General features: G+C 47.6%; 4 protein-coding genes and 2 long non-coding RNA genes across 14 annotated transcripts; 1 reads left to right on the top strand and 5 right to left on the bottom strand.

The window, feature by feature from the left end:
* Nucleotides 1–2973: 2973 nt before the first annotated feature.
* On the bottom strand, nucleotides 2974–13384 carry CE2H19orf18 (chromosome E2 C19orf18 homolog). 7 transcript variants are annotated; one of them, XM_042918081.1, is made up of 7 exons: nucleotides 12979–13384; nucleotides 12790–12855; nucleotides 11841–11882; nucleotides 9054–9146; nucleotides 8333–8435; nucleotides 4645–4811; nucleotides 2974–3260 (listed from the first exon to the last, which is right to left on the bottom strand). In XM_042918081.1, the coding sequence occupies exons 1-7, from the start codon at nucleotides 13055–13057 to the stop codon at nucleotides 3145–3147; spliced, it is 666 nt and encodes a 221-aa protein (XP_042774015.1). In that variant the 5' UTR covers nucleotides 13058–13384; the 3' UTR covers nucleotides 2974–3144. The 7 variants fall into 7 exon arrangements, with proteins under 7 accessions (XP_042774015.1, XP_042774016.1, XP_042774018.1 ...); XM_042918082.1 differs by having other exon boundaries at nucleotides 11841–11849; nucleotides 12979–13383; XM_042918084.1 differs by having other exon boundaries at nucleotides 12790–12868; nucleotides 12979–13382.
* A 10844-nt stretch (nucleotides 13385–24228) lies between these two features.
* On the bottom strand, nucleotides 24229–46451 carry ZNF606 (zinc finger protein 606). The gene is given in 8 exon segments (XM_042918040.1): nucleotides 24229–27484; nucleotides 27487–28227; nucleotides 33563–33658; nucleotides 34129–34255; nucleotides 43297–43385; nucleotides 43921–43977; nucleotides 45264–45370; nucleotides 45947–46451. Coding segments are annotated over 7 exon segments (2373 nt in total). The 5' UTR covers nucleotides 45295–45370; nucleotides 45947–46451; the 3' UTR covers nucleotides 24229–26252.
* Nucleotides 46452–60019: 13568 nt separating this feature from the next.
* LOC122207846 lies at nucleotides 60020–71728 on the bottom strand. Its single transcript, XR_006197041.1, has 3 exons — nucleotides 70691–71728; nucleotides 69253–69348; nucleotides 60020–60552 (listed from the first exon to the last, which is right to left on the bottom strand). It is a non-coding gene; the product is annotated as an uncharacterized LOC122207846 (long non-coding RNA).
* A 2095-nt stretch (nucleotides 71729–73823) lies between these two features.
* LOC122207848 lies at nucleotides 73824–75471 on the bottom strand. The gene is made up of 3 exons (XR_006197043.1): nucleotides 75335–75471; nucleotides 75081–75220; nucleotides 73824–74651 (listed from the first exon to the last, which is right to left on the bottom strand). It is a non-coding gene; the product is annotated as an uncharacterized LOC122207848 (long non-coding RNA).
* Nucleotides 75472–82331: 6860 nt separating this feature from the next.
* On the top strand, nucleotides 82332–117596 carry LOC122208785. The gene is given in 15 exon segments (XM_042920223.1): nucleotides 82332–82830; nucleotides 83197–83290; nucleotides 84024–85513; nucleotides 92470–92549; nucleotides 99088–99199; nucleotides 99399–99473; nucleotides 99693–100668; nucleotides 101165–101383; nucleotides 101926–102062; nucleotides 102242–102405; nucleotides 107621–107778; nucleotides 108971–109055; nucleotides 111692–111818; nucleotides 115164–116857; nucleotides 116860–117596. Coding segments are annotated over 13 exon segments (4368 nt in total). The 5' UTR covers nucleotides 82332–82830; nucleotides 83197–83290; nucleotides 84024–85143; the 3' UTR covers nucleotides 117031–117596.
* Nucleotides 117597–123207: 5611 nt separating this feature from the next.
* On the bottom strand, nucleotides 123208–136945 carry ZSCAN18 (zinc finger and SCAN domain containing 18). 3 transcript variants are annotated; one of them, XM_042918053.1, is made up of 9 exons: nucleotides 136867–136922; nucleotides 133422–133522; nucleotides 132636–132975; nucleotides 130805–131286; nucleotides 130165–130227; nucleotides 129021–129112; nucleotides 127883–127982; nucleotides 126435–126527; nucleotides 123208–125193 (listed from the first exon to the last, which is right to left on the bottom strand). In XM_042918053.1, exons 3-9 carry the CDS (start codon nucleotides 132851–132853, stop codon nucleotides 124451–124453), a joined length of 1791 nt encoding a protein of 596 aa, XP_042773987.1. In that variant the 5' UTR covers nucleotides 132854–132975; nucleotides 133422–133522; nucleotides 136867–136922; the 3' UTR covers nucleotides 123208–124450. The 3 variants fall into 3 exon arrangements, with proteins under 3 accessions (XP_042773987.1, XP_042773988.1, XP_042773989.1); XM_042918054.1 differs by lacking the exons at nucleotides 132636–132975; nucleotides 133422–133522 and having other exon boundaries at nucleotides 136867–136945; XM_042918055.1 differs by lacking the exons at nucleotides 132636–132975; nucleotides 133422–133522; nucleotides 136867–136922 and adding an exon at nucleotides 136776–136827.
* Between the last annotated feature and the right edge of the window lie 885 nt (nucleotides 136946–137830).

Below are 137830 nucleotides of genomic sequence, written 5' to 3'. Positions count from 1 at the left end.
ATAAACCCAAAATGGATAAAAACCTAAATGTAAGACAGGAAGCCATCAAAATCCTTCAGGAGAAATCAGGAAAACACCTCTTTGACATTGGCCGCAGCAACTTTTTACTCAACACATCTCCAGAGGCAAGGGAAACAAAAGCAAAACTTAACTATTGGGACCTCATCAAAATAAAAAGCTCCTGCACACCGAAGGAAACAATCAACAAAACTAAAAGGCAACCGACAGAATGGAAGAAGATATTTGCAAATGACATATCAGATAAAGGATTAGTATTCAAAACCTATAAAGAACCTGTCAAACTCAACACCCTAAAAACAAATAATCCAGTGAAGAAATGGGCAAAACATATGAATAGACACTTTTCCAAAGAAGACATCCAGACAGCAAACTGACATATGAAAAATGTTCAACATCACTCATCATCAGGGAAATACAAATCAAAACCACAATGAGATACCACCTCACAACTGTCAGAATGACTAACATTAACAACTCAGGCACAACAGATGTTGGTGAGGATGCAGAGAGAGAGGATCTCTTTTGTACTGCTGGTGGGAATGCAAACGGGTGCAGCCATTCTGGAAAACAGTGTGGGGTTCCTCAAAAAATTAAAAATAGAACTACCCTAGGACCCAGCAGTTGCACTACTAGATATTTATCCAAGGGATATAGGTGTGCTGTTTCGAAGGGGCATATGCACCCCAATGTTTATAGCAGCACTATAAACAATAGCCAAAGTATGGAAAGAGCCCAAATGTCCACTGATGGATGAATGGATAAAGAAGATGTGGTGTCTCTCTCTCTCTCTCTCTCTCTCTCAAGTATTACTCGGCAATCAAAAAGAATGAAATCTTGCCATTTGCAACTACATGGATGGAAGTGGAGGGTATTATGCTAAGCAAAACTAGTCAGAGAAAGACAAATATCATATGACTTCACTCATATGATGACTTTAAGATACAAAACAGATGAACATAAGGGAAGGGAAGCAAAAATAATATAAAAACAGGGAGGGGGACAAAACATAAGAGACTCTTAAATATGGAGAACAAACAGAGGGTTACTGGAGAGGTTGTGGGACGGAGGATGGGCTAAGGGGCATTAAGGAATCTACTCCTGAAATCACTGTTGCACTATATGCTAACTTGGATATAAATTTAAAAATAAATAATAAAGAAAATTTAAAAATTATAGGGCATAACCAGATGGCACTGGCAGAGAGTTTCTTAGAGTTGGTACCTACTCCTTCAGATACATTGTACACTACAGGTAATCCAGAAGTCATAATATTTATTGAGAAATATTTAAACTTGCTTGGCCACATTGTCTATCATATGAATAAGCTGCCAGCACATGGTGGCCACTCAACAAATATTTTCCAAAGAGCAAAATGTATTTTTAATGTTTGTTTATTTTTGAAAAAGACAGAGAGCGAGACAGAGCTCGACCAGGGGTGGGGGAGGGAGAGAAGGAGACACAGATGTTTACGTTGGATGCTTAACCAACTGAGCCACCCAGGTGCCCCACAACTAGCTAATTTTTAAACATTTTCACATTTTCACTGCCCCAAATGGAAACCCCACAGCCATCAGCAGTCATTTCCTTTTCTCCCCTCAGCCATTTCCTGTACACTTATCCACTTTCTGCCTCTGTAGATCTGCCTCTGTGATTATTCTGGGCATTTTGTATAAACAAAATCATACAATGTGTGACCTTTGTGTCTAATTTATTTCATTTAGCATGTTTTCAAGCTTTTTCTATGTTGCAGATATATCAATATTTCTTTTTCTTATTTAAAAAATTTTTAACATTTGTTTGTTTTTGAGAGACAGGAGAGAGACAGAGCATGAGCGGGGGAGGAGCAGAGAGAGAGGGAGAGACAGCATCCGAAGCAGGCTTCAGGCTCTGAGCTGTCAGCACAGAGCCCAACACAGATCTCAAACTCCTGAACTGTGAGATCATGACCTGAGCCAAAGTCAGATGCTCAACTCACTTAGCCACCCAGGTGCCCCTCTTTTTTATTTATTTAAGAGAGAGAGAGAGAGGGCACACCAGTGGGGTAAGGGAAGAGAGAGAGGGGGAGGAAATCCCAAGGAGGCTCCATACTGTCAGCGCAGAACTCCACGCAGGGCTCGAATCCACAAACCATGAGATTATGACCTGAGCTGAGATCAAGAGTCATATACTTAATCAAGTGAGCCACCCAGACACCCCTGATGTATCAATATCTCTATCTTTCTTCTGGCTGAGGAATATTCCATTGTATGGATAGATTCCCATTTTATTTATCTTTTTATCAGTTGATGAGACATTTGGGTTGTTTCCTCCTTCTTGCTCTTATGCATAACATTGCTGTGAACATTTGTGTTTAGGTTTTTCTGTGTGTGTTTTCAATTCTCTTGGATATGACGCTAGGAGTGGAACTGTCGGATCATATAGTGACTCTGTGTATAACTTTTTGAGGAACCATCAGACCATTTTCCAAAGCACTGAGCCATGTGAATTGAGCCCTGACTCTTGTATTTCCGTCCCTCTCCACAGCTCCCAGCTTTTGCAGCAGCTAACACATCTGGCCGTGCTTTACAGCAACTTGCCTGCAAGCCCTTCTTCCTCGCCAGGGCCCAGCTCCTTAAAAACAGGGATGATTGCACTTTAATCCAGTGTGGTGTCTATTTTGATATTTTCAGTCTCCTTTTGAGTAAACGGAGACAAGGTGCTGGAACTGATAGATAATATCCCTGGAAAACTTTTGTATCATGAGAGAGATCCCTTAGCATGGCCTGGGAATGTGCCCAAAGAAATGATTTGTGCTTCTGTTCAGGAGCAAGAAAAGAAAATCCTGAAAAACATTAAAAAAATTTTTTTAAGAAAAAAGATAAAGAAAATTCTGAGAATCTCTCTTTTGTACATATGAAATTGGATTTTTCTCTTTTCCAATTAAGTTATAATTATTAATGAACTATGCAAGAATTGTTGAGCGTATGGATTTATTTTCTCTTAAATACTTCCAGTTGGCTTCTCTAGAGTGCTCCGAACAGAACTCTCCTGGAGTAAGTCATACTCAGGTCCCCCATCGTGGGTTGTCCCTGCAGCCGTGGGCTCCACGCTGGCTAGCGCATACTGCGTCTTTTTCCTTTGCTCTCACAGATTCTCCAGGCTCACACTGTGCATAGAATTATCTAGACTTGTTTCCCTTGATAACGACTGTTCTTTATTCAGTCTGTTTTCCATATGTTTTCTTCTTTTGGATCTAATAACTAAAACGTAGACATGATGTTATTGAGATGCTATTAAATGAGGAATAGAGACAAAAGAGGTAAGGGACAACATGGAAAAATTAAGGTACAAACAATAGAATTTTCAAGATATAATGAAAGCTATCTGTCTGAAAAGGATGGTGAAATTTGAATTTTAAAATTATTCCCCCCCCCCAAAAAAAATAAAATTATTTTTCCACTTCCTATATACAGGCTTTATAAATGCCCAGTTTAAAAAAAAAAAAAAAAGAATGTTGGCTGATGAATGAATATGTGGTATATAGATACAAAGAAATATTACTCAGCCATAAAAATTAATGAAATCTTTCCATTTGCAGTGACATGGATGGAACTAGACTGTATCCTGCTAAGTGAAATAAGTCAGTCAGACAAAGACAACTACCATATGATTTCACTCATATGTGTAATTTAAGAAAAACAAATGAGCAAAGGTGGGGGGAAGGAGGGGGAGGCAATCCAAGAAACAGACTCCTACCTATAGAGAACAAACTGCTGGCGACCAGAGGGGAGGCAGGTGGGGGATGGGTTATGTAGGTGATGGGGATTAAGGAGGGCACTGCTGGTGAGCACTGGGTGATATATAGAAGCGCTGGTGTATATTGTGTACCTGAAATTACGATTACACTGTATGTTAACCAACTGGAATTTAAATAAAAACTTTAAAAAAATGTATACTTCAATGTAAGGAAAAGACATTGAAAAACCATTTCCTAAGCGTAAGCATTGGCATCAGTGAGCATCACTGACCACCATACTCCTGGCCTTGCAGCCTGTCTCTGACTGTCGCATCTGGAACCGTTACAGAGGAGATGCATACAAGGGATGACAGACGTGGTTGAATCAGACACTGCACTCTACATATTTTTGCTCTAGAATTTTTTAAAGCAAGTATCCAAGAATCTCTGAACTCCTACAAAAGCAGGTTCATATGAACACATGTGCTGCCCTCTCCTCACAAAGATTTGCAGGCATGGTGAGCATCTCGCACACAAGGGTCTGCTCTGTGCACCTGGATCCTATTCCCACATCAGGTGGAGGCAGACGGTGCAAGAAGGACATCTGTCTAGCTGTGTTCTACGCTCAGCAATAACACCGCACTGATAAGTGTTTGGTCTGGGGCAAGTTTTGTCTCCTGAACTCTGTGTTTGGTCCTGGGAATTGCAGTCCGTGGCTATTTGCCCCTCTGTATAATTTGACGAGAACAGTTCATTTATGTAGGTGTGGCTATGAATATTCACCTTTATTACCTCAAACTCCATTAAATCCCACCCAACTTTGCCTTTGAAAACCAAACCATCACTGCCCGCTCAGCTTTCATGTGACTTTGCATCTGACAAGATAAACTGGTGGGTCGGGTGTTCACCTGAGTGAATGAACTTTTCCAGCTCCTTCTCGTTCTCTGGAAGTAGGTAGGTGGACTCATCCTGGCTCTCATCCTCAGAGCCCTCGTCCTTGTCTCCCAGCAATGGTATCCTGACGTTGTTATAAAGCCAGGCAAGTTGCTGTCTTTCCTCAGCCTGGACCAGCCGACTGGAGAATAATGTAGAGGAATTTTTTTTTAATGTTTATTTCTTTTTGAGAGAGAGACAGAGTGCAAGCAGGGGAGGGGCAGTGAGAGAGGGAGACACAGAATCCTAAGCAGGCTCCAGGTTCTGAGCTGTCAACACAGAGCCCGATGCGGGGCTCAAACTCACAAGCTACCGTGAGATCAAGACCCCAACCGAAGTCAAATGCTTAACTGACTGATCCACCCAAGTGCCCAGTAAATTATCACATCTAATCCTGTGACTTTTGACTGAATAGGAGTCACTGGTACATGATAGTAAGCGGGGGAGGGAGGCAGAAACAGATTGCTCTCTAATGGGCGCTGATAGGCAGAAAAGGAGTAACTGACAATGCCAAATGTGGTTCCCAGCCAGGACTGGGTGAGGTGAGGAAGGAACTCATGTGGGGTACAAAACCCCATAATCAAGATAAATAGTATATTCAAGATAAATAATATCATAATGCAATATTTTACTAAAGAAAAATGAATGGCAAGAAATCCACAATGAACAAAATATCAACATTCTTAAATAAAGTCCATACAGGTATTAGGGATTTTTCCTTTTGTTCACTCTCTAACATGGCTTGGCCTAGCACTGCTACTGAGGCTATATTTAAAATGTTGGTAATTTGGGGGCACCGGGGTGGCTCAGTAGGTTAAGCGTCCAACTCTTGATTTCAGTCCAGGTCATGATCTCACAGTTCATGCGTTTGAACCCCGTGTCAGGCTCTGCACTAACAGCTAGGATCCTGCTTGGGATTCTCTCTCTCTCCTTCTGTCTCTGCCCCTACCCAGCCTTCTCTCTCTCTCTCTCAAAATAAATAAAAATAAACTTCAAAAAATAAAAACAAAATAAAATGTTGGCATTTTGTTCATCATGGATATTTTTTGAAATAAATTTAGGTTTTATAAAATATTGAATCAAAATATTATTCATCTTGATGGCTCAATTTCTTGGCAACCCCTTAAATTTTGCACCCGAGGTGAGTGCCTTGCTCACTGCGTTCTAGATCCAGCCCTGGAATTGGATTTTCAAGCAGCTACTTCTGTTTGATATGAAAAGGAGTAATAGAGGGATTTCCTTTTTGCTAATATACATATCTTCCTAACTCTGTTTGACATACATAATCAGGAAGAACTGGTCTGATCCTAAACATGATTAACAGTAATCATCCAAATCCTGGTCTCATCCCAATGTCTTGATTCCAGTTATAAAATTTAAGGGGGTGCCAAAAAACTCAGTAGTGATGATAAATATTTGAGCTCAATCTTTTAACAAGTTGAAATGAATGGGGAAAAAATCCATGATAAACCAAATATCAAAATTTTAAATAAACATAAGATCCAACAGTGCTGTGATGAACCATATGGGAACCAGAGTCAAAAGAAAGATGTGAGTCCCTATATACATGTTTTTTGTGTTTTTAAGTGGATATTCTTTTCCAAAACACTAAAGTTGATAATGTATTACCAATTTGAAAAGTAGTGTATCAAAATGCACCTTATGTTAAGTTTAAATATTTTATCTATGCAAGAAACAGAGTTTATTATAATTTTACCTTCCTAATTTAAATGAATGAAACTTACCAACAGTATTTTCAAAACCTCTTCTGGAAAAAATTCACCACTAAAAATTACATGAAAACATGTGCTTTGCTGGGGCAACTGGGTGGCTCAGTCAGTTAAGCATCTGACTTAGGCTCAGGTCATGATCTCACAGTTTGTGAGTTCGAGCCCTGCATTGGGGCTGGCAGTGTAGAGCCTGCTTGGGATTCTTGCTCTCTTCTTTCTCCTCTCCGCACCTCCCCTGCTCACACTTTCTCTCTCTCTCTCAAAATAAATTTTAAAAAATTAAAAATGGGGCACCTGGGTGGCTCAGTCGGTTGAGCGGCCGACTTCAGCTCAGGTCATGATCTCGCACTCTGTGAGTTCGAGCCCCGCGTCAGGCTCTGTGCTGACAGCTCAGAGCCTGGAGCCTGTTTCAGATTCTGTGTCTCCCTCTCTCTGACCCTCCCCCGTTCATGCTCTGTCTCTCTCTGTCTCAAAAATAAACGTTAAAAAAAAAAAAGAAAATATTTTTTTAAAAAATTAAAAAAAAAAAAAACACGTAACTTTGGAACATGTATTTTTCCTTTTGCCTCATGCTCTAAAATAACTTGTTGTGGCCTATGAGTAGCATGAATGTAAAAGCTGTAAGAGTTGACATTAGCTCAGCAACTTAATTGGATACTGCAAGTCCTGGAGGATACATTTGAGGGAATTCTCATAGAAAACTCTATGTATGCTAACATCTTTGTGTACACTACTGAAAAGAAGCTGAAATTGCAATGACATAAATTGAGTGAAAGATCACCGCACTAGATGTCCCAGAACTAAACATGCTGCTTACACTCTCTCATTAGTAAATGTCTTCAACTTTACCTTTAGTCTTATTTGCCTTCACTGGACATACTGTGAAGTGGTCCTAAAGTGGCCACCTTAAAATACCCAACACATGGCAACAGGCTCTTTGTGTTCATACTCAATTCCAATAGAGCAAGTAATTTACTACTTCCTCAAGCTGGTTTTTTTTTTTTTTTTTTAAGAATCATTATCTTTGCAATCTTTTTTTAGTGTTTATTCATTTTTGAAAGAGAAAGCATGAGTCAGGGAGGAGCAGGAGTGTGGGGGGACAGAGGATCCAAAGTGGGCTCTGTGCTGACAGCAGAGAGCCGGATGCAGGGCTTGAACTCGTGAGAACTGTGAGATCAAGACCTGAGCTGAATTCGGAGGTTCAACCAACCCAACCATCCAGGCGCCTACACTGTTTCTGATGGGATAGAATGGAATCCCAGCACTGAATCCTGGAGAAGGAATCAGTATATATAGTTCTGGTCAGAGTAGCATCATGTCACAGTGCAGATCATTTTTGTCTAATACTAATTTCAAAATGATCACATCACTTAAAAGAGTTTGACCACAAACTTTATTTGTGCAAACAAGATGAAGTATCTTCCCCAAATGCTACTGTTTTCCTAGATAATAAATATCTAACGAAAAAGAGAGTGATCACTCTTTTCTGCTTTGCACTAAGGTTCCTTCCAAAGTATCAAGTTCTCTTTAGAACACCATGTTTTGGAAGGATGCCATCATCTCAGACAGTGGTTTTCAAACATTTTGACCATGATCCACAGTAAGAAATATGTTTTACCTCATAACTGTGTATCTGTTTGTCTGAAAAGTTAAAAAATGAGCATTTATGTTAAGACTTGTAATGCTTTCTAATATTTTCTATCCTACTAAATTGTATTGTCCTATTTCACTTTTTTCCATTTGTATTATGATCCAACATGAGTACAGTCCATATTCTGAAAAACCCTGATGTGGAAATTCAGGATGACCATAATACTTTAATGATTATAAGAATTATCATCATCATTATTATCATTATCATTACTGAATAATAACCTAGTTAATCTATTATGTCTTACTTAAGAATGGTAAGTGTTACTTAGTATATACCTACTATATCACATAGGAAATACTGATTCCACATATCAGAGCAATGCTGAAGGCTATACACGCAATCACAATTACTTGAACAAGAGCAGGTCTACGTGGAATCAGTGCTAAAAATGGAAAGAAAAGATTTCATTTTACTTGTGTCTATTGGTTAATATATTTGTTAAGCATATTGTTATTCCAAAGGGGAATGGGAGACAAAATCAGAAGTACCATAATAAACAGCATCCTTAATTTTTAAAAATATGGAGGCTACATTGCACAGGGAACATATATAATTTGAACTGCCACATAAAGTAATCCCTAACTCCTTTTTCTTTCTCTGGCTCTTGTCCTTTGTCAAAACCCTCTTTTACTCTGTAGAGATACAGGACCCCTGACTCAGTACAGCAGCACCTGCTGTCCCTGTAGCTGAAAGGAGAGTGGCTTTAGTTTCACGACTTGGGCGCTGCACTCATGGTACAGGGTGTGCAGCACTGTGCTGAGATGATACCTTAGGGAGATTCCGAATGCAATTCCAGGGGCACCTGGGTGGCTCAGGCGGTTAAGCAACCAACTTCGGCTCAGGTCATGGTCTCACTGTTCATGAGTTGGAGCTCTGCATCAGGCTCCATGTCGTGGAGTCTGCTTCTGGATTCTCTGTCTCCCTCTCTTTCTGTCTCCCCCCGACACATACACACACAATAAATAAATAAACGTAAAAAAGTGAATGCAATTCCACAAACCTGCATTCCAGGTATCAGCGTTCAGGGGTGCTGCATAGGTTGTTAGACTCCCATTAGTCTTTATAGGGTTATGTGTATCACCCTTCCCATTACCTGGGATTAAAAAAAATAATAACCAGAGAGTTATTGTTTGTACAAACTGGACAAAAGAGCAATTGGCAAAGTAAGTACATTATTCAGCCACTTGTAAAACCTTGATAAATTGAGGTGATTACTCTTCGTCCTGTACTTGGCCTTCCTTCACTGTCTGTCCCTTCCCTAGCACAGAAAGAGTTCAGCAACTGAACTGAAAAACGCCCTGAGTTTCACCCATCAATGAAAGGTCACCTGAGCCTGACAAAAAGAACCTGGACTGTGAAAAGTCTAGCGGTGTAAAATGCTTGATTGCAGACCTCAAACGTGGGAAATATGGGTGTTCATTCTATGGTTTTCTCTACCCTTCTATATGCTTTCAGGCTTTCAAAATGAAATTCTGGGGCAGGGAGGAAAAAAATGGGCTACAGATGGTTTCAGTATAATGAGTACTAAAAACTGGCCGCTGGGTTTGGCCACAGGAAGGTCACTGGAGACCTAGACCACAGCGGTGCTAGCCACGTGGGGAGGGGGGAATCCCAGAGTGACCGAAACAGTTCAAGAGAGAACAGGAGGAAAGGAATTGGAGACTGTGAGTTTTAGGAACTCTTTTGAGGAACTCTGGTGTTGTAGGGGGAGAAATGAGGGCAGCTCCCAGAAGGGCTGAGGGATCCACAGATGGGTTTTGCTTTCTCAGATGGGAGAACCGGCAGCACGTTCACAGGAGAAGGGAAGTGATATGTTAAATTGCAATACCACAGGAAACGGGGAGAGAACTTCCGGTAGTGCGGAGGGTTGGCGGAGCTGGAAGTTGGCACACCCGCAGGGCTAGTCCTTGGGCTGGACCGGAAGGAAGGCAGAGAAAGAGGGTGCAATTGCAGGTAGATGGAGCAGGGATGGGGATGGGGTGGCGATACTCTGTTTTGACCGCTTGTATTTTGCCAGTGATGGAGGTAACAAGGTCATCCCCTGAGGGTGAGGCAGAGGTAAACATGCTGGGGGTTTTGCAGAGCAGAAAAAAATAGATGAGAAAGTCACCAAGCAGAAGGAGAGTAAGTGTGGTAGGTAAATGAGAAACACATTTATAAATAAAATGTCCAAGAAATGAAACTTCTAGGTATAATGGCTATATATTTTTTTTATTTTTTTTGTCCTTCCAAATTATTTTATTTCTTTTTTTTTAAATACATCCAAGTTAGTTAGCATATACTGCAACAATGATTTCAGGAGTAGATTCCTTAATGCCCCTTACCCATTTAGCCCATCCCCCTCCCACAACCCCTCCAGTAACCCTCTGTGTGTTCTCCATATTTTTTAATTTTCTTTAAAGATATTTTACTTTTAAGTAATTTCTACACCCAGCATGGGGCTTGAACTCACAAGCTCGAGACTAAGAGTCACACACTCCACCAAATGAACCAGACAGATGCCCATATTTTCTGTATATTGATGCTCTGGCATTTACTGGCTTGATCCTGGACAGACCAACCCTCCCAGGGCTATTTGCTACAGATTGCAAACAACTCCCCTTCAAGTGTGCCTTTGATATAAACCAACCAATCCAGAGCCCACACCCTCAGCCACCTTCTTTATCAAACTCTCACACACCAAGCCAATGTTTCCCCTGACCTAAATTATCCCAGGGCCAGGTACTGGACAACTAGGAACCACTCCTATAGCCTAGAGTCCACCAAAATCATCCAACTATCCACTACTCTGTGTACCTACCTCACTCACTCCTTCCCATGAAAACACCAATAAAGACTCTGGGCCAAGCTCTCCCCTCTTGTCTCCCCCACCTCTTGCTTCTAGGAGTGTGTGAGTATAATGTTCTTCCTTCATGACAATCATTTCCATGTCTGTATGTCTTATCATACCTGATTAAAATAAATCCCAGGTATATTTCATCACTCTAGGGCAAAAAGTGAATACATTCTTTTTATATTTATAAGAATCACCAATTGCCCTCTATAGACGTTGCACTCATTCCTAGCCTACATATGAGATTATATTCACTTGAAACTAGTAGGATATTATATGTTAATTATACTTCAATTAGAAAAAAATACGAGATATTTCCCAAATCCTTTGCCATTTTTTTTTAATGAAACATTTTGCTCACTTTCAACATGATAGCTGAAAACTGGAATGAGTATTTCCTTATTATGAGTTAGGCTTCTTTCCATATAACCAAGAGCTCAGGGTTACAGAGAAAATTGGAGTCTTCCAGTGATCTGAAACAATTCTGTCCTCTATCTCCATATCGGAACCTGCACCTGGGACCCGAAGCTCAGGCACAGCAGAGGTCTTAGCTGTGCAAACCTCTAGTGCAAGCTCCCAACACAAGTTAGTTTCAAAGTAAAGATTAGGATGCAGGCCTCCTGATCTCTGGGTAGTGGGGTGAACAGGCAAGTGAGATATTCATAGCTGAATTTTAGAAAAATTAACGATGTGTTTGGGATGGCTGGACGTATTAATCACATTTTTAAGATCAACTGTATTTCCTGATGCTTCAACATCTGTGCTATTTTAGAATCTGCTCCTAGTGGCACCATGACTAACCCAACCATCCAGAGGGCGCTCCTTTTTCTAATTTGCACAAAGAGCTGTACAGATTAGTGCTGACCACCGTGGGGCGCCCTCTGGAGCCATAGACCACAACAGCCTTGGGAATGTCCCTGTATCCCAGCCACCCTCCAAGACCCCTTGACTTACCATTGTTGCCTGGTAATTGCGTGGGCATAGGAGGTTTCAGAGCTCAAAGTCGTTCAAAGGATCAGAGAGAAGAGACAAGTTCAAGATGGATTTAGGAAAATAAAGAAATAACTTGTATTAGACAAGGGGACCTGAAAGCTAAGATGGTAAATGTCGTTAATACATTTATTACAATGCCTTATAGAAATATGTGGCTTAATTTGGAAAAGCATGGTGTTCTGTTTGCATCCACGAATATGGGGTGTTAAGAACATAATGCATTTGGCTTCTGGTCTGTTTTTGCAGTCACGTGAGCTGGTTGAGGACCTGATAGATTTAGCCCAGAGTTGAAGGGGTCTGGGCGGTCATCAGAAAGTCAGAGTGCCAGTGCCAGAAAGCCACGGCAATACCCTTTCCTCCTACAGGAATTAGATGCTTTTATACTGTGCAGATGGCATTTCCCTTGTACAGAATAGAGATTGTTTATAAGTACCACATATCTTCATAAAGAGCTGCTGCCTGATTTCACAGATTGGCAGGGTCAGTTTCTCTGTTTTGAGATAAACAAAGTTCCCTTGAGGACTCAAAATGCAAAGCATAGAAGACAGATGATTATAAAGAATATTTTACACTCATAAAACATCTGTATCTGGACTTGTATGGTCTACTGCCAAACGTATACCCAATTACAATTAAAGTCATACAGACACATTCAAACCACTCTGATTTGGTCAAGGTTTCTGTGTGTGCCAAGTGAAATAAAAGAGAAGCAAAGCAGTCCCTAAAGAGAAAGCACAGCTTCCAGAGACAGAATAATATCGGATTAATTTCCAAGCAATGCTTATCTAATTATATTATTGTATGGACCATGCTCCTAACAAATACACAAGAAAAGACACATTCACACAGCAGATGAGAGGACCCCAGTCTACGGTTCTCATTTCACCAAATGAGTAATGCAATTACTTACCTCTGAGTCTTGAGGAAACACTTTCCTGCTTAGTGATATTTGTGGATGTTTGTGACTGATTGTAGCCTTGAAAAGAAAACTCGTAGCAGTGAAATATGATTAACCCTTTTTACTTCCCCTGAAACAAGTAAAAACAATGGTTGAAGCTACCCATTAAGCCTGTTGCTAGTTCAACTGGTTTGAACTCACCTTCATAAGGCAAGCATAAAGGTGGCCATTCCATTAAAAACAAAACTAGAAAGGTGAAAGAACTCTGAACCTTGTCCATCACTCCAAAACTGTTAGTCTTTTATCACATGGAGAAAAGGAAATATTTAGCTATAGTGCAGTTTCTGCCCTATATTTCTCTGAGAAACTAAGAAACTCTGCTCTCTACAGAATGTTTGCGTTCTGACTTGGAGCCACCAGTGTGAGGTCAGCGGACGTTGCCAACACGGCCTTCCTTCACGGAACCAAGGCAGCCAATGGGGAGACTAACAGGATGGGGTGTGGGAGAAGGAGGCACATCTGTGGGTATAGATACGGATAATACCAGGGCCCTCCCCTCAGGGAGTATACAGACCAGTGAGGAGGCAGAAAAGATCAGTGACAATTCAATGGGACATACCATAAGAAGCAAACAGAATGCAGTAGGGCTCTGTAGTCAGATGCCTGACTTCTAATCCTAATCTCTGCCTTCCTACGCATTTTTGCTTGATCAGGTTACTCAACCCCTTTGGACTTCAGCTTCCTCATCTGTAAAACAGAAGGAAGAAATAGCACGTACCTCACAGCGTTATAGCAATATTCAAATAACGAAATCCATGCAAAGCTCAAAAATAGCGTTAGTACTGAGCGTTAGTTCTGGAGAGCATTTGCAAAAAAGCAATTCAGTACACATCCACCTGATGGGTACCGTTCAGAAAACTAGACTCCAGGGGCTGCCTCCAAAAGTTTTTTTAGAGGAAATTAATTGAGGGGCGCCTGGGTGGCTCAGTTAAGCATCCGACTTCAGCTCAGGTCATGATCTCAGAGTTCATGGGATGGAGCCCCACATCAAGCTCTGTGCTGACTGTGTGGAGCCTGCTTGGGATTCTCTCTCTCTCTCTCTCTCTCTCTCTCTCTGCTCCTACCCCACTTGTGTTCTTTCTCTCAAAATAAATAAACTTTAAAAAAATAAAATGGGGTGCCTGGGTGGCTCAGTCGGTTAAGCGGCCGACTTCGGCTCAGGTCATGATCTCACACTCCGTGAGTTTGAGCCCCGCGTCGGGCTCTGTGCTAACAGCTCAGAGCCTGGAGCCTGTTTCAGATTCTGTGTCTCCCTCTCTCTGACCCTCCCCCGTTCATGCTCTGTCTCTCTCTGTCTCAAAAATAAATAAAACGTTAAAAAAATAAAATAAAATAAAATAAAATAAAATAAAATAAAGGAGATTAACTGAATCATCTCAAAATATGGAAATGGGATTAAAAAGTAGATAGCATAGAAGAAGGTTGTCCCGTATACTTGTCCTTTGTCCATCCAGTAGTTCTCAAAATATAGACAGCACGTTTCGATTCACCTCTACCAGTTACAATAAGAGACCAGATCTTTTGATGCTTGTAAAGCTTCCCAGGTTTAGAAATTGGTTCCACTTGCACTGTACCCCAAAGGCAAACTATCCTTTCTGAATGTTTGTGAGATGACAATGTTAAGACCCTCTAGACATACCCATGAAGCAGACCACTGCCACCTTCTTGCTTAATTCTTACAACACCTGAATTCCCACTCCTGTCTTCCTTTCATCCAGCCATGCCTACAGGATGATCCATATAAGAACTTGGTTTCCACTCTCTAGAAGTCCTGCAATCTCAGAACTGCCTCTGGTCAAACCCATCTGAATAAGTTCATCTGCTGTATCTCCTTGAACTTGTTTTTGGACTTCCAATCTCCCTATGGGCACTGCTGCTGTTAGACTTGATTTTGAACTGTCAGGCTCCCCACGGACACTGTTTTCTTTGGAGTTGGTTTTAGGATACCAACTTCCCAATGGTTACTGCTGCTTTGCCCAGTCTTTTCCCTTAGGAAAAGGGAACACCTGGGAACACCTTAGGGAACACCTAAGGAACACCACAGGGCTGTGAACACCTGGCTTTTCCCAGACTTGGTTCTTGAATTGACTCATATATCCCATGCACCCAGCCCAGCTGGATGAATTGTACCATCAGAATACCACTATGGGTTAATGATACTGACAGATGTGTAGATCAGGTCAAGCTATGAAAATTAGGCTAAGAGATAAAGGTCTTTCATAACATAACCAAAACTTTCCAACAGATTCCCTTAAATCCAGAGTGCCCAACCTGTTCTCTTGGCTTTCTCCCACCAAGTGGGATCCCTGGTTGAGAACTGGGTCCCACACCCCCCTCACATGCCTAATATAACTCTTCCTAGTTGTCACCTTTATCAAAGTTTGCCTTTGGTGGCTAGTCAAGCAATACCAGTCATCTTTCACATCGTCACAACCTGGGTGGCAAGCGTTATCCATCCCAATTAGTATTGTTAATGATGTTGAGACACCACAAAGTAGATTGTATCATAGTTTTTTGAGTTCTAATTGACAAAACATCATATTAGTTTCTGGTGTACAACCATGACTTGATATTTGTACACACTGCAAAATGATCACAATAAGTCTAGCTAACCTCTATCACCACACAGTTACAAAACTTTTTTGAGATTGGAACTTTTTTTTTTAACTTTTTTTAACGTTTATTTATTTTTGAGACAGAGAGAGACAGAGCATGAACGGGGGAGGGTCAGAGAGAGGGAGACACAGAATCTGAAACAGGCTCCAGGCTCTGAGCTGTCAGCACAGAGCCGGACGCAGGGCTTGAACTCACGAGCCTTCGAGCTGTGAGATCATGACCTGAGCCGAAGTCGGCCGCTTAACCAATTGAGCCACCCAGGCGCCCTGAGATTGGAACTTTTAAGGTCTACTTTCATAGCAACTATAGCATTAAATATGCAATATAATATTATTAACTTTAGTCACTATGCTGTACATTACATCCCCATGACTTATTTATTTTATAACTGGAGGTTTGTACCTTTTTACCTCCTTTACTCATTTTGCTATATTGTAAATTTTAAAACTATATTTTCCTGCTGCCTCCATATCCATGCAAACAGGCTGTGAGCACCCCACCCAGGTGACCAGGTTACCTAGGTGATAAGGCTAGTTCTGGCCACAAGCTCCCTTCTGCCCTTCCCTTCAACATTCAAATGTAGCAACGATATCCTCTCCCGCCTATTCCTGTGTACTCCATCCTGACCCCCGATAAAAGGACTTGCCCATGGATACTCACCTTCTGCTCCCCACCTGCTTGGTTGAGCCTGCTCTGTAGGTGTCCCCATTTTGCCACCCCTCATGGCGGTGCACTTGACTTCTGGTATTATAATTCAATGGGTTTTGACAAATGTATCGTGACATGTATCCAACTTTTTATTATTATACAACATAACTGCTCTACTCTAAAAATCCTTTATACTCCACCTATTCATCTCTCCCTCTACCCTGGCAATCACCAATCTTTTTACTGTTTCCATAATTTTGCCTTTTCCAGAATGTCATATAGCTAGAATCACATATGAAGCCTTTTCAGAATGGCTTCTTTCACTTAGTAATATGTATTTGAGGTTCTTCCACGTTTTTTTCATGGCTTGATAGCTTATTTATTTTTAAAAGCTATAATTTTGGATAATCAGTTTGGATGTTCTTAAGTTTGTTGATTAATTTAGGAAACACATTTCTACATTACCGAGTCTACTCAAGCAGGAACCACTTAGATTGTATCTTTTAATTACTCACATCTGCATTTATGTCTCTTGAAAATGTGTGTAAATGTATTGCCATAGGATTCGGTTCTTTTCATTTTCCCCTCAACATTAAAATTTTTGTATATTTGCAAAATGGGATTCCTCTTCATACATCCCATCTGCGGTGGGCGTATTAGCAGAACGATTGTTCCAATATTTGCAAGCTGCCCACAGGCTAGCCCGGGTGCAGCGACCCACGTCGTGTCCTCCCAGGGACGTGGAGGACCTGCTTTGGGAGCTTTGAGCCGGGCCGTGAGCCAGAAGACGTTCACGCAGCTCCAGGACCACTGCCGCCGCTCAGGGGGCCAACAGCAGAAAGAGGCTGGCTGGGCGAGGAGGTGGGCCCCGAAAGGGGAGAAGGCGGTTCACCGAGCGTTTCCATTGGGCGGAGCGCGGCGCGATGCCTTCCGGGCGTTGTAGTCTGAGCCTCCAGGGCAGGTGGACTACAAGTCCCAGAAGGCCGCGCAACCCGGCCGAGTGTGCTAGGTAACCTTCGCCTGTGCTGCGCTCCGTGCCTCCGGGCTGACAGTGGTCGGGCGCCCGAATCCCTCTCGAGGCCGAGCGGGGCGGCGGGACCACCGAGGGCAACGTCTGGAGGCGGCAAAGGCCGGAGTGGTTCCGGGAGCGGCCAGGAGGCTGGGGCAGGGTCCGCCGGAGACCGGGGCGGGACGGGGTGCTGCAGGTCTGGCCAGGAGGTTCCGCTCCCGACGCCCAGCTGCCGGCGCCTGGTGTGAGGGCAACGTGCGTGCAGTTGGGGTTGTCTCCCCTGGGTCTCCCTCGGTTTCCAGCTATGGCGACCCCTGGCTCCGTCTTCGGCCTACTCGGCAGGGAAGACTGCTGCTCCTCGGTGCCTGTGCCCAGATGCGGAGTTCGTCTGGGCGGGTTCTCTTCTTGCGGGGACAGGGCCCCTAGGGCTTCTCCCTGCTCCCATCGTCCCCCGGTTGCCTTGGCGTTTTCCTTAAGGTTGAGAGTTCCAGTTATTGCTGCCAGTAATGTAAGTCGGATCCAAGCTTCTCTGCCATGGCCGTGACCTTTTGCTGCTTTTAAGCTTCTCTTGGCCTTCAGTACTTTCACTAGGATGTGGTTGGTGTGTGTTTATCTTGCTTTGCGGTCCTTGTCTGAAACTACAGGTTGAAGTGTTTCATCACTTCTCTCCACATCCTCCGCACCACGTTGGTCCAAGCCTCCAGTAGCCCCCAGGCTCTTCTTCCTATCGTACCATTATCTCCATTAGTCCATTACCCACACAGCAGCCAGAAGAGGCTTTGTCAATACGAGAGCATTCTTTCCTTCCAGGTTAAAGCTGCTTGGTGGTTCCCGAAACCCCAATATCATTCCAATACAGAAACAGGGCTTTCATGAATGTTTTCAGGCATCAGCATATCGGAAATGAAGATGTGAGGGTTGGGATGTTTGTGAGTAACTGGGCTATTTATATCATGACCTTAAGAGACTTGTTTACATGCATTTACCTATAATATTAATTGTGGAAGTTCTCCTTGCCCTCTCTTTGGGGTCTTTGCACCCCCTGACAGTGTGAAGGCACTGGAAGATCCATTGAGCCATATGACAGTCCCAACCCAGTTTACACCAAGTTCCAAAGGAACAAACTCACAGCCTCCCAATCCAGGTGGTTTTTTCTCTGGACAATTAGAACATCCAGTAAGTAAACCAGGGCAAGTAGAGCACCCAAGAAGTCCTTAAGCATAGAGGTTTATTTTTCCAAATATTCAAAATCCAGATCAGCCTCACCTGTTATTCCCTCAGTCTGCTCTAACAAATCCATACCCCCAACTTCTTCCCTTTGGCCTGGGCTGCCTTCCCTGGACTCTGATGGGGCCCTTCCATTGTCATAACATGGGAGGGTGTTTAGAGTCTGAGCTGGGAATAACCCTAATGTCAGTTTAGCCTTTTGTTCAGTAGACATTTGTTGAGAACTTGCTATGTGACAGACACTTCCCAGGTCCTGGAGATACAACACTGAACAAGTGAAAAACCATGCCCTATTGGAGCTTGTATCTAGTTAGAGTGATACAGGCAATGAAAAGAAATATAACTTGGTTACATAGTATGCTTGAAGTTGATAGGTGTTAATGAATATTTAGAATAAAAGAATAGAGTAGGGTAAGGGAATCAAGAATGAGGGATCTGCTGCCTTATTTTTTTTTAATTTCTTTTTTTTGCATTTATTTATTTTTGAGAGACAGAGAGTAAGTGGGGGAGGAGCAGAGAGAGAATGAGACAGAATCCGAAGCAGGCTCCAGGCTCTGAGCTGTCAACACAGAGCCCGACATGGGGCTCGAACCCACAAACTGTGAGCTCATGACCTGAGCCAAAGTCACACGCTTAACCAACTGAGCCACCCAGGTGCCCCTGCTGCTTTATTTTTTATTTATTTTTTTAAGCGCTTCTTTTTGAGAGAGGGGAGGGGATGGGCAGAAAGAAGGAGACAGAACCCGAAGCAGCAGGCCCTGTGCTGTTAGCACAAAGCCCAACACAGGCTGGAACCTACAAACCTTGAGATCATGACCTGAGCCAAAGTTGGACACTCAACCAACCGAGCCACCCAGGCACCCCAAGGGATCTGCCATTTTAAATAGAACCTCTTGGCCTTGGACTTGCCTGTGCTGTGTGCTGCTCCTACGGAGAAGTTGAGAGAATAAGGGGAGCTGTAATGGGACGTGGTCTCGACCTCATGTTGAGACAATGTACTCAAAGAAGATTCACAACGGAGATTCCAGTTTTGGTTCATACAAGCCAATTCAACCACAGACACCTACCTGAAATAAAGCCAGGTATAACCTAAGAGGCAAAAGATCTGGGAATATCAGAAACTGCTAGAAAGACTTGGGTTTGATTTGAACTAGTATGCTGGGCTGGCTGGCTGGAGCAGGAGACGGTATAGCTCAGCTGTAATAAAAAAACAAAAGGAACTCCTGGAGTTTGCGCTTGTTTCTTCTCTTCCTTTGCCTTAGAACAGTGTGCCCACAGCTGCTGTAACCCAACTTCTGGTCCAGACTTCCTGAGGAGTGGAATCAAGGCAAGGCAGTAGCCTGTGAGCAGCAGAGAAACAGGCACAGAACACATCACCTCAGGCAAGTGTTTCTCCATCCTGCCTCCTCAAAGCTCTGGGATGGTGAATCACATTCCAAGGAGTTATCTCATGGGACGAGGAATCATTGACTAGCTTTCTGAGGCCTCAACCTCCCCTCCCAGGATCCATTGTCTCTACCCCTGAACTCAGTGGGGTTTATAGGTACCAGGATCTGATCCCATCACATGTATGCGTAACAACTGATGAAATAGCCAGTGGTCCCAAAAGATATATACTCACTGGCCCAAGTAATAAGCAATTTTCAGAGCATAACAATTTCAAGAGAAAACAAACATTGGATTACAGAATCCATCAGAAACATATACTAGAACAGATGGAACAAAATTTTAAATTAGTCTATTAAATGCATTTAAGGAGTAAGGCATGGTATTAACAATAAGAAATGAGAATAATGACACATAAAAAAGAACCAAGTATAAATGTTAGGTATGTAAAACAATAGTTGAAATGAAGACACAGTAGAGGCAATAAATAGCAAAATGGACAGCTGAAAAATAAACTTAGCAAACTGGAAGAGCAAATTGAGAAAATGTCCAGACAAAAGAAAAAAAGAAAGGAAAAGGAATTAGAGAACATAAAAGAAAGGCTAAGAAATATGGACAACAGACACAGGTGTGCTAACATTTGAATAATCAGAGTCATAAAAGAGAAACTTTTTAAATGGAAAGGATGAAATATTAGAAATAAGGTAAATTTCCATAAAGTATTTAGCACTGGTCCTAGAACATCTCATTCAAAATTCCTTTACTATATTATGACATATAAAATCCTAAATTTGTATATTTTTGTTTGTGCTAATAACAATAACAGTACAGTTACTGTCATAATTTACCTTGTTTTTACTACAGACATAACACCGCTTATATGCAAAGCTACTCAAGATAAAATCAGAAACACAGGAATTTGATCTTAGAAGGAACTGTAACATTTGTCAAATCTGACTACCCCTGGGATGATTTATTGCCTCTTAGTTCTTTTTTCTTCTTCTTTTAGTCATCAATGCAAAGAAGGGAGGCAGTTACTCCCTGGTAAACAAGGAAAATACATGAGAGGGAAATAAATGTTAAAAAGCTCAGAAAGGAAATTTAGAGGCATAGAATGAGAAGAGGAATTTGGGAATACCTGATTGCTTTCCAAAGAAGTAGGCTAGAGCTGGTGAGGAGAGCACCCTGGTAGATTAGCAAGGTGAATGCATATAACCAACTGTGCCTGTACATAACTGTCAAGAATGTATAAAACTAACAGTGGGAGTTCAGAAAAACAAAGCCCACTATATGCTATGTGGCTAAAAGAGTCGTAATCAAGGAGGTTTAACAGAAATCCAGGCAGAAAGAGCCTTAACCCTATAGACTGGCCTGACTTGTTCCTTGTTTTCTATATTTACCAATCCTTGTACAAGCCTCACTACCATCATTCTGTTACCATTTGTCACTGGAACAATAGTAAGCCTTTATTCGTTGGTCTCAGATTTAAGCATATCACAGACTTCTAAAAACTGACCTTTTTATCTCTTGTAATGCTCCCTATGCTCGTATCCTCCTTGTGCAATGTTTTATGGTTCTTATTTTTTTTAATGTTTTTATTTATTTTTGAGACAGAGAGAGACAGAGCATGAGCAGGGGAGGGGTAGAGAGAGAGGGAGACACAGAATCTGAAGCAGGCTCCAGGCTCTGAGCCATCAGCACAGAGCCCGATACAGGGTTCAAACCCACGAACTATGAGATCATGACCTGAGCTGAAGTTGGATGCTCAACCAACTGAGCCACCCAAGCACCCCTTGTGGTTCTTATTCTTTTAAAAAAATGTTTTTTAACATTTATTCATTTTTGAAAGGCAGAGGGAGACAGAGCATGAATGGGGGAGGGGCATAGAGGGAGGGAGACACAGAAACAGAAGCAGGCTCCAGGCTCTGAGCTGTCAGCACAGAGCCCAACGCAGGGCTTGAACTCACAGACCACGAGATCGTGACCTGAGCTGAAGTTGGATGCTTAACCAACTGAGCCACCCAGGTGCACCCCCCCTTTTTTTTTAACATTTATTCATTTTTGAAAAGCAGAGAGAGAGCACAAAGTGCTTCTTATTCTTTAAAAAAAAAAGGATAATATCACAAAAAAAGACATTTCCCAGAATGTAAAACAGATTAAAGACATCAGACTAAAAGCCCACAGAGAGTGTCTTAGAAAGTTATGCATATACTTCAAACCCAGCCACTCCACTCCTAGGTTTTTACCCAAGATAAATGCAAACTTACACACACAAAAGCCCTGTGGTAGAATGTCTGTATCAGCTATATTTACAATAGCCAACAAATGGAAACAACTTTATGCTCATCAGCAGGTGAAGAGGATAAGTAATGGTAGCACATTCACAGAATGGAATGCTACTCAGCAAAAAAAAAAAAAAAAAAGGAGTAAACTACTGATACGAGCTACAACATGGATGAACCTCAAAAACAGACAAAAAAAACATTATGTGGAGAAAAGACCTGATCCCAAAAGTGTCCACATAGTAAAAGTAGTATATGAATAAAATACCGTGTGATTCTATTTATATGAAACTCTAAAAGACAATCTTAGTATGTAGTGGCAGAGCAGATAGGTGTTGCCCAGAGGTTGGGGCAGTGGGGTGTGATGGGGATTAACTAAAGAGACATAAAGGAACTTTTTGGGAAAGCGAAAATATAGTTTTGATTGTAGTGATAGTAACAAGGGTGTAGACATTTTTCAACACTCCTCAAACTGTAGCCCTAAAAGGAAAGTCCTCAGCATAACAGTGGTGTTTGAAGCCTCAAGACTGGATGAGAACTTCAGGGATGTAAACAGGAAATGGGGCACCCTGACAGTAAGAGGTAAGGGAAGTGGGGGAGGAAACAGCTAAGGGAGCCTGAAATGAAGGCCAGAATCAGGTGTAAAGTCCTGAAAGCCATGTGAAAAACATGCTTCAAGGAGGTAATGATCCATGATCTATAATGCTGCTGATATTTCAAGGAAGTAAAAAACGGAATTTACTACTAGGTTTAGCAATGTGGAGGACATCTGGCAGTGAGGTAGGTTTGGAGAGGTTTCAAGAATGGAAAAGAAGTGGAGACCGCAAAACAGACAACTCTTGAAAAATTTTGCTTTCTATAATGAAGCAGAGAAATTATGCAGGAGCTAGAAGGGAATGTGTTATCGAGAGTTTTTTTTTTTTTAAGTATGTTTACATATTGGTGGGAATAATCTAGTACATCGGCAAAACATGATGATACAGGAGATAAGGCAAACTTGCTAGAGCAATGCCCTCGAGATAGGCTCTGGAGTCAACCCAGCCAGTTTGTATGTAGGTCCCTGTGGGACAGGGCAGACACTGTGGACAATGGGTACGTTATGGAAGGCTTCTACTGATTCCTTCTGTTCTCAGGTAAGCGGGAAGCAAAGTCATCTGCTGGCAGTGAGCCTGAAGGAAGGTTAAGTCAAGGAATTGTTGGAATTTTGATACTAAATAGCCAAGCCAAGCAGCTTAGGAAACAGATGGTGGAGGGGTTCCAGTCACTAGTAATGGAATGGTCCTAGGGATGACCATGGGAGTGACTGACTGTGGCAAGTGGTTGACAAAACCATAAGCAGAGGGGTCCTGTGAGGTCAGGACATGGAAAGATCATCCAGATGGATGATGGAATGGTTCTAGATGCAGTAAGGCAGGTGCCGAATTCTTTGATATGTGGATGAGTGACTCATAATAGATGACTGGAATGAAGGGAAGCAAGTGTGATGGTCTCATGTCCCAAGAGTCAGAGGTGAGTTTTAGAGAGAAGGGAGGAACAATCTAGAGGCTGCAAATGAGAAAAGTGGGGGGTGGAGGGGAGAAGAAAGGAGCCACCCCTTGAAGCCATCATAAGAGACACTGTGCATAGGGGAGACTCAAGCTTCAGTCACAGCAGGAAGGTTTCAAGGAAGAGCTCATGATGAAATGAGTTCCAGTTGGGCCCAGCAGAAGGTTCCAGAGTTGGGGAGTTGAACATGGGGTTAAAAAAAAAAAAGGGCAATGAACTAAGCCATACATAGGTTAGAGGGTTGGAGTAAGGGAGGTGAAGGGGTGTGGGAGTCCTGAACATCCAAGGCACACTGTGCACATAACGCTGTGTGATAGATGATAGAGATGTAGGGATCCTTCCAGGAGGAAGCAGAAGTCTGGGACTTTCTCTTGACTTGTGATATGGGCTGGGCCACAAAAGGCACTTTTAGAAAAACTTTTTTAAAAGATATTAAGCTGTGTAATATAGAGTGACTTGTCAGGATGCTTGTGTAATATTGTATATGAATTATGAGATTCTTTGGAGTCACTAAATCAAAGAATCTCGGTTTGCTCAAAGTGTATTACACTGGGTATTAGAATACTCTACCCATATATTCACAGTATTACTTGACACATATTACTTTCTCTTACAGAGATAATATTGCTAATTCTATTCTAAAGATATTTGCAGAAATCACATGAGAAATGCATTCAGTTAATTTACTCCTGCAACATTTATTGGGTGACCACTATGCACTAAGCCCTGAAAGGTAAGGAATCAGATGTTACATACCTATGTGAGTTCCAGCTACAGAACACACACCCTCCCACACCAGTAGGTCACTGTTTCTCAACCAATGGGGACCCTGTAAGAACTAGATAAACCTTTTGTATCCTGGATTTCTAACCAATGTCCTTGAAGCCTATCCAAGGATTCCTGGCCCGTAATTATAGTCCTACTTTAGGGAAATAGAGGAAATATCTGTGAACAGGAGAGAAGCCACCTAAATCTGCTTATCCATCCTGCCTCCTTTCCCCTAGGAGCACTCAGAGAGACTTCCTCACTCTGATGAATTGGTGAGCTTCCTTCCCTTCTGAAGCGCCCCTACTATCAAGCAATCTTCTCATCAAGAGAAGATAAAGAAAGCATAAACACTGAATTTGAGAGAGACCTTGAGAAACAATGCTCCCATGTGCTGTAGTGTCTCTTGCTCTCTGCCCCACAAGGGCCATTCTAACCCCATCAAGAGGCATTCCTCAGCATTGCCCAAACCTCCGATTTGTCTTCCAGTCACTGTTGTGCTGTAATGCTCAGGATTGTGGGTGGTGAAATCTTAGGGAACCCAAGTACTAGAAAATGGCAGTGATTCTGACTGTCCAATCCAGACTTCATATTCCAAAGGCCGCTTAGCTCTCATGTTACCAGAAATCATTCAGGTCAGAGAGCCAGGTAACTTTATTTCTCACTGTTTAGGAATTTCTCGGTTTTTATTATCAAGTTATCTACTATAGAAAACTGAACAAAAGAAAAATTTAGGGGAAAAAAAAAATCACTGGAGAGGCAGCATAACATGGTAGTTAAAAACATGACTCTAGAGCCAAACAATCTTGGTTCCATTCCTTAATAGCTGTGTGTCCTTAGGTAGGTTTCTCAACACTCTGCACGAGTTTCTCCATTTGTAAAACTGGGATAATAATAGTACCTATCTCATAGAGTTAAGGAGATTGAACAAGTTAATATTTGAAAGCATTTAAAACAAAGCCTAGCACATACGTGCTGTGTTTATAAAACTTTTTTAAAAATCTTAAATTAACAAGGTTAATTTCTCCATGGATCCTTCCAGTCCTTATCCATATACATTTTTTAGATGTTATAATAGATACGTATATACAATTTTGTGTCCTTTTCATTCCTTAACATTATGTATATCGATGCAGTGTCCACAATTGTAACTTACAGTGATTGCCTAAAACAGATTACAAGTGAATTGTCCAACAATGCAATCATGAGTAAACCATGGACACTGACACAATGGGTCATAAACTGTCAACTTTTGTTCTAACAACATCAGTCTCATACTTCTAGGTAATAATCTTTCCACCATTAGTAAAATCATTTACTAATCTTTTCTAAGGTTAATCTTGATCGACAGTAAATATCCCATTCAATACTAATTTTTTTTCTTAAATTCAGATTTAGTATTTCATATTGTGTTCCTTAAACGGCACCCACATTCTCCCTTTGTAACAGCAAAATCTGTATTTCCATAATTATGCACAAGATGTTATTATAAAGCTTCCTATCCATTATTCCAGCTTGATGCAAAAAAAATGTACTTTCAGTTAAAAAACTTTTCCTAGAATAAGGTTTCCCTTAACAATGCACTGCAATCCACAAATTCAGACCTCAGTTGAGATCTCTTACTGAAAGAAGTCTTATTCCCTATATTCATGTTCCTCAAGTAGGATTCCTGGTAGGAATCAAGTAGGACCATGAGGGGATTTGAGTTTTCTTCACTGTAATTCTCTGATATTAAATAAAGGCTACATAACTGCTGAAAGCTTTGTTCTATTCTTTTCATTCATAGGTTTCTTCTAAGGAGATACTTTCTACCAAATAATAAAAAGAAGTCTTTCTGAATTCTTACTAAACAATTTGCCCTCTTGATTATATTTATAGGGTTTTTTTCAGTGTGTTACCAAATGTACAATAAAAGAAAAATCTCTTATCAATTCAATTCACAGTTTCTCTTCACTATGATTTCTCTGATGCTGAAGTAGGGCTGAGTGACCACTAAAGGCTTTTCCACAGTCATTGCATATAAAGCGTTTCTCTCCACTATGCATTCTCTGATGAATAATGAGAGAAGAATTCTTACAGAAAGCTTTCTCACAATGATTACATTTGTAGGGTTTTTCTCCAGTATGGTTTCTTAGATGTACAATAAGGGAAGAACTCTCATTAAATGCTTTCCCACATTCATTACATCTATATGGTTTCTCTCCAGTATGAGTTCTCCGATGTGCAATAAGGTGAGAGCTACAGTTAAAAGATCTTTCACATTGATTACATTTATAGGGTTTCTCACCAGTGTGAATTCTCCGATGAGCAACAAGGTGACAGCTCTGACTGAAGGATTTTCCACATTTATTACACTCATAGGGCTTTTCTCCAGTATGAGTCCTTTGATGTCTAACAAGGTGAGCCATCTGGCTGCAGGACTTCCCACATTTATTACATTCATAAGGCTTGATTCCAGAATGAATTATTTCGTGTTTAGTGAGGGCTGAGCGTTCTCTGAATGCTTTGCCACATTCCTGACAGTTATAGGGTTTCTCTCCTGTGTGAGTTCTCTGATGGGCAATAAGATGTGAGCTCCAGCTGAAGGATTTTCCACATTCAGTACATTTATATGGTTTTGCTCCAGAGTGAGTTCTTTCGTGTTTACTAAGGGCTGAGTAATCCCTGAAAGCTTTTTCACATTCATCACATTTAAAGGGCTTCTCTCCAGTATGCATTCTCATGTGGGCAATAAGATGGGAGCTCCAGCTGAAAGATTTCCCACATTCAGTACATTCAAAGGGTTTCTCTCCGGTATGAGTTCTCTGATGTCCAATAAGATGGGAGTTCCAGTTGAAAGATTTCCCACATTCATTACATACATAAGGTTTCTCTCCTGTATGAATTCTCTTATGTACAATAAGATGAGAATTCCAGCTGAAGGCTTTTCCACATTTATTACATTCATAGGGCTTTATTCCAGTGTGAGTCCGTTCATGTTTAGTAAGGGCCGAACGATTCCTAAATACTTTTCCACATTTATCACATTCATAGGGTTTCTCTCCAGTATGAGTTTTCTTATGCTGGATAAGGTAAGAGCTCCAGATGAAAGATGTTCCACATTCATTATATTCATAGGGTTTCTCTGAGGTGTATGTACTTGTATGTTGAGTAAGGAATGAGTCATACCAAAGACTTTCTCCCATTCGTTGTATTTATATGCTTTCTCTACAGTACCAATTTTTTGACGCTCCATAAATGATGAAAAATAAAAGATATTCTCATATTCTTTGTAATCATACTGGTTTTCTCCAATATGAAGTCGTGGGTGTTCATTAAATGATGGGCTCTGGTTAAAGATTTGATGGCATTCCTTATATTCGTAGAGTTTTTCTCCTGTATGCATTCCCTTATGATCACCAAAATGTAGTATATGATTGAAAGATTTCACAGCATCAGTACATTTAAGAAGATTACCTCCAGTCTGCATCCTTTCAGGCTGATTAGGTTGTATGGACTGGTAGAAAGTTTTGTCATAATCATGATTTCCACAGGTAATCTTATCTGCATACATTATGGCTGAGTTACACCGCCAGCTTTCAGCATTTGTATCAGGCTTATAGAAATGTTCTATTTGAGAAACTCTCTGAGATGGAACAAAGTTTAAGCTCTGGCTACACTCTGCTCCAAGTTCACAGAATTCTGAACCTCTTTGAGATAGTACTTGCTTTTGCATGAAGACCATTTGCCTCATAGCTGTACTCTGGTTCATGTGATACATTTCCAACTGGTCTTTACATCCCAAGACTTCCAACCTGGAGAACCAAGGATCATCCCATATGTATCTTTCCAGCTTCATGCTATGGGATTGTTCTTCCTCAAAAATGCTTTGTGTTGGGATCAATGCTTTGCTTTCAAGATTTCTCATCCATTCTGAAATAATCAGAAAAAAAAGCCATGAGAGCACAGAGAAAAAATTTCCGAGAACAGAGTGGGAAAAGTGAGATTTATTGTCCGTATTATTGAAAAGGCAGGTGTGACCTTGTTTTCAAATAGATTTGTAACACAAAGATCATAACAGGGAAGAGGAGAATAGTGAAAAAAAAAAAGGTATGTGAACCAGCATAAGTGTATACTGGATACCAATAACAACCATTTAAGTGCATTTTCCCATAGAAAAAAAGACCAGGATAAAGGTGTATGGTAAAGGAATCGAGGTCCTGGAATGGTCTAAGAGTGTTTTGCATGCTTGAGGCCTTGAAGCACACTGTGTAGCATCTCTCTAGATAGTGTGTACAAATGACATTTATGGTCATTTATGGTGAACATCTGCTTTCCTTCTGGGGGTCTGGAGCTTCAGTGGTTGCAGTCAGTTACACAGGCACTGTGTATTCAAATCTCCAATAAACACCCTGGACTCCTAGGCTCTGGCCAGCTTTCCTAGTAGATGACATGTCATATGTGTTGTCACAACTCACTGCTGAAGGAATTAAACGTGTGTGTCCTCTGCAACTCCACTGGAAAAGGACTACTGAAAGCTTGCACTTGGTTTCCTCCAGACTTATATTCATGTGCCTTCTCCCTCTGCTGCCATTGCTTTGTACAGCATTACAAAAGTACAATGACTTTTGAGTCCTGTGCATCCTAGTGAAATCACTGAACCCAAGGGTGGCCTGGGGGATCCCTGACAAAGGGACCCAGTGAATATTATTAAGGTGAAAAAATAAGAAATAACTTGCTTACAAGATAAACAAGCAACCAGGCCTTTAACTTATGTTTAAATGATGAAAGTGTCCTAATTCACTTCTGTGTTTTAATATCCTGACTCCTTCCCTATTTTGACACCTGCCCCCCAAAAAGGAGGGACTGGCGTTAAGAGAAAGTATCACCAACAGAAGCTTCAAGCAAGGATCTTATCTATGTTAATATGCTGTCGCATTGTTTCATATTCCATTCAGTCAATGACACAAAATTTGTCAGCCCACAAATCACCATAGTTTAAGAACACTCCTACAGTTACAACCCTTCTAACTACAGAATGATTTGCAAAGCAATGGCACACAAGACAGACTCGAAAGGCAACACATTATGATGAAGACACAGGAGTTATAGCCTGATATAATCTGTATTTAAATTGTGGCTCCGGGCACCTGGCTGGCTCAGTCAGTAGAGCGTGCAACTCTTGATCCTGGGGTTGTGAATTCAAGCCCCACGTTGGGTGTAGAGATTACTTACAAATATAATTTTTAAAAATCTATGTATATATAAACACACACACACACACACACACACACACACGCACATACATTCATACATACTGGCTCTATATTATCCACAGAGGATGTTTCCAATATCTTCGCGAGATTGTGAATCCAGTGAAATGTCTGGCAAGTTCAACATATGAAAGCTATCCACCATCACTGCTGAGGTAACAGTCCTCCAACAACTGAAGGGGTCTGTCTGAGTCTCCTACTGCTGCTATAACAAATTACCACACATGCAGCAGCTTAAAATCACACAATCTTATTACTTTACAGCTTTGGAAGTCAGAAGTCCAAAATGGCTTTTACTGGGCTACAATCAGGGGAGCCTCCCTCTAGGGCAGAATCTACAGCGTGGCCTTCTCCTGCTTTTAGAAGCTGCCTGCATCCTTTGGCTTATAGCTCCTTCCTCCATCTGCAGAGCATATCACTTCATCCTCTGTTTCTGTCACCACATCTCCTCTCTGTGTCTCAGACACTCCTGCCTCACTCTTACAAGGACCTTGCAATTACCATGGTCATTCAGATAATACAAGATAATCCCTCCATCTCAAAATTTATTCACATCTGAGAAGCCCCTTTGCCATACAAAGTACCATATTCACAAGTTTAAGATGTGGACATCCTTTGGGAGGAAGGGGGTGTCATTATTTACCCTACCGCAGGGTCTAAGCCACAGATACCTTATTCGACACAGACTCTTGTCCACTTTCTCTAGGTTTTTCTTCTGTCTTCACCATACACCATTTCCTTCCTTTTACGATCCAACTCCATTACAACAGGGGCCCTACTTTGCTCAAGATGTGGCATTTATTACTAATTTCAAGCTTAGCTCCTAGAAGTTAGGGAATGATCAATCTTCATATAGATTTTGAATCCTTCCAGTAGAAACTTTAAGAAATGGTAGCTAAGCAAATGAACAATTCTTGTCCTACTTTATAGTTGGTACTTGTAGTCTGAGTATCCAGAACCAGAGACAGGACAACAAAGTATCATCTAACCTGGGAGTTAGAACCTATGTGATGAGAGGACATAGTAAACAGTTGTCAACAATACACACAGTGTATCACTGAGCCTGAGGGGATGCAGTTGCTGGGCGGGTGGGAGGCTAGGAAAGGAGATCAGAGATTAGTACTCAACAGAAACAATCTAGGAAGGTTTCGCACAAGAGAAATGACATGAGCTCAGCCTTCAGGCTTTACTTGAATACAGACATACTGCTCCTGTACAGCACGAGCTAGTGACAAAATGAGAAAAATAACAGAAAAAAATGGATGGTCTTGAAACCTATCTAGTCAGAGTTATTTAAAAGGCTACTCGAATCACTGCAGATTTACTGACAGAGAGCTCATAATAGAAGATTTCAGGGAGGTAGATCAAGAAAAAACACCTGAGGTAGCTAATAATAAGTAAAAATTTATTCATTAACTTGAGCTGGAATTTGGTAAGGGACCTGAGGGTGATGTTGGTAGAAGCTGAGTGACACACAACTAACATTTCAGAGGCAGAAAATCTCAGGAGCTAGAAGAACCATTACATCTTGGAGAAGAAAAGGAAGGTAAGACTTCTCAATTTCCAGCTTGGAGGACTCACAGGAGGCTGGTACCAGCGATACGCATCAAAAAGAGGACGAAACGTAATTTAGAAGGAAGAGATGAGCTTCCCGGTTCTAGCAGGATCACAGAGTTGGTTGAGGTGATTTGCAAGACAGAAGTTTAAGGATGGAGATGGTGGAACCAAACCTCAGGACGGTGGTTCAGGATAGTAACTCAGAATGGTCAGCGCCAAGAGTAGGAGAGTTAAAGCTCCTGGAATTCAGAGCCCTTGATGGAAGGTTTCAGATATGAATGGGGGCAACTGATGAGACTCCAAAAAGCCTACTTCATTAGAATGGATGGGAAGATAGCCACCTTCACAACTCAAGAACAGGCTGTTGTACGTTATTAAATTAAAAACAGCAAGATACACAACAGAATAGATTATAATCTACTTTTAGAAAGGTGAAAATAACCGTATCTCTATATGCTTTTAGCTGTGAAAGGAAACTCTGGAAACATATAATAGAAATTATTAAAACTGATTATCTGGGGCAAGATGTCAGTAAAAATGGCAAAATAGGGCCTCTGAAATTTCACCATTCCATAAAAGCAACCAAAAACTGTCAGAATCAATTTCCTCAGAATTCTATACATTAACCAAAGTCCTCTGGCAGCCCAGAGAAGAGTTTATTCAAGAAAGACAGCTGAATTTTTGGAACAGTGGGCTTTGGGGCACTGTAACTTACCCTAGTCCCATCTCTGGCTCCCCGGCTCAGCAGCAGCCTTGTAAAATAACAGCCAATATTTCTGGTACTAGAGGGAACAGAACCAAGCTGGGGGTTCCCCAAAGCCTCATTCCCAAAGAATAGTCATTATTTGACCCATTTGGTGGTTGTCAGGCCCTTGAAAGGTTGTCAGGGGCTGGAAGCCTCTAGGAAGCAGGTATTTGTCAAACATTTACAGGCAGTATATTAAAAAGTCATTACCGCCTGAGACGATGGCAAATAGCTAAAGCAAACAATACGCAAAACCAAAATGATTTTTAAAAAGCCAAGGGAGAAGACGTTCTTAGGGGCTTTGAAAAGTTCTAAAACATTTCTGGGAACATAGAATACATATGATAATTAAACTGTCAAAAGCCAAAGCCTGATAGAGGATGCTGAAAGCAGCAAGAGAAAAGGTATTCATCACATCCAAGGGATCTTCATATGACCAACAGGGCATACCTGTCTGGAAACCATGGAGGTAAGAAAGAAAAATACTGCCAACCAAGAATCCTGTATCTGGCAAAACTCTCCTTCCAAAATGAGGGGGAAAGGAAAGCACTCCAAGATAAACCATCTGAGAGAGTCTGCTGCCAGCAAACCTGCCCTAAAACAAATGGAGTCCTTTGGGTGAAATGACAGGACACAGGCAGTAACTCAAAATACAGGACACCAATAAATGTAACTACATAGGTAAATATGACAAGGCCGTCTAAACACATTTTTTGCTTGTAATTTTTTTTTCCTATCTGATTTAAAAGCCAAAAACAGGCACCTATGTGGTTCAGTTGGTTAAACGTCTGACTTCAGCTCAGATCATGATCTCACAGCTCTTGAGTTCAGGCCCCACACCAGAGGTCTAGAGCCTGCTTTGGATTCTGTGTCTCCCTCTCTCTCTACCCCTCCCCCAGTCACACTCCGTCTCTCTCTCAAAAATAAAAAAGAAATTAAAAAAAAAAAACAAAAACAAAGCAATAATTGTAAGTCTGTGTTGATGGACATACTATGTATAGATGTAATTTCTGACAATAACAGCATAAATGGGTGAGGACAGAAATACACAGAAGGAAAGTTTTTGTATGCTACCAAAATTAATGGTATTAACCAAAGTACATTACTATAAATTAAAATATTAATTATAATCCTCAGGGAAACCACTAAGAAAATAGCTGAAACGTTTATAATAAAAGAAAAGTGGTTACCTGTGTGTACGTGCCCTGTGGGGAGGTGGGGTAAAATAATGTGGATAACAGCAGCAAAAATAAGTGAGGTTTTTCAGCTCACACATTCTATGTAGCTCTGAATTTTCTGAACCATGTGAATACATTACCTATATAAAACCCTTAAAAAAAGAAAAGAGTCTGTGGCTCCTGGCTATGAGTCTGTCACAAAAGGAAATGAACACACTAAAAAGCAGGTAAGTGAGTGAGAAATTATCTCAGAGAAAGGGACAGCAGAGAATATGAGAGGCATCAGGAGAATGGATGGAGAGGAAGAGAAACTGCAGCTCATACAATCTGCTACCTTGTTAATAGGGTGGCCACCTTTGCTCTGAATCAACAGCTACAAAAAAGTCAATACATGGGATACAGCTCCTTGGAGGAAATTGTGAATGTCTCTGAGGAAGGTAACTCCTCATGGCCTCAGCCCCTTTCTCAAACAAGGAGGGCTTGGAGGAAAGTTCCTTGCTCCCACCTGCCCTCACCTGGACAAGTGCTTTGAGGATATGCTTGTTCCACTGACCATGGTTCTTCTCCTTGCTCCAACAGAGAGATGACCTCCGGCTTGGCAATCTGATTCCCTACACATGGAGGAAAAAACACAGACTTGTGTAGCCTTGAAAATGTCCTTGCCTGTTCTTCCCTGACTTATCATTTGGGCAGAATAAGCATACTTTATGCTTTATAAGCATTAGGAATTTTGTTCTTGAACCTCAGGAGGGCTCAAGATCATCTCAGCCCTTTTGAGACCCTCATGAGCTCTTTTTTATTTATTTTTTATTTTATTTATTGAGTGTTATTGGTCAGTGGTGGTGTTATGCGTTGCTAATTTTTAAAACTGAGATGCAATTGACACAGAACATTATATCAGTTTCAGGTGTACATGTTTCAATATTTGTATACATTGTGAAATTATCATTTAGTGTTATTATCGTAACACTAAATCTAGTTAACATATATTACCAATAGTTACAGCCTGTGAGCTCTTAAACACAGAACCAGAAGGTATTGCATGGAAACACCTTCATTTACTCAGGCAGCACCACCTTACCCACAGAGAGCAGATGCCCATAGGTCTCCAGCATCACGTCACGGTACAGGGTCCTCTGAATAGAGTCCAACTGCCCCCACTCCTCTTGGGTGAAGTCCACAGCCACGTCCTTGAAGGTCACTGGTTCCTAAAAGAGCACAGATGTTCCTCCTCAGCCTGCAGCCACATCCTCTAATGTTTTCTGGGGATGGAGTGAGGCTGACCGCACTGGGGAGGAGACAGGATATAGAATTATCCTGGATATGTTCACTACTATAACTGATTTGTCAGGTCCCACTGGGAGCCACCTAAGGGCCCCCTATTTGGGATACTCTTAGGAAATTAGGTATCTAGGCCCATGATAACCACAACAAAAATGAATAGGTCTCTCTTAAGGCTCTTACCCAGTTCTAGTAATACTGGCTAGTATGGATAGGACTCCCACCAGGCCAGTGGCCCCCTTCTCTGGAGATAAAGATACTCAAGTCCAGGATCAGGGAGGAAACAGACTACAAGCACTGCCTGCAGGCTAAACAGGTTGGAGTCTTTGCTCAACATGTGGATCTAGTACCTGGAAGGGTGATATTAAATATTCACAGACTGTCTTCCTAGGGACTATACGGAGGTTTCCATTCCCAGATCATCTCTGTCCCAAGGACTGGAGCTAAGAGTATGATAGCTTTGAGCAGAGCAGCCCAAGCCAGAGAATCAGGTACAGTTGCTGTCAAAAAACCCTTGAGTTTTGGGACACCTGGGTGGCTCAGTCGGTTAAATCCGACTTCGGCTCAGGTCATGATCTCACGGTCCGTGAGTTCCAGCACCGCATCCATCTCTGTGCTGACAGCTCAGAGCCTGGAGCCTTCTTCAGATTCTTTATCTCCTTCTCTCTCTGCCCCTTCCCTGCTCACACTGTCTCTCTCAAAAATAAATAAACATTAAAAATTTAAAGAAAAAAAAACAACCTTGAGCTTTAAAATGTTCCAACTGATGTTTTTAGGAAAAATAGAACCAGGAATGCTCAACTAGAAACATAGAGGGGAAGATGATTATAACCTTTTGCAATGAACGCATCACTTGGCTCACAGTGCTCTTAAGCACTCAGTGTCAGCTTCAGTTATCTGGGCACTTCCAGGGTGGAGTGGGAGCGTGCTTTCCCTTGTGGTGGTAGTGGAGTGAGCTGTCCATCAGGGGTGGTATACTACAATTCCCACAGGCCCTGATAGCTTCTAGGTCCTCCCCTCCATCTTGAAGCCAGCTTTCTGGTCCACCTCCGTGTCAGCGAATTTCCACACTGAGCCTCCTGTGAACTTCTCCCCACGCCTTCATGGCCCGCTATGTTACTGCTTCCCCCATACAGCCCTTCTCACGCCCTTCTTTTCTGTCCCTGCCGGTCAAGGCTCACAAATTGAGCTCGGTATCTCTGATCAGGTTCACCCTCATGGCTGGTCTTCAATGTAACAACTTTTACTCTGTCGATCCCAACTGCTCCCCCTCCACCAAACAATGCTTAGCTTAAAACACAGAACTGATTCTGCTGCAGTAATTCCCTTACTCTGAAAAGCACTTAAAACTGCAGAGCAAAACTTCCTAGTGCAACTATCCCTAACCTTGGACTCATCAAGCCAATACCTTGGCTTTCTTCTACAGATCTGCCTAGGGCCTCAGTTTCCTTGCTGGGTGATGCTTCTATGTTTTTAAGTAATATAAACTTTTTAATATAAGTGTAACATTCGGACAGTGAAGTGCACAAAGCCCAAGTGAGCTGAAATAATAAGCTCAGTGTACTTTCACAGAGCAATCACACCCAATCACACGCAGCTGGGAGGCCATGCTTTCTCACCAGGGTGCTCTTGGTGTGCTCCCTCATGCCACCTGACTCCCACAGAGGGTGGCATCTACTTGATGGCTTCAGTTCAGCTACACTTAACAAGCTTCAAACCCACACCCTAGCAGCTGTTAAGCTGGTGAACCGAGTCACAAGTTAACCTCCCACCCCTCCCAAGACCCCAATGGAATCCCTATACGCACCTAAGGAATAAAAGAACTACATCTAACAGACACTGCAGGGAGCGATTCTGCAACCTTTAATCAAGTAGTCGACATTGGCAACGATCATCAGGAACTGCTACATCACACATGGAAGGCAGACACGGAACGTGTCTGAATAACATGAAGAATAATGGAGGGGCGGCTATAGTTAGCCTAATCCATCGCATCTTCCGAAAATGGGACAATCAGACGTCCTGTACCCACTAATGCAACAGAGTAGGAAGGACCCAGCACCTCCTATGGTGTACTCTCACCAAAAATATGGGACCTGAATCTACTCATCCCTCTAGTCCAATTATCAGCTTATGGAAGGCAAAGGGATGGAGGAACTCACCCAATGTCATCAAGAGGGCAAAATCAGGCAACCAACAAGAAAGTGACCTGGTTTCTTCAGCATATTAAGCACACAGTGTGTGGTCCTCGTTTGGATCCTGATTTGAACCAAATGTAAAACATATTTTGGGGACAATTGGAAAAAAACTGAACATTGCCGGGTATTAACTAATAACAGGGACTTACTGTCGTTAATTTTGTTGGGTGTGAAAAGATAAAGTTATTATTTTCTAAAAAGGATGTTATCTCTTAGAAATTACACAGAAGTGTTGATAAGCAAAATGATAGATTATCTGAAATTTGCTTTAAAATATTCCAGTTTTTGTGTCAGGATAGAGAAAAAGGCACAAAGCTAAAAGCTGACAGTTGAAGTTATTGAACATGGGTGTTTGTAATAACACCCCTCACCAAGACATGGCAACATCCTAAATCCCAGAACCTATAACCATTATGTTAAAGGGGCTCTGCAGAAATGTGATTACATTAAGGATACTGATTTGGGGAGATTATCTTGGATCATCTAGGTGGGCTCAATGTAATCACAAGGAGGAAGGAGGAGGGTCTGAGTAAAAGGAGACATGATGTTGGACCAAGGCATCCTGAAGATGGAGGGTGGGGACCACAGGCCAAGAAATTAGGGTAACCTCCAGAAGCTGGGAAAAGCAAGGAAGCAGATTCTCCCCTGTAGCCTCCAGAAGGAACACGGCCTTACAGACCCATTTTTTTTTTCTTGTCTTTGAAAAATGTTGCTATTTATTGACATCTGAAGGGGAGAGAGAAGACATAACAATATGTCAAAGAAGTGGTATCAATGAGAACACAGAACTGGCTGACTGCCAAGAGCCTACAAACCCATTTTAAACTTCTGAGCTCTAGAACAAGACAGTAAATTCATATTATTCTAAGACATTAAGTTTGTAGTAATTTGTTACAATGCTAACAGGAACTAACACAAGGTCCAGATTCCACTTTAGGGTTTAAATATCTCCTAAATAAAGTTTGAGAAAGAGAAACATCCCAGCCAGTGAAAAGAAGAGGCCATTGGCACGTGTTGTTCCACACGTTCTTGCAAGATGGGGAACAGATGAAAGAGTAGCAGACCAAGGAAACAAAGCAGAGGGAATCCCAGCCCCCACACATTAGAAGGGCTACGGTGGAAGAAGTTCCCAGGAGAGGCTTGGGGCTCTGAGCTTAAACGATTAAGTCAGGAGTGAGAGGCAGGCTGAAAACAGGTGACAAGGCAAGTCCGTACTCAGGACAGCTTTGCTAGCTATCCCAGCTCCCAACCAGCCACCTGTGGGCAGCACCACCACCAAATGCCCTGCACTTACACTCGGGTAACACTGCCTTGACCCTGCTCAGACACAGGAGTGCATGAGGTTCTCCAGCTGCTCGGGTGACCAACAACCCCAGAGTTGAAACCTCAACAATGTGGGGTAGGAGGTCTGTGGCCTGACAGCCAGCTGCATGCCCGGAAACACAACCAACCCGAGGATCCTGGCCCAAGCAGGTCCATGGAGCTTAGAGTGAGATTCGTTGGGAGGGAGACAGACAGACGGACACACACACAGGAAGGCCAATCAGGAACCAAACCTACTCAGCCACAGGAAAGCAGAACACTCAAACACAGCTTCACAGCTCTTCCCTGGTAAGCACAGGAGACCACAAGAGCCCTGGATACGCTAGGAACATGTGCAGCACAGGCGGGGAGACCAAACGCAGAAGCCAAAAGTACACAGAATACTGGCAATATCTACAATCCTACTTTCAATGAACTGCAATCCCAATTCTCTGATTGGAGGGATTTCAGTATAAAACAGGATGACACAAGAGGGGCTCTGAAAGAACAAGAATTTATTAAATGTGAACACACAGCGGGGCGCCTGGGTGGCTCAGTCGGTTGAGCGTCCGACTTCGGCTCAGGTCATGATCTCACGGTCCGTGAGTTCAAGCCCCGAGTCGGGCTCTGTGCTGACCGCTCAGAGCCTGGAGCCTGTTTCAGATTCTGTGTCTCCCTCTCTCTCTGACCCTCCCCCGTTCATGCTCTGTCTCTGTCTCAAAAATGAATAAAATGTTAAAAAAAAAAAACTGTGAACACACAGCAATTGCTTCAGGAGGCCCACCATGTAAGAGAAGACCTCAGAAACAACCTAAAGGAACAGAATTTTTTTTTTTTTTAATATGTGAATTCTTTAAACAAGAAACAAAAACACTAGCTATAAACAAATACAGATACGGGAAACATGGGACTGACAAAGAACACCACAAAGTTAAGACAAGCTACAGACTGGGAGAAGACAATTCACACATGGCAAAGAACCAGGATCCAGAATGCATATAAAATGCCTACGTATCAACAGGTCAGAGTCTACACAGAGGTAGGAGTGGGAGAGAGACAGAGAAGAAATCCAGATGACCAGTAACAATATGTAAAGATACACAACCTTGCTAGCAATCAAGGAATCTACCATTGAATCTACCACACAATCTACCATTTTGGTCTTGAGCTATGCAAAAATTAAAAGACCCGACACTGCCACTCAGCAGCAGAGATGCAGGGAGACAGGCTCTCTTCCATGGCAGTGAGAACGAGAGGAGGCCCTTTCCAAGAGCCACGGGGCAGCGCTGGTCATACTGCAAACGTGCACCCTAAAACTCAGCATACTTCTGCTTTGAGGGGTACGTCTAGATAAACATTTAGATGTATGCACAAAATGATATTACAAGAAGGTCCACACAGCTTTTCCTGGAATAGTAAAAATGGGGGGGGGGGGGGGGAGGGGCTTCTACGCCCATCTGTAAAAGGGATGAACAGAGGGCAAAAGGAAGGAACTTATCACATGGATGGATCTCAAAGTTGACCTTGAATAAGCAAAGAAAGGTATAGAAAAGCTATGGGTAGGAAAAGCATGCAACTCTTGATCTCGGGGTTGGGAGTTTGAGCCCCACACTGGGGTATAGAGATGACTTAGGGAAAAAAAAAACTTAAAAAGAATTAGACTACTATCTATGTGATGTCTATATAAATAGCTTATTATCTACATATGAGTAAGACAATTGATTAGCTGTGTACACACCGTAAGCAGCTATTCTGGGTAAACATGGGAAGAGAATGTGACTGGGGAAAACTAAGCAAATATTACAAAACATTAACAACTTCATTCTGAGTAATGGAGACCATATTTGATTGCTTTCCATACTTTTCTGTGCTTATGGGATTTGTCAAAATAAAACTTTGAATAAGTAAAAAGAAATATTTCCAGATTTGTAGAGGTTATCAAAGGGGAAGGAACTCACGTGCTGCCAAAGGGGAAGAAAAAAAGATGCCCAGCTGAGTATGTCCCCATGTTGGGGTCCACACTTCATGGAGGCCTTAAAGAGGCAGAAAAGGCAAAACCAGGGGCACCTGAATGGCTCAGTCGGTTAAGCGTCCGACTTCGGCTCAGGTCATTCATGATCTCATGGTTCGTGAGCTTGAGCCCCACGTCGGGCTCTGGGCTGACAGCTCAGAGCCTGGAGCCCGCTTCAGATTCTGTGTCTCCCTGTCTGCCCCTCCACTGCTTGCACTCTGTCTCTCCCATTGTCTCAAAAATAAATAAACATTAAAAACAAATTAAAAAAAAAAAAATCCAAAACCAAGACTAGAAGTGAAACAGAAAGAGCAGATGGAGGTCTCGCACCCAGTCTCACCACTGTGGATTAGAGGGACCCTAGAAGCTAGCACAGGAAGGAGCGAGCCGTTCCATTCCCAGGTTACCCTTACGTGAGGTTGCACTTTACAAACATCTGCTAGGGTAACTCGCAAATGTCCCACCTAAATTTCCTGTAGTCATTCTTGCAATTTCACTTTGTTCATACGCATGAGCGCTTACCAGGGCTCCCGACGGCACTTTACGGAACCCGACCGTACATCTACATCATGGGAAGGTTTGAGAGAAGATGTAAGGGTGCCGAGGGAAGATGTAAAATCAGCTCCTGCATTATATCATGGACAGCTGGCCCATTCACGAAATCTGGGGAAATTCAGATGGGTTCTTTGGCAACTTCAGAATTTCATTAGTATTTTCAGTAAGTTTTTTGCAGAGAAGGAAAACAACTACGTGCACATCCTCAGACCAGCCAGGGATGGGTACAGAGTATTACTGTTATTTACGTGCACACTTATCATGCACAAATCATCGGCGGATTGTTACAGACAGGTTGGAGAGTTTCCATATCTGAGGAGGCTGGCTGGAGTTTTTTAAATGGGGTATCATCATTTTCCCTATTCTTCAAAATAATGGGATCTGGGCTCCCACTAGTTGAAACTTTGCTATGCAACATGTTCTCCAAAATGGACTATTCAGATAACAAGGGATGACAGCATTTGATGTTTTCACCAGATGAATGCTTTATTTCAGTATTTAACTTGGAGGGAACAGTGGAGGGAAATGGGACTCTCATTAGTGTTCCTGAAGACCTCGCTTAGTACAAAACTCACAGGATTCAAGTCTTGAATCTCCCACAGGGAAAAATTTGAAGTGAGTGTGGGGAGGGGCCAGGAGCATGTTCTCAGAAATCACAACTCTTCAGACACTGGAGGGTGTTGTTATTTTAATTCTCCATTTTATTTTCTCAGCATTAACCCTAATAATTCTCAGGAACCCTCACATAGATTAACAGCAGGGTGCAGCCCAGTGGTTATTAAGACTTCTTCACAGCATTTTATTACAACTAACTTTTGTTCCCAAGCGACTGATTCAGGGCCCATCTTTCAGCCTTGCCTCATTGCCGATTCTTTTACAGAATCTGAAAATGACTATATAACATATCAGCCATGAACATCAAAGCTGCCCGAGTTCTGATGCCAGACAACCACCACTCTGCACCACGTGGTTCAGGCCCTCTGCTCCCCGGGACAGCCGTGCTGCCACGTGAGGACAGCACACTTGCGATGCACTTCACCAGTCAGCTTTGAAACCATGGGAAATTTCATCACATATTTTTAATTTGGGGGGGAGGCATTAAGTTACGTAGAGACGTTATTAATAATTTTATACCTCAGTACATTTGTTTGATCCATTATTTAAACTTAGCAAATAAAACCTAAATATGGTAACAAAACTATTTTTCTTCATTTTTCATAGTAGGGAGCCAATAGTAAATGTAAATTTCATGAATCAGGATGAAAATCTCATTTAGAAATATGGAGACAACCCTAAGGAACCAAAAACAGTAAGTTAAAAATGGCTGCCTCTGAATCATATAAATAAATAAAATACTGATATGTACTGCAACATAAATGATCCTTAAAAATATGCTAAGTGATAGAAACCAAACGCAAAAGGTCATATATCATATGATCCCCTTTATGTGAAATGTCCAGGAGAGACAAACACATAAAGAAAGTACATGAGTCGTTGCCAGGGGTCGAAGGTGGTAGGAACAGGGAGTGACTGCTAATGGGTATAGAATTTCTTTTGGGGATGAAAAATGTTCTAGAAGCAGAACCAGAAATAGATACTGGTTGGTAATAGTTGCATAATTCTGTGAATATACAAAAACCCACAGAACTATACGCTTTTATGGTATTTGAATATTTTAATAAAGTCATTAAAACAATTGGTTTTTCTTAAGTGGGTGTCTCTAATGAAGAGGCTGGGCAGGAGAAAAAGGAGTGGACATCTTTCCAGTATCATCAACTCTGCTATCCTATTTCCTGCCACCTCTTCCATATCATGTCTCCTGTCATATTCCTCTCAGGACCCATCCTCACATGCTAATAGTCTCAAAGTTACCCTGCATCAACTCCCTTACACCTCTTAAGGTCTTGCTCCCAGGCCCTGGTCACACTGACACCTGAAATGCCAACCTGCTTCCCACGACCCCGTTCCCCCCCACACTCCTGCCAGGGACACCCTTCCAGCCACATTTTAGACAATGGCACCTCCTGCTCACTGCACTTAGGAAGCTCTTTATTACCACCAGAATGGAGCCCTGGCTCCACAGTAGGCATTCAGGGCCTGGTTAGGTTCATCCTGGCCTCTGCATCCTCAATTCTAACTAGGGTCATCCTTCACCCAGACGCCGGTCATGCGGTGCCCCCACCCTCACCCAACACACACAGGCAGGGTCACAAAAGGCCAGGCCCCTGCAGCCCCCTTAACCTCTTGGTGCAAGTGCATCATGTCTCCCGGGCAGCGTCCCTCCCCACAGCGGAAGGACTCCAGCTGCTCTGTGCCCCAGTGACTTTATGCAGACTGTCTCCCACTTCTCGAGGCCTTAGTTGGGCTCAGCCTCTCCAAGGCTTGGGGCCTCCCTAAGCATCTCAGGCCCATGTCCTGAACCACAGGTGTGGCACCAGCAGGCCATGAGGCCTCAGTAGCTGACTGAACCACCTTGGGAAAGGGGACTGAGAATTCCTCGGGACCAGGGCTTGGACTTATCCATGTTCTCTGCCCAGCAAGCACAGAGCTCACAGGACAGCATCAACCCAATATGGCACTGAATACATGAGGTAAGGTGGGAGGAGAAAAGGGGGCTGCTGCCGGCCAAAGGGGCTGCCCCTCGTCCACCAAAACAACACACGGCATTGCCAGGGCTCAGTTCTGTGAACAGGTTGGTCGATAATGTGGTTCCGTGTCACAGAAAACCGTTTGAATTCTCCCTGTCTGTGCTTTGAAAGCAATTAACTTCTGGCCGACTCTTTCTTTAGGCGAAGTCTAGCTGCTATAAACTTATGAACACAAAGACTAGGATGCTGGGGGACAACCTGGACACCCCAGGGTACAGGACAGCCCTTCAGGAAAAAGCAGATGCCTGACTCACCTGGACCTGGGCTGTCGGGAGCCCAGTGACCCTCCTCTCCTCCTTGGGGCTCTCTTCCACAGGCCAGGCAGAGTCCTGAGGACACAGAGCTGGGGAGGAAAACAAAGTCACGGAGGCAGCTCTCCCCACCGGAAGTATGCCGACGAGTCCTTCCTGGTCAGGGTGACGGCGGGGGCAGGGAGTGTGCTGAGGGAGAGCTAGTTCCTAGCCGTGTCCATTGGGCAAAGAAAGAGACTCCTCATTTTATAGATGAAGGAAATGGGGCTCCGAGAAGAGAAGTAATGTTCCTAAACATGAGTCCTGCACTGGCCCCCTTTGCTCAGAAGCACCATCTCTGAGAAGTAGTACCAGTTCACATCCTTTCTGGGCCCGAGCTGTAAATGGTCACACACTGATTCTCATGCACCCTTCTCCTGGAGGTGTCACCATCACTCTATCACCCAATGGAATGTTCTGATCCGTCCCTGTTCCAGCTCTGCACAGAGAGACCTGGACCAGAACCCCCCCTGCCCTAAATCCCCACCTGGCTCCCCAGCTCCAATCCCTGGCCACGGCAGGTCACTGCTGGAAGAAGCATGACACAGCAGCAAACATGGCCAATGGGGACACAGGCTTTTGACTCACCCCAGGAGGTCCACGGGTCAACAGCCGCCATTCCCCAGGACTGGTCCGTAAGGACACCTGCACCAGATCAGGTTGGGACAAGTAAAGAAAAGCCACCGTGACAACAATCCCAGTGACTAAAGGCAACAAAATAGAAAAGCAGATCTGTCTCACTAATGGGTGTAACGAAGTTCCATAAACAGAGCCCAAGGCATGTAACAAAATCCAACATAACAAGCTAGATTTATACTAGAAATACACAGGTAAGTCACTACCCAAAAATCTGACATGATATAGCCAAGAAGAATCAAGAATAGAATCACTTGGGTGATCTGGGCATCTGGGTGGCTCAGTCGGTTGAGTGTCCAACTTTGGCTCAGGGCATGATCTCACTGCTCTTGAGTTCAAGCCCTGCATTTAGCTCTGTAGTGACGGCTCAGAGCCTGGGCCTGCTTAGGATTCTGTGTCTCCCTCTCTCTCTGCCCCTCCCCTGCTCATGCTCTCTCTCAAAAATAAACATTAAAAAAAATTTTTTTAATAATAAAAATGATAATAATAGAAGAATAGAATCACTTGAATGGCTGAAGAGGTATCTGATAAAATGTTTAAGGTTACCCAATTTTAAAAATAATCTAAGTAGAGAGGCGCCTGGGTGGCTCAGTCAGTTAAGCATCTGACCACTCAGGTCATGATCTCACCATTAGTGGGTTGGAGCCCTGCATCCGGCTCTGAGCTGACAGCTCAGAGCCTGGAGCCTGCTTTGGATTCTGTGTCTCCCTCTCTCTCTGCCCCTTCCCCACTGGCACTGTGTGTGTCTCTCTCTCTCAAAAATGAATAAACATGAAAAAATAATTAATTAAAAAATATATAAAATAAAAATAATAATCTAAGTAGTAAGATACTCCCTTGATGTCTTTAGTGATAAATACATGAAACCTCACTTAAAGATAACACATCACTGACATCACGCTATTTAACATTGTTCTTAAATTACATGCCACTGCTACATAAATGAGAAACAACACTAAAGGTAAAAAATACGGCAATGATAGAGAAATTCTGATTGTATGTATGTCTGTCTTCTAAGCAATCCCACAAATCAGTAGAAAATGTCTTAGAACCACTAACACATCTTAAGACTATAGATATACAAAATAACACTGTCTTTTACACTAACCACTTTCCTTTTTCACCAACAACCAAGTTGTCTTTTTTTTTTTTAATCTCACTCAGTTCTAATTCTATACCAAGACAGAGAGACTCCCTCCAATCCCCCAAAACTCTCAGTCCCTCCCTAGCTCTGACCCCTGGCTGCAGCAGGTTCACCACTGAGGAGGCCCGGAAGACACAGAATTGGGACTTACCCCAGGAGGCCCATGGATTGACAGCTGCCATCCCACAGGATCAATCCACCAGGTGCCTGGCCAAAAGCACTGGATTAAGGTGATTCACAGACAAATGCAATACCAACCTAATGACAAAAATGGAAAAGACAAAACTGGTCCTTTGTCACAGAAGAGCCAGTGGGAACAAAGAACACAGCCCATCCAAGGAAGCAACAAAAGACTTGTAGGGAGCATTGTAAGAAAACAGAATTTACGTGTCAAAAACAACAGAATTCCAGGACATAAATGAAGAGTGACTTGAATAAGCTGAAAAAAAGACCACACTCCAGAATGAGAGGGTATAAATTTGTCAGTGGTTGTTAAGAGACAGTCAGTGACAACCTCGAGGTTATTTTTTGGTTGATTTGACAAAAACTACTGTAAAATCCACCTGCACATCCCCCCCCCCCCCCCCAAGAAATCAATGGTTGCTTAGAGCTGGGCGGGGAGGGAGAGATGCGGAGTGACCACTTAATGGTGCGGGTGGTTTCTTATAGGAGGTGATGAAAATGTTCTGTTAGATAGTAGTTATTATTGCACAACTTTCTGAATATACAACAAAAACCAGTGAACTGTACTCTAAAATGATTTTCTGCTATGCAACCTTTATCTAAAAGGGAGGAAGGGAGGAGGGAAACAAGAACTCAACCGGCAAGACCTACCGGGCCCAAGTCTGTCCGTTTCCTGATGTGGAGCCCAGACCACAAAGTCCGTCGGTTCCAAGTCTTTGTGCAAGTCCCGAGACCTCTCGAGGGTACGAGGGCCAACTGTCAGAGCTCTGCGGATTCCTGGGAGTGAGTATAAAGCACCAGGACGCCTGCTGGCCCCAGGAACACCGGGATCTGCGCCAAAACTCAAAGTAGGCAAACGATTCCGCACCGCTGTTTGCAACCTAACCAAGTCCGCCGTCACTGCACGGTGAAGAGAAACGGGGATTGTCCCCCTCCCACGGTCGCCGTCGTCCCTCGGCGCCTTAGCTGAACCCGCGCGGACGAGAAACACCCGCTGGGGAAAGAAAGGTGTTTATTATTCCCTTTAACGGCCTCAGAGGCGCCGCATCACCTGCTGCCTGGCCTCCCGCCCGATCTCTTATGCACCACCGGAGGCGGAGGCGATGCTCGGGAGCCCGCACCCGCGAGCGGCCGGCCTTACCTGGTTCGCGGCCGGCCTTACCTGGTTCCCACCCCTGCGGGCCGGTCCCCGCGGCTCGAGGCAAGCGACTTAGCAAGCTTGGGATCGCTTCGCCGCTTCGCTTCGGGCTTTTGTTCCGCTCCAAGGTTCGGCCTGGCGGTACGCTTGGGATCTTCACGCGCGGCGGGGCAGACAAAGGCGCGCTGAGCCGGCGGCTGCTACCCAGCGCCAGGCCCGACGTGCAGGGCTCACCGGGGCCCGCCCAGCCGGCCCAGCGCGGCCGCGAGCCCAGAGGCGGGAGGCGGGAGGGTCGCAGAACCAAAGGAAACAGGGGCGCGAAGCCGACGCGGAAGGGGCAGGCGCGGGATCCGCGCCGGCCCCGACTGCAGGCGCCGCGTCTTCGCGCTTGTTCTCCCAACCTCCTGGCTCCCACGGCGGCAACGGCGGCGACCCCACCGCCTGGGCGACCGCCTCACCTCGGCGGCGGACAATGGCGGCCGCTCCCCCGGCGTCGACCAGGACGCGTCGCGCGGACTGCCGGGAGTTGTAGTTCTGGGCAGTGGGCTTCCGGTTGGTCCGGAAGCGTCGCCATGGCACGTACTCCGAGCAACTCTGCCGCGAGTCCGGCCACCGCGGCGCCTGGGGCTTACGTCGGCGGCTGGTATCACAGCCGCCGGCGAGCCGACGGTACTGTCCGGGGCCTAGACGGCCCTCCCCGCCGCCGCTGCCCATCTTGGAAAGGCTTGGGTAGATCGCGGCCCCGCGAGCCTCAGTTTGCCCGTCTGTGAAATGGCGGCTCACCAATGCAAACTTGACAAAGTCTGATCGTTTAACGCGTCCCAGACGCAGGCCTGAACGCGTTCAAGGGATCCTTTCATTCAACATAGCTGTTCTGATACTCCTTTTCAAATGAGGAACCTGGTTTTGAGCTTCTCGCATAAAGCCCTTTAAAACATAAGGAATTGTTCCCACATCTCTTCCTGGACGGCGAAGCTTTATGGCAGCCTGCCTTACCATCGACCTATGTTGGGATGTTTCCTGGAGTCAGCGTTTACTGAGCCGCGCTGAAGAACAGCAGGGAACATGGCTAACGAAATCTCTGCCTCAGCGACTGTCACTCAAACCACTACTCAAGAGCATGGACGGGGACGACCAAAAGGCTCCTCATCCAGCATGGGGAGGATCCCTGGGCCACCACCCCCTCCAGCCCTAGCTGAGCCTGGAACCGCCCCCCCCCCCCCCCCCCGCCACACACACACACACATTGACAGCCCTTGGGGACCCTGTTGGAACCTCTTTCCCACCCGTGTTTGAGGTGACCCTCACCCCCAAGCTTCCCTGGCTCCCCCACCTTTTCCTCCTTGTTCCTGATTCATCTTGGCCTGTGCATTCGTCCACCCTAGTTTTGACTGCTCAGTTGGGGGAACAGCACAGTGGTCAGAGAGACCGTGAGGGGTCAGACCCTTGAAACTAATGCGGTAATCAAAATGAAAAAAAGGACAGCTTGGATCAAAGTGGTGCTGATCCGCATCCAGTTGTGGACGTTAGTATTTTTTTTTTTTTTTTAATGTTTATTTATTTTTGAGAGACAGAAAGAGAGCACAAGCAGGGGAGGGGCCGGCGGAGAGACTCAGAATCCGAAGCAGGCTCCAGGCTCTGAGCTGTCAGCACAGAGTCCCATGCGGGGCTCAAACTCATGAACCACGAGATCATGACCTAAGCCAAAGTTAGATGCTCAACCAACTAAGCAACCCAGGCGCCCCCCTTAGTATTTTTAAATTAAGTTTATTTATTTATTTTGAGAAAGAATGCGCGAGTTAGGAGAGGCAGAGGGAGAAAGAATCCCAAGCAGGCACCATACTGCCAACACAGAGCCCAGTGCGGGGCTGGAACTCACGAACCTCAAAATCTTGACCTGAGCCCAAATGAACAAAAGTTGGACACTTAACTGACTGAGCCACCCAGGCGCCCCCGTGATAGATAGTATTTTAAAGGTAGAGGTGGGCGCCTGGGTGGCTCAGTTAACGAGCCTCTGACTTCAGCTCAGGTCGTGATCTCAGTTTGTGGGTTCGAGTCCCACGTCAGGCTGTGTGCTGACAGCACGGAGCCTGGAGCCTACTTCGAATTGTGTTTCCCTCTCTCTCCACTCTTCCTCGACTCTCTCTCTCTCTCTCTCTCTCTCTCTCTCACTCTCAAAAATAAATAAACATTAGGGGGCGCCTGGGTGGCTCAGCCGGTTAGGCGTCAGGCTTCAGCTGAGGTCACGATCTCAAGTGTTTATGAGTTCGAGCCCCCAGGTTAGGCTCTGTGCTGACAGCTTGGAGCCTGGAGCCTGCTTCTGATTCTGTGTCTCCCTTTCTGTCTGCTCCTCCCGTGTTCATGCTCTCTCTCAAAAATAAATAAACATTAAAATAAATAAATAAACATTAAAATAATAAAAAGAAAAACATGTAAAACATAATAAAATTGTATGGATTTCAGTGAAAGCACTCCTAACCTGGAAAAAAAAAAATACGACATTATCCATGCAACTGAAACCTCTGTGTTCCCCTCTTTGACAGAAACCACCTTCTAGAAACAGCCATTATCCTGAATGAGATGTGGATTATTGTTTCTGAAACTTTACAACATATGTGTATCCCAGAGCAATACAAAACATTTACTGTGCATTTTTTGCATTCATAAAAATATATCAATACAAGATTTTATCTGCAACTTAAATTTTTTGCTCTGTGTGTTTACCATTGCAAGATTTTTCCTTTTTGATATGTGAGGCTCTATTTCATTTATTTTCACTGCTATCTAGTTTCCTTTTGAATGAGTGTACCACAACTTGTTTATCCCATCTTTTTTTTTTTAATATTTATTTTTGAGAAGGAGAGACCAAGTGTGAGTGGGGGAGGGGCAGAGAGAGAGGGAGACACAGAATCCCAAGCAGGCTCCATCCAGACTCTGAGTTGTCAGCACAGAGCCTGATGTGGGGCTCGAACTCGTGAACCATGATATCATGACCTGAGCTGAAGTTGGACACTTAACCAACTGAGCCACCCACGTACCCCTATCCCATCTATTTTTGATGGACACTTAGGTTCATTCATTAAATATTCATTAAAGAACCTACTATGCAAGGAACTGGAAATAAAGCCGTGGATAAAAATCACAAAACCTCTGCCTTCATGGAGCTCACATTCTACAGGAGAATGTGCAACAGAAAAATAAGTAAAATATTATAACACATCAGATGGGGATAACTGTTAAGGGCCAAGTAGGGAAGGGGGGCAAGGAATGCTGGAGAGAATGGTTGGGATTTTAAGTTGAAGGCTTAGGGAAGGCCCCACTGAGAAGGTAATCTGCAAGTAAAGCCCTAAAGTCAGGGGGAAAACCAGCCATATAGATATGGGGGGTGGGGTGGGGGCAAGAGCACTGCAAGCAAAAGGCTTCCAGCTACTATAAATGATGTTGCTATGAACATTCATATACAGGTCTCCTTATGGACACATGCAGGGTTTCTCTGGGGTACCCCTCAGAGCGGTACTGAGGGCATGAATATTTATGTCCAACATTGATAGATAGGTCACCTTGTTTCCAAAATGATTTCACCTTGTCTTTTAAAAAAAATGTTTTAATGTTTATTTTTGAGAGAAAGAGAGGGTGCAAGCGGGATGGGCAGAGAGACACAGAATCCGGAGCAGGCTCCAGGCTCTGAGCTGTCAGCACAGTGCCTGACATGGGGCCTGAATCCATGAAACATTAGATCATGACCTGAGCTGAAGTCTGATGCTTAACTCACTGAGCCACCCAGGTGCCCCAGGATTTCACCTTTTCATATGCCCACTGGCAACGGTTAGAGTTCCACTTGTTCCACATACTCACCAATGCTTCGTAGTGTCACTTTTTAAAATTTTTGCCAGACTCATGGGTAGGAAATGGTATTTCATTGTGATATGTTTGCTGTTCTCTTGTTGGTGAGGTTCAGCATCTTTTCATAGTTTCAAGCATTTGTGTTTTCTCTCCCTGAATTAAGTTCCCACTTCTTCCATGCATTTTTCTCTAGGGTTGTCTTTTTCTTACTGGTTTGTAGAAGTTCTTTACATAAATTTAACACTAATCTTTTATTAGGAATATATGCTTTCCAAGTTGTGACTTACCTTTTACTTTGTTTATGATGTCTTTTGACACAAAGAAGGGTTTTTTTTAATGTATTTTCCAATCTAGATTCCTTTTATCCCTCTTTCTTGCCAATTGCCTTGGCCAGAACCTCCATTATAATGTTGAATAGAACTGGTGAGAACAGACATCCTTGCCCTGTTCTAATCTTAGGGATAAAGCATTCAGTTTTTTACCAAGAGGTATGATATTACCTGTGGATGTAGATGTCCTTTGTCAGGTTGAGGATATTGCCTTCTATTCCAAGTTTGGTGAGAGTTGTGTTTTGTTTTAAAATTTTTTTAATTTTAGAGGTGCCTGGGTGGCTCAGTCGGTTGAGCGACCGACGTGGGCTCAGGTCATGATCTCACGGTTTGTGGGTTCGAGCCCGGCGTCGGACTATGCTGACAGCTCAGAGCCTGGAGCCTGCTTAGGATTCTGTGTCTCCCTCTCTCTCTGCCCCTCCCCCACTCATGCTCTGTCTCTGTCTCAGAAATAAACATTAAAAATTTTTTTTAGTTTAATTTTTTTTTAAGGTCTATTCATTTTTCAGAGACATAGAGAGATAGAGCATAAGTACAGGGGAAGGGGCAGAGAGAGAAGGAGACAGAATCCGAAGCAGGCTCCAAGCTCTGAGCTGTCAGCACAGAGCCCGACACAGGACTCGAACCCACAAACTGCGAGATCATGACCTGAGTTGAAGTCAGTCACTTAACCGACTGAGCCACTCAGGCACCCCTGTTTTTTAAATCAGGAATGATTGTTGGATTTTGTCAGTTTTTCTGCATGTATTGAGATAATCATACACTTTTTTTTTTTAGCTTGTTAATATAGTGAAGTATATTTATTGATTTTGATTAAATTAACCCTGAATTCTTGAGATAACCCCACATGGTCATGACTTTTTTCTTTTTTAAATTTTTTTAATTTTACTTTTTTTAACATTTGTTCATTTTTGAGAGACAGAGACAGAACATGAGTGGGGGAGGGACAGAGAGAGAGGGAGACACAGAATCTGAAGCAGGCTCCAGGCTCTCAGCTGTCAGCACAGAGCCCAACGCAGAGCCTGAACTCACAAACCATGAGATCATTACCTGAAGTCGGACGCTTAACTGACTTAGGCACGCAGGCTCCCCTCTTTTTTTTTTCTTTAGTGTTCATTTACTTATCTTTGAGAGAGAGCATGTGTGCACGCAGGGGAGGGGCAGAGAGGGAGACAGAGAATCCGAAGCAGGACTTCTGCTAACTAAAGCCTGATGTGGGGCTCAAGCTGATGAAACATGAGGTTATTACCTGAGCCGAAGTCAGACACTCAACTGACTGAGCCACCCAGGGGTCCCAAGACTTTTTTTTTTTAATGTTTATTTGTGAGAGAGAGAGAGAGTGCAGGGGAGGGGCAGAAAGAAAGGGAGACAGAGGATCCAAAGAGGGCTCTACACTGACAGCATAGAGCCCAATGCAGGGCTCAAACTCAGGAACCGTGAGATTATGACCTGACCAAAGTCAGATGCTTAACAGACTAAGCCACCCAGGTGCCCTGCCCCAAGACTTATTTCCATTATTTTATTATTATATTACTGGATTCAGTTTGCTAAAATTTTGGTTATATTCGTAACATACACATTTAACAAAGGACTTGTATCCAGAACATATACACAACTACTATAACTCAATAATAAAGACAAACAACCTAACAAAAAATAGGCAAGAGGCTTGAATAAACAATGCCAAGCAGTCAATAAGCACATGAAAAAGGGTTAGCTGCCATTGGTCCACAAACCAGAATGAGCTGTCACTACACACTCACCGGAGCAGCCAAAATGAAAACGACGGACGATCCCAGATTGTGGTGAGGACGTGGAGCAGCCGGAATGCTGACAACACAGGGCCGGGACTCGCACCAAGTATGACAGCCACTTTGTGGAACTGACCGTTTCTTAAAAAGCTGAGCATACATCTACTCTGTAACCCAGCCATGTCACCTCTAGGTGACAGAGAAATGAAAGCCTATGTCCTACGTGATAAATACATTCGTAGCAGCTTCACTCAAAGTAACCCAAAATTGGAAACGTCTCCTATTTCCATCAATCTAAGAAGAGATAAATTGTGCTACGTTCATACAATGGAATAAATACTACCCGGCAACAAAAAAGAATTACTGATCCATGTAACAACATAGAGAAGTCTCGAAGATTTTTTGCCAAGGGAAAGCAGCAGACACAAAAATGCACAAAATATAGGATTATAATCTCGCCTTAGGAAATTCCGGAATTGGCAAAAACAATCCATGCTGATAGAAATCACTGCTTGCTTTGGGTCTATATGGAAGAACTGTCTGGTAAGGGACAAGAAAGAACTTTCTGAGGTAATGGAAATGTTCTGCGTCTTGATCCGCGTTTGCCAAAAATGTGCCGATTTTGTACCTAAGAGCAGAGCATTCCACTGTTCTGAGGACTCAGCAAAATTCTAAGGGGATTCTCAAGAAAAGTAATTCTCAGAAAATCACTCTTACACTTGGGGTTTTTCCAAGCCACGTTTGGGGCTCTGTCCCCCCTGCCCACTGCCGTCAAAGGCTCTGCTGCTCTCTTCCTTTGTGCACTTGCTCCCATCAAGTGCCACCACTTTGATGCCACCTGCACCTGGACCAGGTATTCATCCCCGGCACGGCCGTGTGCTCACCTGTAGAGAGTTCACCTCCCTTTGGAATTCTTCCAGTCTTCCTCGCTCCCACCTCTCTTCACTAGGGTACAATAGAAAAGTATCATTTTTTTTTTTTCTGTTTCTTTGGGAGCTAAGGTTGTTCACATACTCCTAGTCTTAATTGGAAAAAGAAGTTTGGTATTGACTTTTTTTTTTAAGCTACCTCTGTGGTTCTAATATACAGAGTGAGAATCACAGGTGAGGGGTCCTGTAGGCTGTTCATGATCTGGATGAAATGCAAACTCACTGGAACATTCTCCACAGAGGCCTGGCATGATGGGAATTAGGATTCAGTAGGTATTCTACTGTAGACAGAAAAACAGATAAACAAATCTTTGTAAACTCTGACATATGGTGTGAAGTTCCACAGTGGGATGAAGGACCAGCTGGGTCTGGTTGGTCATGAGTGGCCTTTCTGAAGTGATACTGAACCCAAGACTGGATGGATGGGTCCTCAGCCTCCCAAGGGTTATGGCAGGTTGACCGTGGTTCCAAATGGAATTCAAATGGACCGTGGTTCCAAATGGAATGTGAATCCAATGGGGTTCACAGAGTACATCAGCATGTGCAAGGAAACTGAGCAGGACCAGTGGGACCCAAGCAGTGTTGTGGCAGGGGAACAGGAAGGCAGGCAGACACGGACATACAAGCTGGGAAATGACTTGTTCTGGGAACTCTGCAGTCTTCAAATGGCCCTAAGTCTCAGGAGGAACACAGTGATCCTGTTTGTACTCTGAAAAGTTCACTGTGGCTGCTTGTGGGTACAAAGGACCACAGGAGTGAAGAGTGGACATGGGGAGACCAGTGAGAAGCCACTGCACTGGTTCCAAAGAGAAGACGGCAGTGTGGCCTAGGCAGATGGCAGTGGAGGTAAGAATAATTGGGCTGCCAGATGTGTTTGCAGTTGGATATCCCAGGACGCGTGGATGGACTGAGTGGTGAACCAGATTATCCAGGTAGATATTTATGAACATCATGTGTAGGCATCAAGGGTCAATATCTTACTGGAATGGAAATTTTATTCAGAGACTTGGTTAAGTTGTGGATTTGGGGGGCTTCTATAAAGGCTGTACTTTTTCCTTGATTGTTTGATTGTTTTGAATTCATATTAGCTGCATCCTGGTTTTGTCAGTTATTTTTATGTCCTGAACATCCAATGATGGAGACCTTTTTACTTCTCACAAATGAGGGACACACCAACTCACCATGCTTACGTCTATGGTGTGGAGAGCCAGCCTTGGTCCACCAGGGTCGCCAGATGGGCATTTGCATTCTGGCCAGGCTGCTGAGGCCCATACAGCTAGCTTTTAAGAAGCAGGTGTGTTACTTTGTGGATACATTAAAAAAAATTATTTTTAATGTTTATTTTTGAAAGAGAGAGACAGACAGATAGAGGGTGAGCAGGGGAGGGGCATAGAGAGGGAGACACAGAATGTGAAGCAGGCTCCAGGCTCTGAGCTGTCAGCACAGAGCCTAACACAGGGCTCAAACTCACGAACCGCGAGATCATGACCTGAGCCAAAGTCACATGCTTAACCAACTGAGCTACCCAGGGGCCCCCATTTTAAAAAATTTTAATCTCTCTGTATCTCTCACATACACACATACTCATTCCTGTATATTATCAGGTCAATCTCCCACTCTAATAGCAATGACCGTATCTCTGGCTACACACACATGAATGATCTGTATTCTATTTCCCACCCAGTAACATGGAACAATGAAAATTTTGGATTTCATTATTTTAACACTATTCCTGGATGAAAATAACTTTCTTTTAAATTCCAATTATACACATTTATTGTAAACAAATTAAACTCCTTTAGGAAAAGACAAAGAGAAAATATTGCTTAAAATCCCACCACCCACAGATAACAAACTGTTAACATGTGGGTGACATTTTTCCACAGAGCTCCCATGGGAAAGGTTTACAATGTCATACAGTTGGGATCATCCGTGTTGTTATGAACCTAATTTTGTCACACAACAATATGCCGTTTAATTTTTGCACCATAATTAAACTTGCTCCTATTGGGGAACATTTGATATTTTGCTAGTACACACCATGCTGTAACAAAGAACCTACACCCACGTTTTCATAGCTGGGCAGTTATTTCCATGGGTAAATTGCAAAGGGGAGATTGAGGAATCAACCCATGAACGTACTTTACTTTACATTTGGACATTTCCAACCTAACTACCCTACAAAGACAGTGCACCTATATAACCATCCATGAGTGCTGAATAGAATCCTTCCCTGCTATTTTTTAAGTTTTCTTTTTTTAAATGTTTTAACACTTATTTATTTTGGGGAGAGACAGAGTGTGAGCAGGACAGGGGCAGAGAGAGAGGAGACACTCTCAGAGGAGAATCTGAAGCAGACTCCACACTCCTGAGCTGTCAGCACAGAGCCCCACACGGGGCTCCCACCCATGAACAGTGAGATCATTACCTGAGCCAAAGTAAGCTCCTTAATTGACTGAGCCACCCAGGCGCCCCTCTTTTTTTTTTTTTTAATGTTTACTTATTTTGAGATAGCAAGAGTGACTGAGAGAGTGGGGAGGGGTAGAGAGAGAGGGAGAGTGAGAATCCCAAACAGGCTCCACACTGTCAGCACTGAGCCTGATGTAGGGCTTGATCTCGAGACCATGAGATCGTGACCTGAGCTGAAATCAAGAGCTCAACTGACTGAGCCATGCAGCCGCCCCTTCTTTCTTCTTTTTTTTTTTTTTTTCTTAAGTAAACTTTACCCACAACGTAGGGCTTCAACTCACAACCCCCAGGTCAAAAGTCCCATGCTCTACTGACTGAGCCAGGCAGGCAACCCTGTTTGCTATTTTTGCCATTCCCAACATGGTCTTTTAAGATCGTTGCCAATCGTTACCTACCAATTGGCTTCTCTGGACTGTGTTTTCTGCATCTATAAAATGGAAATAATAGAACTTGCCTCTCCAGGATCTTTGTATTAAATGAGGTAATGTAGACTGCATGCCTGGGATACTGCCTACCTCCTAACAGCTGCCCAAATATTGATTTCCATCATTTTTATTTGCATCTCTTTGATGAGTGATGAACTCATATACTTTTTCATGTATTTCTTGTCCATTTGTACTCCTTTTGTCAATTTCCTGTTCATACATGAGTACTTGTGAGCAAACGTGCCTTGGTCCTCCCTGAACAGAATGGAGATGGCTCTAGATCTGGGATTGGCAAGGCTTTTCTAGTAAATATTTTGCCTTTTCAGACTATGCAATCTGTTTCACAACTACTCAGTTCCACCTTAGTTGTTAAAGCAGCCGTAGACAATATGGACATTGGCAGGTGTGGCTATGTTCCAATAAAACGATTTACAAAAACACATGGGCCAGATTTGGCCTGTGGGCCATAGTTTGCCAACCTCCATGCTATTGTCACTATTTAAAACTGGTATCATTTGATAAAAATATTTTTTTCCTGTTACCAGGTTTTTTTTTCCTTAATCTTTAAATATTAAATTTTATCAACTTCTCATTAATCATTGAGATGACTAATTTTCTCCATTGCTTGACTACAACGGGGTATTCTAGTTATGTATTTCCTAATAGTCAACACCCTAATTCCTGGAGTGAATGTTTCTAAATTCAAGTGTACTCGCTCTGCTATCTTTACTGGCAGGATCTGATCTGGAACTGTTGCATTAATAGTCCTGAGAGATATTGGCCTTTCACGGTTCTTTCTTTGGGCTTTGACAAACTGGTGTCACAAGAAAGGTAAATGTTCAGCTTTCTACATATTCTGGAACAGTTGTGTATCAAAGAGTTTTCTACTTCTTGAAGGGTAGAAATAATTCACTGATAAACAGTTTAGGCTTAGAATTTTATGTGTATGGGTAAATGAGAATTTTTTTGCAGTTTAATCTAAAATGTTTAGTCTATTTAGGTTTAGTGTGTTCTTCAGTCAATATTGTATTTGACAGGATTATATTTTCCTAGAAAACTGTCTTTTTCATCTAATCTTTTAAGTATATTAACACAAAAATGTACAATTTTTTGATATTATTTTCTTTATGTATTTCTCTTTTCATTCCAAGTGTTGTAAATCTGTGTCATTTTTTTGTTTAAATTTTTTTTTAATGCTTGTTTATTTTTGAAAATCAGAGCTCAAGCGGAGGAGGGGCAGAGAGAGAGGGAGACACAGAATCCAAAGCAGACTCCAGGCTCCGAGCTGTCAGCACAGAGCCCGACACAGAACTAGAACCCACGAACCATGAGATCATGACCTGAGTCGAAGTCGGACGCTCAACCGACTGAGCCCCCAAGGCGTCCCTGTGTGTCATTTTTCTTGATCATATCAGTTTGGAATTTATCCAGTTTGTTTTTCTTAGAGCTGCCTTTTACCATGTATTTTCTGCTTTTATCTTTACCAGATTCTTCCTTCTACTTTGATTAGAAATAATTTCTTGGGGCACCTGGGTAGCTCAGTCAGTTAGGCATCCAACTCTTGGTATTGGCTCAGGTCATGATGTGGCTGTTATGGGATTAAGCCCCATGTTGGGCTCCATGCTGAGCGGACCCTGCTTTGGATGACTCTCTCTTCCTCTCTCTCTGCCCCTCCACTGCTCCTGTGCACTCTCTCTCAAGATAAATAAATAAACTTAAAAAAAAAAAAAAAAAAGAATTTCTTTTTCTAACTTCTTGTGTTGACTGCTAAATTTATTTACATTTCCTCTTGGTTTTGCTACCTTCGTACACCCATTTCTCTGTGATTCAGACTGACATTTGATCTTCTTTCTCCTCTTTGTCTTTTTTTTTTTTTTAACGTTTATTTATTTTTGAGACAGAGAGAGACAGAGCATGAACGGGGGAGGGCCAGAGAGAGAGAGAGACACAGAATCTGAAACAGGCTCCAGGCCCTGAGCTGTCAGCACAGAGCCCAACGTGGGGCTCGAACTCACGGACCGCGAGATCATGACCTGAGCCGAAGTCGGACATTTAACCGACTGAGCCACCCAGGCGCCCCTCCTCTTTGTCTTTTTACTTATTGTAAAATTGTGGCAGTTTTGAACATAAAAGGAAGCCACACAATATCCCAAGACGCATTAATCAGCTATGTTCATTTCTGTTTCCTTCTAAGCCCTTATCCAAATGCACATATAGGGCAACACAGTCACAAGAATTCAGCACTTTTCACTGCAGCTGACCCTTGAACAATGTGGGAGATGGTCGTGCTGACTCCCTGCACAGCTGAAATTCCACATATAACTTTGACTCCCAAAACTATACTAATAGCCTACTATTGACTGGAAACCCTATCAATAATATAAACGGTCTGTCAATTAGCACTTATTTTATATGTCATATGTATAATATACTATATTCTTACAATAAAGTAAGTTAGAGAAAAAAATCATAAGGAAGGAATACATTTACAATACTGTACTGTATTTATTGAAAAAAATCCATCTATAAGTGGACCTGCACAGTTCACAACTGTGTCATTCAAGGATGAACTGTATTATAGGAATTTTCTATGTTTCTACACACTGTCCATAATTAGTTTATAATGACTTCCTGAAACACATTAGAGGCAGCCCAATCTTGTAGCTCTGGGGGAGCAAGGAAGCAAATAATAGCATTCTGACTTTTTGGAACAGTCTATTCAGTCATTCAGTCAAATATCATCAACCTTTTTGACTTCTGAGCTACAGTCCTTCCCACACTGGGTGATCATATTAATTAGTATTATTGAAGAGAGCTTTGATCTCATTAATGAAAAGTTTCCAAGGTATCAAATGCTACCCAGGTTCAGCCCTTCTCTGGGAATGACACAAAATTTAAACGTATGTGTACAATTTTGGGGGGGGCACCTGGGTGGCTCGGTTGGTTAAGCGTCCAACTTCAGCTCAGGTAATGATCTCGTGGTCTGTGAGTTCAAGCCCCATGTCGGGCTCTGTGCTGACAGCTCAGAGCCTGGAGCCTGGTCGGATTCTGTGTCTCCCTCTCTCTCTGCCCATCCCCCTCTCATGCTCTGTCTCTCTCTCAAAAATAAATAAACATTAAAAAAATTTTTTTAAATAATAAATGTATGTGTACAATTTTTATATATTAAAATGAAATACGTAGTGTTTTTCCTCTGGCATGAGTTCTTTGGTGCCCAATAAAGTTAGAACCTTGACTGAAAGCTCTCACACACTGATGACATTTATATGGTTTCTTTCCAGTGTGTGTTCTCTTACACTGAGTGAAGGATAAATGAAAACTGAAAGTTTTTCCCACATTCATTACATTTATATGGTTTCTCACCAGTATAGATTCTCTTGTGAACTTTAAGGTGAGAGCTGTGACTGAAGGCTTTTCCACATTCATCACATTTATAGGGTTTTTCTCCAGTATGTGTTCTCTTATGCACATTAAGATTAGACCTTCCACTGAAGGATTTTCCACATTCATCACATTTATAGGGTTTCTCTCCAGTATAAATTCTCTGGTGTACATTATGGTAAGAATTATGGCTAAAAGACTTCTCACATTTATTACATTCATGAGGTTTCTCACCAGTGTGAGTTCTCTGGTGCAAAATGAGGTGAAGGCTCTTCCAGAAAGACTTCCCACATTCATTACATTCATAGGCTTTCTCTCTATTGTGATTTCTCAGATGGTAAGAAAGAGATGAAAGTTTCTTAAAGGCTTTCCCACATGCATTACATTCATAGGGTTTCTCCTTAGTATGAGTTCTCACGAAGTGAGAGAAGCATGAGCTATGGGTAAAAAAATCTCCACTTTCTTTAAAGCCATAGGGTTTATTTCCTACATTAATAATCTCATGTGTAGAAAGGTATATGCTCTGGTTGGTATATTTACCATGCTCAATTTATACAGATTTCCTAAGGCTTGTCCACGTGTATTGCCTTTATAAGCTTTCTTCACTACCAAGATTTCCTGATAATTTTTTAAAACAAAATTATGCTGGAAGCTTTGAACTGAGTCAATTTGACGGAAATATTCTTTGACAAGAAATTTCTGTGCAGAAAGAAAGTCTGAATTGAAGCTGCATTTTTCCACAAGTTCAGCATTTCCCCAGTCCCCATCCTGGGTCACTACTTGCCCTTGTTCACGTTCCATTGACCCCAAGCGGCCATCATGCATCTTCTGCTTCTCTGGCTCATCCCTAGACTCCCGACTGTCTGCTCAGGTAGAAGGCCAGCAATCACCCACTGTGGATCTTGTCAGGTTCACTCTGCTGCTTGGTAACTCTTTACCAGAAAAGGCCTCTGTTGGTGGTGACTCTTGGCTTTTAGGTCTCTTTTTCTACTCTGGAAGGAAATTAAAAACAATTTGAGTGCTTGGAAGAAAACTGCTAGAGTGAGAATGTCAAGATAAAAGCAACAGGATGGGCACAGCAAGGGTAGATGCTTTAAAATACCAACTATGGGGCACCTGGGTGGCTCAGTCAGTTAAGCATCTGACTTCGGCTCAGGTAATGATCTCGCAGTTTGTGGGTTCAAGCCCCAAATCGGGCTTTGTGCTGACAGCTCAGAGCCTGGAGCCTGATACAGATTCTGTGTCTCCTCTCTCTGCCTCTCCCTCACTCTCATTCTGTCTCTCTCCCTCTCTCTCTCTCAAAAATAAACAAAAAAAAAAAACTTTTTTAAATAAAAATAAAACACGAACTAAACTTTGAGAAGAGGAACCATAAAAGGTATAAACAGAACAAAAAGAACCCCCAGGAAGACTGACCAATGAAAAGAGTGAGTAGCACAACAGGCAGAGGGGATGCCATTAGGGGACAGGCCATGGAACAGGCAGCCATTCATAAAGATAAGATGTTTGGGACAGCCACCCTCCGTTAATGCTTGGACCTCTTGGAATTCTGATCCATCTCCCCACTTAACATCCCTTCTGCTTGTAATCGATACCAAATGAATCTTCCAAACAAAGCAGTTTCACGACACCAAGAGAATACCTCTTTTGCACAAGCTGTCCAACGCACCCAGAAGCGGGTCAGACTGCCTCAGTTATCCTCGTTCCTACTCATTCTGGGTTCCTTTCATTCTCCCTGGGCATGACCATGTCCATCATTAACACGCAGTTCCTCTCTCCTTGAAGGCCTTCCTTTGGTCTCCAAAGTCTTAGGTGTCAGCAACCCTTCCCTCCTCATCATTCGGCTCTCAACTCCCAGGTCACTTCCTCTGAGAGACCCTTCCCAACCTCCCAGCCCACATGGGCTCCTCACCTTCCAGCTCACTGTCCTGTTTTATTTGCCTCACACCACTGTTTCACACTGGTCAACATCACCTTGTTCTTTTTGTTCTTTCTTGTCTGTCCCTCCCCAGACACCATACGCTAGAGGCTTTGGTCTCCACAGTGATGGGGACCTTGTCTGTCCTGTTCACACTGTGACCAGTGCCCAAAATGTACACAGAGGACAAGAGAACTCCACAGGCAGGCAGATAAACAAAAAGAGTGGTCAGCACACCAGGCAGAGGGGACACACCTGGAGCACTGGGGATGCCTGTGACATGTCTGTGAGGTGGTCAGACAGGGTACTCAATCATGCTCCCCAGCAGCCTGACTCCCATCAGGTGGGTGGGCCTTATGTTTCTGACGATGGGGAAAAGGCTATAGAATTGAATGTGAGGAGGGTTTTGCAACATCACACAGACCAAAGAGGGGTCCAGAAATGTGCAGAGGGTTTCTCCTGGAGCCCTTGACTGGACCTCAACTGCAAATGCACAGAAGGCTAACGCCTGCCGTAGAACAGCTGCTGGGGGCTGAGCAGAGGCTCCAGAAGTTACCCGGTGTTGGTGGGCATTGCAGCTGTGACCCAGTAAGCACCCTAGGCGTTCAGGGGAGACCTGAGAAAGCTACATCTTAGAAGGGAACACCAGGCCCTAAGGATAAGGACTACATCCAAGTACTAAAGCAAAACCAAAGTTACACTCCGTCGATAAATCCTTAAACCAAGCCTCATCAGGATTAGCGTGATTTGAAGTAATTTAACTGCCCACCAGAACAAAACCGATACTCTTGCTAGAAGGCAACAATCCGTAGTCTCTCCAATGCACTGTCTGCAGCACCTAGGACACAAAAATTGACTATACATGTAAAGAATCAGGAAAATGTGACTCATAATCAAGAAAAAAGTCAATAGAGGGGCACCTGGGTGGCTCAGTTGGTTAAGCATTCCACTTCAGCTCAGGTCATGATCTCCTGGTTTGTGAGTTCAAGCCCTGTGTTGACAGCTCAGAGCCTGGAACCTGCTTTGGATTCTGTGTCTCCCTCTCTCTCTCTGCCCGTCCCCTACTCATGCTCTGTCTCTGTCTCAAAAATAAATAAACATTAAAAAAAGTTTTAAAAGAAAAGAAAAAAGTCCATAGAAAAGTCAATAGAAGCAGACATACCAAACATTAGAAGTAGTAGGAAAAGATTTAAAAATGACGGTTTTAGTTTTCTCTTCAACTCGGCGGCTGAGCAGCAGATGCACAGATGCAAATCTCTGTGGAGACCCTGAAAATCAAGACCACCACCCTTGAGGTCGAGCCCAGTGACACCGTCGAGAATGTTGAAGCCAAGACAATGAAGGCATCCCACACGAGCAGCAGCATCTGTACTCAGAGGCAAACAGCTGGAGGATGGCTGCACTCTCTCAGATACAATATCCAGGAAGAGTCCTGCACTTGGCGCTTGGCCTGGAGATGGCATCACCCAGCCCTCCCTCTACCAGCTCTCCCGGAAATACAAGCACAGCGAGCGTTGTGCTCCCGCCAGACGTGCAACCACAACCACCACCCTCACCCCCAGAAGGTCAATAAAGCCCCTCCACCTGCTCTTCCTTTGCCTGCAATGTGGCTTCCTGCCCGAGCCCCATGGCCCTGGGGCCTCAGTAAAGTTTCCCTCACACTGACCGGGGAAAACAACAACAACAACCTATTATAAACATAACACAGAATTTCATGGAAAACCTGAAAAAAGAACCAAATGAAAATTCTATTCTGGAACTAAATAAAAATATAGCATCTGAAATAAACCATTAATGGACTTAACAAACTGGACACAGGAAAAGAAAGAATCCGTCAATTGAAAGGCAGGTTATTGGAAATTTTATGATGATACAAAGGGAGAAAAAAGAATTTAAAAATAGAACACCTGGGGCGCCTGGGTGGCTCAGCTGGATGAGCATCTGACTCTTGATTTCGACTCAGGTCATGCCGCCAGGGTCACGGGATCAAGCCCTACCTTGGGCTCCACACTGACCACGGAGCCTACCTAAGACTGACTGACTCTCTCTCTCTCTTAGCACGTGGGTGGCTCAGTCAGTTAAGTGATTGACTTTGGCCCAGGTAATGATCTCATGGTTCGTGAGTTTGAGCCCCATGTTGGGCTCTGTGCTGACTGCTCAGAGCCTGGAGCCTGCTTCAGATTTCTGTGTCTTCTCTCTCTCTACCCCTCCTCCACTTGGGTGCTCTCTCAAAAATAAACATTTTAAAAAAAGATTCTCTCTCCTTCTGCCCATCTCCCCTGCTCTCTCTCACTTGCTCTCAAACTTAATAAATAAAATAAAATAAAATAAAATAAAATAAAATAAAATAAAATAAAATAAAATAAAAACAGAACACGCCTGACAGACTAATGTGTAGCCGGAGTTGCAGGAGAGATCACAGCAGAGGAAACATTTGAAGAGGTAACGGCAGAGAGTTTATCTAGACTGATCAAAGGTACCATCCTGGATGTTCACTGTTCAAGAGCAACAATCTGTAGAGAACATCCTGAGTTTAACATCTGACATCAAACTTCCCGGCACGTCATTACATACTTCAATGTTAAAAATACAGCTAGTAAAACCATGCTAAATGGCAGTCCCTGGGGGAAAGATATACATGAAAACTAAATTCCCACTTTTAAAATCTAACTTTTTATTGTACACCTATTAGTGGCTTACCAAAAAGAGTGAAAGGCAGAGACAGTCTGGTTTTAAGTGCCATACCTGGAGATGTAAGACCAAACCATCAATGCTCTCCGATGTCATTCATTTTTCCCTGTAAAGAGGTGTGCTCTCCAAAGACCAGTTGGTGAAATGCACCTGCCTTTCAGAGAGAACTGAAACACAAGTGGGAGGCTCATCCAGGCCAGAGTGGCAGAAGAGGACAGTCCAGGAGGAGCCAAGACTTTAACGTGATGACAGACTTTATGTGAAAGCTCCCTCCGGGTACAGCGTGTTCTTTAAACTGAACGGAAATAATCAGAGGTAGAAGCCTGAATCTGTAGAAAGGAATTAAAAGCAACCCAAAAACGAATTAATTGGGAAAAAATATTGTACAAAATTACTTTAAATTCCTTTAAAAGGCTGTTGACTGTAGAAAAAAGAATAACAACGATGCTCAGTGAGGTTTATATAATATGTGGAAGCAAAATATATGACAACAGAGAAAGTTGTGATTATATTAATGTGAGTTGTTACACTGTACACTGAGTGGCATAATATTAATTCCAGATAGTATATGATACGTTAAGATGTGTATTTTAACCATAAGGCAAATAAGACTTAAGATTAAGATTAAAAAGACATAATGCTAAAAAGGAAAAAACAAGGAGACAAAATGGAATAGCAAATAATACCAAATTAAGGCAAAAGAAGCCTGAATGGGAAAACAAAGGAACAAAGACCAGATGAAGCAGAATATAAAACCCAAGCATATCAGTAATTATACACTAAATACAAATTTACTGAACAGTCTTAAAGAATAAGCTTGCTGGGGCGCCTGGGTGGCTCAGTCGGTTGAATGTCCAACTTCAGCTCAGGTCATGATCTCACAGTTTGTGAGTTCGAGCCCTGCGTCAGGCTCTGTGCTGACAGCTCAGAGCCTGGAGCCTGTTTCAGATTCTGTGTCTCCCTCTCCCTCTGCCCCTCCCCTGCTCACACTCTGACTCTGTCTTTCAATAATAAATAAACGTTAAAAAAAAGAAAAAAAAAGAAAAAAAAAAAGAATAAGCTTGCTGAAGTGGGTTACAAACAAGACCAAATTAAATGCTGTTTCCAAGAAACCCACTTTAACATTTCAACAGATAACCTGAAAGTAAAGGTACAGAAAAAGCCATATAAAGCTGTATATTGACTGCAGTATAAGAAAGCTATTTGGCTACATTAAAATCAACTAGCAGATTTCAAAACAAGAAGTATTACCAGAGGAAAAGAAGGGCATTTCACAGTGATGAGACGGTATGTAGAATAGGAACCAGGAACACACAATAATCTAACATGTCATTAAACTCAGTAACACAGCTTTAAAACACATGAAAAAAAATGATTAAGAAACATTAACACATATATTAACAAACACAGTCACAGTTGGAGATTTAACACTCTCCTCTGAGCAGCTGAAAGAACAAGCAGACACGACAGTCCATAGAAACAAAGTGTGTGCAACTTTATCAGACCCCACGCCCAACAGTAGCAGAATATGCATTCACCAAAACAGACTACACGCTGTATCATAAAAACATTCTCAATAAATTTAAAAGGACTGAACTCATGCAGAATATGTTCTTGAACCACAATGGAAATAATCTAGACATCAATAACAGAAATCCCCTCATACTTGGAAATTAAACGATGTACTTCACAAATCAAAGAAGAAATCACTTTCATATGTTGTATTTTCATTACCATTCAGATCAAAACATTTGGAAAACAAAAATAACAATGAACTGAACAATAATGGAAATGAAACATGTGAAAATGTGCAGAATGCAGTTAAGATAAGGCTTAAAGGGAAATGTGTAACTATAAATGCAAACATTAGAAAGGAAGAAAGCATTGGGGCGCCAGGGTGGCTCAGCTGGTTAGGCATCCACCTCTTGATTTTGGCTCAGGTCATGATCTCACGGTTCAGGAGTTTGAGTCTCACATCACGCTCTAAACTGACAACACAGAGCCTGCTTGGGATTCTCTCTCTCCCCCCCTCTCAATCACTCTCTCTCAAAATAAATAAACTTAATAGAAAAGAAAAAGCATAAAGTCTGAAAAGGAAGAAATAAATCTTTACTTGAAGATGACATGATTATATAAGACATCCAAGGAAACTGACAGATAAATTAATTTAGTGATTTTAGCAATTTCACACAGGATAGAATGTCAATTAAAGAATAAATTACATTAGGGCACCTGGGTAGCTCAGTTGGTTAGGCATCTGACTCTTAATATCACTCAGGTCATGATCTCACCGTGAGATCACGCCCTGCATCTGTGCTGTTAGCACAGAGCCTGCCTGAGATTTTCTCTCTCCCTGTCTGCCCCTCCCCCGTTCTCTCTCAAAATAAATAAATAAACATTAAAAAAGTATAAATTATACTTATATATACTAGCAACATTTAGAAAATAAAATTAGACATATTTACAACAGAATGAAAAATATTAAGTTTCTAGGAATAAATTTAATAAAAGATGTGCATGACCCATATACTTAACAAGTGCAAAATATTACTGAGAGAAGTACCCAAATAAATACACCATGATCACAGAATTAGAAGGCTCAACATGTTAGACATAAATTCTTCCAAAATGATCTATAGATGTAAGGCAAGTAGAAATGTTGTGAAATGAAAAAGCTTGACAATTTCCAACTGACAAACTGATTCTAAAATTTATATGAAAAAAGAAAAAATAATAATTAAAATAAAATTTATACGAAAGTGCAAAAGACCTGAATAGCCAAGACAATTACAAACAATAAAGTTAGAGGATGGTGGTCACCACCTCATTTCAAGATTCACTGTGAAGTACGATAATTAAGATGTACGATGCTGGCACAGAGCAGGAACAATGGATCAATGGAAGAGAAGAGAGCAGAGAAACAGACCCATACATACACATTCAGTTGATTTTCAACAAAGGCTACAGTACAATACCACGAAGGAAAGTTTTTTCTTTAAATGGTGCTGGAACTACATAACCATAATGAGTGCCTTGTCTACTACCTCACACTTACATAAAAATTAACTCAAGATGGATCATAGGTCTTCTTTTTTTTTTTTTTTTTCCAACATTTTTTATTTATTTTTGGGACAGAGAGAGACAGAGCATGAACGGGGGAGGGGCAGAGAGAGAGGGAGACACAGAATCGGAAACAGGCTCCAGGCTCCGAGCCATCAGCCCAGAGCCTGACGCGGGGCTCGAACTCACAGACCGCGAGATAGTGACCTGGCTGAAGTCGGACGCTTAACCAACTGCGCCACCCAGGCGCCCCAGATCATAGGTCTTCTATATATATATATATTTTTTTTTACATTTATTTATTTTTGATAGAGAGAAACAGGGCACAAGTGGGGGAGGGGCAGAGAGAAAAGGAGACACAGAATTGGAAGCAGACTCCAGGCTCCGAGCTGTCAGCACAGAGCCCAATGCGGGGCTGGAACCCACAAACCGGGCGATCATGACCTGAGCCGAAGTCAGACACTTAACTGACTGAGCCACCCAGGCATCCCAAGATGGATCATAGGTCTTAATGTAAAAGCAAAAAGTATAAAAGTACCAGAAGAAAACAGGAAAGTATCTTTGTAATCTTGGCATAAAGCTTTCTTAGGATGTTAACAAATACAAACCTAACAATAAGAGAAAAAAATAATAAAATCAGACCTTGCTAATCTATCACCCAACAATTCCACTCCTAGATTAACCCAAGAGAAATGAAAACATAGGTCTGCTATAAGCACTACACAAGAATGTTCACAGCAGCATTATTCATAATAGCCCTAGAGACAATCCAAATGTTTATTATCAAGAGAATGGATATCAATGGATATCAAGAGAATTACAATTCATTCAAAAAGCAAAATACCTGTGGGGCACCTGAGTGGCTTAGTCAGTTAAATGTCCAACTCTTGGGGCACCTGGGTGGCTCAGTCGGTTAAGCGTCCGACTTCAGCTCAGGTCATGATCTCACAGTCTGTGAGTTCGAGCCCCGCGTCAGGCTCTGTGCTGACAGCTCAGAGCCTGGAGCCTGTTTCAGATTGTGTCTCCCTCTCTCTCTGCCCCTCCCCTGTTCATGCTCTGTCTCTCTCTGTCTCAAAAAAAAAAACGTTAAAAAATAAAAAAAAAAAAAATGTCCAACTCTTGATTTTGGCTCAGGCCATGATCTCATAGTTTGTGGGTCTGAGCCCCACATCAGGCTCCACACTCAGAGCACACAGCCTGCTTGGGATTCTGTCTCTCTCTCTCTCTCTCTGCCCCTCCCCTGCTTGCTTACTTTCCTCTCTCTCAAAATAAATAAATAAACTTAAAAAATAAAATATCCTAAATAGTAAAAAGTAAAAAAGGAATGAAATAATAATGCATATATCATGTATGAATCTCAAAAATCTGAGGATAAGCCTTACACAAAAGTAATAATGTATGATTCTCTTTATATGAAGTTGTAGAAAAGACAAAAAGAACCTATGTTAGAAAAAAAGTCTCAACAGCGTTTGCCTTTCTTAAGTGGAAAGAGGTAACAAAGGAACTCTGTGAGGTAATGAAAATGTCCTCAAGCTCCATTTGGGTGAGAATTACATATAAGCACACATTTATCAAAATTCTCCAATTGTATATTTAAGATTTGTGCATTCTAAAGGTATCATTAGCAAAAAAAATAAAAATAAAAAATATCCATTGTCTTCAAAGTAACAATAAGATGGAGGTTGACTTCTCAACAGAAATCATGGAGTCCGGAAGACAACCAGACAACCGTATGGTGTCTTTAAAGTGCTGAGGGGGGAAAGAAATCCTGACAAGCTAAAAATTCTCTGCCTAAAGTATCTTTCCAAAATGAAATAAATGAAACAAAGGCATTTTCAGGCAAACACAAAGTGAGACAATTTTGTCACTCTGAAGGAAATGATGAAGGGGGCTCTTCAAACAACAGGAAAATAATCCAGATGGAGTTATGGAAATGCCACAGGTAATGAAAACCACTAGAAAAGGAAGATCTGAAGAAACGTATAAATAAAAACTGACTGCAAAGATCCTTTCACCATCTCACCTAGGCAGGAATCTTGGGAGAGCCCTCTGTCCATCATCCGTGGCTCTATTCTGAATTCTAGGTGGGCAACGGTATCTGGCTTTGGGGTCCAAGGTCCTGTCCAAATGAGTGATCAAGCTGTGAGGTTTTGTTTGTTTTTTTTTTTTTAATACAAATTTTACTTGTAAGAACATTTTATTTTATTATTTTAAGCAAGTTCTATGCCTAAGGTGAGGCTTGCACTCACGACCCAGAGATCAGGAGTCACGTGTTTTATGAACTGAGCCAGCCAGGTGACTCAAGCTGGGAGGTCTGATGTAGAGAAACACTCCAGTGACCCCACACTCCCAGCTATGTCAAACCCACTCTGCCAAGACCCCAAGCAAATACAAGTTGACGTGGGAACAGCCTCACCCACGGCAACCAGGTGCCTTAAAGTCCCCAGCATCACACTGTGGGACAGGGTCCTCAGGGCAGGGCCCAGCAGCCCCCACTCCTCCTGGGTGAAGTCCACCACCACATCATCCAAGGTTATCTGCTCCTGAAATGTCACCCACGTGTCTGCTGAGTCAAGATCCTTATTCTTGCAAAGTTCCCAGAAGAGCGGGGAGGGGCTACATGGGAATGTGAGGATGCGGCCAGGTGTACAGGGAGATGTCCTGAAAGGGTTCTGGCTTTCAGGGATGATACACCCGAGCCTTCCTGTGGGCATCAGGGGTCTGCATCAGCCATTTCAGAGGCGAGCCAGCATAACACTGAGATGTTTACCCCCTACTTATCCCACACATTTATTGATCGACTAGTGATCTTCTGTAAGACCAAATGTACAGACCCCTTTAGGATTCCCCTTCTTGTCCCCTCCCTTTTTTATACCACCAGGTATATAAAAATGATAACGTTAATACTGCTGATTATGTTAACCATTTGCCAAGGGTTCTCTCTCCGCTCTGGGCGCTGTACTTATGAAAGCAATAATAGAAATTTTCTTAATCCCCACAAGTCTCAGGAAGCACTTCCCAGTTCCTGGGGTCTGTTTTTTGTTTTTTCAAATGAGGAGCCTGAGCTCAGAGTTTACAAGTCTTAGAATCATAGTTACATTGGCTTCATTAAAAACAAATTGAGAGATGTTCCCTCTTTTAGACAAATCATTCCAGATGATGGAAAGACGGGAACTGTTTGTTCCTTAAATGGGTGGTAGCTGAAGCTGTCTGGAACGTGGGTCTGGAATTTTCTTGCTGGGAGGTTTTGTTTAGGTCTTCAAAGGTTACAGGATTTCAGGGATACACGTGAGGACTGCAGGATTACTGAGGTTTTCCACGTTCCTCCGCCCGCAAGACGGCTGAGAAGGAAGAGCGGAGACGACGACCCAAGGCTGACAAGCGAGGGCACAGACTCCCACGCAACCCTTGGGCGCAGAGTCCAGGCCCAGCCCGGGGAGGGAGGGCGAGCGGCCACTCACCGGGGGTCGGGCTGTCAGGATCCCTGCGGCCATCGCCTCGGCCGACTCCGAGGTCCTCACGGAGTCACCTGCAGCCCCACCCGCTCCTCGCACCGCCCTCCGCTCTCGGGACGGACACCCCAGCCCAGCCCCGAAGCGGACGAGCCGGCACCGCCCCCCCTGTGGCGGGAAGGAGTCCAGGCGGACACGCCGAGATGGCTCGTCCGCAGACCTGGAGCCAGACCGGGACTGGGGCTCTGACCAGACCGCCCGGGACGGCCACACACAGCGGAGCACACCGGGTACCAGCTCCCACCGCAGCCTCACCGCCCGACGGCGGCGCAGGACGCAAAGCGGAACTAGCAGGACAAGAAAGCCCCGCGCTGAGGCCGAGGACTCCGGAGCGTCGGAACGCCGACGCAAGTGTATTCTGGGAGTTGTAGTCTTACGGCCGGATCCCAGCTCTGTCCAGCAGTCAGTACAACCGAGAGCCCAGAGAGTCAGACTACGTTTCCCAGAAGGCGCGGCGGTGCGGTATCCACCCAATGGACGTGCACGACCGGGCCTGGGCTGCGGATCGGGCCCGGGCTGCGGATCGGGCCCTCCCTGGACTTGTAGTCCAGGCTCACGGGTCAGGCCTCGGCTGCAGTGAAACGGGTTTCTCTCACTATAATTTCCAGAAGCTACCGTTGTCCAGACTCCTGATCTCCAGAAGCGCGCAGTCGGCGGCTCCTGAGAGGCTGGGAAGCCTCGGGAAGAGTTCTAAGTTATAGGGAATTGTAGGTACTCCAGCTTCGCCCACCAGGTGGCAGGGGTGGACACCCAGGGTCTCGTACTACACTTCCCAGAAGGCCCTGCGGCGGCGCGAGTTCGGGAGGCACCGCAGCAGCTCGATTTCAGCACCAGCTGTCGAAGATGCAGGCTTCACGAACACACCTACGTAGGCACGAAGTCAAAATCAGTGTTTCGATGTGCTTTTTGTGTGAGACAGAGACACGCGTTCCAATGTTATGTCCATGTCTCGATGTTTCTGTTCATCGGGTGAAGGCAGGCATCTCTCATTCCTCCATCCAATGTGATGTGTGGTCTCCGCTAAATCCCTCTGGTGCCATAATCGAGATTTTCACAACGTTTATGTTTTCTTGACAATAGCGCAACATTAGAAAACTTTGAGTGGGTCGTTTTGTTCTCCGTCTGGAGAACTAAGATGTGGAGAAACTCTCCTATACCGACAACCGGAATTGTCAAAATTCTGAGAGCGAAACCTGGGTTTAGGAAGGCAGGTGCAGACATAGCCCTGAGTCACCTTCCTTTGTAAAGCTGCCCTCACCTCCCTCGGGTGCGTGTGAGGTTGAGGTGAGCATTTCTTGCACTCCAAATGTGGGCGTCTCGAGGAGCTCTGAGTCCCGGCCTAGTGCTTGGTGGAAGATGTTTTCCACATACTTTTCACATAGCAGCCAATTTTCCGCATAGGACCGATTCACAAACACACGTTCTCTATTCAATTCTTGCTGGTTCTTTAAGGAATTTTCAAAACCTCTACTTTATGGAGAATTTCGGACATACGGAAAAGCAGACAACCATTATGTGGCCTCAGTGACCATCAACCCAGGGGTAGTCCCCACCCACTAACCCCAGCCACATTGCCATTCTGTGTCATTTGAAAAGGAATCCCAGTGTTTTGGTATCCTATTTTAACTACGATATGTAATTGCAAAAACAAGGACAATTTTCTAACATAACCGTAATTCCATTATCAATTTTTTAGAAAAAAAATAATTTGGGGGCAGCCGGGTGGCTCAGTTAAGCCTCTGACTTCAGCTCAAGTCATGACGTCATGGTTGGTGAGTCCAGCCTCACATCAGCCCCTCTGCTGTCAGTGCAGCGCCTGCTTCTGATGCTCCGTCTCCTTGTCTCTCTCTGCCTCTCGCCCCCACCCGCCGGCGCTGTCTCACTCACTCTCTCAAAAATAAACGTTAAAAAAAACTTTCAAAAAAGGTTTACCTTTCTAAAAAGGTCTACTGAATATTAAGCATTACAACTTAAAATTATCTCCACTTAAAGAAAATGTTTATTTTTGAGAGAGCAAGAGAGCACGAGTGGGAGAGGGGCAGAGAGAGAGAGAGGGAGACACAGAATCCAGAGCGGGCTTCATGACCGGAGCTGAAGGCAGACGTTTAAGCAACTGAGCCACACAGACACCCCCCCCCCCCCCCACTTTTTAAAATAATTTGATATTTTTTTTAAAGATCAGGGTATAATGAAGGGCCACATTTTGTAATGTATTCTTTTTTTGTTTTTGGGTAACAACTTTATTGAGCTTTCATTCACAAATGATACAATTCACCATTTGCAGTGTAGAATTCAGTGGTTTTCAGTATATCCACATATTTGTGCAACCATCAAAATTGATGTTAGACTTTATCTTCACCCCAAAAAGAAACGCTGCCCTTTTTAAGCCTTTTTAGCCCAGCCCTAGCAACCACTAACTATCTGTCTCTATGAATTTCCCTATTTTGGACATTTCAAAGCTCATCCATGTTGTACTTTCAGTAGTTCATTCCTTTTATGGCCAAATACCATTCCACTGCATAGATATGGCACATTTTGTTTATCCATTCATCAGCTGAAGGGAATTCGAGTTGTCTCCACTTTTTCGTTGCTCTTAACATTTGTGCACAAGTTTTCACGTGGACATATATTTTCACTTCCCTTGTCTATCTATCTAAGAGTGGAATTTAGCAGGTCATATGGTCATTCTACATTTAACTTTCTGGAGAAATGCAAGACTGTTTTCCAAAGTAGCCGCACCATTTCACATATCCACCAATAGTGGATGTGGATTTTAACTTCCTCACCAACATGTTACCACCTTTAATATTGTTGTTGTTATTGTATCATGGGCCTTTTCCAACTTTATTTTTATTTTTTTAAGTTTGTTTGTTTAAAGTAAACTCTACAGCTAATGTGGGACTTGAACACATGACCCCAAGATCAGGAATTACATGCTTTTCTGACCGAGCCAGCCAGGCGCCCCTCAAACCTTTTCATTTGTGAAGATTTTCAACAATACCTACAAAGAGAATAGCCAATGACTATCCATACGTCCAGCATGGTTTTTTTAATGGTTATTTATTTTGGAGAGGGGGGGAGGGGCAGAGGGAATGGGAGACACAGATCCGAAGCAGGCTCCAGGCTCTGAGCTGTCAGCACAGTGCCCCCTGGCAACGTGGCTGGACTCTGAGGCTGTCCCTGTCAGGGAGCGGTAGGAAGTTGCCCAGCCGGACCCCACAGAGAAATACTCGCATCATCAGGTGATGAGGACAACCCGGGTGGAGGCACAGTATACCTGAAGCCCTGTTGCCAGGCCCGGTGACTCTGAAGGCCAGGACCACAGTCTGGCCACGAGGGAGAAATGGCCATGGTGAACACGACAGCAAAGGTTGTCTGGTGGAGAGGGAAGGTGGCAGGGGTGGGACGGCTGAGGAAGAGCAAGGGGCAGAGGGGCAGAGTTAGGGAGGTGAGAAGCATGCAGCTGAGAGCCCTGTCGTTGGCCCTGATCACGGGCATGTCCCGATGCCTCAGGGACATCACTAGGAATAACATGGTCAGGCTGGCCAACGTGAGCATCACTGAGGTCAGCATCAACCCCAGGGGCTCGTCAAAGACCAGGAAGGTGTCCATCCTGGGCAGGCAGTGGACTCTGGCCTGGCTTGGGTGCTGCTCCTTGGGACACAGAAGACATTTCTTCATGTCTGTGGGAGACATAGAGTCCTGCCTGCCATGTGATGGTAAGGAGGCCAGCTACGGGGAGGGAGGATCCCATGAGCATTCCACATATCCCATGTACTGATTCATTCATTTCTTCTTCTTTCTTCTAACTTTGCTGATGTATAACTGACAAATAAATTTGTGAGGTATTTAAAGGGTACATCGTGATGATCTCCCTGCCGGTGGATCTGGCTGGATCCTGGAACTCAGGCTGCAAGCAGAGGAAGGATGAGCAGAAGGTGTTGTCAGTGACCAGTCCAGGGGCAGGGGGCTGGGTTCCTCTGGGAACATCCCAGGGGAGCATTCCAGTGTCCTTCCCACACAAGAAGGCAAGGCTCCTTTCAGCAGGAAAACACTATAGTTATACCAAAGTCAGACTGGAGAGGCACCCACAGACGCAGCAAATGAAATAAACCTTCAGGTGGGTCTGACGGTGGCGAGCCGGGGAACACTGTGTGCAATGGTGCCATTCCGGCCTCTGGGGCATGAAGGACACAGGTACTGATCTCCCCCCTCCACAGCCTTCCCTTGGACAGCCAGTGGATCTGCTCGGGACTTGCAAAGGGATGGTCTGACTCCCTGAGCCCACCTCCCACCTGAGGGCAAGAGTCATGGGGAAGGAGGCTGGGGGTGAGAATACCTTCGAGGGAAGTGTTGGGGTGTTGGGTCCCCAACCCCCAAAGGGGAGCACTGTGTTCTTTCCTGTCAGGCCAGTTGAAAAGGACTTCAAGAGAACCCTCTGAATGTGGTCCAAGGATGGGCACCTCTCAGTTGGAAAACCTGAAGGCCATCAATGGAAGAAGGGGGTGGCAGTGGAAGGAGTCACACACCCAATGCCGTCACCGGGGGGCCAGGGTGTCTCTGTGAGCCACAGAGGACACCTGGACATACTACCCAAAGCTGGCAACTGACTGTTAACAAACGAAACAAGGACACCTGGCCCGCCGCGCCTCCCGGATGCTCTATGGGAATGTGTGAGGTGGAGTGTTTCTCCATCTTCCCAGTAAATTCCCCACTTCTTCGCCAAGCAGGCCCCTGAGTACAGACAAGAAAAATACTCTAGGGTAAGGGCGCCTGGGTGGCTCAGTTGGTTGAGTGTCTGACTTCAGCTCAGGTCATGGTCTCATGGCTCGGGAGTTCAAGCCCAGCATCAGGCTCCCCGTCTAGGATCCTCTGTTCCCCTCTTTCTGCCCCTCCCTGGCTTGCATGTTTTTCTCTCTCTCAAAAATAAATAAACATTTTAAAATCTTTAAAAAATGCTCTAGGGTAAATCCCTGATGCAAACTCTAATTCGACATTGGTGGCTCCAATATTTTCATTTTGGATGATAAGTAAATGCCTCTTCTCCCCTCACGGAAGGGTCTGGTTATGGCCAAAAAACATAGATGAGTTACAACTGGCCCAATTTAGACCGCCCCCCCCCCCACATTCTACATCAGACAGCCACTTGGACCACTGGCCTCTGAGTTCCTCGCTGGCTTTAGTTCGCCAGGACTGAGGTGATCTGTGTACAACTCACCCGGAGCCCCTCCTCCATCAACTGGACCATCATTCCACCCCCTGAGGAGGCTTGTGGGTCACATACATCTACGTGGACAGAGTAGAACGGGCCTTTTACAGTTTTCTGCCCTTGCAAAATGTCAAATCCTGTAACTCTGTCTCCATTAGCATCAAAGACAATCTCTGCCCCATTGGGGATCTTTAAATGCACCTTCCTGAGAGGACGCAGAAGCTAGAGGAAGGAAGAATGATGTCATAGATAGGGCAGGGCCCGTCCCTGGGCGTCTGTCCTAAATGTCACAAGCCAATGACCCTGTGATGAGCAGGTGACACTCCAGGCAGGGCCAATTTATTCACAAGACCCATGAAAATATTTGAATTTTACCCATTTGTAAAATCAGAAGGAAAAAATTGAGGGGTGCGTGGATGGCTCAGTCGGTTAAGCATCTGACTTCAGCTCAGGTCATGATCTCAGTTTCGTGGGCTGCATCCTCGCATTGGGGTCTGTGCTGACAATTCAGAGCCTGGAGCCTGTTTCAGATTCTGTGTCTCCCTCTCTCTCTCTCTCTCTGCCTCTCTCTCTCTCTCTCTCTCTCTCTCAAAAAATGAATAAACATAAACAAATTAATTAAAAAATCAATAAAGTTATAATGAATAGGTAATAATGAATGGAGCCTGGATTTATGTTTGCCTAGATAGCAAGGCAGTAGTAAAATATGATTTTTGATATTTTTTTTAAGGGAGGAAAGGACTGGGGCACCTGCGTGGCTCAGTTGGTTAGTGTCTGACTCTTGATTTTGGCTTGGTCATGATCTCATGGTTGTGAGTTCGCATCCCTCACCAGTCTCTGTGCTGACAGTGCAGAGCCAGCTTGGGATTCTCTCTCTCCTTCTCTCTCTGCCCCTCCCGCATGCTCTCTCTCTCTCTCTCTCTCTCTCTCTCAAAATAAATAAACAAACCTAAAAAAAAATGATGAAGGGACCGACAAAAGTCATAGGGCAGCTGTGGCATCAGGAACTCTGTCTGGCCCTGCACTCCCTTCCTCGGCCTCCCCACTACCCCCAGTAGAGTCCAGACCCCACTGGGCCTACACAGCCTGGTGTCTGCCAGCTTGCGATCCTGATCCCTCTGAACGGGTCTCCCATGCCTCCTCTACCCCGGCTGTGTGACTGCTCTTGCCCATCCTGGCTGAAGAGCCCTGTCTCTGTCCTGCCTTCCAGGCTCGAGCAGAGCGAGCAGCCTCCTGCCACCAGCCCCTCCCCGAGTCTTCTACACATTCTCTGTCACCTTCCAAAGCTGTAAGTACCGCATCCCATCCCTGTGCCCTTCAAGGCAGGGGCAATGTCCCCGCTACTCGCTTCCCGGAAAGGGTGCTCCCGGCCCCTCAGACTCCTGTTCCCTGAGCAGAACCCCACTACCCCACCACCCTGCTGTTCTCCACTGGCCCTGGCTCCTGCAAGCCCACACATGCCCTAAGGTGGCATCCCAGACTGCTCCATGAACTTGCCTTCCAGGGTACAGGTGGGGTGCAGGCAAACGGAGAACTCAGGGACGCCAGGGCTTGGCTGCTGCGCTGTGGAAGCAGGAGGCCTGCAGGGCAAGCAGAAGATGCAGGGGTGCTCAGGATGGGCCAAGCAACTGCAGCTGCCCCGACCTGCCCTGGGCCACTGGGCCCAGCAAGCCCTGCAGGGTCTGGGAGGTGCCCAGAGACTCTGGGCATGGCCAGGGCCAGTGTGAGGTACCGGTGTGCAAAGCCTCAGCTGGACCTGTCCTGGGCCATGGGGCACCAAAGCCCTGCACATTCTGGGATACACCAGGCCTGGCTGGTGGGGCCTTATATATACGGGTGTGGGACCTTAGATAGACCAGCCCTGAGCCTCGAGACCCAGACAGCCCAGGGTGGTGTGTGGGGCCTGACCTGGACTTATCTCAGTTCATAAGCTCCCGCAAGCCCTGCAGGGTCCAGGGGACACTGGGGGTGGTCAGGGCTGGCATGGTGCTTGGTTGTGGGGCCTGCCCCAGACCTGCCCCGGGGCATGGACTTAGGCAAGCCATGCAGGTTTGGGAGACACTGGAGGGCCAGGACCGGCATGGTGCTGGCTTGTGGGACCTGACCTAGACCTACCCCTGGCCTCAGGCGCCTGGTAGACCTGCAGGTTCTGGGAGACTCCAGGCCTGATTAGGGCCTGCAGGTGCAGGACATTTCGGTCCTCACCCAGACCAGCCCTGCGCTTTCACACCCAGCCAGCCCTGAGGGCTCCAGGAGACGTCTGAGGGCCCGGGCCAGCGTGATGCTGGGTGTGTGGGGCCTGACCCGGACTTACCTCAGTCCGTAAGTTCCAACAAGCCCTGCAGGGTCCAGAAAACCCGGGAGGGCCAGGGCCAGCGTGGTGCTGGCTTGTGGGGCCTGAACCAAACCTGTATCCATCCTCCAGGCCCAGCCAGCGTGCAGGTTCTGAAAGATGCCCACAGTGGCCAAAACCAGTATGGTTCTGGGTATGTGGGGCCTGACCCAGAGCTGCCCTGGGCTTTAAGCTCCAGCAAGCCCTGCCGTGTCCAGGAGAAACTGGAGGGCCAGGGCCAGTGTGGTGCTGTGTTGTGGGGCCGACCTGGACCCACCCCCATTTTCTGGGCCCGACCAGTCCTGCGGGTCCCAGAAGACACCAGGGTGCTAAGGCCCGGCCTAGTGCTGGTGTGGGGGACCTCACCTGGGCCAGTCCCCAGCCTCTGGGTCCACCCAGCCCTGCATGATCCGGTGGTGGCCATGACCAGCCTGGTGCTGGGTTGTGGTGCCTGACCCTGACCTGCTCCAGGCCATGAGCTCCAGCAAGCCCTGCCAGGATAAGAAGACACTGGCCCTGGCTAGGGCCTGCAGATGCAGGGCGTTTGTGACCTGACCCAGACCTGCCTTGGGCCCTCGGATCCAGTAAGCCCAGCTGGGTTTGGGAGATGCCATGGGTATCCAGAGCAGGCATGTGCTGGGTTGTGGGGCCTGACCTGGATCTGCCCCAGCCACTTGGCCCAGCATCCCTGCAGGGTCTGGGAGATGTCAGGCCTGACATAGGCCTGCAGCATTGGGGTGTCTGGGTCTTGACTCAGACCTCTCCCGGACCAACTCTGGGCCCCTCAGCCCAGAAAACCCTGTAAGGTTCGCAATACTCCTGGGGTTGCCTGGTCTGGCATGGTGTGGGGTATGTGGGGCCCGACTCAGACCACCCCTGGACCTTCCCCGGGCCACCAGCTCCAGCAAGCCCTGCAGGGACAGAGAGACACCAAGGTGACCGGGACCACCTGACCCACCTGACCTGCTCCTGAGCCTGTAGTGTGAGTGTGAGATGACTAGCAGGCCAGGACCTGGGAAGGCAGGTTGTACGGTACCTTATCCAGAACCACCCTGGGCGGCAGGCTGCAGTAAACTATGGACGGAGGGGCGGGGGCTGGCATTCTCTGGGGGTGGCCAGGGCCTGGGGGTGCGGGTGCATGTGGCTGACCACAACCTGCCCCAATTGCTAGGCCTAGCAAGACTTTCATGGTACCAGAGACCTAGGTTGCTCAGGAGGGCTATTATGTCCGTGGGTGTTTGGCACTCTGTCTACCAGAGGATGGCTTCTGTCTTCTCTAGTGCCCACTGAGAGTGATGTTGGAGGAGGCTCAGCACAGGTGCTGGCCTGGCTTAGCCCCAGCTGGCCAGAGAGCCACCTGCTTCCCATGGTCCTCATCTTGGGCCAAGATGTTCACCCAGTGCCACCCGAAGTGGACAACCGGCTGGGTCCAGGAAGCACGTGAGACATCTGGCCAGGGTCCGAAGCAAGGACGGGAACTCAGGTCTTGTTGCCAAGGCTGGCAGGGGTGGGTGAGTAACCGACCTGGGCAGGGAGGCAAGGGGTGAGGACAAGGAAGCATGGAGCGGGGACTCGGGCACAGGCTGCTTCTCGGGTGTACATGAGCCAGGACAGAGCTGGGGGACCCACCCACCCGAGTTCCACCACATCCCATGGACACCCTCAGTCCTGGGCCAGCGGTAGGGGGCAGTCACTGTATTTAACAGAGCCTGGGACACAGTCATCTCGTAATGGCACTCCACCTGGTCTTAAGGGTTAACTTGCTTCAAGCTTATGCACCCCTTACCTGTTGACCTAAGTCCCTCGGTCTGTAGCAGAATGAGTCTACCTTCCTTGAGATCTGCAGACCACTGCTCTCCAGGAGGGAAGGACCAAACTTTCCAAGACCACATTCAAAAACACTGGAGCAGCAAGTCTGCTCAGGGTCACATCGCCAAACTACGAAGCAGCTTCCCATCTCTCCTCTTCTAGCCCCTGGAGATCACAATGGTTCGGCTTCCAGCAGACTTACTTTTGAGATTCACCTCAGTGTCATTTGGAACAAAAGTTTCTGTTGCTTACAAATTGTTTGGAAGCCTTGGTCTGACACCAGACTGCCTCCCCGTGGATCTAGCATTCAAGTTGCCTAATGATGACAGGGTCTTTCACCCTGACTCTAGAAACAAAGTGAATGCTCTCTCCAGGGCAATTTCCTGAGGTGTCTTGCAGAGTTATAAACACATAAATAAGGCCAAAAGATCAGGCCAATTTCACCTACCAAGAAAATGAGTCAGGGAACTCATTGTATAATTTACAATAATTTACAAGAATAATTTACAATTTATAATTTACAAGAAGGAAATAATAAACCCTCAGCACTTGGATTTTATTTTTCCATCTGTGGCTTCTGCATGCAGCAAGCATCTGCTTGAATTCAACACTCCAGGGACCAGCAGCCAGCAGGAGATGAGAGAGAGGTGCAGCTCTGACCACCCAGGTAAGTAGCCCCTCTTGCCCCTCCTGAGACTTCACATTTCTGTGCCTCCTTTTATTTTCTCTAAGGCACTTACACTTCCAGCAAGCATCTGCTTTCTCTGTTTACTGGTATGTAAACTGTGGGCTCTTGGAGACCAAAGCCACATCAGTCTTGCTCACTGATGTGTCCCCCTCACACCCTGTCCGGGTCCAGAATAGCACCCGGTAGGCGCTGCTGTCCAACAGATAAATGGCATTTGGTCCTAGGCTTCGGGAAGTGGGGTCCCCATCTCCTTTGTTAGGTCCCCAATCCCACTCACGTCCTCCTGCTACTCCATCTCAGCACTCGCTATAGCCACCCTGAGCCCAGTCCCAGAGCTGTGAAACCCTCTTGAATCATTATCTTCCTCCCAATCTGAATTTCAAATAATAACTTTTTAGTATATTCTAAACATACTATTGGGATGTGCTTATACTAAAATATATCATTAGTATTTAAAAGACTATTTGGTATTAGAATTTGTTTAAATATGTCCCGAATATACCATTCGGATAAATAATAATAAGATATACTATTCGTAATTAACATAGTATTTATTATTATTTATATCCCAGCTATACTATTGGAACATATTTATACTAAAAAAAATTCACCTGAAATTCAGATTTTACTAGGAGTTGTCCTATATTTTTACATGAGAAATTTGGCAACCCTACTAGGACATATACATATATTAAACAAGTTATACTAAATATATTTATATTAAAAAGTTTTAAAAATATAATAAATATGGGTAATAGTTACACTAAAAACGTACTTATTGTTTACCTGGAATTCAAATTTAGGTGGGCATCCTGTATTTTTATTTACTAAATGTGGCAAGTCTACTGTGGGACATAGCTACACTGAAAATTACTTCTACTAATCTACATATATTTTATAATTTTTAAAAGATACACTAAATGTGAAACACATTAATACTTTTTTTAAAAATCGCTGTTATCTGCAATTCTGTGCCTCCTGTGTTATTGATATGCTAAATCTGGCAATCCTATTCTGGGACATATTATATTAACACAGACATATTTAAAAATATTTTTAACATACGAAATGTGAGACAGTCTTATAGTAAACAAACAAGAAACCACGTTGTTTAAATAGAATTTCTGCCTTTCGTTTGGCAAGCGCATAGCAAAAAGAGAGCGCTCGGGCAGCCCTCCCCATCCTCTTACCAGTCACCCCGCACCATCCTCACGTCGCTGCGCCGCAGCGTGCCCCGTTGCCGTGGCGACCGAATCCCTCCAGGGTAACTCTGGGGCACCGTGGGGGCGAAGGACCTATTCCGGGCGGCTTCCGATTGGTCGGCGAAGTCCCGTGCGTTACGACCCCTCCTTCCCCGCCAGGGGGCCCGTGGCGCGTGACGCTCGGGGACGATTCTGTGCGCCCCTCCGAGCCAATGGCGGTCGCCCACGGCGCGCGGGGTTCTGGGAGTTGTAGTCCGCGCGGCGGCGGCAGGGCTCGCTCGCAAGCCGAGGCGCCGCCATGACGGAGCGGCCCTGGCCGGAGCGGAGCCCGCGCGCGGTGAGTCCGCCGCGGCCCGTCCGGCCCTCCCGCCGCCCGTCCCTCGTCCATCAGTGCGCCCGCCGGGCTGGCCGGCCGCGGGAAGGGGCCGCGGCGCGGGCCGAGGGCTCCGGAGTCGGCGGGCGCTGGCCGGGATCGCGTTAGAGGAAGCGCGGGTGGAGACGAGTCTGGGCTCGGGCGGGAGGCACAGCCTGGGGCAGGCGGCGGGGCCGAGCCGGGTCGGGGAAGCCGTCGGGGGGCCCCGAGGTGCCCCGGGATGAGGGAGACGGGCGAGCCTCGCAGGCCACGCGGGGGGCTGAGGTGGAGGGGGCAGGGGGCCGCGGCGCGCCCTTCCGCCCAGCCCTGGCCCCGGTGGGCATCTCCCCTCCCCAGAAGCCAGGGCAGAAAGCCCCTCCACCCTCGTTCGTCCGCTCCGGACCCCCCTCCGCCCAGCCCAAGCCCTCCCTCCCCCCACCAGCCAGCAGCCCCGAACCTGACACAGTGTCAGCAGCAGATGTCAGTGCCCACCCCAGGTAAGCCTGGCCTGTCCACGTGGCTTGGAGCCCCACAAGTGACACTTAGAGACCCCCCCCCCCACATCAATCCAGGTTACCCCCAGAGTGGATCTCCAGGACCTCAAGACCACAGCTCTCCCTACGTAGGCCCCAGAGCCTCCTTGCTACATAGACGTTAAGTCCCCGCCCCATCAGCCTAAGACCCCTACATCTTTCAGGACCCCTCATCAGCCTGGGCTTCCCATGTGGTCCACACCCCCACATGACAACATCATCCCCCACTGTGGACCCCAGACACGTGCCCATAGGCCTCGGGTGCTTTCAGCTAGGGGCCCCACTTGATCCCCTCTAGATCCTCCATAAACTCAGCTTCTCCCCACGTAGACTTCATCCCAGGACCCCGGAGGGTGCTGAGGGGCTGCAGTTCTCCACCCTGGAATCTGCCCGGGGCGCACTTCCCTGCTCACCGGCGAGAAGGGTAAGGTCTGAGATCCCAGAGCAGAATGGCTGCTTGAACCTTGTGGAGCTGCGAACGGGCCCTTTTACTTTTTAAAAACTACACATAGGAAAGTGTTACTACAGCATAAGAGTGTTTTTGCCTGTGGTCTCAGCAGGGGTGGCAGAGCTTGTAAACTCCCAGTCAGGGTGCTGGCGTCAGAAAGCAGGCTTGAAGCTTACTGGCAGGGCACAGCCCTCGTGAGTTGCCCTCCCAGCCTTGGTACACCTCTCCTTTCTTCCTGATTGTAAAACCCACACACGTGCACATGAAAAGTTCTCCAGAGGATCCAGAAGGAAAAAAATCACATGGAATGTTCCTCCGCTTTTCACTTGTCATAAGCATTTCCCATGTCATTAAAAATCCTTCCTCAATGGTTTTGTTCTTTCCTCCCCTCCCCCCACATGATCACAATACCATTTGGGGGAGATTCAGAGACTAGGAAGAACACGGAGCATATGGCTGGCCACCCTTGGGCCTCTTTCCCAGTGGCCCTTTTTGGGACCCTCATACATCATTTTGCATCCCACTCTCCCCTGCACCTCATGCCATCTGTATGTCATGTCTGTGCTTCCCTTGAGCATGTAATGTTACCATGTATTTTGCAGTCCTAAATTCTTTGCCATGTGATGGGAGGGCAGTTGATCCCGCCAGGCTTGACTTTTGGGCACTTTTGTTGTGAATCTTGGTGCCTAAATCTTTGTCCCAATTTCAGATAAATTCCACAGCATGCGAACTTCCAGAATCGTCTTGATATACAAGCTGCCACAGTGCTTTCCAGAAAGGTCGTGCCAGCTTTTACTTTCATCATCGGATCAGCACAGAGTACAAGTGTTAAAAAAAAAAAAAAAAAAAAACCTGCTCGTTTTTATTTTTATGACTAACATTTCAGTTATATGTTCACTATAGGAAGCTTGGAAAATGCACAAAATGCTATTTTCTCCCTGCCCTTTCCACTTTCCCTCTGCTTTTAAAGTCTCTATCCCTCCCTTGTTCTCCTTACTACCTCCTCCTTCAGCTCTAACTTGGCCAGAAGTAGACAGCATAGGCAAGTAGAAAAGGCCGGAAAGCTACAGGCAAGGCAGGAGGCCTCTACTGCGCTATTGCATAGCATATCCAGCTGTTTCCATTTAAAGGGGATTTAAACTCCAGTTCCTTATTTTAAGTGCTCAGGAGCCCCATGTAGCTGATGCTACCACGTTGGACAGTACAGGTGGAGAGCATTTCTAACCCCATAGGAAGTTCTGCTGGGCAGTGCTGGCTACTTCACCAGGGCAGGAATCCTGTTCCCCTAGATGCTCTGTAAACCGTGTATTGAATGACTAAATGAATGAAGGATGGAAATGGATACTAAGCTAAGTAGGGAAATGAGATATGTTCATGATGAGATAAGGGTTGTGAAGACAGCACAGTGAGCTTGAGGAGACAAGGGTGACATTCTGAACCAGAGCATGGTGACACCCTGGTGTGGTGACAGCTGAGCTGGGATGAGCATCAGAGAGGAGTGTGGGTGGAACAGTAGGTGCAAAGGCCCTGGGGTGACCAGTGTGTTGTCTTCACAATGTAGCCTGTGAGGGCCATGTGTAAGATCAGGTCAGAATGAGATGGGGAGGGCTAAGGTCAATTCCTTCGGAACTGGAGGTCAGGGCAAGGAGGTGGGGAGCCAAGGGGAGTCCTGAGCAAGGTGATGGCTACCATCTGATGTGGCCACTTTGCGCCTGCCCCTCTCTGCAGGCCCTGACTGCTGACTGCATCTGCCTGCCGCCACCTGGGTTTGTCTGGAGCTGCTGGGACTGTCCTGGGATCCAGTTCGCTTGCCCCCTGAGGCCGGAGAGATGCTCCCGCTGGCCAGAGCCCTCGCCTCCCCCAGGAGTCCCCAGACCCCAGCCCTGAGGGAGCAGGACAGGGCCCCTCAGCTGGCCGGCCCTGGGGATACTGAGGCCTGGCGCCTGCGTTTCCGACAGTTCCAGTACCGCGTGGCAGGAGGGCCACACCGCGCGCTGGGCCAGCTCTGGATGCTGTGCCGCCAGTGGCTGCGGCCCGAGGCGCACTCCAAGGAGCAGATGCTGGAGCTGCTGGTGCTGGAGCAGTTCCTGGGTGCGCTGCCCAGCAAGATGAGGACCTGGGTGCAGTCGCAGGGCCCTCGCACCTGCAGGGAGGCCGCTAGCCTGGTGGAGGACCTCACACAGATGTCGCAGCAGGAAGGTGAGGGGACGGGCCTCACCCCTGAGAGCGAGTGGCTGCAGGGGAGGAGCAGGTGCCGGGTTTGGGTTCTGGCCAGTGTCTCTGTGGCCCGGTGCCCAAGGATCGCGCTGCTTTTTCCTTTCGGACTCACAGTGTCGCATCCACCCAGCACTGCTCCCACCCACCCCCCACCCGCTCCTGTCCCGTTCCCCCTCCCGACCAGCAGCGCCCCAGACCATCTGAGCAGAACCCCTGCCTGTACATGTCCTACCCAGTGCACATTGTCGTATCACACACCTGTGTTTTTGATTTTGTTTTTTTTTTTTTTACATAAATGTCATTGTGCTGCACACCTCTGTCTGCCTCACTTCTCTCACTCAGTCGGTAATTGAGGATTCCTCCATTTTACCATGTATCCATCTGGCCTGTGGCTTTGCATTTGTCTGCTCTCCGTCAGAAGAACCCCGGGTCCCTCAGCCCACACGAGATGCTGGGGACCACGTGCCTCCCACCTCAGGCCCTGTCCAGGGATCCTGGAGGTGGCTAGTCCCTCCCCTGCATCCAGTCCATGGGACACAGACCCATCTCAGAGGCCCACAGGCTGGTTGTGGAGACAGACACCTGGGGCCACGGTTGTCACAGAATGGGTGTGAGAGGGAGCTCAACAGATGGAGGGGACTCCGATAGCTGCAAGGTCCACAGGCAGATCTGATGCTACCTGGGCTCCCCTCTCCCCCACAGGTGCTTTGTCCTCATGCTTTCTTGCCCCTGTGACTCTAGAACTCCCAGCCTCCCAGGCCCATGAAATGGGTTTCCTCTTTCCTAGTAATGTCAACAAAAGTGCAGACCCCATCACAACATCTGGAGGAGGTCAACTCAGGGCCTGGCACAGGTGCTGTGATCAGGGTGTCTTCAGGCCCTCGGTTCAGAAAAGCCTCGAAATCTACAGAAAACAGGGGTGTCAGGTCTCCACACTGCCTGCAGGAAGCTGGCTGACGTGCTCGGGAAAGCTGCATGTCCCGTTTTGCAGAGGCAAGAGCCTAGTCCAAGTTGGGAGGCACTGAATGCCATCATGGACTCTTGTTCCTGGGTTCCTGTGGCATCATGAAGACGTGCAAGGCAGATAAAGTGGCCCTCGGAACTCACTGTTCCAGGGACAAAGAGGCCAAAAAGCTTTTGCATCTGGCCCCTGGTGGACCCACACAGCCTGCCACACTTAGGAGGCCCAGGCTAGCATTAATACTCTGCTGTTGCCATCTTGAGATTCTGTATCATTTTTCAGCAGGGGGATTGTGTACATGTTTTGCACAAGTTGTGGTCCTGTGGACAGTGAGGTAGTTGGAGCAGCAGGTGGCTGGGCATAAGAAGGTGTTTCTACCTGCTGCGTGACTGCCTGGAAGTCAGGGACATGGGCAGGTGGCATCTGCATGCTGCTGTTTCAAGATTAGGCTTCATTCCTTGGGTGGGGAACCTCCCGGAGGGTAGTGAGTGGGAAGGAACAGGAAGAGATGCACACTGAGGATGAGATGTGCCCAGGGGCTGGCTGGGGCAGGGCTGTGGACAGGGTGCCTAAAGCCCAGATGAAATCCAGTGGGAGCCTGACTCTCCTTCCTGTGAGTGGTCCTCTCCAGTCGCTGTGGCCCAAATGCAGGGTGAAGACAGAGCCAATATTTCCACTCAAAGTTCCTGATGGCTGGTGTCTGGAAAAATATCTGAACAGAACAGGTCTCTTCTTATTTTAGTCCATAGTGTGTCCCTCCCTCTGGCCCAGCCGTGAACCTGGGTACCCAGGAGTGTTGTGCCCACTGCAGCCTGTTTATTGACAGTGATGCTCTCAGGCACAAGAGGGAGAGCACTGGGAGAGAGAGCACACGCCTGGGGCTCTACTTTTATTGGAGGGAGGCTGTCTAGGGTCTTAGAAATATACTCTTTATTGGCTAATTTAAAGCAGAAGAGTGGTAATTAGAGTGTGAGAAAGGAGAACTAGGTCACCCAAACTGTCAGTTATCTGGACTACCCAGGGCTTTCCGAAAGAGGGACCTCCATGAGTGGGGGCTGCCCAATTCCTTATCTGCTTTTTTGCTGGAAGCTGTGTCATACAGCTGCAAATATGTTTATTCCAGATGGATGTATTTGAAATGGTTGCCTCAGCAATCAAAAGTTTAATGACTCCCCACAACCATCATCCTACCTTCTGTTCACACAGAAGCAGAGGGAGCTGTCAGCTCCTATGCCAACCCTGCAGCAGTTCTGACCCCAGATCCTGTCCTGGCTGGGTGCTCTGATCACCTGCCTCCAGGGCCTTCTCTCCCTACAGTCTGCAGCCTTGACCCTCACTGGATCCAGGGGTAGCCAGCTCATCTTCAAGGCCTGGCTCAGGCATCCATCCCTCTGAGAGGCTGCCCTGCAAGATGCCACTCATGTTCTTCGGGGTCCTTACCTCTCTGCGATGTTTTTAGGGTTTATCCTTTCCCTGCATATGTCCTAGTTCTCTGTCCTAGTTTATGTGAGCTTTATGAGAGCAAGAGCTCTGCATCCACCATCAGGTGGTTCCTGGACAGTGGGCAATACCAGACACCTAGTGGGTGCACAGCCAATCCAGGAGGGGAAAAGGCAGGTGAACAGAAACAGCAGGAAGATCCAAGGATGGGCCTTTGGCAACCACCAGGCACTGTTGGGTATATTGTATGAAGTAAGGGTCCAACTTTATTCTTTTGCACGTGGATTACCAGTAGTCCCAGCACCACTGTTAAAAAGACTCCTTTTCCCCACTGAATGGTCCTGGTACATTTGTGACAAATCAATTGGCCGTAGATTCTTAGTTCTGGACTCTCTTAGTTCTGGACTCTGTTAGTTCTGGACTCTCAATTCCTTTCCATTCTACAAGTCTCTCTTTATGCCAAATTTGTCTTGTAGCAAATTTTGAAAATTGTAGTAAATTTTGAAATCAAGAGGTATGTATCTTCCAACTTTGTCCTATTTTAGGGCTGTTTTGGCTATTCTGGGTCCCTGGAAATTTTATATAAATTTTAGGACCAGCTTTTTATTTCTGCAAAGAAGGAAAAAAGGCTGTTGGGGTATTTATAGGGATTACATTGGACCTGTAGGTCACTAAATAATTTTGCTGTCTTAACAATATTAAATTTTCCAATCCGTGAACACAGAATGTGTTTAATAATAATAAATAATCATGTTATTTTTCTTTAATTCCTTTCAGCAGTTTTCCGGATTTCAATGTACAAGTCTTGTATCTCCCAGGCTAAATTTATTCCTAAGTATTTTATTCTTTTTGAGTCTATAAGTGGAACTGATTCTTATTATAAATGAAATTTCCTTAGTTTCCTTTTGGGGTTGTTCACTGGTGTTTATAGAAACACACTAATTTTTATGTGTTGATATTGTGTCCTGTAACTTTGCTGAATTCACTAATTAGCTCATGCCATCTGTGAATACAGATAGTTTTTCTTCTTCCTTTCCAATTTTTTTTTTTTTTTTTAAGATTTTATTTCTAAGAAGTCTCTGCATCGAACACAGGGCTCAAACTCACAACCCCAGATCAAGAGTCACACACTCCACCCACTGAGCCAGCCAGGCACCCCTTCCTCTCCAATTTAGATGCCTTTTTTTTTTCTTTTTGTTGCCTAGTTGCTCTGGCTAGAACTTCCAGTACAATGTTCAATAGAAGTGGTAAAAGCAAACATACTTGCCACATTCTTGATTGGGGGTAAGCTTTCAGTCCCTCAAAGTTATGATGCTGTATCATGAAAGGGTGCTGGCTTACATCAAATGCTTTCTCCTCGTCAATTGAGATGATCATGTGATCTATTAATATGGTGCAGTACGAAGCTTGATTTTGATATGTGGAACCACATGAGAGTTTGATTATAGCATGTCTCAGTGTGGGTCTCTTTGAGTTCATCCTACTGGAGTTTGTTTAGCTTCTTGAATGTGTAGATTCATGTATTGTATCTATTTTAGGAAGTTTCCAGCCATTATTTTTAAAAATATTTTCACTCTCTTTTGATCTTCTCCTTCTGGGATTCCCACTATATGTCTGTTGGTATGTTTTATGGTGTTCCCACAAGTCCCTTAGGCCCTGTTCATTTTTCTTCTCCTCAGACTGTACAATTTTAATTGACCTATCTTCAAGTTTACTGATCCTTTTCTCTGCCGGCTTAAATCTGCTGTTGAACCTCTCTAGCAAATTTTTCATTTTAGTTCTTATACTCTGCTCCAGAATTTCTATTTGGTTCCTTTTTATAGTTTCTCCTTATTGATATCCTTTATTTGTTGAGAACACAATTCCCCTGATTTTTGATAGCTCTTTGTTTATGTATTCCTTTAGCTCTTTGAAGGTATTTAAGACAGTTGATTTCAAATCTTTGTCTAGTTAAGTCCAATGTCTGGGCTTCCTCGAGGATAGTTTCCATTAGTTTCTTTTATTCTTGTGAATGAGATATACTTTCTTGGTTCTTTGTATGCTTCTTAATTTGTTGTTGGAAACTGGGCATTTTTAGTATTTGATAATATAATGTGATAACTCTGGATATCAGATTCTCTTCCCTCTCCAGGGCCTGTTTATGCTTATTGTGAATTTAATTGTTTATTTTGATAACTTCTTTAAACTATTTTTGAACTATTTTTGCAAAAACTACATTCTTTGTTGTGTGTGCTCACTAAAGTTTCTGTTTCACGAATTTAGTGGTTAGCTAGTGATGTGACAGAGATTTCCTTAAATGCCTGGAGCCAACAAAACAAAACTCTCCTGGTTTTTGTTGGTTGGCTCTGAGTTGAGGTCCTCCTTCAATGCTTAGCCACTCCATTTACAACTATCTTTAAGTCTTCACTTCCCAGTTAATGGGGCCTAAAGATCAACCAGAGATGAAAGCTTGGGATCTTCTCATGTTTCCTACCATGTGTTTAGCCCTGAGCATATGCATGGCCTGCTAGACTCTCTAGTAAAGTCCTTATTCCTACATGTACTTCTTTCTCCAGACTCTTCTTTCCTAGGCTTTTTGGTCTCACTGCTGCTTGCTCCACTTATCCCTTGTTTCAGGTGACTAGTATGTCAGGTTGTGACTAGTATGTGCCTTTAAATGCTTTTGGCAAATGCTGTTCAGGAGGCCACTCCAGTCCTGAGGGTTCTGAGAGGGCATAAGGAAGGCAACCTCCTGAACCAATCCTTCAGAGAGTCACCAGACAGGTCAAAACACACAAATGCAATTCTTTGGGAACAAGATATGTCCTGCCCCCTGTGGCTTCAGCAAGCCACACCAATAATATGGATTGCCATCCCCACAGCCCCTTTTAGCTGGGGAGTGGGGTTGGTAGGCAGGTAAGTAAAAATGCCACAAAACCTTCTAGTTGAAATTCAATAGCTTCTTTCTTCATTAAGCATTCCCTCATCCTTGTAAGTTTTTTTTTTTTAATCAGATTCAAGTTCCCAAAAAGTTAAGTCTGAAAGTTTTTGCCAGCTTAATTGTTGCTTAATTGTGGATGCTTAATTGTGGAGGGATTAACTTTGGGAGCTCCCTACTCTGCCATTTTTTGGTAATGTTACCTTCCTGTTTGCTTTTTCAAAATAATAATGTTATTGAAACATAATTTCCATACCATATAATTCACCCACTTAAAAATACACAATTCAGTGATTTTTCATATATTCACAGAGTTGTGCAACCATTATCACCATCTAATTCCAAAACATTTTACTCCCTCCAAAAGTAAACCTCAGACCATTAGCAGTCACTCCCCATTCTCTTCTCCCCCCTAATCTAATCTACTTTTTGTCTTTATGGATTTGTCTGTTCTGTACATTTCATATAAATGAAATCACACAATATGTGGCCTTTTGTGTCTGGCTTCTTTCACTTAGCATAAGGTTTTCAAGATTCATCCGTGTTGTAAAATATATCAGTACTTCATTTTTTTTTTTATGGTTGAATAATACCCCATTGTATGGATATACCACAGTTTGTTTCTCCATTTATCAGCTGATGGACATTTGGGTTGTTTCCACTTTGGGGCTATGATGAACAATCCTGCTATGAGCATTCACATACAGATACTTGTGTGGACATATTTTCATTTCCCTTGGGAACACACCTAAGGAGGAGAAGTGCTAGGTCCTATGGTAACTCTATGTATAACTTTTTGAGGAACTGCCCAATTGCTTTCCAAAACTACAGTTTGCTTTTTATATGACACATTTTGAGCCTATAAAACTATGGAAAGTATTATAATGAACACCTGTGTAACTGCCATGAAGCCATCTCAGAGCCTAACCTCCTGAAAGGCAGCTTGATTTGAAGAAATGACACACTGTGGAGTTCACTGGATCCTCATGTCCCCTCACAGTCCTCTCAACCCTACTCTCCCTGTTGCTCCAGAGGCAAAGCCTTGAATCTCTCATTGCATGTGCATGTTTGTACTTTTCCTCTTATTTTGTATCCACAACAGTGTATGGCTCTGTTTCCCAAGTCCTAAACCTTCTATAAATGGTGTACCTTCTGTTAACTGTTATTCTGCCCTGGCTTTTGTCCCTCTACAATGTGTTTTGTGGTAGATCCAAGGGGGCTCTGCTTCAACCGTCTTTGCTACCTGACCACATTCCACCTCATAAAGACTTCTGTCCAGGCTTTTCATGTTAGTGCTACAGGATATGTCCTTTTCATGGGCCTCTCAGGAGCACACATGGGCATGGAGTGTTGGGTGAGAAGACCTGTCCTCGGCTGCCTCTGGGATCACCATGGCATGCCTGGCAGCCGTGGAAAGGTCTGGAGCAGGGGGTGGGGTGGGGCTGCATTTAGAAGCTTGTTGGAAGGATGGAGGCAGTGACACACTATTGCTCTTACCTTGGCCTCACTGGGGGTCTTCAGAGATGTTCCTGGGATGTGTTGCCCTCCTGGTGCAGGAAACCTGGGGGATTTGGGGGCTCTGGGCCCACAAGCCTCTCACCATCCCTTTCTCCCACCCAGTTCTGGTATCTCTCACCGACCACCAGGACGGGAGCATCAGCGAGGAGGAAGACGGGAAGAACCAGAAAGACCCATGCCAGGTGAGCCCAGGGCCCCTGGCTCCATGCTCCTACATTCCCAGGGCACCACGAGCATCAGTGCTGTGACAGGCTCAAGGACATCCCACCCAAGCTCTGTGCAAGGCTGTCCCCAACACTCCCAAGAAGCCTGAACTCCACACCTCTAAGTGGTCACACAAATCCCAAAAACCTGCTGGGGCTCAATGCTGGGCCAAATACAGTAAAATAGGGCTGTGCTTTGCTGCAGACATCACAGACACCATCTTCATCCCCCTCCACTTGGGCCCTCATCCAGTCCTTTCCCAGACACGAGCCAGATGCTGTAGCCCACGACTACATGCTGGGCGGTCAAATGATTTCTGGTGCTACCACTCCCAAGTGCCAGCACATAGGTGCCTGGGGGCCCTGGCCTGGGTCCCATCTGTGTTACTCTCTGTAGTAGCCTTATACCAGAAAGCCCTGTGGATTCTTGGAGGAGCCGGGAAAGACTCTGAGAGGGTGTCCCTTGCAGCAAGATCTGTTCCTGCAAAGGCCCCAAGTGAGAGGGGACCTGGGATCAAGTGTGTGTCAGGGACCCAGGGAAACTTGGTGTGGCTGGCACTCACCGAGTGATGGCGACAGGCCTCCAGCAGGGACCGGAGTGATTAAAACCGGGTGGGGGAGGGCATGGGGGAGCAGGGAAGACCATGTAGATTTGTTAACAGGTAAATCACAAAAGAAACAAAAGCCAAACCACATTTCCTTTCCCCTGGCACCAGATTCACAGCACCTTGCTCTCACCTCCTGTCACCTCTGTGACCTCACCCTTTCCGAGACCACAGGCCCCTCTGTCTCTCACTGATCTGCCCGTCTCTGAAATGTTAACCCTCCATGCGAAACCCCTGTCAGGATCTTCATCCCCTGCAGGTGGCTGTCAGCCTGGGTGTCCATGAGACATCCTGCCTTTCATACAGGGTCGTGTGGCTGCCCTCATTCATGATCCATACCGCCATCTTCCCCTCCCAAGCCCCTCTACACCATTCACAAGCAACCTGGAAGCACCTTTGGCTTCCTTGTGTTTTTTATGTCCATGCTCAGAGAGAAAAAGGACAGGAGTCATGTGCTTACCTTTTAAAAATGGGAATATCACAATGAGCACATTTGGAAGATGGAAGATCATTAGCCATCAGGGAAATGCAAATTAAAACCACGGTGAGACATCATTACACACCTGCTGGAATGGTTAAAAGTAGAAAGAGGGACAGCACCAAGTACTGGCAAGGATGTGGAAAAACTGGAACTGTTTCATTGCTGGTAGGAATGGAAAATGGAAAAATGGTTTGGTTGTTTCTTATAAAGTTAAGTATATACATGACATATGACCCAGCAATCCCCCTCCTGGGACTGGGTGTTTACCCAAATGAAACAAAAACTCATGTTCCTACAAAAACCTGTACACAAATATTCATAGCATTTGTTTGTAATAGCCCCAAACTGGAAACAACCTACACGTCCCTGTGATTGGATAAACACTCACTTATCCTGCACACCATGGAATACTACTCAGCAACATTATGGAAGAAACTCTTGATTCACACACAACTTGGATGGATCTGAAGGGCACTATGCTATCAAAACAGTTAATCTCAATAGGTACACACTGTGAAATCCTATTTATATGACAATCTTGAAAAGACAAAATGATAGCCACAGAGAACAGATCAGTGGACACCAGGCAGGAGTTCTGGGTTGATGAAACGTGTGACTATATGGGGCAGCACGAGGGAGTTTTCCCCAGGTGGTGGGACCATTCTGGTCCTGACTGTGGTAGTAGTTTCATGAATCTATATATGCATATGAACGTGTGTGCATACACACGCATACATACAACAATTTTATACAATTAAGTAAAATTAAGATAAGTTAAATGAAAGAACCATTAAAAACGAGAATATTTCCCATCAAGCCAAAGTCCAGTCCCTTGTGTATCCCCAGAGACCACCCCACTCATGCTACTGGGGTCTAGCATCATTTTGAGGTTTGATTTGCATAGCTGGTTTTTTGAAGGACCCACCAGTCTGTATTTTGTTTCTTCTCTGGCCACTATGTTCTTCTGCCTGGAGACCGTTTTCATTCTTTAGTTAATTAACAACAACAAAAGAAAGACATCTAAATGAAAACATGAGACAAAAGATGAATAATCCACCCACCCTCAGCAGAAGAGCCCATCCCACCGAAGAAACATGTGTACCTTTGTAGACATCACCGGCAGATCATCCCCGCCCTTGAACTCACCTGTGTGAGTTTCTATCTCTGACCTGCTATGGCTGAGGGGGAAAAAAGAGTTATTAATTGTCTTGTTTTAGGCTTGCAGGAGGAAATATCTTTTTTGTTTATTTCTTTATTTGAGAGGGGAGAGGAGAGACTGAGAGAAAGGGAGAGAGTAAATCCCAAGCAGGCTCCATGCTCTGCACGTGGAGCCCTACTTAGGGCTCAATCTCACGACCAGGAGATCACGACCTGAGCCAAAACCAAGAGTCAGACACTTAACCGACTGAGCCACCCAGGCACCCTAGAAATATATTTTCAAGTATCTTTTTGTAAAACTTTTTATCGTGGAAAACTTCAAACACACACCATGTGGCAGGATGAATAATGACTCCACCAACCCCCTTGGCCCCACCAAATGTCCATGTCCTCATCCTTGGGACCTGGGAATGTTACCATAGGTGGCAAAAGGGACTTTGCAGGTGATTAAGTATGGAATGTGAGCAGAGGAGATTATCCTGGACTATCTGAGTGGATTCTAAATGTAATCACAAGTGTACTTAAAAGAGGGAGGCAGAAGGAGGTTTAACAACAGGAGACAGGGCAGTGGCCTGTGCACAGAGGTAGTGAAAATGGAGGAACGGCCATAAAACAAAGAATGTGGATGTGTCTAGAAGCTGAGAAAAGTCCAGGGAACAGACTGTCCCTGGAGAGCCTTCAGAAGGAATGAGCCTTGGCCAACTCTAACTTTAGCCCAGAGAAACTGACTCTGGCCTCCAGAGCTGTGAGAGGAATCTGTGTTGTTTTCAGCCGCTAAGTTTGTCATGATTTGTTACAGCAGCCATAGGAAATCAATACACACTGCATACACCAACGTAGAGAGGACAATGAACCCAGGGTTGTGTTAGGAATTTTGTGGGTCCTAAGAATTTCTGCCCCATAAAAATCATATCAAAGTTATATTCATGAGCTTCCACAAAATAGTAAAAGTTATATTTTATGACCATTTGGTATAAAGATGAATATATTCCAGGCTGGAATAGTTGCTATGTTCATTTTGTGTATGTGTCAGCTTTTAAAGGAAATTAAAACATTATCATGAGAAACCCCTTTCTCCAAAAAGTTTCATGGGCTCTGGGCATTATATTTCTGGCACATGATGGATAAGTCAGCCCCAGATGGGCCACAAGTGCCTGACACATAGCCAGATGTGTTGATGGAAATCCCTTTTCTATCCTGAATTCTCCCCTTGGAAATCACACACATACTCACACCCCATCTCCATGCACTGCAATTAGGGTCTGGGCTTCAAGGACTTTTTTGTTTTCCCCCAACTGTATCTATAACATCTTTTTCTTTTTAATTTTTAATTGATATAACTGATGTGTAACATCAATTAATATGTGTCAGGTGTACAACATAATGATTCAATATATGTATATATTGCAAAATGATCAACTACAATAAGTCCAGTTAACATCCATCACCACACAGTTACCATTTTTTTTCTTGTGATGAGGACTTTTAAGATTTACTCTTAGCAACTTTTAAATCTACAATATATTATCAACTATAATCTCCAATCCGTATGTTACAGCCCCAGGAATTACCTTTTTTATAACTGGAAGTTTGTACCTTTTGACCCCTTCATCTATTTTGTACCACCCCCACCCCTGGCAAGTCTTTTTTAGACATAAACCCAGCTCTGCTGCCTCAACTAACGCCATTAACAATAATCCGTCAACAGCAGTAAATAGCTGGTTGGCATTCACATATCCCATTGTTCTTATTTTCTTTTTCTTGGCTGGTTAGATGACAGATGTGGGCCCTCACATCTCACTCACTGCCCAACACTGTCCCTGGAACGACCAGACCCCAGGGCCAACAGGACTTTGGGGACATTTTTGCGTTTGGAGATATAGAGAAGGCCCAGAAATATCCCATTTTTTGTGCCTGGCCCAGGTCTGTATATCTGCAGACATCTCTGCATGGCAACCTAAGATTCCAAGCCAGGCGGACTAATATGCCCTAGCACGCCCCCACCAGCGCGCCCGCGCACACACACGCATCCTGGGCTTTCTCTCTCACTTAACCCCTCCACCATCCATGGTCATGGCCTCGGCCACTGAGGAGGCAGGACTGGCAGCAGCTGAAGGTCTCAGGTGGTTGGAGTACCAGGAAGAAGAGGGAGAGGAACTCCTGCCTACTCCCTTGCAGATGGCAGCCTCTCTGGTGACTGTTATAGAATTTAATAAATGTTGTTTTATAATCAAAACTAGTATTTAGCAAGAGACAGAAAATCAATAATTCAGCCAAACACATTATCCATATATTCTCAGCCTGAAAGTGAAGAATCTTATACCTTAATTCCCTCCCACTGCACCCTGTCCTCAGCTCCCTCCCTCCGTGAGTCTCCAGCACCTATCAGTCCCGTCTGGGCCTCTGGGAAGCCTTAGAACCCTGCACCTGCACTCCAGCACCCTGGGAGGGTAGGTTGAGAGAAGCAGAAAGCAGAGACCAACCAAAGACAGGCCTTTCCAACATGGGCTTGACCTCCTGCCTGCTTCTCACTTCTTGTTGGTCCCAATGCACTTTCTCGAATATTGTTCATTTGTATTGAGGGATATCACTGTGCTCTTTCTCTAGCCACAAAGCCTGAATGACCCAGCCACTACAGTGGAAGTTTGCAAAGCCCTTGCCAGGTGCCTAGCTCTGAGCAAGTTGCGCAGATATCCCCTTTGAGACCCAGAGAGGAAAAGCTCCCAGGGCCATACAGCAAGTGGAGCCAGAGCCTGGATGAAAGTTTCAGATTCTCACTATTCAGTGGCAAGCACTGATATCACTTTGTGTGGGATCTGTGTACTCATTGGCGGGATGGGTGACAGGAGTGCTTTGGTGACAGATGAGACCTAGAGCCCCACTGCTGCTCACCACCATCGGGGCGGGGGGGGGGGGGGGCGCTTGTTCTCAGGGACAGTGCAGCTGTGAGGAACAGTTCAGAACCCCATAAGTGATATTGACCTGACTCCATACATAGGACTCTGCTTAATGCCACCTTGTTGCCATGAAATTGTCAATGGTTTTCAAGTGAGGGTGTATTAGGTAGGGTTTTCCACAGAAACAAAACCAGAAGGATTTATATAGACATAAAGAGAGATTTACTGTTGCTTCTTGGACTTTTGGCGAAGATCAAGTGCAGAGAGATTTACTATAAGGAACTGGCTCACACGATTACGGAGGCCAAGAAGTCCCTGATCTTCTGGTGGGGATTCCACCTCAAGTCCAAAGGTCTGAGGACCAGAGGAGTCCCAGTCTGAGTCCAAAGGCCAATAATCAAGGTGGGGTCCAATATCTGAGGGCAGAAGGCGGCTGTCCCAGCTCAAGCAGAGAGCATAAAGGCACCCTTCTGCCTTCGTGTTCAACTTGGGCCCTCAAAGGATTGGGTGATGTTCACCCACATTGGTGAGGATGACCTTTACTCAGACTACTAGTATAAATGCTGGTCTTCCCTGGAGACATCCCCACAGATACCAGGAATGATGTTTTACCAGCGATCAGGTCATCCCTTAGCCTAGTCACATTGACATAGAACTGGACACATAGAACACATCACAAAGGAGCCTTGTATTTCCATTTTGCAAGGTGGGGGGGGGGGGAGTGTGTCTCAAATTATGTCCTAGTAACAGCCCTCTGGGAATGTGCATTTGGGATGTTAAAATTAAATAAAAAAGGAAACCAGATCTGAACATTCCCTGAGCAGACAAAGCCACTTAAAGCCACAGTAAGTGAAACTTAATTTAGTGTGTTTTGCAAAACAAGTGAATTATAATCTGGGCCACCTTGTGCAAATGCCTCTGGCGGTTATTAAAGAAACTTAGGTCATCTTCCTAAACGCAGTGTAAGATAATCACTTTGAGTCAACCCCTGCCACTGGAAAACCCCAGTATTACCTATTACAAAGGTAATAACTGTCACCAAAAAAGTTAAAATGCCTTCCTCACTTTCACTGTATAAGCCTCCAAACTTCCTATCAATCTTGGATTTGAAAGCTCTCAGTTCACAGACTATTCCTATACGCACAATAAACTGTTACTAACTACTATTTATTGGTTTGGTGGCTTTTTTTTTTTTTTTGGCACCTTTTTTGGGGGGAGGCAGTGGCTTTAGTTTCGCTATTCCTGGATTTTTGAAAGGAGGCAATGGTGTCTGTCCCTCTGCTGTAGTGGCACTGGGTGGATGGCTCTCTGGTGGCTGCTCCAAGCGGTGGGTGGCATGGGGCAGTTGCTGAATGGGACTGTGTTTGCCATTCCAGGCATCGGAGCTGGGGCTCCCCCAGGAGGGCGAGTGGCTGCAGCCTGCCCAGCCCCAGCGGAGTCCCCACACCAGGGCGGGGGCCGAGGCATCCTGCACCCTGGGCTCACTCGGTGAGTGTTTGGGTCCTACAGCAATCCTGAGGACTGGGGCCTGGCAAGGGTTAGACTTTGCTGATGGCAGTGTTGGGGGTGGGGGGGAGCTTTGGTGATTAACTCTATACCTCCTCCAGATTGTGCACACCAACAGTGGGGACTGATATTGGCAACCCCTGCCCCAACAGCTACTCAAACGTTTCCACCCCTTGACCAGGGCTTCAGCCTCCCAGCATGAAGGCAGACAGACTGAGGATGCTGCAGCATGAGGTCCCTTCAGCAGCCTGCCCAGGTGAGGACAAGGGGGCCCCGGGGCTGTGGGATCTGCCCCCAACCCCACGTGCCCCTTTATCTTAAGCAAGGGAAAGATGGAGAACAAGAAAGCTCTACTGAGTACCAGCAGCTGGCTGCCTGCCCTTCTCTGCAGCCCTTGGGGGGCAGGGGCGGGGAGGCAGTGTGGCCTCCAGCCTCTGTCCCTTCACTAACAACCCTTTTCCCTTACCCTCCCCAGGCCTGGGCTGCTTGCCTGTGAAGCCTAGTGTCTGGGATGAGCCTCCCTGTGGGCAGGTCCGGGACAGAGCCCTGGAAAACAGGCACTGTCTCCCCAGGCTGGCCCAGGACACTCCCCAGGCCGAAGGGAGTGCCTGGCAGGCAGGGGCTGCCCCCAGGGACACTATGCTTCAGGGCACTGGGGGCCAAGGGCCTGCTCCAGAGAAGCCCCTGCACCCGCGCCCTCAGCCCAGCCTGGTTGCAGACCTCACCCTCCCAAGTGCTCAGAGCAGTAGTCCCCAAAAGGGACTTGGGGACCGTGATGCCAGCAGCACCCACCTGCCCTTACTGAAAGACACCAAAGCCTCCCCCGAAGAGTCAGGGCGGCCGGCTGTTGCCCCCTCCTCCGGGAGCTCAGCGGCGCCGCCAGTCCCTCCAGGGACGCGGCCCTTCGCGTGCGCCGAATGCGGGGAGGTCTTCACCTGGGTCACCCACTTCATGGAGCACCAAAAGCGCCACCTGGAAGAGGGGCCCTTCTCGTGTCCCGAGTGCGGCAAAACCTTCCTGCACGCCTCTGTCCTGGGGGAGCATCGGAAGATCCACCTGCTGGAGCCGCTGCCCAAGAGGCCCCGCCGGAGCGGCGGCGAGGAGCCAGGAGAGGCCGACCCCCAGGAAGCGGCAGGGCAGGCCCAGGACTCGGATGGAGGCCGGCGCGGTGAGCCCTCCGGCCGCGGGGAGCCCTCGGGTCTCGGGGAGCCCTCCGGCCGCGGGGAGCCATCCGGTCTCGAGGAGCCCTCCGGTCTCGGGGAGCCCTCCGCCCGCGGGGAGCCTTCCGGCCGCCGGGAGCCTTCGGGCCGCCGCGAGACCTCAGGCCGCCGCGAGCCCTCGGGCCGCCGCGAGCCCTCCGGTCGCGAGCGGCCCTTCGAGTGCGGCGTCTGCGGGAAGGCCTTCCCCTGGATGGTCCACCTCCTCGACCACCAGAAGCTGCACGCCACGCAGTGAGCGGACGTGCGTCCCGGGTGACAGCGACCCCCCGGCGGGCTCGTCCCGCGGGGCGACCCGGGACCCACCGCGTCCCCCCCCTCCCCGGTGACAGCGACCCTCGGTGGGCTCATCCTGCGGGGCGACCCGGGACCCGCTTCCCTGCCGCCGTGTCCCCCGGATGACAGCGACCCTCGCGGACTCGTCCTGCGGGGCGACCCGGGACCCGCCGCGTCTCTGGGTGTCGCCGCGCCTGCCTCTTACCCCGAGTGACAGCGACCTTCGGCGGACTCGTCCTGCGGGGCGACCCGGGAGCCGCCGCCCCGTTCTCCAGGTAACAGCGACCTTCGGCGGACACATACTGCGGGGCGACCCCAGAACCGGGCGCGCCTGCCGCTTACCCCGAGTGACAGCAATCACCGAAGGGCTAGTCCTGCGGAGCGACCCGGGACCCGCCACCCCCGCCGCCGCGTTCCCCGGGTGACAGCGACCCCTGGCGGACTCATCCTGCAGGCGACTCGGGACACGCCACGTCTCTGGGTGTCGCCGCGCCTGCCGCTTACCCCGAGTGACAGCGACCCACGAAGGGCTCGTCCTGCGGGGCGACCCGGAACCTACCGCGTCTCCCGGGTGTCGCTGCGCCTGCCGCTTACCCCGGGTGACAACGAACCTCTGCGAACTCGTCCAGCGGAGTGACCTGGGACCCGCCATCCCCGCCGCCGCGTCCCCCGGGTGACAGCGACCCCTGGCGGACTCATCCTGCAGGCAACCCAGGAACCACCGCGTGTCTGGGTGTCGCCGCGCCTGCCCCGTTCCCCGGGTGACAGCGACCCCGGGTGTTCGTCCTGCGGGGTGACCTGGGACCCACCGCGTCTCCCGGGTGTCGCCGCGCCTACCGCTTACCCCGGGTGACAGCGACCCTCTGCGAACTCGTCCAGCGGAGGGACCTGGGACCCGCCATCCCCGCCGCCGCGTCCCCCGGGTGACAGCGACCCCTGGCGGACGCGTCCAGCAGGCAACCCAGGACCCGCCGCATCTCTGGGTGTCGCCGCGCCTGCCCCGTTCCCCAGGTGACAGTGGCCCCCGGGTGTTCGTCCTGCGGGACGACCCGGGACCCACCGCATCCCCCAGGCGTCCCCGCACCTGCCGCTTAACCCGAGTGACAGCGACCCACGAAGGGCTCGTCCTGTGGGGCGACCCGCGACCCACCGCGTCTCCCGGGTGTCGCCGCGCCTGCCGCTTACCCTGGGTGACAACGACCCTCTGCGAACTAGTCCAGCGGAGCGACCCAGTACCTGCCACCCCCGCCGCCGCATCCCTCGGGTAACAGCGACCTCCGGTGGACTCGTCCTACAGGTCACCCGGGACCCGCCGCGTCTCTGGGTGTTGCCGCGCCTGCCGCTTACCCCAGGTGACAGTGACCCCCCCCCCGGGGGGCTCGTCCTGTGGGACGACAGGACACCCACCTTATCTCCCGGGTGTCGCCGCGCCTACCGCTTACCTAACCGAATGACAGCGACCACCGAAGGGCTCGTCTAGCTGAACAACCTGGGACCAGCCACCCCCGCCACCTCGTTCCCCGGGCGACAGCGACCCCTGGCGGACTCATCCTGCAGGCGACCCGGGACCCGCCGCTTGTCTGGGTGTCGCCACGCCTGCCGCGTTCCTTGGGCGACAGCGACCCCCAGCGCCGCGCTCAGCTGGGCAGTCCGCCGTCTGTGTTCCGCAGGCGACAGAAGAGGAGCTTCGCCAGCGCCAGTTCCAGGAGCTTTTCCGGGGGGCGCCCTTCACCTGCCGGCCCTCCTGCACTCCCGGGAAGGCCACCTCCTGCCCTCACAGACCCTGGGAGCCTGGCACAAACGCAGGGCTCTTCTATGTGGTCTTTCCCTTTCCTCTTCTTCTTTTTTTTTTTTGTCCCAGCCCACCTTTTCCTTTTTCACTCTTTTTTTTATGATAAAGTACACACAACTTAAAACGTGCCATTTTAACTACCCATAATGCACAATTCGATGGCATTAAGTACATGCATAGGGTCGTGCAACCCATGTATTCTGGCACATTTTCATCACTCCCAAAATGGGTTCCCCGTACCCACTAGCAGTCACTTCCCACCTCCACTAGCAGTCACTTCCCACCTCCCCTCTCTCAGCCCTTGACACCTACTAATCTGCTTGCTTTCTGGAAGATTTTAGGCAGGATTTTTAGGACTGACCAAAACTGACCTGCACACGTTTCCGTTTGACTCACAGAATGACCTTTGTGTTTTTGGTTTTTTTTTTAAAGATAAATGCAAACATTTTTCAAACCACAGATGTCACATAAAAATCTGGCATTATGGTCACCCTGGATCTCCCCAGAGCAGGTGTTGGATCACCCAGGTGCCTCAGTTCACCCCACCACTGCTGGGGATGGCCCACGTGCATCTGGATTCAGCTTGACATCCATCCCTACCCCTTCATCGCTGGGCACCGCTTGCCCCCACGCCAACAAAAGCCTTACAAGTGTCTTTTTTTTTTAACTTGGATAGTGTTGGATTGACTCTGACCCCACATAAGCAGAGACCTTCTCCTTTTAATCATCCATAAGTCGCCTTTCAACTGGAAAACTCTTCTGGACCTGCCCCGCCCAGCCCTCTGCTGCTTCTCGACCAAGCTGCCTCCTTCCTGCACCCATCCATAGCCTGTGTCCCCTGGCACCTTCCCGGGCCATGCAGGTCCCTCTGCTGCCTTCACGCTATTTGCTGCACTTGCCTTCTTGGAGCTCTCTCTAGCTGGGCCTCCGGACCTTGTTCTTGCCTCGCTACAGCATCCTGGCTTATCCTCACTGAGGGCTTCCGGCTCTACTCCATGCCTTAATTTCTTGTGAGCTTCAGCTCCCTTCCCAAGCACCTTCTTTCTCATCCTGCTGAGGCGGAGTTTCTTCTTCGAAGCTCAGGTGGCAAGGTGGGGGAGAGGGTCTTGACCCCACAGTCAGCCTGAGTCTTCAGGTACAGCACACACGATGGACAGGATTATCCAGTGTCCCCACTGGTTGGTGACCAGGAGTTTATTCCAATGCAGTTTCCATTCCGATCCCCCTAAGTCAGAGGCATGTTCATAGCTCTCTGGGATGGAGCAGGATTGCAGGAGAGAGTGGGGGCTGCTGCCAGCAAGGCATCAGTCAGACCCCTAACTGCCATGCCCCCCACCCCCAGCCATCCTTGCGTGAATTCTCCGAAGATGTCTGCCTCGGCACCCCACGGACCAACTGCCCTCCAGTGACATCTGCCTGGTGTCCCTCAGTCCTCCACCTGAGCTTGTCCAAAGAACCCTAGTGCGAAAGAAAACCAACAGCCTCCCCTATGCCGTCTCTCCACCCTCCAAGGCCCCAGGCTTGCCCTGTTCCAGTTTCTCCTCTGCACTGAACTGTGCCCTCCTCCCTCTCTCTCTTCTATCGTCTTTTCTCCATCTTTGGATGACTGCAGCTGTGTCTAGGCGAACTCTGCCTCCAGTCCACTCCCCTCCATCCCATCCAATACCCACAGCCAGCAAGATCCTTCTGAAACAGACACGCTGAGATGACATAAAGCCCAGCAGACCAGTTCCCTCGAATCTCTTCCCACGTCAGTAGCTCTTGGCACGGGGGTGGTGGAGGCTGGCCTCCTGTGCCCACTCAGTTCCTGCTTGTCTCCACAATGACTCCTATGCTGGGCCTCCTCACCTCCTCGAGGGATGCCTCCTCTGCTTAGAAAAGTCTTCACTGCAGCATTTTACCAGCACTGGCCCAGAGCAGCCCTTCGTGAGTGAGAATGGGTGACTGGTAACCAAACGAGTATGTGAGCTGCAGCCGCTGCCAAGACCCCACCGCAGGGCTGCAGTAATCAGCCAAGGAAGCCTTACCTGGACCTCTGAGGAGGGGAGCTGGCAGCACCATGGAAGGCTCCCCTCAACACCCTCTGCCTTGGCTGACAGGGGCAAGGATGTGGCCCAGGGCCCTGGGCCTGGAGAGTCACTCCTCCGAATCCCGATTCACCAAAGCCGCCAAACTGAGTTAATTGCCCGGCCTGCCTAGTCCCAAGATGCTGCTCAAGCTGTAGTGAGATAGAGCACTGGCCCCTCTCTTCTCTTTCTCCTCACTCCTTGCATGCTTGGCTCACCCTGTGCCTTCCTCTGCCAGCGTCCCCTGCAAGACCCCAACACGTGCCCACTAGGACGCTTCCCAGGCTCGTCTGTCCTCCAGCTCTTGTCACAGAGCATCTGCTGGGCCAGGCACTGGGTGCTGTGATGCAGCGCAAATCCTCATCATCTCACGCTCCAGGGAACCAGAGGAAAACAGACCACCCTCCTTCCCACTGAAGCCAGGACCTCTGGGAGGAGAAGAGGCCTGGGCACTGCTAGGTTCTGAGGCTCCCAAAATGACTTTTTGTTTAAAGGATGAAATATATCCACAAGGATAAACGCTGTAATATATTTAAATGTATATGTCAAACAATTTAACAAAATTAGAGTGTAATGAAGTTGTGCTATCCATAATGATTATAGAATTCCTTGAAAGCCACACTGATTTCTAATGCACCTGCTTCTGGTAGGGTCCTGTCACAGCCAGGTGAAGGCGACCCTGAGGTTAGAGGAAGTCAAGACTGGCCTGAGTGGTACCCAGCCACTGGTTACCAACACGGTCTGGAGTGGTGAGAGCATCACAGAGCTAGCCTTCAGATCATCCTGCTTAATGGACAGTGTTTTAAAACTCTTTGAATACCCTGTGAATCAAGAGATTTCACACAGAGATCCAAATTTTTGGCTTCTTTTGAGAAGTTCAGACCTGCGACACTCGGCTTACCTGTCCACGTGGCACCACTTGGCTGAGACCATCAGCATCCATCCCTTCAAACAGAGCCCAGCCCCTGCAGGCATTTGAGTTTGTGAAAGTTGGTTGGAAAAAAACAAGGATTAGAAGGCTAGAGGAAGGTAACAGGGTCAAGTCCCAAGGGAGGTACGTAGAGCAACGCGGCTCAGTATTAGGGCTGGGGTATGTCCCCGTGAGCAGGCAAGTCTGTGTGGCAGCATCACCAGCTCATCACCAGGACTCTGCCCAGACCTTTTTGAGAAAAAGATTTCATAATGGGAGTGTGTACACATACATACCTTTTGAGCCAGTAAAAGGAAGGCGGGGCGGGGGGGGGGAGTAGAGTACATATTTTGTGGAAGAAAAAAGAAAAAAAAATAAGTATCTCTTTGAATTTGGGTTTGCAGGTGAGGGAACTGATAATTGACATCTTATGTATATTTTAAAGCCTTCAAACTGTAGTAGAGAGAAGAGCAGGTGGGCTTTCAGTATGACAATCACAAATGTGGGCCTTTTATAGTCTTTGAATGTACAAGACACTTTAAAGAAAAGCCAATAAGCTTGTCTTTGCCTTGTTTACATCAGTGCATTCTGATTTTGAGCCATCCATTATATATTTTTTTTTTTTTGTAACAACCAGTTTTAGGGCTTATGAAATGTAAGGTCTTTCATTCATGTTGAGAATCAGCCTAATCTTTTCAAGTGTCTTTGTGTGTAAAAAATGTACCCAGCTAGGTTCTTCCCTAACATGAGAATTCTTACTGTCTTCTCTGCTGTTTTCAGAGTCAGAGTTCTTTCAAAGAAAAAAACGCCCTTAAAACTTGTTCTTCGCTTCAAATTCAGCATGCAAACCCTGACTTGAATAAATCAGCCTTTCTTAAAAAGGCAAGTGCACATCGCTCAGCCTTGGTTAGATTCTTTCCACTCACTGCTCCAGGGACGGTCAATGTTCATCAGTGAAAGTAAGTCTGGCTTGAGTGGGGAATGGCGAGTGTGCACATCTTGTCCACTGGCACCTAGTCCACTGTGCGCTGCTGTACCCGGGGCTCAGCGCCTGGCAGGCCTTGGTCAATGTTCAGCAAATGACAAATTCGGTCAGCGAGGGCACATGGGCTTTGAATATTATGCTGCTGTTCAAATGCACACATTTGACAATGACGTGAAGCAATTTAAAAACATGTGCACCACGTGATGTTTCCTAGAACCCTGTACTAAGTACTGCAAAGCTGAGTCGGTGTGGCAAAATGTAAACGGCTCCTGTGTTTGGCATCTTAGTGGATGTTTCCGTTTTGTGTGTGTGTGTGTGTCATTGTTGTCTTGCATTTTGTTTATTTTTGGAAACACCGGTTGGTTTTACAACAATAAAGTTTACGGCACAATTTCCAATATGAAAGCAGTGTGTCGCTACTCCGAGGGGACTCACCTGGACGCTCACAATGCCTCCTCACTGGCCTCTCCGCCGCGGCCTTAGCGCGGCTGTGCCCCCGGTCCGGAGACTGCTCCCCAGGCTCTTCCCGCAGCCTTTGCTCAGCATCCCCGACCCCCCTGACCACTCTGTCTAAACTAGTCCCGGGCCAGTCCCCGCTGTAAGAGTGCGGGGGCGACGTTCGCGGGGCTCACGACACAGCCCGCACGGAGTGGACACTCGTGAGGGCGCCATAAGTACGGGCGTCGAAACTAGAACTCGGGTCCGGTCCCGCGCGACGACGGGTGGGGCAGAAGCGCACGGAACCTGCCCGTGGCCCTCTGGGAGTTGTAGTTCAGCGCCCGCCTGCGCAGGCGCAGTCCCGGCCAACGGCGGCCGTGGCATTTGTCCGGCCACCAGACAAGGGAATACGGCGTAGGAGAGCTTTGGGGCAGGGAGGCGAGACTAAGGCCGGCGGGGTCCGCGCGGCCGAACTCGGACTCCGAGCTCAGCAGCCAGGGCCCAGGGAGGAGGCCGGCCGAGCAAGGAAACGACCGGAAGTGCGCGCGCCACCCTCTGGGAGATGTAGTTGGGCGTCCGCCTGCGCAGGCGCAGACCCTGCTGGTGGCGGCTGCGGCCTTTGTCTTGCGGTCCGGCTGGTAAGTGGGACTGGGGTCGCTGGAACGGAGGAGGCCGAGACGGGAGGGCATCCAGGGGTCTTACCGCGTGCGTCTGCGTAGAGTCCCTTTTCCTGCTTTGGGCCCGGGGCGGGTCGCTTCGGGGGCGGTGGGGGCGGGACCGAGTGGGCGGGGCCCGGTTTGGGGGTGGGGGTGGGGGTGTCTCCGGGTCCGAGAGGAGGAGTTGGGGCCAGGGTGGGGACCTGGCTTTGGCAAAAGAGGTGGGACCCTCCGGCTTCGGGGTAACAATCAGAGATCCTAGCGGGCCCGATCCTTCAGAGACTGGAGCCAACCTGGCCTGCATCCCTCCCTTGCTTGGGTGGGATGTTCGGGGTTCGGAGGGTGGGGAAGGCTGAGGCCCCACTGTCACCTCTGGAGCTTCACCTTGCTGAGGGGCTTCTCAGGATGATGATGATGAGGGAGACCAAAAGCATAAGACTTTAATCCCAGCCGCCTGGGACCCAGAAAACAGACTCCTTATATTAAAATCTTATTGAGCACTGACTTCAAGGTAGGGACCATCCAGTCTCCTTTATTAATTCAGCGAGCACATGTTTAGATGCTCTAAGGGCGAGGTCCTAGCCTATATCCAAGAGCCCGCAACATTGTCTCGACCCCCAGAGTCTCCAGGGGAGTCAGGGAGTCAGGGAGATGATAAGAACCCCATCAACACATCACTGAACAAGATAACTGCCATCTTGGAAACTGCTGTGAAGACCACAGGGCACAAGTGGGATGAGACAGAATCAGAGTCATGAAGGAAAGGTTCAGAGAGACCAGGGAAATGCATACTGCCTTTGGCCTGAGTTTCATTTGGGGCACTGAGCCAGAGATGAGTTTGTGAACCACCATCAACAGGGCCTGCATGTCGAGCAAAGTAGATGCTCACTGAAGCAAGAGGCTTTCTTTCCAGCACCAGTAGTGTATACTTCTTGTGTTCACTTGTGCATCCTGCTGCCTGCCAGGCTCCATGTTCAGCCCGTTCCACACATTAATTCCTATAACCTCTGTTAGGTCACCACTCCCATTTTATGGGAGAGGAAAACTGAGGCACACAATGCCCAAAGACCCCATAACTGTCTAGCTTTCTGTCATGGTAACAGGAATAGTCATCACCCTATTGGGCAACTGGGGGTGTGCTCCTTGCCCGCCGTGGCCCTCACTTTTCCTATTTGTGAAGTGAAGTAGGAAAATTCGAGGTCATCTGTCAACAACGCCTGGAATAGCCCTGGGCACACAGTAGGTGCCGGGAAAATGCCAAGCTGAGGTTTCACTACTGTTGGGTTTGGCCCGGGTGCAGGGCTCCAGGCTCCCACAGCCACAGCCCCTCCTTCCCACACGCACATGCCAGGGTGTGGGGTTTCTGGCCACCACAGGCACTTGCCCGGTCTCTTGCCTCCCTTCTCTCCCCAGAACCGCCTGCAGAGGAGCTGGCTGTTCCTGGAAGAGGCCAGAGGAGGAGGGAATGACTGCTGGGCTCCTCACTGCCGGGGCCCCGGTGAGTACACCACCACCCTCACACTCAGGCCTCTCAGGTCCTGCCAGACTCATTCTGCTCTCAGGGCCTTCGCCCTTACTCTGCCCCCTGCCAGGAATGTGCTTTGTCCAGAGTCATCCTCTTGAGGTTCTCACACCTCACCGCCTCAGAGGGGATCTCCCTGAGTCCCTCAACTGCCCCGTTCTACTCTGGCAGACAGCATCCATCCCACTGATGTGTCTGGCACTTTCTCAACTCACTATCTCCATCCAGTCCCTTAGGCAACAGTTATTTAGCACCTGCCATGGACTAGGTGCCTCCCAGGCCCTGTTCTAGAAATTGCAGGTGCAAGAACAGACAAGAGGAGCAAATCTTCACCATCCCCATGGGGTCACAGTCCCTGTGAGGAACGTAAATGTGCCAAGTGACGTGCAGAGAAATGAGGTCCAGAAGAAGATGGGCTGGGCACCAGGCATTAACCAGCATAGCCCAGAAGGCCTCCCTGTGAAGTGGCCCCCAAACAGAGACCTGCAGGGGAAGGGGCAGTGAGGTCAAGGCCCACAGGAATCATGTTCCAGGCAGGGGAACAGCATGAGCAAAGGCCTAGAGGTGGAACCACGCCAAGCATTTCCATGAAGGGCAGGCACACACAGGTAATGGGAAGACGGCGAACAGAGTCTCCTAGGCCTCCTGTATGGGGCCTAGGGCCTTGGGAAGCAGTTCTGACCATTTTTGTCACACGCAAAGGCCCAGCGCACAGTAGGCACTCAGTGAACGGGTGGAACAGTAAAGGTGCCAAACCCTGTGGTCAGCGCTGGACACATTTCACCCTATTCTACCCCGACATCAGCCCCATGAGGTGGCAGTGAGGAAACAGGCACGGACACAAGTCACAACCCTGAGGCCCCGCTGCTGGGAGTGGCTGAGCCCGGCCTCAGACCCCCTGCCCCCAGTGGGGCCTCCAGTGCTCAGCACGTGTCTTGCTGCCTTCGTGGCCCTTGGAGACATCTGCACGGCTGCCCCAGAAGCGCCCCTCCCATTTTCACTGGAGCACTAACCCCTCCTGGGATTTGAGTTTTGGCCAGCTCCCTGACCCTGCAGCTAGCACACAGGTACCATGAGGCCAGGCGCGTGTCTCGTTTCCATGGCATCTGTGGTGCCCAGAACAGTGACCCTGTATTCAGTAAGTCTCTGCAGATAACCACTGAGACCTACTGAGTCTGGAAAATGTGGGGGAAATAGGGAAATTGGCAAAAGAAAATTAAAACTTCCAAGTCTTCCGGCATGCCTGTCTGCATGGTGGCTCACACACTGTGTGCCAGGCCTGGGGTAAATGCATCATGTCAATTCCTTCACTCCTTCCAACAGCCCTCTCAGGATGTCCTCACCAACTTACGGATGAAGGCAGGAAGGCACTGAGCACTTTAAAAGATATACCTGAGGGGCGCCTGGGTAGCTCAGTCGATTGAGTGTCCAACTTTGGCTCAGGTCATGATCTCGCGGTTCGTGGTTTCAAGCCCCATGTCGGGCTCTGTGCTGACAGCTCGGAGCCTGGAGCCTGCTTCGGATTCTGTGTCTCCCTCTCTCTCTGCCCCTCCCCCGCTCACACTCTGTCTTTTGCGCTCTCTCTCAAAAATAAGTAAACATTAAAGGATGTACCTGGGGTTGGAGTTTGAAGCCCTATCGTCTGGGTGCAGGGCCAGGTCTTGACAGTGCCACCCCCCACCCCAGATGCCTAGTTCATGCCCCACAGCTCCCTTCCTTTGGGAAGAGAAGCTTTAGCAGAGACAGATGCTGCCAGGTGGGCCAGGATCCAGTATTTGGGCACCCTGTGTCCCTCACCCCCCTCACATGGGGCAGTGATACGCGAAGGCCCTGGACTTTTCCTCTGCTCCCCGGCCATCCATAGCACGTGATTTGGTGAGATGGAAGCTACCTTTGTGGAGGATGTCTGCCCCTGACCCTCACGTCCCTTCAAGAAAGTCATCAATTCTCCATCCAGTCGTGGAAGAAACTGGCCTTGTGTGGGAATTTCAGAAAACCCGTGCAGGTGTGATCATGATGGGAAATGCCCCCAGAACTGCCCCACACCCCCAGAACCCACCATCAGCCTTTCTCCTTGAGGATCGTGTTTTTACCCCAGTGTTCAAAGGTCCAAAATTAAAGAGTAGGAAACAGTCTCCAGGGGTCCTGTCACTGGAGACCCCACATCCGGTTCATTTGCTTGTTCCCATCACCGCATTGGCCGTTTTCTGTCTTCCCAGCCCCACTTTGTATTCAGCTATGGTTAATGCACAGTGTAGATTTACAGGAGCGTGCAGCTTGGTGACTACAGGTATGGACACTAGTGGACATTCTGGTTGATGCGTGGGAGGCTTTCAGCACCCCCCCCCCCCGGGGCTCCTTCATACCCCTCTCTCAGTCACCACCATTATGGCATCTCGGGGATCCTGTGTCTGCACGACTGGGTTATGTCCTCTTCTCTCCTCAGACCCCCTTTCCTCCAGCAGAACCCCCCAGTCCCACGGGAAAACCTGGCCCAAATCCTCAGACCTGAGAAAAATCAGCCTGGCTCATGTCTCTGTTCACCAACTGCTCACGGTAGCAGCTATCGCCGGGCTTGGCCTGGGTGAGGACATTTGCGTGTGATGTTTCAGGAGCAAGTGACCTTTGAGGACGTGGTTGTGGACTTCACCCAGGAGGAGTGGGGGCAGCTGGAGCCCGCCCAGAGGACCCTGTACCGCGATGTGATGCTGGAGACCTTCAGGCTCCTGGTCTCCGTGGGTAAGGCTACACTCGAGCCCCCGCTGGTCTGCCCCCAGCACAGATTCTGGTTCTTCTGGGTCAAAAGTTGGGATAGTTCTAGGCCATAAAAGCAAACACCTAGAATGAGTTTTGGGCTTTAGAGACCCGATGTTTGGTTGCATGTTGCAGATCCCACTGAAAATGCTAGAAGCAGAAAATCATGGGGTAAGAGGGGAAGAGTGGGTGCCAAGGTAGACCTACCTGAGTCTTCCTGTGGTGCTGTCAGGAGCCCCCTCCCTCCCCACCTCCTCCCTCTACCTCCCTCTGCCTCCATTTGCAGGTGGGCCCCTCTGATGGTAAGAAGAGAGCTGCCCAGGTGCCTCTTCCATGTCTGAGACCAGCGGAAAAGACCAGGCCTGTGTCCTGGGCACCCATGGAAGGCCCCTGGGTTGTCTTGGTGTGGTGGCCAGGTCCCCTCCACACTGGTCACTGTTGCCAGGGCGGGCAGGAGAAGCAGCAGAGCCTGATTGGCCCCGGGCTGGGTCACACATCCTCCCACAGCCAGGGGTGGGGGTCCTAAGGGGGCTACAACTGTGGCCTCTGGGACCTGCATCCGATTGGGTCTAGGAAGACTGAAGGTGGAGCGGATGGAGGGGCGGGAAGGGGCGGGGAACACAAATGTGTACTCTGCGGGTCTCCCCTTGGGCAAGACGCTGGCTCCCGAAGCTGGATGTTGTCTCCCTGCTGGAGCAGGAGGAACCATGAGCGGTAGGCGACGGGGTTCCCAGAGGCGTGTGCGCAGTGAGGGGAGAGCCTTGCAGGGCTGGGAGGGCCCCAGTCACGCCCCGGGCACTCTCCATGTCTGCTCTCACATTCTTCAGAGCAAATTGACTGTTCAGTTGTTTTAAATTTTTTTTTATGTTTATTTTTGAGAGAGAAACAGAGACAGAGTGTGAGTGGGGAAGGGGGCAGAGAGAGAGGGAGACACAGACTCCAAAGCAGGCTCCAGGCTCTGAGCAGTCCGCACAGAGCCCGACGCGGGGCCCAAACTCACAGACCACTAGATCATGACCTGAGCCAAAGTCGGACGCTTAACTGACTGAACCACCCAGGCGCCCCACTACTCAGTCTTTTAGTAAATGTGCACCAAGCACCTGTTCTGCTGTGGCTGAGACCAAGCCCTCATCTTCACTGAATTTACGTTCTTGGTGAGGGAAGGGGCACACGATAGGTAAAGCAATAACTGCACAAGATGCTCACGGCACATGATGAGTGCTGAGGAAGTGAAGGAGGTCATGAGGCAGAGGCCAGGGTTGTGGGGAGGACCTGAGCAGAGATGAGGCGACATGTGGCTGAAGCCTGAGTCATGAGAACAGTGCAGCCATGAAACAAGCTGGGAGGACAGAGTTCTGGGCAGCAGGAACAGCAAGTGCAAAGGCACCAGGGTGGGCAGCAGCCTACTCTTAATGCGTAACAAACTCGGCGGCCTCAGCAGTTTAAACCACAGAAGCATTTATGACTCATGTATCCGTGGGCCCATGGATCCAGTCTGGGCTTTTCCATGTGCCTGTGGGGCTCTGCTCTTCATACACCTTATCCAGCTCCTGAGACCGATACCGACTCTTTGGGCAGTGAGGCTATCCTGCCCACTGGCAGGCAGTCTCCCCTGGTGTCAGGCCCTGACCCTGTTTAAGCAACGGCCCATCGCCAGGGCCCAGAAAGAATGGCCGGCGTGTGGGAGGGGGTCAGGACAGAGTCTCCCCGGCAAAAGGGGTAACCAGCCCTTACCTAGAATATTAGCTTCGTATGGCTCCTCTAACAAATTGCCACAAACCTCATGGCTTAAAGCAACGCACATTATCTTACAGTCTAGAGGTCAGAAGTCCGAAGTGGGCATCTCTGTGCTACATTCCAGGTGTCAGCAGGGCAGCACTCCTCCCGTGGGGCCTGCAGAGAACCCAGCTCCTTTCACTTTCCAGCTTCCAGAGGTGCTCACATTCCTTGTCCGTCCGTCTCCCAGCTGAGCATGGCCTCGTCCGTCTCTCAACTGAGCACGGCCCTCAGGTCTTATGTCCCTCTGGCCCTGGCCTTCCTGCCTTTCTCGCACATTCCAGAACCCTCGTGGTTGCCTTGGGACCACCTGGGGTAATCTCAGAGGACTAGCTAATGTGCAAGGGTTAGCAGCCTCCGTTCCTCACCGGTTCCAGGAATTAGAACACAGAGATCTTTGGGAGCCTCTATTTTGCCAGCCACACCTGGCTTGGCCCCTCTTTTTTTTCTCCCTCAACACCTCACTGGAGCATAACCTAAATGGGCACAGTGCCCATATCGCACCTTCGGGCCAGTCCGGTGTTGGGGTGGGGGCGGCGTGCGCGAGGGCTCGGCGTGCAGAAGGGGCTGGGTACCGGGGCAGGAAGTCCTGCCAGCAAGGAGCGGGGCGGGGTACGTTTGTTTGTTCGTCCCCCGTGTCTGCTGGCCTCAGCTGAAGGCGTGGGTGCAGGGGTGACCCAGGTGGACAGAAGGCCTGCCCTCCGGGAACTCTCAGATGGTGAGAGGGACCCAGCAGACCAGATCCAAGTCCTCCCAGACAGCTCGGTCATTTAGCCATCCTCCGGCGATGCGCCTCTCAGCGGCCTCCAGTCTGGGGGAGCTGATGCGTTTCTTCACATCAGGGGCAGGTGGAACAGCAGCCAGAGACCGCCAGGCAGAAAGCGGACCTTGTCAGTGGGAGAGCTGGGCCGGGTGGTCCTTCACCTGGGAGACGGCTCTTCCTCCGTTGCCACCTGGTGCCACGGGAGGCTGCTTTCGCTGCGGCCTGGCCAGCGCTCCGCTCCTTCCAGCCTGGAGCGTCTGTCCACAGCTTCCTGGATGCCCTCTGTCTGCCTCGCATTGCCTCCCTGCCTCGTTCTCTGTGTTCCCCTTGCAAGCCCCACTCAGGCCCCTGTGCCAGCTACCCGACCTCTGACCGCTCTCAGAGCTTCCTCTCCTGCTTGCATTCCTTCCCTGATTTGCAAAACTGTATTTTTAAATGGTTAAAGTCACTTGTGCCTTGAGCCTTTCAAAACCATCAGGTTTTTTTTAATGTGCGTTTTTGTTTTTTTTTTTTTTTGAGAGAGAGAGACAGAGCATGAGCGGGGTAGGGGCAGAGAGAGAGGGAGACACAGAATCTGAAGCAGGCTCCAGGCTCTGAGCTGTCAGCACAGAGCCCCAGGCGGGCTCAAACTCACCGGCCGTGAGATCATGACCTGAGCCGAAGTCGGACACAACTGACTGAGGCTCCCCCAAAACCATCAGTTTTATCCTTCCATCCATCCACCCACCCAACCCAAACCCTTCCCCCCAAACAGAAATTAAGGAACATTTCCGGGGTTTTTTTTCTTCCAGATTTGGAAACCAGACCCCAAACCAAAGTGTCCACCCCAACTCAAGACATCACTGAAGGAATACGTACCAGTGCCCTGGCAGAAAGGTTCCTGTGGGATAGTCTGTGGTACTCAGAGGGTGACGATGCAGAGGGCTGCCGCGGACAGAGTCGAGAGAGCCATGTGGTGAAGACACCCATGCAGCAGCAGCAGCAGCAGGGGGATGGGTTTGGGAGAAACTTCAGTCTGAGCCCCCGCTTCCCAACTCAGCCGATGACTCCAGAAAGGCAAGGCCTCCACGTGCCGGGGACGCGCGGCGGGAGGGGGAAGCCAGACCCAGGGCTCCACGCCGAGCAGAAAACACACGCAAAAGCGAAGCCCTACGAGTGTCAGGCGTGCGGCAAGGCCTTCGGTCACAGCTCGGCACTCCTCGAGCACCACCGAACGCACACGGGAGAGAGGCCTTACGAGTGTCCCGAATGCGGGAAAGGCTTCCGAAACAGCTCGGCGCTCACCAAACACCAGAGGATCCACACCGGCGAGAAACCTTACCGGTGCCCCCAGTGTGGGAAGACCTTCAACCAGATCGCCCCGCTGGTCCAGCACCAGAGGACCCACACGGGCGAGAAGCCGTACGAGTGCGGCGAGTGCGGCAAGGCCTTCAGCTTCCGCTCGTCCTTCAGCCAGCACGAGCGCACGCACACCGGGGAGAAGCCGTACGAGTGCGGCGAGTGCGGCAAGGCCTTCCGCCAGAGCATCCACCTCAGCCAGCACGTGCGGGTCCACACCGGGGAGAGGCCGTACCGCTGCGGGGACTGCGGCAAGGCCTTCGGCCACAGCTCGTCCCTGACCAAGCACCAGCGCATCCACACGGGCGAGAAGCCCTACGAGTGCCTGGAGTGCGGCAAGGCCTTCACGCAGATCACACCGCTCGTGCAGCACCAGAGGACGCACACGGGCGAGCGGCCGTACGAGTGCGGCGACTGCGGCAAGGCCTTCAGCCAGAGCACGCTGCTCACCGAGCACCGCAGGATCCACACGGGCGAGCGGCCCTACGGCTGCAACGAGTGCGGGAAGACCTTCAGCCACAGCTCGTCCCTCAGCCAGCACGAGCGCACGCACACCGGGGAGAAGCCGTACGAGTGCGGCCAGTGCGGCAAGGCCTTCCGCCAGAGCACGCACCTCACCCAGCACCAGAGGGTCCACACCGGGGAGAGGCCGTACGAGTGCGGCGACTGCGGCAAGGCCTTCGGCCACAGCTCGTCCCTGACCAAGCACCAGCGCATCCACACGGGCGAGAAGCCCTACGAGTGCCGCGAGTGCGGCCGGGCCTTCAGCCAGCTGGCCCCGCTCGTGCAGCACCAGAGGACGCACACGGGCGAGAAGCCGTACGAGTGTAACGCGTGCGGCAGGGCCTTCAGCCAGAGCTCCCTTCTCGTGGAACACCAGAGGATCCACACCAAGGAAAAGCCCTACGGCTGCAATGAGTGCGGAAAATCCTTCAGTCACAGCTCGTCGCTCAGCCAGCACGAGCGCACACACACCGGGGAGAAGCCCTACGAGTGTCAGGACTGTGGGAAATCGTTCAGGCAGAGCACCCACCTCACGCAGCACCGGCGGATCCACACGGGAGAGAAGCCATATGAGTGCAGGGACTGCGGGAAGGCCTTCACACACAGCTCGTCCCTCACCAAGCACCAGAGAACTCATACTGGGTAGGCCCGCCTCACATTTGCTCGGACCTGGAAAAGCCTGAAGTCATAGCTCATCCCTTACCAAACTTGGCCCCCTCATTCCTAACGGAAACAATACAAATATATGCACAAGCAAGCCTTCCCGCACCCTTAGAGAGGAATGACGGAAATGATCGTGGGAATACCGAGCTCTAGGTCATCCGTCCCCGGATATCGGCCCGTCCAAACAGTGGTAGGAAGTGTGGAGTTGAGGACCTTCAGTCATGAGTGACCGCTAATGCTACATCAGAGAACCCACAAAAGAGAAAAATGGGGGGCGTGGGGGAATGTAGTGGATCTGGGGATGGCTTCTGTCCAAGGATTCACACTATTCCAAACCAGAGGTTTGCAAAGTGGTGAGAAACCCAACAAATGCTTTTCATATGCAGGAACCACACGCAGAATCTATCATTATTGCACATTACGTTCTTTGGGGTGCTTATGAATGGTGCAAGGCGACTATGAATTTCTCTACAGGTGACTCACAGGCATTAGAAACACATGTTGAAGATTCACAAAAAGGAAGATTTTTTTTCCTTTGTTAAGCCACCATCTTCTGAACAACAGCACCTCCACATTGGAACCTTATGTTTTGCAAGGTTTCTCTCTCTTGAGAAATGTACAAGTTAATCTTCTCTTGACTGTTTTTCATTGAGTCCCTTTCCCAGTGTTTTTTAAAAAGCTTTTGTTTTTTGTAAAATATATCTTGAAGGTCCATAGTATTAAACTGCGTCCTGAATTCACTAACAGCAGCCTCTCTGACAACCATGACACTTGGAATGGTGACTTGCCATCCTCATTAGAGCCCATATTTAAGTTACATTGGCTGGATTTGGTCACCAGCCATCAGGGTTATATCAGTCGGCTTGATTTTCCAATCACAATGCTGGGATATAAGCTTCCAGTTAACTTGAAATTTCTCCCTTGGGGGAGCGTATTTTAAATAGTCTTCCAATAGTCCTCACTATGCTTGTGGAATGCCTCTTCTCTTTTAAAGTTTTTTGTTTTTGTTTTTGGAATGTCATAGTCACTTAAAAGCCACTTAAGAAAACAGCAGTCTCCAGTAAAAATGCAAGCCACATTGGTAAATTTAAATATTGTAATAGTCCTATTTAAAAAGCAAGAAGAAGGGTGCCTGGGTGGCTCAGTCGGTTGAGTGTCTGACTCTGGTTTCGGCTCAGTTCACGGTCTCACAGTTGGTGGGATCGAGCCCCACATCGGGCTCTGGGCCGACAGCACAGAGCCTACTTAGGATTCTCTCTCTGTCCCTCCCCCACGCATGCCCTCTTTCTCTCAAAATAAATAAATACATTTAAAAAATAAATAAAAAGCAAGCAACAGGTGAAATTAATATCTGTCCTTACATATCCCAAATGTTACCATTTCAACACATCAGTATGAAAAACCACTAATGAGATGTTTTGTTTGCTTTTTGTATACTAACTATAACTTCCAAATCCAGTTTCTTTTACATCTGCAGGACATCTCATTTGGCTGTGGCCTCCTTTCACATGCTCATCTGCCACACGTAGCTGGCCAGTGGCTATCCTGGACAGGACAGCTCAGCTTCGGTCCCTGGGCAGCTATTTTGTCCCCCTCCCATTATTACACATATCCTCCTTTCCCTGTGCTTCTATCCTTGTGTAGGTAGCTTCTTGTTCTCAAGGAAACCAGGTTCCTACCCCTGAATCCAGTGTAGAAAATACGTCATGCCAATTGCGCATAGTTCAGACTCTCTAGGAATATAATTCTTAACAGAACATTCATTACATTTGGAAACATGTTAAGGCTCCTCTATTCCAATGCAGTTCAGTAAAAATGGACCCCAACCACACACTCTTCAGCAGCCCTCTGAAAATGCCAGGTCCCTGACAAACTGAGTCATGCGAGCTCCTGCCATCGCACTCAGCTCCTGCTCACCTGCCCCCACAAGGATACAAAAGGAAATACAGCACAGCAGTAGGAACCATAGGAGGTGCTCACACAGTGCCACTTCTGCCCTACCTCCGGGAACGAAAAGGCTCCCTCCCTAGCAGTGCCACAGCAGTGACAGAAGTTACAGAAGTTACACCCAGAGTGTCAGAAAAACTTCGGGGGTGAGTGCACTCCTGACTAGAGGGCCCAACTTACTTGGATAGTTGCTGATCTGTCTCAATTATTGACACAAAAGTTGGAGACCAACAAGGGAAAACGAACGGGGTGAACACGGGTCCGGAAGAGGCCATGCAGTTTACACCTTGCTCACAGGGACACGTGTGCTTGGAATCCTGAGATGCCCCGTGTAAGAAGTCCCAACTGGGGTGCCTGGGTGGCTCAGTCAGTTAAGCATCTGACTTTGGCTCAGGTCATGATCTCGTGGTTCACGAGTTCCAGCCCCACGTCGGGCTCTGCGCTGACAGCTCAGAGGCTGGAGCCCGCTCTGGATTCTGCGCCTGCCTCTTTCTCTGCCCCTCCCCAACTGGTGCTTTGTCTCTATCTCTCAAAAATACATAAACATTAAGAAAAAAAAAACACGTTCCCACCACCAGGAGGCCACCGTGTGGTCAGGATGTCCACGCCAGGTAAGCTCCATGTATGGGCTCCAGTGAGCAGTCCTAGCCCACAAGCTTCCCAGCTGCATCAGGCGTGCAAGGGTGACTCAAACCCCACAGTTTTCAAGGTACCTCAGACTTCAAGTTCCCAGCCGAGGTCTCACACATGGTGAAGCAAAGACAAGCCATCCCTGCTGTGCCCTTTCCGAATTACTGATCCGCTGAATCTGTGAGCAAAACAAGATGGTAGTGTTCCATGGCCTTTCTTCTGCACACATGTGATGAAAGAGAAATTGCTGCTGCCTCCTTCTTACGAGATCAGTCCTGTGGGATGAGGGCCCGATGTTTATGACCTCATTTAACCCTAATTATCTCCCTGTAGGCCCTATCCCCAAATACAGTCACACTGAGGGTTAGGACTTAAGTGTATAAATTTGGGGTGGGGGGGTGCAATTCAATCTGTAACAGAAGGCATTTAAGCATCTTCTTGCCATTGAAATTTATTCCCATCTGGCCAGTTTTCCATTTATGGGATTTACCTTTCCCTAACCCTTTGACCATTCATCCTCAGCCACCCTGTGGAAGTTAGCCATGAACTCCATTCCATTCTTAGTGCCCGTGCACCTCGGGCTCTCCCTAGCTCTCCAGGTGTCTTATGTCCATTCTGAGTCCTGGCTCAGGGCTCCATGATCTATACACTTTCCAGCCCTCCCAACTCCATTGGAGAGACCAAGGCCACCTTCTTGTGTTTCCCGATTGCTGCACCTTTCTCAATGGGCCACCCCTTTGGGTGGGAAACCCTCACACAGATCCAAAGCCCCTAAAGCCTGAACTAACCCAGCTTCCTCTGAGATAAACAGTGGGAACATCTGGCCATATTTGTGTCTTTCTGTAGAATAAATCACCCATTTGTGTGTTCCACTATGTCTTGCTCAGGATGGTGATGGCAAGGGAACAGCAAACAAATCCTGACATCATTTCAGTAGTTTTGTTTTTTGTAGTGGTTTGAGAAAAGCAATTCTGAAGTGATTTTTAGAGGTATTTTAGGACTTGGCGTTTTAAAAAATATTTTAGAGAGCACCTGTGAGGAAGGAAGAGGGTGGGGGGGAGGGATAATCTTAAGCAGGCTCCACGTTCAGTGCAGAGCCCACTGTAGGGCTCAATCTCACAACCCTGGGATCATGACCTGAACTGAAATCAAGAGTCACACACTCAACCGAGCCACCCAGGTGCCCCAGGACTTAGCATTTTTTAAAAAAAATTTTAGGGGTGCCTGGGTGGCTCAGTCGGTTAAGCGTCCAACTTCAGCTCAGGTCACGATCTCGCGGTCCGTGAGTTCGAGCCCCGCGTCGGGCTCTGGGCTGATGGCTCAGAGCCTGGAGCCTGCTTCAGATTCTGTGTCTCCCTCTCTCTCTGCCCCTCCCCCGTTCATGCTCTGTCTCTCTGTCCCAAAAATAAATAAACGTTAAAAAAATTTTTTTTTTTTAATTTTAATGTTGGGGTGCCTGGGTGGCTCAGTCGGTTAGGTGTCCGACTTCGGCTCAGGTAATGATCTCACAGCTTGTGAGTTCGAGCCCTATGTCGGGCTCTGTGCTGACAGCTCAGAGCCTGGAGCCTGCTTCGGATTCTGTGTGTGTCTCTCTCTCTACCCCTCCTCTGCTCATGCTGTCTCTCTCTGTCTCAAAAATAAATAAACATCAAAAAATTTTTAAAAAAATTTTAATGCTTATTTATTTTTGAGACAGAGACAGAGTGCGAGTGGGGGAAGGGCAGAAAGAGGGAGACACAGAATCTGAAGCAGGCTGCAGGATCCAAGCTGTCAGCATAGAGCCCGACATGGGGTTTGAACCCACGAACCACAAGATCATGACCTGAGCCAAACTTGGACACCCAACCCACTGAACCACTCAGGTGTCCCAGGTCTTAGCATATTAACAAATGTGTTGATTTTAGGATTCGCACTATTGACATAAAAATATAGGGGAGTAGTAGATTGAAAATGGAGGTATTGCTGTATATGTATGTGTATATGCATGCATACGGGCACACATACCTTTTTGTGTGTAGCTGTGTGTCTATTTTATGTGCCTATGGTTCCTAGCTCACCAGAAAATACCCTACTAGCAATGAATACACCTGCCACTCAGATTTGGTCTCAAAGAAGCCACACTAAAAAGAGCCAGTTCTTTGGAACTAGAGGAATGGCTGATCTCAGGGCAGAAACAATTTGGGCTTGGAACATCTTACTATACTAAAGAAAAAGGAATTGTTCAAACAATGATGGAGGGGGCACCTGGGTGGCTCTGCTGGTTAAGAGTCCGACTTCAGCTCAGGTCATGATCTCTCGGTACAGGAGTTTGAGCCCCGCATTGGGCTCTGTGCTGACAGCTCGCAGCCTGGAGCCTACTTCACATTCTGGGACTCCCTATCTCTCTGCCCCTCCCCTGCTCACACTCTGTCTCTCGCTCTCTCAAAAATAAATCATTTAAATAAAATTTTTTTTTAATCATGAAGGCATGTTACAGGGATGTAGGAGCCTTCTTGAAGGGACTCTCCCTGGCCACATCTGGGACAACCGGAGCACGAAAATTACCAAGGACAGCAATACGTAATAAAACTTGAAAAAACACTGAAAAAACAGAAATCCCTAAGTCCATCCTGATAGTAAAGACAAATAAATGGGAGAGAAAGGAGGGTGTTGGCTATGCAGCAGAATGTCCAGGGCTGGCTGGTAATGCCACGGAAGGAGGGCTGGTGTCAGATAACCAGTATTTTGCACCATCTGGCAAAAATCATCAATGGAGGATGCCCCTGGGGCTGGGGGGGAGGGTGGCATTTTGGTGAGAAGCAGGGTATTTGCGTTATCTTAAAGTGTCTCCCCACAAATTAAGGGGGAAAAGTAACTCTAAGGTGGAGAAACTGGACAGCACTTTGAGCAAAGGAATCATCAGCAACAGTAGGAACGTGGACCTCAGGCACTCCCAGGTGTGTCCCAGGTGTGTGTATGGGGGGCAGGGGCCCACGATCACAGGCAAGCAAGGGAAGATGTTCACATAGGTAGGGGTTGGACGACTTTTATTATTTTTGTGTCTCTTCTACAAGTTTGAAATTATTTCCAAATAGAAATATGAAAATATAAACAAAAAAGGCATCGACATCTAGCTGTGCACTAAAGGAAACCTCAGATAGGAAACAAACAGGATAGAGAGCTGGGCTTTCTGATAACAAAGGACCCATCAGTGGCCCTGAAGCTCATGCAAGACGCACCCCCAGGGGTTACCGCTCTGTGGCGGGAGAGGCATGCTCATGGGTTAGGCTGGGAACAAGAGTTCAGAGAGCAAATATAAATATATACATATATGTGTGCATGTGTATGTGTGTGTGCGTGTGTATATATGTATATGTGTGTATATATATATATATATATATATATATATATATATATATATGTATGTATTTAATTATTACCAGAGTCACACTCAGTTCAGGATGGGGGTGAGAGGGAGACAGGCGAAGAGGGTAACTGAGCTCAGTGACTGTAACAGAGACAGGCACCTCATACACAGTCCCAGACCCTTTCATGTGACTGAGGCCATGAGATCATGTCTCCAAGTACACACGAGTGGAAGTGATGTGTGTCATCTCCCAACTGAGCAAGTATGGCCTTCCCCACATGCTCCAAGGGGCCAGTGGAGAACAGAGCCACTACAGGGACAGAGCCTGGATCCCCAAATCACCACACAGAGCATAGTCCCCCTCGCTTCCACACACAAGCAACAGCAACAAACACAAGACTGTCATGTGAGTGAAGAAATAAATCCTTTATTAGGTTAAGCATCTATGATTCGGGCATCATTACAACAGACTGCCTGCTCAAACACCATGACAGAAAGAGGCACCAGTTAACCTACAAGAAGCGTTAAGTTTATGCTCAGGCAACAGAAGCAATGCTCTAATCTGAGATCAAATGCAAAAATCAAAAGATCACCTTATGTAGCCCAAAGAATTAAGTTTCCACTTGCCCAGGCAGATACACCTCATCAACCCTTATTAGTGTTTTCAACCTGCTTTGATCATGACCCTCCACCCTGAGTAAGAAATACATCTTACATTGCAACCGGGTCTCATGTTTAGATATACAGCTGAGAATTTTCACAGAGCAGTATTTGCCTTTACAGCCGGAGGATGAATTTTTACTTAATTCTACTGATTTGCAATGCTGGTGACCGTCCACTAATTTGATTTCACAATTCAACCGGGTCTCATATTTAGATATATAGCTGAAAAGTTTCACAAAACAATATTTGCCTTTACTACACGACGAATTTTTACTTAATTCTACTGATTTGCAATGATGGCAACCGTCCACTAATTTGGTTTCACAATTCACTAGTAGGCTGAGACGCATGGTTTGAAAGCACTGCGTTACCAGGCTCCACGCATTTTTGTGATCTTTGTAAAGCCACTCCACACATGTAGACACGTGCTTAACTAGGAAACAATTTGCTATTGAGGATTCGGAAGTGAACTTGGTATCAGGTGTTTACGAAAAGACCAAACAGCTTGAGCAGAAGCCCTGGGGAGCTTGAACAAGGGGAACAGAGACAAAGCTGACTTCAGCAAGAGCCGGCGGATCACACACTTTAAGGCAACTCTACACTTTGCACAATGACAAATGTTCCAATGTGTGGGTGGTGCTAAAATGGCTACGGAAGAAAGGGGAATATTCTTTCACACCGGATAGCTCGTGCTTGCACATGGGCATCTGCATGGGTGTGTTTACAAGGAGACAAGGGCTTCCCGTGGGCCCTTCTGGGTTCTAAGTGCTTTAGCCACGTTAGCTCATTTAGAGAACAGACAGCCTTACATCCACACAGATACTGCAGGAAGCCACGCAAGGGTTTCAAAGCAGCGGATACATTGCTAGGGAAATCTGGCAGGCAAGATTGCCCTCTAGGGACACAAACCTGGGCAGGCAAGGCTGTCTCTAGGGACACAAACCTGGGAGGCAAGACTGGCCTCTAGGGACCCTACAGCAAAGCAGCTCATCGCTGAGCCTCAGGCTGCACAGGGAAAATATCACCTGCCACACACCCCGGGAGCCCACGGAGCCTCCCGCCAGCACGGGCACCACACGCAGCAGGGTGGGGTCCCAGGGCCCACCCCAGCGCGTAGCCTTTCTCCTTCTCATGGGTCTTCTGATGCTCGGCCAGGGCCAGGCTGAAGTGGAAGGTCTTCCAGCAGCCCTGGCACGCATACAGCTTCCTGCCACTGTGGCTTCGGAGATGGTCAATGAAATGTGAGATCCACGCAAAGGTCTCCCCACACTCGCTGCACGCATAGGGCTTCCCTCGGGACAGCCCAGGCTCATCGGCAGCAGAGCAACTCGCGCCCGGGGACCCTGCGCCGAGGCCAGATGCAGCGGGCTCCTTCACATGGCGCTGCTGGGGGTGGCTCATGCTGGAGACAGGCTCAGGGCCCTGCCCGCCCACATCCTTCGAGTGGGGCCTTTTTCTTCCAAGGCCTTGGCGTGGGGCAGCTGGAGCTACAGGCACAGTAGGGCTCTCCCCTGCTGTGCCCCTGTCCTGGGCTGGCTCCCGGATGACTGACTGCCTCTGGGCTCTGGGGACAGGGCTTGGTTCCCTCTCCTGAGGTTCCAGAACCTTCTGCGGCTGCTCTTCCTCCTCCGGAGCAGCACCCGTCAAGGGGCAAACGAGAATTTCCCTTGTGATCCTCTCCATCAGCGTCTCGCACATGCTCTCTTTACTTTCCTGCCACCTCCTATCCCCTAAAACAAGGTCACGGTGTGAGCAGTCCCACCTCCCAGGGCTCAGAGAAGCAAGCTGCCATGTGAGCAGGACACCTAACAAAAGGCGTGGGCTGGGGGCTGTGAAGATGGACAGGATGGAAAGCCGAGCAAGGGGGAAGCGGGTGAGGATGTGAGAGGGCTTTGCATGCACACCATCAGTCAATACCCTCCACAAACCCAGGGGCAATGGGTTCAAACAAAATCACTCAGAAGACTGCCGTGCGTCCCCATGTGCTTTCCCTTTTCTGGCACTCCCTGAGCTCACGACTGCCCACCTGCTGGCACTCCCGGCCTGTCTTGCAGCCGAAGTGGCCACGTGAGCAAGCTATGGTCAATGGGATGGATGCACAAGTGTAAGGTTTGTGGAGGGGCTTCCTCCTTCCTGCAGCTGTGGATGTGGGAGCCACAGCAGCCATCCCAAACCGCACGAGAGCAGACACTGGCAATGCAGCCATGAGCTGGAGGGAGCCTGCATCCCTCACCAGGAAGGGCCAAATAATCCCCTATGTGGTAACTAACGTGTTACAATGGCAGCCCCCAATGAAGCCGGTCTCCTGGGATTTGGGCCCTTGGGGAGTACCCCCTCCCCCACATGCACAGACATACAAACCATGCACATTGGCTTGGCCACATGACCTACTATGGTCCACAGGACATTAAGCATGCATGACAGAAACAAAGATTTAAAAAGCACCTGCACAATGGTGCCTCCCCTCCTGGAATGCTCCAGAACTCAAATGCCATGCCATGACGAAACTCAAACTAACTACTTGGAGGGGCAACATGGAGAACGCAGGTTGACAGCCTCAGCTGAGCTGCCTGGCAAGAGCCAGCACTAACCGCCGCTGGTGTGAGTGAGACCGCCAGGGACATTCCAGCCCAGCCCAGCTTCCTGATGACTGTGGCTGTGTATGCGGCCCAGCAACCAGCAAAGGGAGCATAACAGACGCCCATCCCATCCCAGTCCATCCACAGGATCATAACCACCAACACTGCTGTTGTTTAGGAGACTGAGTTTGGGGGCCGTTTGTGACACAGCTAAAGATTGTTAGAACAGCTGGATTCCTGCCTCCTGCTCTGACACTGGGGTGGGGGGCGGCCAAGGTACAGGACAGGTGGTGGGAGAAGAGCGAGATCAAAGTTGAGGAGCTGTGGGGAGCTTCCACCAGCCTTGGAAAGGTGCCCCTCTACCCCAGCCCCACCACGGTTTCGGGCCTCACCTGAGAAGCTGCCTTCCGGTGGTTCAGCTTCAACCAACCGAAGCTCCTCTGTCTCCAGCCTGCAGGTGTCATCAGGCTGGGCGAGCTGGTACCCTGAGTGCGATCAAAACACACAAAAACAGAGAGAGACACTGAAGCCAGAGTAGAAAGCAGCCAATGATGCGCCTCAAGCCCCATGGGCTGGCCAGGAAGGGCAGCAGGGCCTCTGCTCTGGGCACCGTCCTTTCCTCTGCCCTGGACACTCACCGAAGCTGCCTCACTCAGAGCCCTGGAGTGCTGGGGGTTCCAAGAACACTGGGGAAGGGGTGAAGAAGAGGGCCTACCGAGACAGAGCCAGACAGCCAACAGGGAAGTGGGGGAATTCAATGGAGAGCAAAGTAAGAGAAGAACATAAAACTACAACCACAAAGAGCTCAGACGTCTGTGTTGGCGCCTGTGTTGTGGGCGACGATGTCCACTCAAGAGAGAAGAGCCATGAAGGCCAAGAGGCTCCATCTGTGTACCAAGGACGATAGTAAAGTTGACGACTGGTGCCAGGAGGCCTTTCCACATTCGGAAGCTTTGGGTCCTACGAGCAGGGGCTGCAAACTCAAAACCCCAGGGCTGTGGCAGAACTCAACCCTGTACAGTGAGAAGGGTGGGGCCAAGGTGGGGACACAGGCAAATTCATTCACCGTCAAATTTGTTCAAAACGCTGTGGGGCCTCAAGGCGCCTGGGTGGCTCAGTCGGTTTAAGGGTCTGACTTTGGCTCAGGTCATGATCTCATGGTTCGTGGGTTCGAACCCCACACCGGGCGCTCTGCTGTAAGCACAGAGCCTGCTTCGGATCCTCTGTCTCCCTCTCTCTGCCCTTTCCCCACCAGCATGTGTGCACTCTTTCTCTCAACATAAACATTGGGGTGCCTGGTCATGATCTCACGGTTCGTGGGTTTGAGCCCTGTGTGTCAGGCTCTGTGCTGGCAGCTCAGAGCCTGGAGCCTGCTTTGGATTCTGTGTCTCCCTATCTCTCTGCCCCTCCCCTGACCTCACTATCTCTCAAAAATAAACATTAAAATGTTTTTTAATAAATAAGCAAATATTACAAAAACAAACACTGGGGGGGGGGGGGGGGCGGGGCGCCTGGGTGGCTCAGTCAGTTCAGCATCCGACTTTGGCCCAGGTCACAATATTGTGGTTTGTGAGTTTGAGCCCTGCGTCAGTACTTGGAGCCTGGAGCCTGCTTCTGATTCTGTGTCTCCCTGTCTCTCTGCTCCTCCCCTGTTCACGCTCTGTCTCCCTTTCTCTCTCTCTCTCTCTCTCCCTCTCTCTCAAAAATAAACATTAAAAAAAACAAAACAAAAAACACTGTGGGGCCGTAACCAACGCTCCATGTGGGAGTCGGAATCCCCTAGGCCAATCCTCTTGGAAGAGGACAGGTACAGCATTAGGCTGTGGGGGACAAGTCTCACCCCACAGGAGCAGTTTCCGGAAGGTCTTCAGGTTCTCCTCTGCCGGGTCCAGGTGGCCCCATTCCCCCAGGTACAGGGGCATCTCCGGAAATGTCAACTTCTGAAACGGCAGCACCACCACGGCTGAGACTTCCCGTCCAGAGGGAGGGTGGACCCTCAGTCCCACGATCACAGTGAGCACAACGGGGGTAGCACCATCCTGGGGGGTTCTCACCCACCACCTAGCAGGGCCTGGACCCAGATCCCAGGTTAACACGGGGGCTGGGTTTCTTCGCCTCAGCACTATGGACTTTCTTCTGGCAGGACCAACCCCGGGCACTGCAGGGTGTTTCCCAGCCTCTTCCTCTGGGTATTAGCAGCACCTCCTCCCCCAGCCAAATACTGACAACTAAAGCTGTCTCCAGATGTCACCAAATGTCCCCCAGAGGGCAAAACCCCAACATCTCTTATCTCCTCCATCCCTGCATGGGCCCCAGGCCGGCACCCAGGGGACAGGGGGACCAGGACAGCCATGCTTACTGCCCTTAGGAGAAGCAGTCACCCATGACAAAGGCCACAGAGGAGACAAGTGCGCCATGGGCCCCACGAGGGCTGGGAGATGTGTCCACCGGGCAGGGGAAAGGGCACGACCAGGCCCAGAATGCAGAAGGGGGTACGGCAATGGGGAGGGAACCCTGCAGGACAGGGGCAGTTGGCCTGGCAGGAGGTGAGAAGGAGGCTGTGGTGGCAGAACAGTGCACTCGCCCAGAGGAGACAACAGAACAGGGCGATGGAAGCAGCTAAAGGGACTGGGGCCTGGGAGTCACCACAAACCAGGTTGGTAGGGGGCTGACAGAAAGGGACCACCTGTCCAACACCCCCAAGGGGGCACTCGGGCCCCTTTGTTCTGATCTCAGAGACCTCTCCTTGCCTTACCCCCACCTCCTCTTGGCTTCCTGGGGAGGGAGCAGCCTAGGTGTGCAGCCCAGGAACCTCAGCCCAGACCCCCTTCTCCTGTGGCTGGGCCCCCATCCCTCCCAGGGCCAGCTGGCAGCATATTAATGACAGGGGCAGGGAGAGAGCCTAATAAGCTAGGGGGACAGCTCCTCCTCCTTGGAGACAGGCCCTGAGAACCCTGGACAAGACAGACCCCACGCACCTTTGGCTCAGCCTTAGCAGGCTTGGGCTGTTCGGGTTTCTTGTCCCCGGCACACCCTTGTTCCAGAAGCACAGGATCTGGAGCAGGACAGGCTGGTGGAAGGGGACACAGAGCTGAGCAGACTAGTGTCACACAGCTGGGCAGCCCAAGCCAATCAGGGAGACCCCAGGGCCCCCCCCCGCGCACAGGCCCCAGGAAGAGAGGGAAGAGTTATCAGACTCAGAGGCAGAAGGTCTCAGCGCTCATGTCACGGTAGGTCTCAAGCTCAAGGGACCCTACAATTGTCCTCAGGTGACACAGCAGAGTAGCCAAGAAGAAAGCAAAAAGAAGCTCACGGTCAACAGTGGCTTTCTAATGAAAGCCCACAAAGCTGGTAACACTTTTCTACCAGTTAGATTGGTAGAAATCTTAAAAAGCAATGACACAATACGGCATAGATGTGGGCAAACGGGCTCCTTGTGCACTGGCACCGTATGTGCTACAAAAGTTCGCACGACCACGCAGAAATGTCCTTTGTCCAGTGATCGTGAGGAACCCACCTAAACACACAAAACATCCACACAAGGCACATGCCTGCGGACGTTTCACGGCGCATTTGTAGAAGAGGCAGAAACCTGAATGGCCGTAAACCCCAACTCTAGGCCAAGGAAGGGCGGATCCTGTGAAATGCCAAGAAAGTAAGGAGATGGCGCTGGCCACTGCCTGGATGGGCCTGGGTGGGTGAGACGTTGCTCCACGCAAACAGCCCGAGCTCCAGCACGAGTATGTTGTCTCCAGGGACACTGGCCACAAGCTCTCTCAGGGCTCAGGGCTGAGATGTGTGCGTGTGTTGTGCAAGAGATGAAGGAACACATGCCAGGGCACACCATTTGGTTTTAGCTGTGGAGGGCACATGGAGGCGGGGGGAGATTTTCTTTGTACCTCAATGTTTTTTGGTGTTTATGGTAAAGCATGTACAACCCGCGTAATCTTTGAAGGTTAATTATAAATAGCTGTCGTGTTCACCAGAGCCTACAGGAAGAAGTCAGTTACAGCACAGACTGCCAGACCTTGGCTCCCATGAGAACCTCCGTGGCATCTGCCTCATGCCTTCCCCCAACCAAGCACTGGCCCACACCTGTCCCAGGGCTAACTGGTCACTCACAGATGTTGGGGGCGGCCTGGGTCTCACTGGGCTCCACGTCTTCACCAGTCTTCACGGACCCATCTGGCAATAGAGCAGATGGCAAAGGCTCAGCGAGCTTCCCACGCTGCCCCTCGCTCAGAGCTGTGGACAGCCCCACGGCAGACTCAACAGCATCCCTGTTTATACTCGAGGGGAAGTGAGAGATGTGCTAACAATCACACAGTGAACCTGCAGGGGGTGGGCGCAGACAAGGCTCCAGGACCCCATCACCAGCAGTCCCTCAGGCCCCGCCCTCTGATGTGGTAGAGACTCTGCCCACCCAGCCCCAGCGCAGAAACAGACGCCCAGGACATTTACTGTTTTTAAGGGGCTGGTTCCCCCAGCTTCCTTGTATCTGGAAGGCAGATGTGAGGGCAGGAGCCCAAGCTGCCTTCCCAGCCCATGAGGCAACTCTGGGCAGGGTGGTGGGGCTGAGGAGCTACCCCAGCAGTTCAGGGCTGCTCACCTCTGTGCCTCTTATACACAGGGGAATTCAACTCTCAGGTAAGCCACTGATTGGAGTTTGGGCCCTATGCTGTCAACTTTACCCCTCCCAGGGCTGACCACCTCCCTTCCTATCTCTTCTGTGCTGTGCTCTCCTCTGGGGTGGTGGGCTCACCTGGCTCCTCTAGGGCATCGGCAAGGTCCTTCACCAGGGAGGCTGCCTTCTGGCAGTTCTCAGGATGCTGTGCCACCACTGAGGACCGTACTTTGTCCGGCAGGGCGCTCAGGAACTGCTCCAGCACCAGCAGCTCCAGCATCTGCTCCTTGGAGTGCGCCTCAGGGCGCAGCCACTGGCGGCACAGCTCATACAGCTGGTCCAGGGCCTGGTGGGGCCCTACAGCTTCCTGGTAGATGAAGTTCCGGAAATGCAGGCGGGAGGACTCAAGGTTGGCAGGGACCTCCCCAAGGCCACTCCTGGAGTCCTCTTGCTGGTCCTCAGCTGCTGATCCTAGCATGGGCAGTTCTGGGGGAGCTGGGGAGCTCCTGGGGCTGGCAAACGCCTTCTCCAGCGGCAACATCTTTCCAAACCTACACTGGGAAATGTGACTATCCAGGGATAGGGCACCTGTCGTGGAGGGCAAGTTCACGTAACTGCAGCTGCAAGGGAGAGACACCAGGGATGGCAGGATGCTCTGGGATCTCAGCCCTGTACAGGACAGACAGACATGACTACAGACAGACAATGAGAAGCAAGCCGTGGGGCATCCGGACCCCAACATGGATGAGCTCCTCAGTCCCACCCTCCACACCCAGAGTCCACACAGGTTTCCAAGCAATCTGCTTGTTAAGTATCAGCAGGGTCTTGTATGTGTACAGATAAAAATTAACATAAAATGTTGGAAGTGACAACTCATTTTGTAAGACGGCTATTACCAGGATTAAAAAAAATAAATCAGTCACGATTAGGATAAAGAAAAGTTACAGGACAATCTCACTTTCAAAGATAAAAATTTTAAAACGTTACTAACTTCATTCCAACAACGTATACTCGATGCATGGGATACCATGCCAGATTTGGGTGTATCCCAGACTTCCTTCCACATTTGGGAGGCCTAGGTGCCAGGATTGCTGCTCTTCTTAAGAAAACTAAAAATCCAAAATACAGCTGAACCTTGAACAATACGGGTTTGACCTGCATGGTTCCACTTTAAGGAGCATTTTCTTTATAAATACAGTAAAATACTGTAAATGCATTTTCTCTTCCGTAAAATTTTCTTAACACTTTTTCCCTAACTCACTTTATTGTAAGAACACAGTACATGATATATATAACATACACAACACAGGTTAATCAACTGTTTATGTGATCAGTAAGGCTTCTGGTCAACAGCAGACTATTGGCAGTTAAGTGTTTGGGAAGTCAAAAGTTATATATGGATTTTCGGGTATGCCCTAACCCTCACCTTGTTCAAGGGTCAAATGTAGATCAGTGGACAACCAGCATCTATTTCTGGGAATGACACAGGACTGCAGACCTGGCCTGACCCACCCACAGAACCAGGTGGGAGGCAGAAGTTGACCAGGAGTAGGGAATCGATGGTGCGGGGGAGGGAAGGGACTGTGGTGTTCAGGTCCTGTCAGCATCCTCTCCTCCCCTGGCTGATCCTGATGGGCAGACGCATCACTTGGGAGAAGCTAGATTTGGGGTCTTTAGGTGAAATCTCTTGGTTGTGACCCCTGACAAACACCGAGCAAGCTGAAGGCCAGAAGCCGGCAGGGCCACGGAGGACCAGGCCTCTGGCTGCCAGCTTTGGGCCCACGATGTTCTCACTGGCTATGAGCATCCAGGGACAGAGCTCCAGCTCCTCTCAGAATCTGTGGGGTCTACACTTCTCCCCACACAACCAGAAAACCCTCAGACCCCGCTGGGAGGGAGACACCCCCAAAGAGAAGCGGCACCCAAACCCGGTGGGAATGCTCCCCCCGGCTGAACCACAGAAACCAACCATGTTTTCTTCCGAACACGTCTGAGGAATTTAGGAAAATGTGTGTGAGCACAGCTGTGGTGAGGACGTTTCCTCAGCAGTCCTGCTTTTCCAGAGAAAACTCTGCAATGCAGGACCGGGCATTGATGAGCTCCTCCATGGAAAGTGAAGATGCGCTCTGACATTTCACCAGCGCCTGCGGCCCAGGACCTCGGGGCGGTGGGGGTGTCTGACTCCATGTACGTGGACCGGCAAATCCACAGAGATGGAAAGTAGCTCCGTGGCTGCCGGGGGCAGACGAGGGGGTCAGGGTCAGAGCGATGAAAACGTCCTAAAATCAGCTGTGGTGTTGGCTGTACAACTGTGAATATGGGCAAAATCACTGAACTGCACACTTTACACAGGTGATCTCTTTTGGGGTGTCAGTTACATCTAATAAAGCTGCTGGAAAGAGAAGAGGTGGCAGAAACCGAAGCACCCGCCGCTGTCCCCTCCCACAGCCTAGACTGAGTGCACAGTTCCATTTCCCTCAAGGAAGAAAGAGCTCGCCAGGCCACCCTTCCCACCACCCTCCCTTCATGTCCTCCCCTCTGTTCCCTGAGCACAACCCCCCTACCTCCCCCCGCCCTGCTCCCCACAGCAGGCTCTTCTGTGCCAGCCGGGTCTGGGCTGATGGGTCCCCCAGGGAGACCTTCCCTCCACGGCCTGCTCAATTCCTCCCATCCATACCTCCTCACTCCCTCTTCCCTGCCTTCCACCTGCCTCTCCCACTGGAATGTAAACCCCATGACAGCAGGGGTTACTCACTGGCAGGTCTCTGGACAATGACTGGCTCAGCATTTGTTGACTGTAAATTATTTTCATCAAGAGCCTTGCTGGCTGTGCCGAATTTTCATTGGCCACTATCCCTAGGATCGGGGTGGTGATATATTGGGAAGGTAAACCTACAAGTGGGATACCTGGACCACTGGGCCTGTGCTGTGACCCACTACGGCCCACAGGAGGCAGCCTAACTCCTGCCACCCACAATGGCAATGCTCAACAGGGTGGCCCTTCCTCACACCCCCGCACCAGGGCCCTCAGACTACATAATCTGCTCATTTTGCTGCCAGGGTTTTCTCAGGACTGCTTTAGCTCTGTGAGTCAACTGCCTGCTTTTCAGTGGCCATTGTTAAAAAAATTTTTAATGTTTATTTATTTTTGAGAGAGGGAGAGGGGGAGAGAGAGAGACAGCGTGAGCAGGGAAGGGGCAGAGAGAAAGGGAGACACAGAATCTGAAACAGGCTCCAGGCTCTGAGCTGTCAGCACAGAGTCTGACGCAGGGCTCAAACTCACAAACCATGAGATCATGACCTGAGCCGAAGTCAGACAACCAACTGACTGAGCCACCCAGGCGCTCCTTCAGTGGCCATTTTCTTCCAGCTCCCTTCTATTAAATAATTAAAGTGGTGTCTGTCTGGCCTGGTCTTGCCAGCAGCCTGGTCTGTGACTTATCTTTTCACTTTATGCTCTCTTTTTGCTATACCATAAAGTTCTAATGTTTCTTATTGTCAAATGTGCTTTTTTTCTTCCTAAAAAAGACGTGGAATTCAGAAACTTGTTTATAAGGAGCTTCCTTTGAATTTTTAATTAGAAATGCACTCAAGATTAGAAATGTACTCTTAGGGCACCGGTGGGGCTCAGTCGGCTAAGCATCTGACTCTTGGTTTTGACCCAAGTCACGATCTCATGGTTCATGAGTTCCAGCCCCAGGGTGAACCCTGTATCGGGATCTGTGCTGACAGCGTGGAGCCTGCTTAGGACTCTCTGCTCCTCCCCTGCTTGAGCACACTCTCTCTCTCTCTCAAAATGAATACACTTAATTTTTTTTTTTAAATGCACTCTTGCATTAATTCTGCTAGGGGCCAGGGCTGGCAAACGCAGGACAGGTGGTTTCGGTTGAGACAACTCAACTTCGCCTTATGGCTGAAACAGCCAGAGCACCCACATGCCACGGGCCTGCCTGTGTCCCCAAACTTCATTACAAAAATGGGCTGCTGGTTGGCCTGTAGGCCAGAGTTTCCCAATCCAAGTTCCAGACTCTAGCTCTTTTAACCATGTTTCCGCCTTTAATCTAGAGCCTCACCTGGCAAGAGGAGTGTGCCAGCTCCAGCCAGTTGGCACGACCACATTTATCCCAACAGGCACAGGATACGTGGGGCTTTGTGTGGTATATGGGCAGATGTGTGGTCACATAAGCAAGTAATTTTGGTTTTCTTAAGACACCACAGGCACGATCATCCTGTGCGGGGCCTATCTCCACAAAGGTAACCAAAGATAACTCACTAATGTGTTCATGCATGGATCTTATCTTCTCTCATCAGAGCCTCACAACCTGGTCATGCTGGTGCAAGGATGACCTTGTTAGGCAGAGGGACCACCAGAACTCCTTCCTGTCTCCAGATTCCTTGAGCGAGGCCATTCCCCATGGCCCAAGTTCCTCTTGGCTCACTCACCAAGCAGACTTTCCCCCATCACACACACATCTCAGGGCCACTCAGGATTTGCCTCAGATGGGGATGGAAATTTCTTGGAGCCCAGACTCCCCCTGCACCCCATGGACATGTCTGAGGTTGATCCTATGAGCCTGGCCCTCCTGGTCCTAGGATGCAGAGGAAGCCAAGGGGGAGGGGGAGGAGGGTGTGGGCAGCTGAGCTGAGAGGTCTCCAAGCACTGTGGGCCTCCTGCAGGCAAATCCCTTTCCCACTGGGCTAAGCAGGGCTCACGCTTAGCTCCCAACTCTTCAGCTCTACCTCCAGGCCCTGCCGTGCCCCCCTTCTCCTCTCCCCACAGTCCCACCTCATGTTACTCAGGACATTCACAGGGTCTCCTGGCATCACCCAATAGTTACTCACCCATTACAAAGGGGCTAAAGGTGCCTTTAGACTGAAAAAAAAAATGCACATGAAGGGATTATCCTTAACATCTCGGCTGTCCCCTGTGGTCCCTGGCAAGAGCACAAACTCTGGATCCACCCCGGGGCACAGACGGCACGAAAATCAAGCAACCTCATGCACAACTGGCCTGAGCTTCCCCAAAGCCTCAAGGACAGAACTCAAAGGACAGGAACTCACAGACTCAAGGAACGGGCAGAGGAACAGCAGCAATACACATGTGGCCCTGTACCAGGAAAGGAAACTTCCACAGGATGGTTGGGAGGACTGGGGCAATGGGAGGCTAGACCCTGGTACAGAGAAGAGGACTGTGAGGTTGTCCACCTTAGCCTCCAAGGGGTCAGCTCAGCTCAGTACACGTTGTGTCTGTGAGAGAGGAGGGGGGAGGAGGTGGAAAAGGGAGGGGGGAGGAGCCTGACAGAGGGAGAAGGGGAGGAAGTGGGGAACGAGGAGAGAAAAGGGCACAACACGTACAAAATACTAACTGGTGAATCAGACCAAAAGGCATGCAGTTGTAAGGCCTTTCCTTAGAATTTTTCTATAAATTCTTTAATAAAAGGTCTAAAAAACATCCTCAGTCGTCCCCACTCCCCCTTGCGGGCTACTCTCACAGCAGCATCACGGAAACCCATTCTTGCCCTCTCTCTTGGGTCTCTTCGCCCACCAAAGGGACCCTACAGCAGGAGCAGACACTTAATTCAAACTGAAGCCATCCCCAGGTGACTGGGAAGAGTCAGGGCGTCTAAGGGCCTCGAGGATCCCCGGGGCGCAGACAACGCCTCACCCCCAGGTCCCACCCCCTGGCCCCACCCCCGGCTCCACCCCAGGATTGCTCGGCCCGACCCCTCACTCAGGTGAACGCGCACACTAGAAGAACCTCCGCCTCGTCCCTGCTCCCCCACCGGGACGCCACAGGCTGCCCCTCCCGCCTACTAGGGGCACCCTTAGCCCTTATGTCCCCTCTCGTAACCCCCTCCTTCTACCAGGCCGCAGGACGGTGCCCTTAACCCTTCCCTATTCCCACACCCAAGATGGGTAGCCAGGCCCACGTCTACCTGCGGTCTCTCAGCCCCGCCCCCTCCGACCCATACGCCTCCCCCACCTCACTTCCACTCCAGGGGCTCCCGGGATCTTCCCCTCCCCCTCCCAGCCTCCCACCCCGGCCCAACCTCCTCCCTTCCCCCTCCGGGGTCGCTCCCTCCTCATCCTCCCCACCACTCCAGGTCACCTCCGAACGCTGCTGCGCTGCGCACACTGGCGGGACCGCTACGATCCGCTCAGGAAAAGCACGGCGTAGCGCACTGCAGAGCCAGACCTACCTCTTGCGTAGCGGTCCCAGGCCGGTTCCAGCCGCCGGGAGCTCTGAGCGATGGCGTCAGCTCAGACTGCGCGTGCGCGCTGGGCCTGCGCGGCGGACTACGACCCCCAGAAGGCAATTGGCCATCCCCCAGGGTTGGGGCGGAGCGAAGATGCAACGGCTGAAAGGACAGCCAATCAGAGGCAGAGCTAGCCTCGCTCAGCATCTCGCCCCCCGTGCGCCTGCGCCTTTTTCGATCCATAGCAACGCGGTAAAACAGGTGGGGGGGGGGGGGGGAACAAAAACAGGTGGGGGGGGGGCGGAAAAATACCGCCGGGAGAGACTGAGGCAGTGAGAGACACAGACTAGGAGACACAGCGACAGGGAGTGACAGAAACCAGAAGACCCAGGGCTCCGCATATCCAAAGATGGAGAAATAGGGACAAGGAGTCCCAGAGTATCAGAGATGGTGGGATAGAGAGAGGAGGGTAAAGAGACACGGTGAAAGGGAGAAAGATTATGAAGGAGAGGTCATGTGGCTCAGTCTGTTACGCTTCGGACTCTTGGTGCCAGCTCAGATCATGATCTCACGGTTGGTGGGATCGGGCCCCGTGTTGGGCTCTGCACTGAGGGCATGGAGCCTGCTTCAGATTCTCTCAGTACCTCTCTCAAAAAAATAAACTTTAAAAAAAAAAAAAAAGATTTTTTTCTTAAAAAAAAAAAAAAAAAAAAAAGCTCTTTAAATTAAAAGGAAAAAAGGGGGGGGGGGGGTGGAGGTCCAGGGGCACCTCAGTCAGTAGACCATGCGACTCCATCTTGGGGTCGGGTCGTGAGTTCAAATTCCACATTGGATGTAGAGCCTACTTTTAAAAAAAGAAGGGGAGGTCCAGAGACTGGGAGACTCAGATATGGATAGAGACCCAGAGACAGTGACAGAGTCAGGGACAGACTGAAATAGGTAGACCCACCGTTGGGAAAACAGACCC

The sequence above is a fragment of the Panthera leo genome, chromosome E2, assembly GCF_018350215.1.
Source record: "Panthera leo isolate Ple1 chromosome E2, P.leo_Ple1_pat1.1, whole genome shotgun sequence".
Classification (NCBI taxonomy): domain Eukaryota; kingdom Metazoa; phylum Chordata; class Mammalia; order Carnivora; family Felidae; genus Panthera; species Panthera leo.
The sequence above is the reverse complement of the archived record's forward strand: the minus strand, read 5'-3'. Positions and strand labels throughout refer to the sequence as shown.

Excerpts from the sequence above, each read along its gene's own strand:
- ZSCAN18 (XM_042918053.1), bottom strand. The coding sequence starts at position 132,853 with ATGGAGTCAGACACCCCCACCGCCCCGAGGTCCTGGGCCGCAGGCGCT. Across the intron at positions 129,113-130,164 it reads CCAGGCCGCCCCCAACATCT|CCTGTCCTGCTCCAGATCCT; the intron begins GTGAGTGACCAG and ends CCCTTCCACCAG. Across the intron at positions 126,528-127,882 it reads CCGGAAACTGCTCCTGTGGG|GGTACCAGCTCGCCCAGCCT; the intron begins GTGAGACTTGTC and ends GATCGCACTCAG.
- CE2H19orf18 (XM_042918081.1), bottom strand. The coding sequence starts at position 13,057 with ATGGACAAGGTTCAGAGTTCTTTCACCTTTCTAGTTTTGTTTTTAATG. Across the intron at positions 11,883-12,789 it reads TGTTTCCTCAAGACTCAGAG|CTCTGAAACCTCCTATGCCC; the intron begins GTAAGTAATTGC and ends AACGACTTTGAG. Across the intron at positions 4,812-8,332 it reads AGTATTTCCTATGTGATATA|TCGGCTGGTCCAGGCTGAGG; the intron begins GTAGGTATATAC and ends ATTATTCTCCAG.